The 124,877-nt window shown below is 47.5% G+C and overlaps 9 protein-coding genes and 2 pseudogenes across 9 annotated transcripts; 10 read left to right on the top strand and 1 right to left on the bottom strand.

Moving 5' to 3' along the window:
• Positions 1-7,423: 7,423 nt before the first annotated feature.
• On the top strand, positions 7,424-8,416 carry LOC137355630 (keratin-associated protein 9-7-like; the record flags this gene model as incomplete). Its single annotated transcript, XM_068021004.1, has 1 exon — positions 7,424-8,416. A coding segment is annotated over exon 1 (993 nt), but the record flags the coding sequence as incomplete, so codon positions are not given.
• A 66-nt stretch (positions 8,417-8,482) lies between these two features.
• Positions 8,483-9,412, top strand: LOC137355631 (mucin-22-like; annotated as a pseudogene).
• Positions 9,413-9,442: 30 nt separating this feature from the next.
• Positions 9,443-10,366, top strand: LOC137355802 (keratin-associated protein 9-2-like; annotated as a pseudogene).
• Positions 10,367-10,411: 45 nt separating this feature from the next.
• On the top strand, positions 10,412-12,271 carry LOC137355632 (keratin-associated protein 16-1-like; the record flags this gene model as incomplete). The annotated part of the gene is made up of 1 exon (XM_068021005.1): positions 10,412-12,271. A coding segment is annotated over one exon (1,860 nt), but the record flags the coding sequence as incomplete, so codon positions are not given.
• Positions 12,272-13,374: 1,103 nt separating this feature from the next.
• On the top strand, positions 13,375-14,271 carry LOC137355633 (keratin-associated protein 9-7-like; the record flags this gene model as incomplete). Its single annotated transcript, XM_068021007.1, has 1 exon — positions 13,375-14,271. A coding segment is annotated over one exon (897 nt), but the record flags the coding sequence as incomplete, so codon positions are not given.
• A 51-nt stretch (positions 14,272-14,322) lies between these two features.
• LOC137355806 (keratin-associated protein 9-7-like) lies at positions 14,323-15,207 on the top strand (the record flags this gene model as incomplete). The annotated part of the gene is made up of 1 exon (XM_068021339.1): positions 14,323-15,207. A coding segment is annotated over one exon (885 nt), but the record flags the coding sequence as incomplete, so codon positions are not given.
• A 351-nt stretch (positions 15,208-15,558) lies between these two features.
• LOC137355634 (mucin-22-like) lies at positions 15,559-17,661 on the top strand (the record flags this gene model as incomplete). Its single annotated transcript, XM_068021008.1, has 1 exon — positions 15,559-17,661. A coding segment is annotated over one exon (2,103 nt), but the record flags the coding sequence as incomplete, so codon positions are not given.
• A 782-nt stretch (positions 17,662-18,443) lies between these two features.
• Positions 18,444-19,382, top strand: LOC137355635 (keratin-associated protein 9-7-like; the record flags this gene model as incomplete). The annotated part of the gene is made up of 1 exon (XM_068021009.1): positions 18,444-19,382. A coding segment is annotated over one exon (939 nt), but the record flags the coding sequence as incomplete, so codon positions are not given.
• Positions 19,383-19,478: 96 nt separating this feature from the next.
• LOC137355804 (keratin-associated protein 9-7-like) lies at positions 19,479-20,372 on the top strand (the record flags this gene model as incomplete). The annotated part of the gene is made up of 1 exon (XM_068021337.1): positions 19,479-20,372. A coding segment is annotated over one exon (894 nt), but the record flags the coding sequence as incomplete, so codon positions are not given.
• A 57-nt stretch (positions 20,373-20,429) lies between these two features.
• LOC137355801 (keratin-associated protein 4-4-like) lies at positions 20,430-21,368 on the top strand (the record flags this gene model as incomplete). Its single annotated transcript, XM_068021336.1, has 1 exon — positions 20,430-21,368. A coding segment is annotated over one exon (939 nt), but the record flags the coding sequence as incomplete, so codon positions are not given.
• Positions 21,369-30,922: 9,554 nt separating this feature from the next.
• On the bottom strand, positions 30,923-119,878 carry LOC137355533 (volume-regulated anion channel subunit LRRC8C-like). The gene is made up of 3 exons (XM_068020777.1): positions 119,745-119,878; positions 39,100-39,242; positions 30,923-33,611 (listed from the first exon to the last, which is right to left on the bottom strand). The coding sequence occupies exons 2-3, from the start codon at positions 39,238-39,240 to the stop codon at positions 31,350-31,352; spliced, it is 2,403 nt and encodes an 800-aa protein (XP_067876878.1). The 5' UTR covers positions 39,241-39,242; positions 119,745-119,878; the 3' UTR covers positions 30,923-31,349.
• Between the last annotated feature and the right edge of the window lie 4,999 nt (positions 119,879-124,877).

Genomic DNA, 124,877 nt, shown 5'->3' on the forward strand with positions numbered 1-124,877 from the left:
ATGATATGATATGATACGATAGAACGTGATATGACATTATACAACATGATACGGTACGATGTGATACAATGCATAAGATCGTAAGAAATAGGATCAGGAGTAGCCCATTCGGCCCCTTGCGCCTGCTCCGCTGTTCAATGAGATCATGGCTGACCTGATTGTGGCCTTAACTCCACTTTCCTGCCTGTTCCCCATAACCCTTGACTCCCTTGTAGATCAAAAATCTGTCTAACTCAGTTTTGAATATATTCAATGACCCAGCCTCGACTGCTGTCTGGGGAAGAGAATTCCAAAGATTAATGACTCTCAGAGAGAAAAAATTCCTCCTCATCTCTGTTTTAAATGGGAAACCCCTTATGCTCAAACTGTGCCCCCTAGTTCTAGATTCCCCTGTGAGGGGAAACATCCTCTCAGTATCTACCCTGTCAAGCCCTCTCAGAATCCTATATGCTTCAAGAAAATCACCTCTCATTCTTCTAAACTCTAATGAGTATAGGACCAACCTGCTCGACCTTTCATCATAAAACAAGCCCTTCATCCCAGGAATCAACCTGGTGAACATTCCCTGAACTGCCTCCAATGCAAGTATGTCCCTCCTTAAGTAAGGAGACCAAAACTGTACACAGTATTCTAGGTGCGCTCTCACTAATGCCCTGTACAGTTATAGCAAGACTTCCCTACTTTTATACTCCATCCCCCTTGCAATAAATGTCAACATTCCATTTGCTTTCCTAATTACTTGCTGTGCTTGCATGCTAACTTTTTGTGATTCATGTACAAGGACACACAGATCCTATTGTACTGCAACATTCTGCAGTCTCTCTCCATGTAAATGATATTTTGATTTTCTATTCTTCCTGCCAAAGTGGGCAAAGAACAAAGAAAATTACAGCACAGGAACAGGCCCTTCGGCCCTCCAAGCCTGCGCCGATCCAGATCCTCTATCTAAACCTGTCGCCAATTTTCTAAGGGTCTGTATCTCTTTGCTTCCTGCCCATTCATGTATCTGTCCAGATACATCTTAAAAGACGCTATCATGCCCGCGTCTACCACCTCCGCTGGCAATGCGTTCCAGGCACCCACCACCCTCTGCATAAAGAACTTTCCACGCATATCCCCCCTAAACTTTTCCCCTCTCACTTTGAACTCGTGACCCCTAGTAATTGAATCCCCCACTCTGGGAAAAAGCTTCTTGCTATCCACCCTGTCTATACCTCTCATGATCTTTTACACCTCAATCAGGTCCCCCCTCAACCTCCGTCTTTCTAATGAAAATAATCCTAATCTACTCAACCTCTCTTCATAGCTAGCGCCCTCCATACCAGGCAACATCCTGGTGAACCTCCTCTGCACCCTCTCCAAAGCATCCACATCCTTTTGGTAATGTGGCGACCAGAATTGCACGCAGTATTCCAAATGTGGCCGAACCAAAGTCTTATACAACTGTAACATGACCTGCCAACTCTTGTACTCAAGACCCCGTCCGATGAAGGAAAGCATGCCGTATGCCTTCTTGACCACTCTATTGACCTGCGTTGCCACCTTCAGGGAACAATGGTCCTGAACACCCAAATCTCTCTGTACATCAATTTTCCCCAGGACTTTTCCATTTACTGTATAATTCACTCTTGAATTGGATCTTCCAAAATGCATCACCTCGCATTTGCCTTGATTGAACTCCATCTGCCATTTCTCTGCCCAACTCTCCAATCTATCTATATTCTGCTGTATTTTCTGACAGTCCCCTTCACTATCTGCTACTCCACCAATCTTAGTGTCGTCTGCAAACTTGCTAATCAGACCACCTATACTTTCCTCCAAATCATTTATGTATATCACAAACAACAGTGGTCCCAGCACGGATCCCTGTGGAACACCACTGGTCACACGTCTCCATTTTGAGAAACTCCCTTCCACTACTACTCTCTGTCTCCTGTTGCCCAGCCAATTCTTTATCCATCTAGCTAGTACACCCTGGACCCCATGCGACTTCACTTTCTCCATCAGCCTACCATGGGGAACCTTATCAAACGCCTTACTGAAGTCCATGTACATGACATCTACAGCCCTTCCCTCATCAATCAACTTTGTCACTTCCTCAAAGAATTCTATTAAGTTGGTAAGACATGACCTTCCCTGCACAAAACCATGTTGCCTATCACTGATAAGCCCATTTTCTTCCAAATGGGAATAGATCCTATCCCTCAGTATCTTCTCCAGCAGCTTCCCGACCACTGACGTCAGGCTCACTGGTCTATAATTACCTGGATTATCCCTGCTACCCTTCTTAAACAAGGGGACAACATTAGCAATTCTCCAGTCCTCCAGGGCAGCCTCACATTTTCCCACATTATACTCCATCTGCCAAATTTTTGCTCCATCACTTAATCTATCTCTATCTCTTTGCAAACACTTTGTCCTCCTCATAACTTGCTTTCCCACCTATCTTTGTATCGTTCCCAAATCTGGCTACAATACACTCATTCCCTTCATCCAAGTCATTAATATGGATTGTAAATAGTCGCGGCCCCAGCACGGATTCCTGTGGAACTCCACAGTTTGCCAACCTGAAAATGCCCCATTTATCCCAACTCTCTGTTTCTTGTTAGCCAATCCTCTATCCACATTAATATATTACCCCCAACACCTTGAGCTCTTATCTTGTGTAGTAACCTTTTATGTGGCACCTTATTGAATGTCTTTTGGAAATCCAAATACACTACATCTACTGGTTGCCCCTTATCCACCCTCCTTGATACATCCTCAAAGAATTCTGATAAGTTTGTGAAATACTATTTCTTTTTCAACAAAGCCATGTTGATGCTGCCTGATTGCTTATGATTTTCTAAATGTCCTGCTACTACTTCCTCAAGAATGGATTCTAGCATTTTCCCAATGATAGATGTTAGGCTAACTGGCCCATAGTTTCCTGTTTCCTTTCTCCCTCCTTTCTTGAACAGAGATGTTACATTTGCAGTTTTCCAATCCACTGGGACCTTTGCAGAATCTAGGGAATTTTGGAAGATTACAACCAATGTATCTGTTATCCCTGCAGCCACTTCTTTGAAGACCCTTGGATGCAGGCCATCAGGTCCGGGGGGCTTGTTAGCCTTTAGTCCCATTAGCTTTCCTGGTACTTTTTCTCTAGTGATAGTGATTGTTTTAAGTTCCTCCCTCCCTTTTTCTTCTTGATCTTCCACAATTCTTGGGATGCTTTATGTGTCTTGTACTGTGATGCCGTATAGAAAATACTTGTTCAAAATAACTGCCATTTCCTTGTTTCCCATTATTAATTCCCCAGTCTCACTCTTTAATGGACAAACACTTACTTTAGCTACTCGCTTCCTTTTTATATATTTGGAGAAGATTTACTGTCTGTTTTTTTATTTCTTGCTAGTTTACTTTCATAAGAAATAAGAGCAGGTGTAGGCCCTTGAGCCTGCTCCACCATTCAACTAGATCATGGCTGCTCTCCTACCTCAACACCATTTTCCCACACTATCCCCATATCCCTTGATATCTTTAATATGTAGAAATCTATTGATCACTGTTTTGAACATACACCACAGCTCTCAGGGGTAGAAAATTCCAAAGATTCACCACCATCTGAGTGAAGAAATTCTTCCTCATCTCAGTCCTAAATGGCCTACCTCTTATTCTGAAACTGTGACCCCTGGTTCTAGACCCTCCAGCCAAGGGTCCTTTCTGCATTCACCCTGTCGCGCCCTATAAGAATTTTGCATGGTTCAAAGAGATCACCTCTCACTCTTGTAAACTCTAGAGAATATAGGCCCAGTCTCCTCAATCTCTCCTCATAGGACAATCCCACAATCCCAGGGTTCAGTCTTCATTGCACTCCCTCTATGGCATGTACATCCTTCCTTAGGTAAGGAGACCAAAACTGTACACAATATTCCAGGTGCTGTCTCACCAAGGTTCTATACAATTGCAGCAAGACTTCTTTACTCCTGTACTCAAATCCTCTTGCAATAAAGGCCAACATCCCATTTGCCTTCCTAATTGCTCGCTGCACCTGCATGTTAACTTTCAGTGGCTTATGAACAAGGACACCCAGGTTCCTTTGGACATCAACACTTCCCAATCTCTCACCATTTAAGAAAAACTCTGCATTTCTGTTTTCCCTATCAGAGTGGATAACTTCACATTTTTCTACATTATATTCCACCTGCCATGTTCTTATCTACTCACTTAGCCTGTCCAAATCCCCTTGAAGCCTCTTTGCATCCTCCTCACAACTCACGTTCCCACCTAGTTTTGTGTCATCAGCAAACTTGGAAATATTACATTTGGTGCCCACATATAGATTGTGAATAGCTGGGGCCTGAGCACTGATCCTTGCAGTACCCCACTAGGCACAGCCTGCCAACCTCAGAATGACCCGTTTCGTCCGAATCTCTGTTTTTTGTCCGTTAACTAATTCTCAATCCATACCAGTATATTACCCCCAATCCCATGCACTCTAATTTTGTTTACTAACCTCCTGTGTGGGGCCTTACCATACTCTAATTTCTGCCTCTTTTTTATTGGGCATCCTCTGCTGGTTTCTGAACTTTTCTTAATCTTCTGCCCTACCAGTAGTCTTTGCTGCAGTGTACGCCTTTTCTTTCAACTTGACACCATCCTTATCTTCCTTCGTGAGCCACAGTTGGTACATCCTTCTCATAGAGGTTATGGTTCTCTCTGTTTCTCATTGATACAGTGCAATATGATATGGCAGAATGTGATACAACATGACATGATACGATGCAATGTATAGGCATGTTCCCACAAAGATAAAGGATGGTACAGCCAAATCTAGAGCTCCCTGGTTATCTGGAAGCTTACAGGGTAAGTTAAAGCAGAAAAAGAAAGCTTATGACAATCACAAAAATCTTAATACTTTAGAAAGCCTAGAGGCGTATAGAAAGTGCAGGGGTAAAGTAAAAAAGGAAATTAGGAAAGCAAAAAGAGGACATGAAAAATTGTTGACAGGTAAAATCAAGGATAGCCCGAAGATGTTTTATCAGTATGTTAAGAGCAAGAGGATAACTAAGGAAAGGGTAGGGCCTATCAGAGATGTACAAGGGAATTTATGCATGGATGTAGAAGATGTGGACAGGGTTCTTAATGAGTTTTTCTCTCTGTCTTCAAAAAGGAGAGGACTGATGTAGACATTGCAGTAAAAGAGGAGGAGTGTGAGATATTAGATACGATAAGCATAATGAGAGAGGAAGTATGAGAGGGTCTGACATCCTTGAAAGTGGATAAATCGCCAGGGCCGGATGGATTGCATTCCAGGTTGTTATCAGATGCACTAAAGATCATCTTCAAACCCTCACTAGATACAGGAGCGGTACCAGACGATTGGAGGTTTGTGAACGTTGTGCCATTGTTTAAAAAGGGTGCGAGGGATAGGCCAAATAATTATAGGTTGGTCAGTCTGACCTCGGTGGTGAGTAAATTGTTAGAATCAATTCTGAGAGACAGGATAAATTGCCACTTAGAAAGGCACGGATTAATCAGGGATAGTCAGCATGGATTTGTTACAGGATGGTCATGTCTTACTAACTTAATTGAATTTTTTGAGGAAGTAACAAGAAGGATTGATGAGGGTAGTGCAGTGGATGTGGTCTACATGGATTTTAGTAAGGCATTTGACAAGGTCCCACATGGCAGATTGGTCAGTAAAATGAAAGCCCATGGGATACAGGGGAATGTGGCAGGTTGGATCCAGAATTGGCTCAGGGACAGGAAACAAAGGGTAGCAGCTGACGGATGTTTTTGTGAATGGAAAGCTGTTTCCAGTGGCGTTCCACAGGGCTCAGTGTTGGGTCCCTTGCTGTTTGTGGTATATATTAATGATTTGGACTTAAATGTGGGAGGCATGATTGGGAAATTTGCTGATGACACAAAAATTGGCCGTGTAGTTAATAGTGAAGAGGATAGCTGTAAACTCCAGAATTATATCAATGATTTGGTTGAGTGGGCGGAAAAGTGGCAAATGGAATTCAATCCAGAAAAGTGTGAGATAATGCATTTAGGGAGGGCAAATAAAGCGAGGGAATGCACAATAAATAGGAGGATATTGAGAGGGGTCGAGAAGTGAGAGACCTTGAAGTGCATGTCCACAGATCCCTGAAGGTGGCAGGATAGGTAGATAAAGTGGTGAAGAAGGCATATGGAATATTTTCCTTTGTTGGCTGAGCTATAGAATACAAAAGCAGGGATGTAATGCTGGAACTGTATAAAACGCTGGTTAGGCCACAGCTGGAGTATTGTGTACAGTTCTGGTCACCACGTTACAGGAAGGACATAATTACTCTGGAGAGAGTACAGAGGAGATTTACAAGAATGTTGCCAGGGCTCGAAGGTTGCAGCTATAAGGGAAGATTGAATCGGCCAGGGTTGTTTTCCTTGGAACAGAGGAGGCTGAGGAGTGACTTAATAGAAGTGTACAAAATTATGAGGGACCGAGATAGAGTAGACAGGAAGGACCTGTTTCCCCTAACGGAGAGGTCAATTACCGGGGGCACAGATTTAAGGTGATTGGTAGAAGGATTATAGCGGGTACATGAGGAAAAAGAGTTTCACACAGAGGGTGGTGGGTGTCTGGAATTCACTGCCAGGAACGGTGATGGAGGCAGAAACCCTCAATTCTTTTAAAAGGTACCTGAACATGCACCTGAAGTGCTGCAAGCTGCAAAACTATGGACCAGATGTTGGAAAGTGGGATTAGATTCGGTGGCTAGTCTTTTTTTTGGCCGGCACGGACACGACGGGTCTGAATGGCCTCCTTCTGTGCCATAATTATTCTATGGTTCTATGGTCCTAATGTCATATGGTGCGATATGATAGGATGCGATCTGTTACAACACAACTTGATATGACACAATGTGATACGACACAATGTGATACGACACAATGTGATACGATACGACGTGATACGACACAATGTGATACGACACAATGTGATACGATACGACGTGATATGACACGACGTGATACGACACAATGTGATACGACACAATGTGATACGACACAATGTGATACGACACAATGTGATATGACTCAATGTGATACGACACAATGTGATACGACACAATGTGATACGACACAATGTGATATGACACAATGTGATATGACACAATGTGATACGACACAATGTGATACGACACAATGTGATACGACACAATGTGATATGACTCAATGTGATACGACACAATGTGATACGAAACAATGTGATACGACACAATGTGATACGACACAATGTGATATGACACAATGTGATATGACACAATGTGATACGACACAATGTGATATGACTCAATGTGATACGAAACAATGTGATACGACACAATGTGATACGACACAATGTGATACGACACAATGTGATACGACACAATGTGATATGACACAATGTGATATGACTCAATGTGATACGACACAATGTGATACGACACAATGTGATACGACACAATGTGATACGACACAATGTTATACAACTCAATGTGATACGAAACAATGTGATACGACAAAATGTGATACGACACAATGTGATACGACACAATGTGATACGACACAATGTGATATGACACAATGTGATACGACACAATGTTATACGACACAATGTGATACGACACAATGTTATACGAAACAATGTGATACGACACAATGTGATACGAAACAATGTGATACGACACAATGTGATAGGATACAATGTGATACGATACGACGTGATACGACACAGTGTGATACGACACAATGTGATACGACACAATGTGATACGACACAATGTTATACGACTCAATGTGATACGAAACAATGTGATACGACACAATGTGATACGATACAATGTGATACGATACGACGTGATACGACACAGTGTGATACGACACAATGTGATATGACTCAATGTGATACGACACAATGTGATACGACACAATGTGATACGACACAATGTGATACGACACAATGTTATACGACTCAATGTGATACGACACATTGTGATAAGACACAATGTGATACGATACAATGTGATACGACACAATGTGATACGACACAATGTTATACGACTCAATGTGATACGAAACAATGTGATACGACACAATGTGATACGATACAATGTGATACGATACGACGTGATACGACACAGTGTGATACGACACAATGTGATACGATACGACGTGATACGACACAATGTGATACGATACGACGTGATACGACACAATGTTATACGACACAATGTGATACGATACGACGTGATACGACACAATGTGATACGACACAATGTGATACGATACGACGTGATACGACACAATGTTATACGACTCAATGTGATACGACACAATGTGATACGACACAATGTGATATGACACAATGTGATACGACACAATGTGATACGACACAATGTGATATGACACAATGTGATATGACACAATGTTATACGACACAATGTGATACGATACGACGTGATACGACACAATGTGATAAGACTCAATGTGATACGACACAATGTGATACGATACGACGTGATACGACACAATGTTATACGACTCAATGTGATACGACACAATGTGATACGACACAATGTGATACGATACGACATGATACGACACAATGTGATAAGACTCAATGTGATACGACACAATGTGATACGATACGACGTGATACGACACAATGTTATACGACTCAATGTGATACGACACAATGTGATACGACACAATGTGATACGATACGACGTGATACGACACAATGTGATAAGACTCAATGTGATACGACACAATGTGATACGATACGACGTGATACGACACAATGTGATAAGACTCAATGTGATACGACACAATGTGATACGATACGACGTGATACGACACAATGTGATACGACACAATGTGATACGATACGACGTGATACGACACAATGTGATACGACACAATGTGATACGATATGACGTGATACGACACAATGTGATACGACACAATGTGATACGATATGACGTGATACGACACAATGTGATACGACACAATGTGATACGACACAATGTGATATGACTCAATGTGATACGACACAATGTGATACGACACAATGTGATACGATACAACGTGATACGACACAATGTGATACGACACAATGTGATACGACACAATGTGATACGACACAATGTGATATGACTCAATGTGATACGACACAATGTGATACGACACAATGTGATACGATACGACGTGATACGACACAATGTGATACGATACAATGTGATACGACACAATGTGATACGATACGACGTGATACGACTCAATGTGATACGACACAATGTGATAATATGCGACGTGATATGACACAATGTTATACGACTCAATGTGATACGACACAATGTGATACGACACAATGTGATACGACACAATGTGATACGATACGACGTGATACGACACAATGTGATACGACACAATGTGATACGATACAATGTGATACGACACAATGTGATACGATATGACGTGATACGACACAATGTGATACGATACAATGTGATACGACACAATGTGATACGATACGACGTGATACGACACAATGTGATACGATACAATGTGATACGACACAATGTGATACGATACGACGTGATACTACTCAATGTTATACGACTCAATGTGATACGACACAATGTGATACGATACGACGTGATACGACACAATGTGATACGATACAATGTGATACGACACAATGTGATAATATGCGACGTGATACGACACAATGTTATACGACTCAATGTGATACGACACAATGTGATACGATACGACGTGATACGACACAACGTGATACGACACAACGTGATATGACACAATGTGATACGACACAATGTGATATGACACAATGTGATACGACACAATGTGATACGACTCAATGTGATACGACACAATGTGATACGACACAATGTGATATGACACAATGTGATACGACACAATGTGATACGACACAATGTGATACGACACAATGTTATACGACTCAATGTGATACGAAACAATGTGATACGACACACTGTGATACGACACAATGTGATACGATACGACGTGATACGACATAATGTTATACGACTCAATGTGATACGATACGACGTGATACGACACAATGTGATACGACACAATGTGATACGATACGACGTGATACGACATAATGTTATACGACTCAATGTGATACGACACAATGTGATACGATACGACGTGATACGACACAATATTATACGACTCAATGTGATACGACACAATGTGATACGACACAATGTGATACGACACAATGTGATACGATACGACGTGATACGACACAATGTGATACGACTCAATGTGATACGACACAATGTGATACGATACGACGTGATACGACACAATGTTATACGACACAATGTGATACGATACGGCGTGATACGACACAATGTGATACGACACAATGTGATACGATACGACGTGATACAACACAATGTGATACGATACGACGTGATACGACACAATGTGATACGACACAATGTGATACGACACAATGTGATACGACACAATGTGATACGACACAATGTGATATGACACAATGTGATACGATACGACGTGATACGACACAATGTGATACGACACAATGTGATACGACACAATGTGATATGACTCAATGTGATACGACACAATGTGATACGACACAATGTGATATGACTCAATGTGATACGACACAATGTGATACGACACAATGTGATACGACACAATGTGATACGATACGATGTGATACGACTCAATGTGATACGACACAATGTGATACGACACAATGTGATACGATACGATGTGATACGACTCAATGTGATACGACACAATGTGATACGATGCGACATGATACGACACAATGTTATACGACTCAATGTGATACGACACAATGTGATACGATACGACGTGATACGACACAATGTGATACGACACAAAGTGATATGACACAATGTGATACGACACAATGTGATACGACACAATGTGATATGACACAATGTGATACGACACAATCTTATACGACTCAATGTGATACGACACAATGTGATACGTCACAATGTGATACGACACAATGTGATATGACACAATGTGATATGACACAATGTGATACGACTCAATGTGATACGACACAATGTGATACGACACAATGTTATACGACTCAATGTGATACGACACAATGTGATACGACACAATGTGATACGACACAATGTGATACGACACAATATGATACGACTCAATGTGATACGACACAATGTGATACGACACAATGTTATACGACTCAATGTGATACGACACAATGTGAAACGACACAATGTGATACGACACAGTGTGATATGACTCAATGTGATACGACACAATGTGATACGACTCAATGTGATACGACACAATGTGATACGACACAATGTTATACGACTCAATGTGATACGACTCAATGTGATACGACACAATGTGATACGACACAATGTGATACGATACAATGTGATATGATACGACGTGATACGACACAATGTGATACGACACAATGTGATACGACACAATGTGATACGACACAATGTGATACGACTCAATGTGATACGACACAATGTTATACGACACAATGTGATACGATACAATGTGATACGATACGATGTGATACGATACGATGTGATACGACACGATGTGATATGACTCAATGTGATACGACACAATGTGATACGACACAATGTGATATGACACAATGTGATACGACACAATGTGATACGATACAATGTGATACGATACGATGTGATACGATACGATGTGATACGACACGATGTGATACGACACAATGTGATACGACACAGTGTGATATGACACGATGTGATACGACACAATGTGATACGACACAGTGTGATACGACACAATGTGATATGACACAATGTGATACGACACAATGTGATACGACACAATGTGATACGACACAATGTGATATGACACAATGTGATACGACACAATGTGATACGACACAATGTGATACGATACAATGTGATACGATACGATGTGATACGATACGATGTGATATGACACGATGTGATACGACACAATGTGATACGACACAGTGTGATATGACACGATGTGATACGACACAATGTGATACGACACAGTGTGATACGACACAATGTGATACGACACAATGTGATACGACACAATGTGATACGACACAATGTGATACGACACAATGTGATACGACACAATGTGATATGACACAATGTGATACGACACAATGTGATACGACACAATGTGATACGACTCAATGTGATACGACACAATGTTATACGACACAATGTGATATGACACGCTGTGATACGACACAATGTGATGCGACACAATGTGATACGACACAATGTGATACGACACAATGTGATACGACACAATGTGATATGACACAATGTGATACGACACAATGTGATACGACACGATGTGATACGACACAATGTGATATGACACGATGTGATGCGACACAATGTGATACGACACAATGTGATATGACTCAATGTGATACGACACAATGTGATATGACACAATGTGATACGACACAATGTGATACGTGTGATGTGATACTTGCGATGTGATACGACACAATGTGATACGACACGATGTTATGCGACACAATGTGATACGACACAATGTGATACGACACAATGTGATATGGTGCGATGTGAGATGACACAATGTGATACGACACAATGTGATGCGACACAATGTGATACGACACAATGTGATACGACACAATGTGATACGGTGCGATGTGAGACGACACAATGTGATACGACACAATGTGATACGATACAATGTGATACGATACGATGTGATACGATACGATGTGATACGACACGATGTGATACGACACAATGTGATACGACACAGTGTGATATGACACGATGTGATACGACACAATGTGATACGACACAGTGTGATACGACACAATGTGACACGACACAATGTGATACGACACAATGTGATACGACACAATGTGATATGACACAATGTGATACGACACAATGTGATATGACACAATGTGATACGACTCAATGTGATACGACACAATGTTATACGACACAATGTGATATGACACGATGTGATACGACACAATGTGATGCGACACAATGTGATACGACACAATGTGATATGACACAATGTGATACGACACAATGTGATATGACACAATGTGATACGACACAATGTGATACGACACGATGTGATACGACACAATGTGATATGACACGATGTGATGCGACACAATGTGATACGACACAATGTGATATGACTCAATGTGATACGACACAATGTGATATGACACAATGTGATACGACACAATGTGATACGTGTGATGTGATACTTGCGATGTGATACGACACAATGTGATACGACACGATGTTATGCGACACAATGTGATACGACACAATGTGATACGACACAATGTGATACGGTGCGATGTGAGACGACACAATGTGATACGACACAATGTGATGCGACACAATGTGATACGACACAATGTGATACGACACAATGTGATACGACACAATGTGATACGACACAATGTGATACGACTCAATGTGATACGACACAATGTGATACGACTCAATGTGATACGACACAATGTGATACGACACAATGTGATACGGTGCGATGTGATGCGACACAATGTGATACGACACGATGTGATATGACACAATGTGATACGACACAATGTGATACGACTCAATGTGATACGACACAATGTGATACGACTCAATGTGATATGACACAATGTGATACGACACAATGTGATACGACACAATGTGATACGACACAATGTGATACGACTCAATGTGATACGACACAATGTGATACGACTCAATGTGATACGACACAATGTGATACGACACAATGTGATACGACACAATGTGATACGACTCAATGTGATACGACACAATGTGATATGACACAATGTCATACGATACGACGTGATACGACACAATGTGATACGACACAATGTGATACGACACAATGTGATACGACACAATGTGATACGACACAATGTGATACGACTCAATGTGATACGACACAATGTGATATGACACAATGTGATACGATACGACGTGATATGACTCAATGTGATACGACACAATGTGATACGACTCAATGTGATACGACACAATGTGATACGACACAATGTGATACGATACGACGTGATATGACTCAATGTGATACGACACAATGTGATACGACTCAATGTGATACGACACAATGTGATACGACACAATGTGATACGATACGACGTGATATGACTCAATGTGATACGACACAATGTGATACGACACAATGTGATACGACACAATGTGATACGATACGACGTGATACGACACAATGTGATACGACACAATGTGATACGATGCGACATGATACGACACAATGTTATACGACTCAATGTGATACGACACAATGTGATACGATACGACGTGATACGACACAATGTGATACGACACAATGTGATATGACACAATGTGATACGACACAATGTGATACGACTCAATGTGATACGACACAATGTGATACGACACAATGTTATACGACTCAATGTGATACGACACAATGTGATACGACACAATGTGATACGATGCGACATGATACGACACAATGTTATACGACTCAATGTGATACGACACAATGTGATACGATACGACGTGATACGACACAATGTGATACGACACAATGTGATATGACACAATGTGATACGACACAATGTGATACGACTCAATGTGATACGACACAATGTGATACGACACAATGTGATACGACACAGTGTGATATGACACAATGTGATACGACACAATGTGATACGATACGACGTGATACGGCACAATGTGATACGACACAATGTGATACGACACAATGTGATACGACACAATGTGATACGACACAATGTGATACGACTCAATGTGATACGACACAATGTGATACGACACAATGTGATACGACTCAATGTGATACGACACAATGTGATACGACACAATGTGATACGACACAATGTTATACGACTCAATGTGATACGACACAATGTGATACGACACAATGTGATACGACACAATGTGATACGACACAATGTGATACGACTCAATGTGATACGACACAATGTGATATGACACAATGTGATACGATACGACGTGATATGACTCAATGTGATACGACACAATGTGATACGACTCAATGTGATACGACACAATGTGATACGACACAATGTGATACGATACGACGTGATATGACTCAATGTGATACGACACAATGTGATACGACTCAATGTGATACGACACAATGTGATACGACACAATGTGATACGATACGACGTGATATGACTCAATGTGATACGACACAATGTGATACGACACAATGTGATACGATACGACGTGATACGACACAATGTGATACGACACAATGTGATACGATGCGACATGATACGACACAATGTTATACGACTCAATGTGATACGACACAATGTGATACGATACGACGTGATATGACACAATGTGATACGACACAATGTGATATGACACAATGTGATACGACACAATGTGATACGACTCAATGTGATACGACACAATGTGATACGACACAATGTTATACGACTCAATGTGATACGACACAATGTGATACGACACAATGTGATACGATGCGACATGATACGACACAATGTTATACGACTCAATGTGATACGACACAATGTGATACGATACGACGTGATACGACACAATGTGATACGACACAATGTGATATGACACAATGTGATACGACACAATGTGATACGACTCAATGTGATACGACTCAATGTGATACGACACAATGTTATACGACTCAATGTGATACGACACAATGTGATACGACACAATGTGATATGACACAGTGTGATATGACACAATGTGATACGACACAATGTGATACGATACGACGTGATACGGCACAATGTGATACGACACAATGTGATACGACACAATGTGATACGACACAATGTGATACGACACAATGTGATACGACACAATGTTATACGACTCAATGTGATACGACACAATGTGATACGACACAATGTGATACGACACAATGTTATACGACTCAATGTGATCCGACACAATGTGATACGACACAATGTGATACGACACAATGTTATACGACTCAATGTGATACGACACAATGTGATACGACACAATGTGATACGACACAATGTGATACGACACAGTGTGATATGACACAATGTGATACGACACAATGTGATACGACACAATGTGATACGATACGACGTGATACGGCACAATGTGATACGACACAATGTGATACGACACAACGTGATACGACACAATGTGATACGACACAATGTTATACGACTCAATGTGATACGGCACAATGTGATACGACACAATGTGATACGACACAATGTGATACGACTCAATGTGATACGACTCAATGTGATACGACAGAATGTGATACGACACAATGTGATACGATACAATGTGATATGACTCAATGTGATACAACACAATGTGATACGTTGCGATGTGATACGACACAATGTGATATGACACAATGTAATACGGTGCGATGTGAGACGACACAATGTGATACGACACAATGTGATACGATACAATGTGATACGATACGACGTGATACGACACAATGTGATACGACACAATGTGATACGATAAAATGTGATACGATACGACGTGATACGACACAATGTGATACGACACAATGTGATACGACACAATGTGATACGACACGATGTGATATGACACGATGTGATGCGACACGATGTGATACGACACAATGTGATACGACACAGTGTGATACGACACAGTGTGATACGACTCAATGTGATACGACAGAATGTGATACGACACAATGTGATACGATACAATGTGATATGACTCAATGTGATACGACACAATGTGATACGACACAATGTGATACGATACAATGTGATACGACACAATGTGATACGACACAATGTGATACGACACAATGTGATATGACACAATGTGATACGACACAATGTGATACGACACAATGTGATACGATACAATGTGATACGATACGATGTGATACGATACGATGTGATACGACACGAGGTGATACGACACAATGTGATACGACACAGTGTGATATGACACGATGTGATACGACACAATGTGATACGACACAGTGTGATACGACACAATGTGATACGACACAATGTGATATGACACAATGTGATACGACACAATGTGATACGACACAATGTGATACGACACAATGTGATATGACACAATGTGATACGACACAATGTGATACGACACAATGTGATACGACTCAATGTGATACGACACAATGTTATACGACACAATGTGATATGACACGCTGTGATACGACACAATGTGATGCGACACAATGTGATACGACACAATGTGATACGACACAATGTGATACGACACAATGTGATATGACACAATGTGATACGACACAATGTGATACGACACGATGTGATACGACACAATGTGATATGACACGATGTGATGCGACACAATGTGATACGACACAATGTGATATGACTCAATGTGATACGACACAATGTGATATGACACAATGTGATACGACACAATGTGATACGTGTGATGTGATACTTGCGATGTGATACGACACAATGTGATACGACACGATGTTATGCGACACAATGTGATACGACACAATGTGATATGACACAATGTGATATGGTGCGATGTGAGATGACACAATGTGATACGACACAATGTGATGCGACACAATGTGATACGGCACAATGTGATACGACACAATGTGATACGGTGCGATGTGAGACGACACAATGTGATACGACACAATGTGATACGATACAATGTGATACGATACGATGTGATACGATACGATGTGATACGACACGATGTGATACGACACAATGTGATACGACACAGTGTGATATGACACGATGTGATACGACACAATGTGATACGACACAGTGTGATACGACACAATGTGATACGACACAATGTGATACGACACAATGTGATACGACACAATGTGATATGACACAATGTGATACGACACAATGTGATATGACACAATGTGATACGACTCAATGTGATACGACACAATGTTATACGACACAATGTGATATGACACGATGTGATACGACACAATGTGATGCGACACAATGTGATACGACACAATGTGATATGACACAATGTGATACGACACAATGTGATATGACACAATGTGATACGACACAATGTGATACGACACAATGTGATACGACACGATGTGATACGACACAATGTGATATGACACGATGTGATGCGACACAATGTGATACGACACAATGTGATATGACTCAATGTGATACGACACAATGTGATATGACACAATGTGATACGACACAATGTGATACGTGTGATGTGATACTTGCGATGTGATACGACACAATGTGATACGACACGATGTTATGCGACACAATGTGATACGACACAATGTGATACGACACAATGTGATACGGTGCGATGTGAGACGACACAATGTGATACGACACAATGTGATGCGACACAATGTGATACGACACAATGTGATATGACACAATGTGATACGACACAATGTGATACGACACAATGTGATACGACACAATGTGATACGACTCAATGTGATACGACACAATGTGATACGACTCAATGTGATACGACACAATGTGATACGACACAATGTGATACGGTGCGATGTGATGCGACACAATGTGATACGACACGATGTGATATGACACAATGTGATACGACACAATGTGATACGACTCAATGTGATACGACACAATGTGATACGACTCAATGTGATATGACACAATGTGATACGACACAATGTGATACGACACAATGTGATACGACACAATGTGATACGACTCAATGTGATACGACACAATGTGATACGACACAATGTGATACGACTCAATGTGATACGACACAATGTGATACGACACAATGTGATACGACACAATGTGATACGACTCAATGTGATACGACACAATGTGATATGACACAATGTCATACGATACGACGTGATACGACACAATGTGATACGACACAATGTGATACGACACAATGTGATACGACACAATGTGATACGACACAATGTGATACGACTCAATGTGATACGACACAATGTGATATGACACAATGTGATACGATACGACGTGATATGACTCAATGTGATACGACACAATGTGATACGACTCAATGTGATACGACACAATGTGATACGACACAATGTGATACGATACGACGTGATATGACTCAATGTGATACGACACAATGTGATACGACTCAATGTGATACGACACAATGTGATACGACACAATGTGATACGATACGACGTGATATGACTCAATGTGATACGACACAATGTGATACGACACAATGTGATACGACACAATGTGATACGATACGACGTGATACGACACAATGTGATACGACACAATGTGATACGATGCGACATGATACGACACAATGTTATACGACTCAATGTGATACGACACAATGTGATACGATACGACGTGATACGACACAATGTGATACGACACAATGTGATATGACACAATGTGATACGACACAATGTGATACGACTCAATGTGATACGACACAATGTGATACGACACAATGTTATACGACTCAATGTGATACGACACAATGTGATACGACACAATGTGATACGATGCGACATGATACGACACAATGTTATACGACTCAATGTGATACGACACAATGTGATACGATACGACGTGATACGACACAATGTGATACGACACAATGTGATATGACACAATGTGATACGACACAATGTGATACGACTCAATGTGATACGACACAATGTGATACGACACAATGTGATACGACACAGTGTGCTATGACACAATGTGATACGACACAATGTGATACGATACGACGTGATACGGCACAATGTGATACGACACAATGTGATACGACACAATGTGATACGACACAATGTGATACGACACAATGTGATACGACTCAATGTGATACGACACAATGTGATACGACACAATGTGATACGACACAATGTTATACGACTCAATGTGATACGACACAATGTGATACGACACAATGTGATACGACACAATGTTATACGACTCAATGTGATACGACACAATGTGATACGACACAATGTGATACGACACAATGTGATACGACACAATGTGATACGACTCAATGTGATACGACACAATGTGATATGACACAATGTGATACGATACGACGTGATATGACTCAATGTGATACGACACAATGTGATACGACTCAATGTGATACGACACAATGTGATACGACACAATGTGATACGATACGACGTGATATGACTCAATGTGATACGACACAATGTGATACGACTCAATGTGATACGACACAATGTGATACGACACAATGTGATACGATACGACGTGATATGACTCAATGTGATACGACACAATGTGATACGACACAATGTGATACGATACGACGTGATACGACACAATGTGATACGACACAATGTGATACGATGCGACATGATACGACACAATGTTATACAACTCAATGTGATACGACACAATGTGATACGATACGACGTGATATGACACAATGTGATACGACACAATGTGATATGACACAATGTGATACGACACAATGTGATACGACTCAATGTGATACGACACAATGTGATACGACACAATGTTATACGACTCAATGTGATACGACACAATGTGATACGACACAATGTGATACGATGCGACGTGATACGGCACAATGTGATACGACACAATGTGATACGACACAATGTGATACGACTCAATGTGATACGACTCAATGTGATACGACACAATGTTATACGACTCAATGTGATACGACACAATGTGATACGACACAATGTGATATGACACAGTGTGATATGACACAATGTGATACGACACAATGTGATACGATACGACGTGATACGGCACAATGTGATACGACACAATGTGATACGACACAATGTGATACGACACAATGTGATACGACACAATGTTATACGACTCAATGTGATACGACACAATGTGATACGACACAATGTGATACGACACAATGTTATACGACTCAATGTGATCCGACACAATGTGATACGACACAATGTGATACGACACAATGTTATACGACTCAATGTGATACGACACAATGTGATACGACACAATGTGATACGACACAATGTGATACGACACAGTGTGATATGACACAATGTGATACGACACAATGTGATACGACACAATGTGATACGATACGACGTGATACGGCACAATGTGATACGACACAATGTGATACGACACAACGTGATACGACACAATGTGATACGACACAATGTGATACGACACAATGTTATACGACTCAATGTGATACGGCACAATGTGATACGACACAATGTGATACGACACAATGTGATACGACTCAATGTGATACGACTCAATGTGATACGACAGAATGTGATACGACACAATGTGATACGATACAATGTGATATGACTCAATGTGATACAACACAATGTGATACGTTGCGATGTGATACGACACAATGTGATATGACACAATGTGATACGGTGCGATGTGAGACGACACAATGTGATACGACACAATGTGATACGATACAATGTGATACGATACGACGTGATACGACACAATGTGATACGACACAATGTGATACGATAAAATGTGATACGATACGACGTGATACGACACAATGTGATACGACACAATGTGATACGACACAATGTGATACGACACGATGTGATATGACACGATGTGATGCGACACGATGTGATACGACACAATGTGATACGACACAGTGTGATACGACACAGTGTGATACGACTCAATGTGATACGACACAGTGTGATACGACTCAATGTGAGTCCCTCCCCGACTCCCATCCATGTTCCACACGGGTCTCTGCTGAAAAATACCACCTCAGTTCTCTCAACGCAACCACTGTGAAAGCTGCCGGCAGTCCTTTAAACCTGCTTCACTCAGGCACACTGCCGACTGCCATGTCCCACCTGTCATCCCTGATTGGGTGACAATCCTGGAGGCGGGTTTTTAATTCGATGCTCTGGTAAGATTGGGCTGGAAATTTCGCCAATCACGAGTGTGGGTTACTGATCATAAAATGGCCCCAACTTCTGAAAATAACGAAAGCAGCAAGATTGAGTTAGAATGCCCGGATCAGGACACAGAATGTCTAGACCAGGGGACAGAATGTCTAGACCAGGAGACAGAATGTCTAGAGCAGGGGAAAGAATGTCTAGACCAGGAGACAGAATGTCTAGACCAGGAGACAGAATGTCTAGAGCAGGGGAAAGAATGTCTAGAGCAGGGGAAAGAATGTCTAGACCAGGAGACAGAATGTCTAGAGCAGGGGAAAGAATGTCTAGACCAGGAGACAGAATGTCTAGACCAGGAGACAGAATGTCTAGAGCAGGGGAAAGAATGCCTGTATCAGGAGACAGAGGCCAGGATTTTATGAGTCCCGCAATGTTCCGGAACAGCGTAATGTCCACTTCCACCATTTTTCTCGTTTCACACGCAATTTAAAATAGAATCATTTAAAGAATCATTGAAAGTTTACGGCACAGAAAGAGGCCACTTGGCCTATCGTGCCTGACCCTGTGTAAACACTCACTGACCTCTGACCCTGTATAAACTATAACTGACCCTACAACCCTGACCCTGTATAAACATAGACTCAGAGAAACATTACGGCACAGAAAGAGGCCACTTGGCCCATCGTGTCTGTGCCGCTCGAAAAACAATCCACCCAGTCTAATCCCACCTTCAGGTCCGAAGCCCTGCAGATTACGGCACTTGAGGTGCATATCCAGACTCCTTTTGAATGAGTTGAGGGTTCCTGCTTGAACTACCCTTTGGTAGTGAGTTGCAGACCATCACCATCCTCTGGGTGAAAAACCTTTTCCTCATCTCCCCTCTGACCTTTCCCAATCACATTAAATCTATGCTCCTAGACACTGACCTCTCTGCTATGGTGAATAGACCCTTCACCTCCACTCTATTCAGGCCCCTCAAAGTTTGGACATTCCAATCAAATCTCCGCTCAAAGAACAAAGAACAAAGAACAGTACAGCACAGGAACAGGCCATTCGGCCCTCCAAGCCTGCGCCGATCTTGATGCCTGCCTAACCTAACACCTTCTGCACTTCCGGGGCCCATCTCCCTCTATTCCCTTTCTATTCATGTAACCAGAGCTGGCGGGCAGCCATGAAGACGGAGCTAAAGTGTGGCGAGTCGAAGAGACTTAGTAGTTGGCAGGAAAAAAGACAGAGGCGCAAGGGGAGAGTCAACTGTGTAACAGCCCCGACAAACAAATTTCTCTGCAGCACCTGTGGAAGAGCCTGTCACTATAGAATTGGCCTTTATAGCCACTCCAGGCGCTGCTTCACAAACCACTGACCACCTCCAGGCGCATATCCATTGTCTCTCGAGATAAGGAGGCCCAAAAGAAAAAGAAGAGACACTGACCTCTCTGCTATGGTGAATAGACCCTTCACCTCCACTCTATTCAGGCCCCTCAAAATTTTGTACATTCCAATCAAATCTCCGCTCAAAGAACAAAGAACAGTACAGCACAGGAACAGGCCATTCGGCCCTCCAAGCCTGCGCCGATCTTGATGCCTGCCTAAACTAAAACCTTCTGCACTTCCGGGGCCCATATCCCTCTATTCCCTTTCTATTCATGTATTTGTCAAGATGTCTCTTTCGCTATCGTATCTGCTTCCACCACCTCCCCCGGCAGCAAGTTCCAGGCACTCACCACCCTCTGTGTAAAGAACTTGCCTCGCACATCCCCTCTAAACTTTGCCCCTCGCACCTTAAACCTATGTCCCCTAGTAACTGACTCTTCCACCCTGGGAAAAAGCAATGACATGACATCCTTAGGTGTCTCTGGCACTGCCTCTCTGGCAGTTGAAGGTAATTTGTCCTTGTTCTGAGGATGCGATGATGTGCCAGTGCCCGGCTTTGATAAGGCCATTCCTGGATGTTATCATTCGGAGCCTCCTTACCTTCCTATTCTGCCCGTTGCTGGCACTCAGGCAACATGAGTTGAGGGAAAAGAGCCCTCATTAGGCTCTCTCTTTGCTCTTCTTCCCATGGTACTATACAAAGTGGGTGTCTGAGACCCATGTCGCTGTGGCTTTTCTGAACAATAAATAAGCAATTTAGCCCTCTGTTGCCAGTGAGCTGGAACATAGGAACATAGAACTTTGGAGCAGGAGTAGGCCATTCAGCCCATCAAGACTGCTCCACTATTCAACTTGATCATGGATGATCATCCACTTCAATGCCTTTTTCCACACACTATCTTCATATCCCCTTATGCCATTTGTATTTAGAAATCTGTCAATCTCTGCTTTAAACATACTCAATGACTGAGCTTCCACAGCCCTCTGGGATAGAGAATTCCAAAGATTCACAACCCTCTGAGTAAAGAAATTTCTCCTCATCTCTGTCCTAAGTGACATCTCCCTTATTTTGAAATTGTGTCCCCTGGTTCTAGACTCTCCAGACAAGGGAAACATCTTAGCTGCATCTACCCTGTCTATACCTTTAAGCATTTTGTAGGTTTCAATGAGATCACTTCTCACTCTTCAAAACTCTAGAGAATACAGGCCCAGTTTCCCCAATCTCTCTTCATAGGACAGTCCCACCATCCTAGGAACAAGTCTGGTGAACCTTCATTGCACTCCCTCTATGGCAATAATACCTTCCTAAGGTAAGGGGATCAAAACTGCTCACAGTACTCCAGGTGCAGTCTAACCAAGGTTCTATACAACTGAAGCAAGACTTCACTATTCCTGTATTCAGATCCTCTTGCAATAAAGGCAAACATACCATTAGCCTTCCTAATTTCTTGCTGCACCTGCATGTTAGCTTTCAGTGATTTATGGACAAAGACACCCAGGTCCCTTTGTGCATCTACACTTTCTAATCTCTGACCATTTAAGAAATACTCTGCACATCTATTCCTCCTAATAAAATGGATAACCTCATATTTCTCCACATATTCCATTTACCATGTTCTTGCCCACTCACTAAGTCTGTCCAAATCCCCTTGAAGTCACTTTGCATCTTCCTCACAACACACATTCCCACCTAGTTTTGTGTCATCTGCAAACTTGGAAATATTACATTTGGTCCCCACATCCAAATCATTGATATATATTGTGAACAGCTGGGGCCCCAGGTACTGATCCCTGTGGTACCCCATTAGTCACAGCCTGCCAACGCGAGAATGACCCATTTATTCCTACTCTCTGCTTTCTGCCTGTGAACCACTCCTTCACCCATGCCAGGATATTACCTCCTATCCCATGTGCTTTAAATTTTGCTAACCAACCTTATGTGAGAACTTTATCAAAAGCCTTTTGAAAATCCAAGTATACCACGTCTACCGACTCCCCTTTGTCAATTCTGTTAGTAACATCCTCAAAAAACTCCAACAGGTTCGTCAAACATGATTTCCCATTCATAAATCCATGTTGACTATGTCCAATTGGATCATTATTATCCAAGTGTCCATTTATCACATCCTTTAGAATATATTCTAACATTTTCCCTACGACTGATATAAGGCTAACAGATCTGTACTTCCCTGTTTTCTCTCTCCCTCCCTTCTTAAATAGTGGGGTGACATTTTCTTCCTTCCAATCTGCAGGAACCACTCCAGAATCTATAGAATTTTGGAAGATGATCACCAATGCATCCATTATCTCCATAGCTACCTCTTTCAACACTCTGGGATGTAGAATATCAGGTCCTGGGGACTTATCAACCTTCAACCCCATTAATTTCTCCAATACAACCTTCTTACTCATACTAATTTCCTTCAATTCCTCATTCTCCCTTGGATCTCTAATTTTGGGAAATTTGTTGTATATTCCTCAGTGAATTTAGACACAAAGCAATCATTTAGCTTCTCTGCCATTTCTCTATTCCCCATTATAAATTCTTCTGACTCTGCCTGTAATGGACCCCCATTTGTCTTAGCCAAACGTTTCCTTTTTATGTACCTATAGAAGCTTTTACAGTAGGTTATTATATTTTTTGCTAGCTTACATTTATATTCTATTCTCCCTTTCTTTATCAGTTTCTTGGTCCTCCTTTGCTGTATTCTAAAATCCTCCCAAACCTCAGGTTTACTACTATTTCTGGTAACTTTATAAGCCTTTTCTTTTCATCTTATATAATCCTTAACTTCCTTTGTTAGCCATTGAGGCAATGAACAGCTCCCTTATATCTGCCTTCAAATTGCAGCCAGGTAGAAGACACACCCACTGTCATTTGCCTCTTCCCACTCTCCTTGCATCTGTAAGTGGCCACCTGGTTTCCATTATAATTGGAGAAAATGGTGCACATGGAATCCAACCTTCTGCAACCTTCCAGCTTGAACCCACCACCTATGTTACCCACCCAATGTTACCTTCCCTCCATTACCATTGAGCCTCCCTCCATTACCATACACAATGTAATCATCAACGTATTTATGCCATCCCTTCTCCTCCCTGTTCCTACTCCCATTACTATCAACATGCCGACTCTTACTATTGAACCTCCTCACATTGAACTGACCATTGTTGTTGAATCCCATTCCCCTCCATACGAAGCTGTCGAATACCCTCCCATTAGTGTTGACCTTCTCCCCTACAGAATCCATTTGTCCCCATTGACTGTGACCATTCCCTCTGTTAGTCAGTACTCTCAAGTTGCCCCACAGCTCCCCGATGTCGACATCACTCATCCCTCCGTGAAGGCCATTGCCGACTATTTTCTGACTGTAATGTTCTAATCAATCGACCACCCCCACAGCCGACCACATCCAGCTTGAGCAGCATTAGCAACCATTACACACCCTGGACGCTCTGCTCCACCGCCCCCCCACCCCCTCCCGCTACTCCATGAAGACCCCCCCAATGCCTTCACCACCATCCCCTGAGATTATCACCCTTGCTGGAGCCAAACCTGGAAGGAAACATCCATTCCAATGCTGGCGTTCATTTTGAAGATGAGTTAAAGAGAGAACAACACAGACCTGAGACTCAACTGCACAAAGCAGACTGTTTGCAGGCCACGGTGAAACAATTGTGTACCAGGTGGCACGGGAATAGCGCTCACTGTTCATTTAATCTGGCAGGTAGGACTGAACAGTAACTAAGTGTAGGGTAATGAATATTCATGGTATGTAAATGAATGCAAAGCTGCAATCTGCCACCATGCAGGAGGAGCCCCAGAACACTTAGAAGTAGAATTAGAATTAGAACATTACAGCGCAGTACAGGCCCTTCGGCCCTCGATGTTGCGCCGACCTGTGAAACCATCTGACCTACACTGTTCCATTTTCATCCATATGTCTATCCAATGACCACTTAAATGCCCTTAAAGTTGGCGAGTCTACTACTGTTGCAGGCAGGGCGTTCTACGCCCCTACTACTCTCTGAGTAAAGAAACTACCTCTAACATCTGTCCTATATCTATCACCCCTCAGCTTAAAGCTATGTCCCCTCGTGTTTGCCATCACCATCCGAGGAAAAAGACTCTCACTATCCACCCTATCTAACCCTCTGATTATCTTATATGTCTCTATTAAGTCACCTCTCCTCCTCCTTCTCTCTAACGAAAACAACCTCAAGTCCCTCAGCCTTTCCTCGTAAGACCTTCCCTCCATACCAGGCAACATCCTAGTAAATCTCCTCTGCACCCTTTCCATAGCTTCCACATCCTTCCTATAATGCGGTGACCAGAACTGCACGCAATACTCCAGGTGCGGTCTCACCAGAGTTTTGTACAGCTGCAGCATGACCTTGTGGCTCCGAAACTCGATCCCCCTACTAATAAAAGCTAACACATCATATGCCTTCTTAACAGCCCTATTAACCTGGGTAGCAACCTTCAGGGATTTATGCACCTGGACACCAAGATCTCTCTGTTCATCTACACTACCAATAATCTTCCCATTAGACCAGTACTCTGCATTCCTGTTACTCCTTCCAAAGTGAATCACCTCGCACTTTTCCGCATTAAACTCCATTTGCCATCTCTCAGCCCAGCTCTGCAGCCTATCTATGTCCCTCTGAACCCTACAACATCCTTCGGCACTATCCACAACTCCACCGACCTCAGTGTCATCCGCAAATTTACTAACCCACCCTTCTACACCCTCTTCCAGGTCATTTATAAAAATGACAAACAGCAGTGGCCCCAAAACAGATCCTTGCGGTACACCACTAGTAACTAAACTCCAGGATGAACATTTGCCATCAACCACCACCCTCTGTCTTCTTTCAGCTAGCCAATTTCTGATCCAAAGCTCTAAATCACCTTCAACCCCATACTTCCGTATTTTCTGCAATAGCCTACCGTGGGGTACCTTATCAAACGCCTTACTGAAATCCATATACACCACATCCACTGCTTTACCCTCATCCACCTGTTTGGTCACCTTCTCAAAAAACTCAATAAGGTTGGTGAGGCACGACCTACCCGTCACAAAACCGTGCTGACTATCGCTAATGAACTTATTCTTTTCAAGATGATTATAAATCCTGTCTCTTATAACCTTTTCCAACATTTTACCCACAACCGAAGTAAGGCTCACAGGTCTATAATTACCAGGGCTGTCTCTACTCCCCTTCTTGAACAAGGGGACAACATTTGCTATCCTCCAGTCTTCCGGCACTATTCCTGTCGACAATGACGACATAAAGTTCAAGGACAAAGGCTCTGCAATCTCCTTCCTAGCTTCCCAGAGAATCCTAGGATAAATCCGATCTGGCCCAGGGGACTTATCTATTTTCACACTTTCCAAAATTGATAACACCTCCTCCTTGTGAACCTCAATCCCATCTAGCCTAGTAGCCTGAATCTCAGTATTCTCCTCGACAACATTTTCTTTCTCTACTGTAAATACTGACGCAAAATATTCATTTAACACTTCCCCTATCTCCTCTGATTCCACACACAACTTCCCACTACTATCCTTGATTGGCCCTAATCTAACTCTCGTCATTCTTTTATTCCTGATATACCTATAGAAAGCCTTAGGGTTTTCCCTGATCCTACCCGCCCATGACTTCTCGTGTCCTCTCCTTGCTCTTCTTAGCTCTCCCTTTAGATCCTTCCTGGCTAGCTTGTAACTTTCAAGCGCCCTAACTGAGCCTTCACGTCTCATCCTAACATAAGCCTTCTTCTTTCTCTTGACAAGCGCTTCAACTTCTTTCGTAAACCACGGCTCCCTCGCTCGACAACTTCCTCCCTGCCTCACAGGTACATACTTATCAAGGACACGCAGTAGCTGCTCCTCGAATAAGCTCCACATTTCGATTGTTCCCATCCCCTGCAGTTTCCTTCCCCATCCTACACATCCTAAATCTTGCCTAATCGCATCATAATTTCCTTTCCCCCAGCTATAATTTTTACCCTGCGGTATATACCTGTCCCTGCCCATCGCTAAGGTAAACCTAACCGAATTGTGATCACTATCACCAAAGTGCTCACCTACATCTAAATCTAACACCTGGCCGGGTTCATTACCCAGTACCAAAACCAATGTGGCATCTCCCCTGGTTGGCCTGTCTACATACTGTGTCAGAAAACCCTCCTGCACACACTGGACAAAAACTGACCCATCTAAAGTACTCGAACTATAGTATTTCCAGTCGATATTTGGAAAGTTAAAGTCCCCCATAACAACTACCCTGTTACTCTCGCCCCTGTCGAGAATCATCTTCGCTATCCTTTCCTCTACATCTCTGGAACTATTTGGAGGTCTATAAAAGACTCCCAACGGGGTGACCTCACCTCTCCTGTTTCTAACCTCGGCCCATACTACCTCAGTAGACGAGTCCTCAAACGTCCTTTCTGTCGCTGTAATACTCTCCTTGATTAACAATGCCACACCCCCCCCCCCTCTTTTACCATCTTCTCTGTTCTTACTGAAACATCTAAATCCCGGAACCTGCAACATCCATTCCTGGCCCTGCTCTACCCATGTCTCCGAAATGGCCACAACATCGAGATCCCAGGTACCAACCCATGCTGCAAGCTCACCCACCTTATTCCAGATGCTCCTGGCGTTGAAGTAGACACACTTTAAACCAGGTTCTTGCTTGCCAGTGCCCTCTTGCGTCCTTGTAACCTTATCCCTGACCTCACTACTCTCAACATCCTGTACACTGGCACTACATTTTAGGTTCCCATTCCCCTGCTGAATTAGTTTAAACCCCCCCGAAGAGCACTAGCAAATCTCCCCCCCAGGATATTGGTACTCCTCTGGTTCAGGTGAAGACCATCCTGTTTGTAGAGGTCCCACCTACCCCAGAAACAGCCCCAATTATCCAGGAAACCAAAACCCTCCCTCCTGCACCATCCCTGCAGCCACGTGTTCAACTCCTCTCTCTCCCTTTTCCTCGCTTCTTTGCCGACTTAATTTCTCTAAAATATCCCTCCAACAGGAATCTGAAAAAAAACTCCTGCTTAATTAAATCCCCCCACACGCCACCAAATCTGCTCTTGCAGAGCCCATAAAATTCCATCCAGAATGTCTGGACCAGGAGACAGAAGGTCTGGACCAGGAGACAGAATGTCTGGACCAGGAGCAGAAGGTCTGGACCAGGAGACAGAATGTCTAGACCAGGAGACAGAATGTCTAGACCAGGAGACAGAAGGTCTGGACTAGGAGACAGAAGGTCTGGACCAGGAGACAGAATGTCTGGACTAGGAGACAGAAGGTCTGGATCAGGAGACAGAATGTTGGCATCACCATTTTATTATATTAAATAGTGTATAAAATTACAAATAAGGTTGTAAAATGTGTTACAAATACTACATTTCCACGAGAATCTTGATAATGGAACATTGCCCATGGTTCCCAAATGGATGATTCCATCAGTCACACTGGTTCCGCTCACTCTGCTTTCCATTCATAAATCACAAGTCCTGCAAGCTTTTAACCAATGGTGGGCTGTGTGGCAGAATGAAGCTTTCTATTGGACAATCCAACTAAATCAGCTTGGCCCAACGTTCAGTTGTGAAAGGCACCAGAGTAAATAAATCATCAAACCAATTGTCCAAAATTCCCTCTCTCGATGTCTAGGTATCTTTGTGTGAGGTTGTCATTAAATGAACTCCACTGACCTGGAACAAACCCATCATTCTGTCCATCTCCCACTTCCTGTTCACTTCAGCTTTGCTCAGAGCAGCTCATTTATTTTTAAATCGCGGTGTTCTATGTTGTCCGCCTGGATTCAGTCATCCTTCATCCGCTCTCTGACATCTAAAGGAAGGGCTTGAAACAAAGATTCCTCCACAATGAGGGCTCTGCGGGTCAGGCTGCTGCACTCGCCCACCTCAGGGGGCAACACATCCAGGTGATTGCCCTTCAGTTCCAGCCTTGCCAGCAGGGACAGGCTTGTGATTCTGGGCGAGAGGGCAGTTAGACAATTGTGGGCAACCTTCAGCGTCTTCATTTTCTTACAAAAGAATAGCTCATTGGGCAGAGACTCGACGCTGTTGTAGGAAATGGAAAAGTATTGGAGGTTTTGAAGGACGCCGATTTCCGGGGGGATTGAACTGATGCGATTGTGAGAGAAGTCCAGATGTCGGAGTTTGTTGCACAGGAAGAGTTGTGGGGGTATGTGCTCAATCTGATTATTGTTGAGATAAAGGCATTCCAAAGAGCTGAGCTTTTTGATATGTTCGGGAATGTAGACGATATGATTATACCACAGCTTCAGGCACGTTAGTTTGTGGCAGTGTTGGAGGCTGAGGATTTCCTCAATGGATCGGAGGTTGTTGTCCTTCAAGTTGAGCTCCTCTAAATTCAAGAGGCTGAACACAGTGTGAGGGATGTGCTCGAGCTCGCAGTTAATGAGCTCCAACTCCCTGAGCTGCTGCAGCTTCTTCAGGCTGTTCAATGTCATGAGTTTGGTGCCATTGTTGTGGATGGTCAACTTCTGAAGGTGGCTGGCAACCTCCACCAGGTTTGGAGGGATCTTGGTCAAGTTGCTCTTCAGAGAGAGGACCTTAAGACTATGAAGCTCACCAAGAGAATCGAGGAAAAGGCATTTTGCACTATCTTGAGTCAGCGAGCCTGTGAGATAGAGTTCCTCCACATTTCTCATGGTGTGTGCCCAGACAGGAATCTCCTGGCTGCTGTTGAAACGGATCTGGAGGACTTTGAGATGCTCCCTCAAAAAACCCAATGCAGCCACATGAAGTTTGATGGGACAGTTCAACAACGCCAACTCCTGAAGGTTGACTAACTGCACAGTCTTTGCTGGCAACTCGAGATCACTAATCAATTCTAGTTTCAGGGACTCGATTTCAGTCACCTCGAAGGTGGAAGTGGGAACTCCCGGAGCCATAAACAGATGGAGCTCAAGACGGTTCTGGCTGTTCCTCTGCAGCCTCTGCCGTAGCTTATCCTCGGTCCATTCATGGTTCAGGTTCAGCTGCATCAACTTACTCTCACTAACTTCAGAGAGAAAGACAGCAAACCTCTTGGAGTACAGAGAATCGTACTGGTCTATCAGGTGAAGCATGAAGGCAAAATCATTCTTCACATCCGGAATATCGCTGATCCCCGACTCCTGCCGCACATATTCAAAGGAATATTCCTTGAGGGGTCGGTAGAAGAGCCAGTACAGGGTATAGAGGCAGGTGCAGCCATACACTGACACAAAGCAGATGTAGCAGACGGCTAGTTTGAAGAAAAGATGGGCCTTTGTGTGATTGCAACAGAAATTGTTGTAACCAGTCACATCCTTAATATTGACTGTGCAGGGAACCACAACATGTATGTTCAGAACCAGTGACGCATTGTAAAGGATTATCACGACGAACTTGAGAACCCGGACAATTGTTTGCCGAATGTACATTACGTAAAGGATGTCTCCTTCCTCCACATGCAGCCGGAACTTCTTCACCTTTTCGAACAAAGCCTTGGCCTGCTCGCCCTCCTTTTTATCGAGTGCACTCAGGCTCCCCTTGTCCACAACCACTTTATCCACACTGGACTGGATACCCGGAGATTCAACGAAACTGACCTCTTCAGTGGGCAACCTGGACTCAGACTTGGAGTTGGACCGAGACAAGAAATCCAGTGACCGACTTTGCTGCGCTTTCTCCTGATTCTCACTCGAAACCTCACTCAGCGCCCGCGTTGTCCATGGGGAGTCGAAGCACTTGCCCAAAATGGAAACAAAGTGCTCAATTTTGGAGCTGGTTCCTGGGAACTTGAACCAAAAGCTGCCACAGATCATGAAGATGAGGGTGTGCATGAGCACCAGATACGGAAAGTATTTGGCGTACCAGTGAAGGGCTTTCTCATAACAGATCTGGTTAATGAAGCTATATTGCTGCAGGTCCAGGTTGGTCTTTAACCCATTCATTTCATGTCTTGAGCTAGTTGAGGGCTTTAGTTGCATCATGAACTCGGAACAATTGATATGCAACTCTGAGTGTGCAGATGAAGGTCCAGGGAGACAGATAATCTTGTCTTGCGTCACCTAAACAGAAGGAAATGGTTGGTTTCAATTCATACAGACGCAGTAGACACATGGTTACACCTCAGTGTATATTCGTCCTAACCCCTGTATATGAGTATCATAATGTGTATATTGACCCTGTGTATATGAATAGCACTGTGGGTATATTGATCCTGTCTGAGTGTATATTCATCATGTTTGCATCTTTATAAGAATAATTTGGGACAAAATTAATAGTCACATGGACAAATGCGAGTTAACTAAGGAAAGCCAGCATGGATTTCTTAAGGGAAAATCATGCTTAACTAATTTGCTGGAGTTTTTTTGAGGAGGTAACAGAGAGGGTTGATGAGGGAAATGCTGTTAACGTGGTGTACATGGACTTTCAAAAGGCATTTGATATAGTGCCTCACAACAGACTTGTGAGCAAAGTCAACATGGATTTACAAAAGGGAAATCATGCTTGACAAATCTACTGGAATGTTTTGAGGATGTAACTAGTAGAATAGATAAGGGAGAACCAGTGGATGTGGTGTATTTGGACTTTCAGAAGGCTTTCGATAAGGTCCCACATAAGAGATTAGCATGCAAAATTAAAGCACATAGGATTGGGGGTAAGGTACTGACATGGATAGAGAACTGGTTGGCAGATAGGAAACAAAGAGTAGGAATAACCAGGTCTTTTTCCGAGTGGCAGGTAGTGACTAATGGGGTACCGCAGGGATCAGTGCTAGGACCCCAGCTATTCACAATATATATTAATGATATAGATGAGGGAATTAAATGTAATATATCCAAATTTGCAGATGACACAAAGCTGGGTGGGAGTGTGAGCTGTGAGGAGGATGCAGAGAGGCTTCAGTGTGATTTGGACAGGTTGAGTGAGTGGGCAAATACATGGCAGATGCAGTATAATGTGAATAAATGTGAGGTTATTCACTTTGGTTGTAAAAATTGAAAGACAGATTATCTGAACAGCGATAGATTGGGAAAGGGGGAGGTGCAGCGAGACCTGGGTGTCCTTGTGCACCAGTCGCTGAAAGTAAGCATGCAGATGCAGCAGGCAGTTAAGAAGGCAAATGGTATGTTGGCCTTCATAGCGAGAGGATTCGAGTACAGGAGCAAGGATGTCTTGCTGCAATTATACAGGGTCTTGATGAGACCACATCTGGAGTATTGTCTGTGGTTTTGCTCTCCATATCTGAGGAAGGATGTTCTTGCTATACAGGGAGTGCAGCGAAGGTTTACCAGACTGATTCCTGGGATGGTAGGACTGACGTGTGAAGAGAGATTGAGTCGATTAGGCTTATATTCACTAAAGTTGAGAAGAATAAGAGGGGATCTCATAGAAACCTACAAAATTCTAACAGGACTGGACAGACTCGATGCAGGAAGGATGTTCCCAATGGCGGGGGGGTCCAGGACCAGGGGTCACAATCTAAGGATAAGGGGTAAGCCATTTAGGACTGAGATGAGGAGAGATTTCTTCACCCAGAGTGTGGTGAACCTGTGGAATTTTCTACCACAGAAAGCAATTGAGGCCAAATCGTTAAATATATTCAAGAATGAGTTAGATATAGTTCTTAGGGCTAATGGGATCAAGTGATGTGGGGAGAAAGCGGGAACAGGGTACTGAGTTTGGATGATCAGCCATGATCGTATTGAATGGCGGTGCAGGCTCGAAGGGCCGAATGGCTCCTATTTTCTATGTTTCTATGTTATAGTTCATGGAATAAAAGGAACGGTAGCAACATGGATACGAAATTGGTGGAGTGATAGGAAACAAAGAGTAGTGGTTAATGGATGTTTTTTGGGCTGGAGGAAGGCTTGTAGTGGAGTTCCCCAGGGATCAGTGTTGGGACCCTTGCTTTTCCTGATATATTTTAATGGCCTAGACCTTGTTATCAAAGTTTGCAGTTGATACGCATTGTGAAATGTGAGGAGGATAGTGCAGAAATTCAAAAGGGCATAGACAAGTTGGTGGAATGGGCAGACAGGTGGCAGATGAAGTTTAACGCAGAGAAATGCAAAGTGATTCATTTTGTTAGGAAGAACATGGAGAGACAATATAGAATAAAGTGTATAATTCTAAAAGGGGTGCAAGAGCAGAGGGACCTGGGTGTATATGTGCGTAAGTCATTAAAGGTGACAGGACAGGTTGAGAGAGCGGTTAATAAAGCATACAGTATCCTGGGCTTTATTAATAGGGGCATAGAGTACAAGAGCAATGAAGTTATATTGCACTTGTACGGCCTCAGCTGGAGTATTGCGTCCAGTTCAGGGCGCTGCACTTGAGGAAAGACGTGAAGGTACTGGAGAGAGTACAGAAAAGATTTGCAAGAAAGATTCCAGGGATGAGCAACTTCAGTTACAAAGATAGATTGGAGAAGTTGGGAAGTTTTCCTTGGAGAAGAGAAGGCTGAGAGGTGATTTGATAGAGGTATTCAAAATCATGAGGGGTCCGGACAGAGAGAAACTGTTCCCATTGGTGGAAGGATCGAGGACGAGAGGGCACAGATTTCAAGTATTTGGTAAGAGAAGCAAAAGTGACATGAGGAAAAACTTTTTCACACAGCAAGTGGTTAAGGTCTGGAATGCACTGCCTGAGGACGTGGTGGAGGCAGGTTCAATTGAAGCACTTAAAAGGGAATTAGACAGTTATATGAAAAGGAAGAATGTGCAGGGTTACGAGGAGAAAGTGGGGGGAATGGCACTAGTATAACTGCTCTTTTGGAGAGCCGGTGCAGACACGATGGGCCGATTGGCCTCCTTCTGCACTGTAACAATTCTGTGATTTTATATTGATCCCATGTGAGTGTACATTGGCCTTGTGTGAGTGTGTGTATTGATCCTATTTTGGTATATTGATCCCATTTGTGTGTGAATATTGATGCTGTATGAGTACATTGTTCCTGTGTGTGTATATTGATCCTGTATGCGTACATTGTTCCTGTGTGTGTGTATAACTCCTGTGTGTGTATATATTGATCCGGTGTGTGTATATTGATCCTTTGTTTGTATATATTGATCCTGTGTGTGTATATTGACCCTGTATGTGTACATTGTACCTGTGTGTGTATATTGATCCTGTGTGTACATTGTTCCTGTGTGTGCATATTGATCCTGTGTGTATATATATCGATCCTGTATGTGTACATTGTTCCTGTGTGTATTGATCCTGTGTATATGCATATTGACCTGTGTGCGTGTATTGATCCAGTGTGTGTGTATTGATCCAGTGTGTGTGTGTATTGATCCAGTGTGTGTGTGTGTGTATGGATCCAGTGTGTGTATATTGATCCTGTGCGTGTGTATATTGATCCTGTGCATGTGTAGATTGATCCTGTGTGTGTATATCGATTGTGTGTGTGTGTACATTAATCCTGTGTGTGTACATATTGATTCAGTGTGTGTGTATATTGATCCAGTTTGTGTGTGTATTGATCCAGTGTGTGTGTATATTGATCCTGTGTGTGCATATATTGATCCTCTCTGTGCATATTGATCTTGTGTGTGAGTATATTGATCCTGTGTCTGTGTATATTGATCCTGTATGTGTGCATATTGATCCAGTGTGTGTGTATTGATCCTGTGTGTGTGTGTGTTAATTGATCCTGTGTGTGTGCATATTGATCAAGTGTGTACATTGATCCTGTGTGTGTATATTTATCCTGTGTGTATATTGATATGTGTACATTGATCCCATTTGTGTGTATATTGATCCTGTGTGTGTGTATATATTGATCCTGTGTATGCACATTGATCTTGTGTGTGTATATTGATCCTGTGTGTGTACATTGATCCTGTGTGTGTATATTGATCCTGTGTGTGTGTGTATTGATCCTGTGTGCGCATATTGATCCAGTGTATGTGTGTATTGATCCAGTGTGTGTGTGTGTGTGTGTGTGTATTGGTCCAGTGTGTGTGTGTGTATTGATCCAGTGTGTGTATATTGATCCTGTGCGTGTGTATATTGATCCTGTGTGTATGTAGATTGATCCTGTGTGTGTATATTGATCCTGTGTGTGTATATTGATTGTGTGTGTGTGTACATTAATCCTGTGTGTGTATATTGATTCTGTGTGTGCATATTGATCTTGTGTGTGAGTATATTGATCCTGTGTTTGTGTATATTGATCCTGTATGTGTGCATATTGATCCAGTGTGTGTATTGATCCTGTGTGTGCGTGTGTGTGTGTGTATTGATCCTGTGTGTACATTGATCCTGTGTGTGTATATTGATCCTGTGTGTATATTGATATGTGTATATTGATCCTGTGTGTGTATAATGATCCTGTGTGTGTGCATATATTGATCCTGTGTGTGCATATTGATCTTGTGTGTGTATATTGATCCTGTGTGTGTACATTGATCCTGCATGTGTATATCGATCCTGTGTGTGTACATTGATCCTGTGTATGTATATTGATCCTGTGTGTGTATATTGGTCCTGTGTGTGCATATTGATCTTGTGTGTGAGTATATTGATCCTGTGTGTGTATTTTGATCCTGTGTGTGTATATTGATCCTGTGTGTATATTGATCCTATGTGTGTGTATATTGATCTTGTGTCTGTGTATATTGATCCTGTATGTGTGCATATTGATTCAGTGTGTGTGTATATTGATCCAGTGTGTGTGTATATTGATCCAGTGTGAATGGGTATTGATCCTGTGTGTGTATATTGATCCTGTGTGTGCATATTGATCTTGTGTGTGAGTATATTGATCTTGCGTGTGCATATTGATCCTGTGTGTGTATTTTGATCCTGTGTGTGTATATTGATCCTGTGTGTGTATATTGATCCTGTGTGTGTATATTGATCCTGTGTGTGTGTATATTGATCTTGTGTCTGTGTATATTGATCCAGTGTGTGTGTATATTGATCCTGTGTGTATGGGTATTGATCCTGTGTGTGTATTTTGATCCTGTGTGTGTATATTGATCCTGTGTGTGTGTATATTGATCTTGTGTCTGTGTATATTGATCCTGTATGTGTGCATATTGATTCAGTGTGTGTGTATATTGATCCAGTGTGTATGGGTATTGATCCTGTGTGTGTATATTGATCCTGTGTGTGCATATTGATCTTGTGTGTGAGTATATTGATCTTGTGTGTGCATATTGATCCTGTGTGTGTATTTTGATCCTGTGTGTGTATATTGATCCTGTGTGTGTGTATATTGATCTTGTGTCTGTGTATATATTGATCTTGTGTCTGTGTATATTGATCCTGTATGTGTGCATATTGATTCAGTGTGTGTGTATATTGATCCAGTGTGTGTGAATATTGATCCTGTGTGTGTGTATATATTGATCTTGTGTCTGTGTATATTGATCCTGTATGTGTGCATATTGATTCAGTGTGTGTGTATATTGATCCTGTATGTATGGGTATTGATCCTGTGTGTGTATTGATCCTGTGTGTGTGTGTGTGTGTGTGTGTATATATTGATCCTGACCCTGTAGTGAGTCTAATGGTACTGATGTGTCACTATCAGTTCCCTACCTGCAACGTGCAGCCGAAGACACCAATCATCAACATGGCCGCACAGATATACTCTGTAAACACGTCCCACCAGGGCTTCAGCAGCCGGAATGCTGGCTGTTGGTCTGTGAACTGTTTCAACTCTGTCAGTGGGATCATCATCCCTGCACAGAAAGGGAAATAAATTGTCATCAGACACCAATGCTCACAGCTCGTAAGATCTGGGCTCTTCCTGTGCTTTACTGGCCCCATTGAGCAGCATGCCCGACACAAGATCTGGACTCTGAGACCAAGCAACAAAAGAAGTTAGAAGGTGATACCTGAGGGTTGGGAATCAGAGTCTCTGCTCCGATATCAGGGGCACAGGGCTCACAATGCATGTGTTTCCAAGAATTGGTCTGTGTGCCTAGTGGAGAGAAGCATCATTGCCTGCGTTACGGAGCGTCCCAAGTAGACTGAGGTGGCACTGGAGCTGCCCTTAACCCTGGCACCCTGGACTAATTAATCAAGCATTGCTCTCCTCCCTGAGTGTTTCAGAATCACATAATTGTTACAGTGCAGAAGGAGGCCATTCGGCCCATCATGTCTGCACCAGCTCTCTGAATGAACAATTCACTCAGTTTCATTCCCCTGCCTTCTCCCCATAACCCTGCACATTCTTCCTTTTCATATAACTGTCTAATTCCATTTTGAATGCTTCAATTGAACCTGCCTCCACCACACACCCGGGCAGCACATTCCAGACCTTAACCACTCGCTGCATGAAAATGTTTTCCCTCATGTCCCCATTGTTTCTTTTACCCATTACTTTAAATCTGTGCCCTCTCGTTCTCAATCCTTTCAAAAGTGGGAACAGTTTCTCTCTATCTACTCTGTCCAGATCCCTCATGATTTTGAATACCTCTATCAAATCACCTCTCAGCCTTCTTTTCTCTCCAGAAAATTGTCCTAATTCTCCAAACTATCTTCATAACTGAAATTCCTCATCCTAGGAACCATTCTCGTGAATCTTTTCTGTACACTCTCCAATGCCCTCACGTCCTTTCTAAAGTGTGACACCCAGAACTGGACACAAAAGTCCAGCTGAGTTGTGTCTTACAGAAATTCTCTTGTATAATAATAAAAGCAAAATACTGCGGATGCTGGAAATCTGAAAGAAAAACAAGAAATGCTGGAATCACTCAGCAGGTCTGGCAGCATCTGTGGAAAGAGAAGCAGAGTTAACGTTTCATCAGAACTGGAAAATATTAGAAATGTAATAGGTTTTAAGCAAATAAAGTGGGGGTGGGGCAAGAGATAACAAAAGAGAAGGCGTAGATAGGACAAGATCACAGAGAATAACTGACCAGAAGGTCATGGAGCAAAGACAAACGGTATGTTAATGGTGTGCTGAATGACAAAGTATCAGTACAGAGAGGGTGTCAATTGACAGAAAAATGAACAACCCTGGCCCCAAGCACAAACATGAAAAAAACAGTGGGTAGGCACAGTAGAAACAAACTAAAATAAAATAAACGAAGAAAAATGAAAAAAGAAAAAAAGAAAAAATAACTAAAAATAGAAATAAAATGGGGGGCCTGTCATGCTCTGAAATTATTGAACTCAATGTTCAGTCCGGCAGGCTGTAGCGTGCCTAATCGGTAAATGAGATGCTGTTCCTCGAGCTTGTGTTGATGTTCACTGGAACACTGCAGCAATCCCAGGACAGAGATGTGAGCATGAGAGCAGGGGGGAGTGTTGAAATGGCAAGAAACCGGAAGCTCAGGGTCCTGCTTGCAGACTGAGTGGAGGTGTTCCGCAAAGCGGTCACCCAGTCTGCGTTTGGTCTCCCCAGTGTAGAGGAGACCACATTGTGAGCAGCGAATACAGTATACTACATTGAAAGAAGTACAAGTAAATCACTGCTTCACCTGAAACAGTGATTTGGAGCCTTGGATAGTGAGGAGAGAGGAGGTAAAAGGTCAGGTATTACATCTCCTATGATTGCAGGGGAAGATGCCGTGGGAAGGGGACGAAGTGGTGGGGGTAATGGAGGAGTGGACGAGGGTGTCGTGGAGGGAACGATCCCTTCAGAATGCTGACAGGGGAAGGGCAGGGAAGATGCGCTTGTTAGTGGCTCCTTGCTCTTGTACTCTATGCCCCTATTGATAATAATAATATTAATAAGTTTCTTCAGACTCCATATGACTCTAGGCCAATAGCCTGGCACTGGAAGCTCAGAACTAAGCCAGCTCTCTGGAGCAGGCTGGACTGTCCCATAGTTGAGACAGGCAGCCCTGCATTATCCTGGAGCCCTGTGGATCAACAGGTGACCTGGATCAGTAATGGGCCCTGGGAGCAGTAGGCCTGTGATAGTGAGGTTTGGGATTCCTCCTACTCAGTATATGTGACTCTTTAACCAACACGCCTGTTCAGCTTCAGCAGGAACAGCAGCCCTAGGTAAGCTGGGCGGTGTTAACTGGTAATTTGGGGGCCTGAATGGTTTAACTCAGCCAACCTGCACCAAACTATCTGGACTCAGGAAAGAGACTACAATCCTGCTGGGAATGAGAGAGATCTGCATATCAGACAAACAGGTGTCTGACAGGTGAGTGCAGATTCTTCAAACAGTCACAGTCTCCTTCAGCTGAACATTAGAAAGACCAAAGCCATTGTCTTTGGCACCTGCCATAAACTCTGCTGCCTTGTCACAGATTCAATCCTCCACCCCAGCCTCTGACTCAGGCTGAAAATTATCCTTTCACCCTCAACTCAGCATCAAGCTCCATGTCCTACCCGACACCGTCTGCCTCCTATCGTCCCCCCCCCGCAACAATCTTTGTTCCCAGCCTGACTGCAGTCACTTCATCATCTTCAACCTCAAACATTTCAATGCCTGGCCTGCCTTCCATCCACCGACTCCCCCCCCCCCGCCCCCCCAACCCCCTCTCTAACTTGTCCAATGCTCTGTTTGCCTGTATCCTATTGCACACTGTGCTGCTGCTATATCATCCCTTTCCTCACCAGTCCCCAACGCAAAGATTGTCAAATCCTCATTCCCCTCCTCACCGTCCGCCATGGCGTTGCCCCCTCCCTTCTCTGTAACCCTCTAACCCATCATCATGCTTCTGACTCTGCCCTCTTGTGCCCACTTCTACCACCCCACCCTTCACCACCTCAGCCCTCCTGTCTGGAACCTCCATCTGTAAACCTTTTCTTTTAGGTGTGAACTGTAACTCGGTGGGCAGTGCTCTCACCACTGAGTCAAGCGTTCGTGGCTTCACCACCCCCCCAACCCCACCACTCCAGGGACTCAAGCACATAATCCAGGCCGACACTCCCAGTGCAGTACTGAGGGAGTGCTGTCTTTCAGATCACACGTTAAACTGAGGCCCTGTCTGCTCTTTCAGGTGGGCGTAAGAGATTGCATTATTTTAAGAAGAGCAAGGGAGTTCTCCCAGTGACCAGCTAATATCAAACTCTCAACTAATATCACTTAAAGAACAGATTATCTGCTCATTACCACATTATGGGATCTTGCTGTGCGGCATTTGTTGCTCTGTGACTATGCTTCAAAAGTACATCATTGTCTGTAGAGAGCTTTGGTATGTCCTCAGGTGTTGCAAAGGAGTACATAAATCTTTCAGTCACCCTTCCTAATTACCCTTTCCGCGGCTTTGTGTCTTACATAGTCCTATTTTTTTCTCCTCTCTATGAAGCCCCTGGGGCATTTTCTACATAAATGCTGCTACATTAACACATTGTTGTTCTTTGAAGCCTTATTGTAACCCTTACACACGAACACCCCACCTCTGACCAGTCATTCAAGCAGCCGATTTGCCTTTTGATCCATATTGCCTCCATGACTTTGAAAGTGACAAGTCCAGTGTCGCTTCAGGTTGATTTCCAAGTTTCCCTATACTAATCCAATTACCTTCCTTATATTCCTGTGCATTAACCGGAGTGGGGGGTGGTGGGGGGCTGGAGTGAGACTGCAGCACATCCACTGGAGGTGGGATGGAATTACAGTGTGACAAGTTCACATAGGATTTCCATTCAAAGTGAGGACAAGGAAATTTACAGTGGCAAAAGTTGACAAGAAGTGACTGCAGACTGAAGATTCTTAATATAACATTGGTGGATGGGTTTAAAGTAATACTGGATAAAATCAGTGCTGTAAACTGTCTCCAATAAACACCAACCTCACAGGGCTTAATATAGAGCCTCACAGAATTCCCCAGAATTTCAAGTACTATTCACTTCAAATCTTATTTCAACCAGATTTGTTTGTTCTCCCAGGATTGAGGTCACTGCGCGCTGAGTGAGTGCCAGCGTTCACCAGTAACACTCCATGTGATGGGGAGCATTGAGCTACTCCCAGTCCCATCAGCCGGAAGCTCACTCTCCCTGTCCCATCGGCTCGGAGACACTCTCCCAGTCCCATCGGCTAGGAGACACTCTACAAGTCCCATCGGCTAGGAGACACTCTCCCAGTCCCATCGGCTCGAAGACAATCTCCCAGTCCCATCGGCTCGAAGACACTCACCCAGTCCCATCGGCATGAGACACTCTCCCAGTCCCATCGGCTCGGAGACACTCTCCCAGTCCCATCGGCTCGGAGACAATCTCACAGTCCCATCGGCTAGGAGAAACTGACACAATCCCGTCGGCTAGGAGACACTCTCCCAGTCCCATCGGCTCGGAGACAATCTCACAGTCCCATCGGCTAGGAGAAACTGACACAATCCCGTCGGCTAGGAGACACTCTCCCAGTCCCATCGGCTCGGAGACACTCTCCCAGTCCCATCGGCTCAAAGACACTCTTCCAGTTCCATCGGCTAGGAGACAGTCTCCCAGTCCCATCGTCTAGGAGACAGTCTCCCAGTCCCATCGGCTCAAAGACACTCTTCCAGTCCCATCGGCTAGGAGACAGTCTCCCAGTCCCATCGGCTCAAAGACACTCTCCCACTCCCATCGGCTCGGAGACACTCTCCCAGTCCCATCGGCTAGCAGACACTCTCCCAGTCCCATCGGCTAGGAGACACTCTCCCAGTCCCATTGGCTCGAAGCCACCCTCCCAGTCCCATTGGCTCGAAGACACTCTCCCAGTCCCATCGGCTCGGAGACACTCTCCCAGTCCCATCGGCTCAGAGACATTCTCCCAGTCCCATCGGCTCAGAGACACTCTCATAGTCCCATCGGCTATGATACACTCTCCCAGTCCCAACGGCTAGGAGACACTCCCCCATTCCCATCGGCTCAGAGACACTCTCCCATTATCATCGGCTCGGAGACAGTCTCCCAGGCCCATGGGCTCGAACACACTCTCCCAATCCCATCGGCTAGGAGACACTCTCCCAGTCCCATCGGCTAGGAGACACTCTCCCAGTCCCATCGGCTAGGAGACTCTCTCCGAATCCCATCGGCTCGGAGACACTCTCCCAGGCCCATCGGCTCAATGACACTCTCCCAGTCCCATCGGCTCGGAGACACTCTCCCAGGCCCATCGGCTAGGAGACACTCTCCCAGTCCCATCGGCTAGGAGACAATCTCACAGTCCCATCTGCTCGAAGACACTCTCCCAGTCACATCGGCTCGAAGACACTCTCCCGGGCCCATCGGCTCAATGACACTCTCCCAGTCCCATCGGCTCGAAGAGACTCTCCCAGTCCCATCGGCTCGAAGACACTCTCCCAGGCCCATCGGCTCAATGACACTCTCCCAGTCCCATCTGCTCGAAGACAATCTCCCAGTCCCATCGGCTCGAAGACACTCTCCCAGTCCCATCGGCTCGAAGAGACTCTCCCAGTCCCATCGGCTCGAAGACACTCTCCCAGGCCCATCGGCTCAATGACACTCTCCCAGTCCCATCGGCTCGACGACAATCTCCCAGTCCCATCGGCTCGAAGACACTCTCCCAGTCCCATCTGCTCGAAGACACTCTCCCAGTCCCATCGGCTCGAAAACACTCTCCCAGTCCCATCGGCTCGAAGACAATCTCCCAGTCCCATCGGCTCGAAGACACTCTCCCAGTCCCATCGGCTCGAAGAGACTCTCCCAGTCCCATCGGCTCGAAGAGACTCTCCCAGTCCCATCGGCTCGAAGAGACTCTCCCAGTCCCATCGGCTCGAAGACACTCTCCCAGTCCCATCGGCTCGAAGAGACTCTCCCAGTCACATCGGCTCGAAGACAATCTCCCAGTCCCATCGGCTCGAAGACAATCTCCCAGTCCCATCGGCTCGAAGAGACTCTCCCAGTCCCATCGGCTCGAAGACACTCTCCCAGTCCCATCGGCTCGAAGACACTCTCCCAGTCCCATCAGCTCGAAGACAATTTCCCAGTCCCATCGGCAAGGAGACACTTTCCCAGTCCCATCGGCTTCAAGACACTCTCCCAGTCCCATCGGCTCGAAGAGACTCTCCTCGTCCCATCGGCTCGAAGACAATTTCCCAGTCCCATCGGCTGGGAGACACTCCCCCGGTCCCATCAGCTAGGAGACACTCTCCCGGTCCCATCGGCTGGGAGACACTCCCCCGGTCCCATCAGCTAGGAGACACTCTCCCGGTCCCATCGGCTTGGAGACACTCTCCCAGTCCCATCAGCTAGGAGACACTCTCCCGGACCCATCGGCTCGAAGACACTCTCCCAGTCCCATCGACTCGAAGACAATCTCCCAGTCCCATCGGCTCGAAGAGACTCTCCCAGTCCCATCGGCTCGAAGACACTCTCCCAGTCCCATCGGCTCGAAGACACTCTCCCAGTCCCATCGGCTCGAAGACACTCTCCCAGTCCCATCGGCTCGAAGACACTCTCCCAGTCCCATCGGCTCGAAGACACTCTCCCAGTCCCATCAGCTCGAAGACAATTTCCCAGTCCTATCGGCAAGGAGACACTCTCCCAGTCCCATCGGCTCGAAGAGACTCTCCCAGTCCCATCGGCTCGAAGACAATTTCCCAGTCCCATTGGCTGGGAGACACTCCCCCGGTCCCATCAGCTAGGAGACACTCTCCCGGTCCCATCGGCTTGGAGACACTCTCCCGGTCCCATCGGCTTGGAGACACTCTCCCGGTCCCATCGGCTTGGAGACACTCTCCCGGTCCCATCGGCTCGAAGACACTCTCCCATTCTCTTTGGCTCGAAGACACTCTCCCAGTCCCATCGTCTAGGAGACAGTCTCCCAGTCCCATCGGCTCAAAGACACTCTTCCAGTCCCATCGGCTAGGAGACAGTCTCCCAGTCCCATCGGCTCAAAGACACTCTCCCAGTCCCATCGGCTCGGAGACACTCTCCCAGTCCCATCGGCTAGCAGACACTCTCCCAGTCCCATCGGCTAGGAGACACTCTCCCAGTCCCATTGGCTCGAAGCCACCCTCCCAGTCCCATTGGCTAGCAGACACTCTCCCAGTCCCATCGGCTAGGAGACACTCTCCCAGTCCCATTGGCTCGAAGCCACCCTCCCAGTCCCATCGTCTAGGAGACAGTCTCCCAGTCCCATCGGCTCGGAGACACTCTTCCAGTTCCATCGGCTAGGAGACAGTCTCCCAGTCCCATCGTCTAGGAGACAGTCTCCCAGTCCCATCGGCTCAAAGACACTCTTCCAGTTCCATCGGCTAGGAGACAGTCTCCCAGTCCCATCGTCTAGGAGACAGTCTCCCAGTCCCATCGGCTCAAAGACACTCTTCCAGTCCCATCGGCTAGGAGACAGTCTCCCAGTCCCATCGGCTCAAAGACACTCTCCCACTCCCATCGGCTCGGAGACACTCTCCCAGTCCCATCGGCTCGGAGACACTCTCCCAGGCCCATCGGCTAGGAGACACTCTCCCAGTCCCATCGGCTCGGAGACACTCTCCCAGTCCCATTGGCTCGAAGCCACCCTCCCAGTCCCATTGGCTCGAAGACACTCTCCCAGTCCCATCGGCTCGGAGACACTCTCCCAGTCCCATCGGCTCAGAGACATTCTCCCAGTCCCATCGGCTCAGAGACACTCTCATAGTCCCATCGGCTATGATACACTCTCCCAGTCCCAACGGCTAGGAGACACTCCCCCATTCCCATCGGCTCAGAGACACTCTCCCATTATCATCGGCTCGGAGACAGTCTCCCAGGCCCATGGGCTCGAACACACTCTCCCAATCCCATCGGCTAGGAGACACTCTCCCAGTCCCATCGGCTAGGAGACACTCTCCCAGTCCCATCGGCTAGGAGACTCTCTCCGAATCCCATCGGCTCGGAGACACTCTCCCAGGCCCATCGGCTCAATGACACTCTCCCAGTCCCATCGGCTCGGAGACACTCTCCCAGGCCCATCGGCTAGGAGACACTCTCCCAGTCCCATCGGCTAGGAGACAATCTCACAGTCCCATCTGCTCGAAGACACTCTCCCAGTCCCATCGGCTCAATGACACTCTCCCAGTCCCATCGGCTCGAAGAGACTCTCCCAGTCCCATCGGCTCGAAGACACTCTCCCAGGCCCATCGGCTCAATGACACTCTCCCAGTCCCATCGGCTCGAAGAGACTCTCCCAGTCCCATCGGCTCGAAGACACTATCCCAGTCACATCGGCTCGAAGACAATCTCCCAGTCCCATCGGCTCGAAGACAATCTCCCAGTCCCATCGGCTCGAAGAGACTCTCCCAGTCCCATCGGCTCGAAGACACTCTCCCAGTCCCATCGGCTCGAAGACACTCTCCCAGTCCCATCAGCTCGAAGACAATTTCCCAGTCCCATCGGCAAGGAGACACTTTCCCAGTCCCATCGGCTTCAAGACACTCTCCCAGTCCCATCGGCTCGAAGAGACTCTCCTCGTCCCATCGGCTCGAAGACAATTTCCCAGTCCCATCGGCTGGGAGACACTCCCCCGGTCCCATCAGCTAGGAGACACTCTCCCGGTCCCATCGGCTGGGAGACACTCCCCCGGTCCCATCAGCTAGGAGACACTCTCCCGGTCCCATCGGCTTGGAGACACTCTCCCAGTCCCATCAGCTAGGAGACACTCTCCCGGACCCATCGGCTCGAAGACACTCTCCCAGTCCCATCGACTCGAAGACAATCTCCCAGTCCCATCGGCTCGAAGAGACTCTCCCAGTCCCATCGGCTCGAAGACACTCTCCCAGTCCCATCGGCTCGAAGACAATCTCCCAGTCCCATCAGCTCGAAGACACTCTCCCAGTCCCATCGGCTCGAAGACACTCTCCCAGTCCCATCGGCTCGAAGACACTCTCCCAGTCCCATCGGCTCGAAGACAATCTCCCAGTCCCATCGGCTCGAAGAGACTCTCCCAGTCCCATCGGCTCGAAGACACTCTCCCAGTCCCATCAGCTCGAAGACAATTTCCCAGTCCTATCGGCAAGGAGACACTCTCCCAGTCCCATCGGCTCGAAGACAATTTCCCAGTCCCATTGGCTGGGAGACACTCCCCCGGTCCCATCAGCTAGGAGACACTCTCCCGGTCCCATCGGCTTGGAGACACTCTCCCGGTCCCATCGGCTTGGAGACACTCTCCCAGTCCCATCGGCTCGAAGACACTCTCCCATTCTCTTTGGCTCGAAGACACTCTCCCAGTCCCATCGGTTAGGAGACACTCTCCCAGTCCCATCGGCTAGGAGTCACTCTCCCAGTCCCATCGGCTGGGAGACACTCCCCCGGTTCCATCGGCTCGAAGACACTCTCCCATTCTCATTGGCTCGAAGACACTCTCCCATTCTCATTGGCTCGAATACCCTCTCCCAGTCCCATCGGCACGAAGACACTCTCCCAGTCCCATCGGTTAGGAGACACTCTCCCATTCTCATCGGCTCGGAGACAGTCTCCCATTCTCATCGGCTCGGAGACAGTCTCCCAGTCCCGTCGGCTCCGAGACACTCTCCCAGTCCCATCAGCACGAAGACACTCTCCCAGTCCCATCAGCACGAAGACACTCTCCCAGTCCCATCGGCTTGAAGACAATCTCCCAGTCCCATCGGCTTGGAGACACCCTCCCAGTCCCATCGGCTCGAAGACACTCTCCCATTCTCATCGGCTCGGAGACACCCTCCCAGTCCCATCGGCTTGGAGACACCCTCCCAGTCCCATCGGCTCGAAGACACTCTCCCATTCTCATCGGCTCGGAGACACCCTCCCAGTCCCATCGGCTTGGAGACACCCTCCCAGTCCCATCGGCTCGAAGACACTCTCCCATTCTCATCGGCTTGGAGACACCCTCCCAGTCCCATCGGCTCGAAGACACTCTCCCATTCTCATCGGCTTGGAGACACCCTCCCAGTCCCATCGGCTCGAAGACACTCTCCCATTCTCATCGGCTCGGAGACACCCTCCCAGTCCCATCGGCTCGAAGACACTCTCCCATTCTCATCGGCTCGGAGACACCCTCCCAGTCCCATCGGCTTGGAGACACCCTCCCAGTCCCATCGGCTCGAAGACACTCTCCCAGTCCCGTCGGTTCGGAGACACTCTCCCAGTCCCATTGGCTTGGAGACACCCTCCCAGTCCCATTGGCTTGGAGACACCCTCCCAGTCCCATCAGCTTGAAGACACTCTCCCAGTCCCATCGGCTCGAAGACACTCTCCCATTCTCATCGGCTGGGAGACACTCTCCCAGTCCCATCGGCTTGGAGACACCCTCCCAGTCCCATCAGCTCGAAGACACTCTCCGAGTCCCATCGGCTTGGAGACACCCTCCCAGTCCCATCAGCTCGAAGACACCCTCCCAGTCCCATCAGCTCGAAGACACTCTCCCAGTCCCATCGGCTTGGAGACACCCTCCCAGTCCCATCAGCTCGAAGACACTCTCCCAGTCCCATCGGCTTGGAGACACCCTCCCAGTCCCATCAGCTCGAAGACACTCTCCCAGTCCCATCGACTCGGAGACACTCTCCCAGTCCCATCGGCTGGGAGACACTCTCCCAGTCCCATCGGCTTGGAGACACTCTCCCAGTCCCATCGGCTTGGAGACACCCTCCCAGTCCCATCAGCTCGAAGCCAATCTCCCATTCCCATCGGCTGGGAGACACTCTCCCAGTCCCGTCGGTTCGGAGACACTCTCCCAGTCCCATTGGCCGGGAGCTCCCTGTCCCAGTCCCATCTGCCCGGAACTCACTAACAGCTCAGCTGACTGTTAGAAATCACTCCACACAGATTGACTTCAGTGGCACTTTGCTTTTAGATTTTCTTTCGAGCATCAGTGGTCTGCCCGAACACAACACCTCTAAACCCCTCACCACACAGTCCCTCTCCCTCCTCCCACACCACTCCCCCCTCCCACCCCCTACACCCTCTCCAGCCTCTCCCTTCTCCAGCTCCCTCCTCTCATCCTCTTCCACCTCCCACACTTCTACTACAATCCATCCCCCGCCCCTCCCGGTCCTTCTCCCTCCTCCCACCACTTTCCCTCCTCTCATCACCAAACGCCCCTACCCGCTCTCTCCGCCCACTCCCTCTCCCTCACCCCACCCCTCTCCATCCTCCCACTTCTTTTCTTGCCTCTCATCCCTCTCCCCCAGACCATTCCCGACTCAATATGTACCCATCCCTCCCCCTATCCCCAACCCTGCTCTGAGGGACAGTTCAAACAAACATCTCTAGTCAGACAGGCCTCATCTCCAGATAGCAGCTGACTTTATTCAACAATTCTAGAATGTGCTGGGTGTTGTAGTTAACAGCCGTGAGTCAGGGTGAATCACAGGGTGAATCACTGGCGGGGCATGGGTCACTTAATTGTCAAAAAACACATTCCTAAAAAGGGAATTTACTTAAAAAAGAATTTTTGAATGTTCTCTCTCACTCGGGCTGGGATCCGTTAAACCAGCAGACACTTCACTGAATAACACTGGGGTACAGTACTGGTGGGTATGGGTCTGTCACTGTATAACTCTGGGGTACAGTACTGGTGGGGACAGATCTGTCTTTGTAACACTGGGGTGCAGTACTGTTGGGTACAGGGCTGTCACTGTAAAACACTGTGGTACAGTACTGGTGGGGACAGGTCTGTCACTGAATAACACTGGGATACAGTACTGGCGGGTACGAGTCTGTCACTGAATAACACTGGGGTACAGTACTGGCGGGTACGAGTCTGTCACTGAATAACACTGGGGTACAGTACTGGTGGGTACGGGTCTGTCACTGAATAACACTGGGGTACAGTACTGGTGGGGACAGGGCTGTCACTGAATAACACTGGGATACAGTACTGGCGGGTACAGATCTGTCTGTGTAACACTGGGGTACAGTACTGGTGGGTACGAGTCTGCCACTGAATAACACTGGGGTACAGTACTGGTGGGTACGGGTCTGTCACTGAATAACACTGGGATACAGTACTGATGGGGAAAGATCTGTCACTGTATAACACTGGGGTACAGTACTGGTGGGGACAGGTCTGTCACTGAATAACACTGGGATACAGTACTGGAGGGTACGAGTCTGTCACTGAATAACACTGGGGTACAGTACTGGCGGGTACGAGTCTGTCACTGAATAACACTGTGGTACAGTACTGGTGGGTACGAGTCTGTCAATGAATAACACTGGGGTACAGTACTGGGGGGTACGAGTCTGTCACTGAATAACACTGGGGTCCAGTACTAGTGGGGACAGGTCTGTTACTTTATAACACTGGAGTGCAGTACTGGTGGGGACAGGTCTGTTACTTTATAACACTGGGGTACAGTACTGGTGGGGTCAGGTCTGTTACTTTATAACACTGGAGTGCAGTACTGGTGGGGACAGGTCTGTTACTTTATAACACTGGGGTACAGTACTGGTGGGGACAGGTCTGTTACTTTATAACACTGGTGTACAGTACTGGTGGGGACAGGTCTGTTAATTGTAACACTGGGGTACAGTACTGGTGGGGACAGGTCTGTTAATTGTAACACTGGGGTACAGTACTGGTGGGGACAGGTCTGTTACTTTATAACACTGGTGTACAGTACTGGTGGGGACAGGTCTGTTAATTGTAACACTGGTGTACAGTACTGGTGGGGACAGGTCTGTTAATTGTAACACTGGGGTACAGTACTGGTGGGGACAGGTCTGTTACTTTATAACACTGGTGTACAGTACTGGTGGGGACAGGTCTGTTACTTGATAACACTGGGGTACAGCACTGGTGGGGACAGGTCTGTTATTTGATAACAATGGGGTACAGTACTGGTGGGGACAGGTCTGTTACTTTGTAACACTGGGGTACAGTACTGGTGGGGACAGGTCTGTTACTTTTTAACACTGGGGTACAGTACTGGTGGGGACAGATCTGTCACTGTGTAACACTGGGGTACAGTACTGGAGGGTACAGGTCTGTCACTGAATAACACTGGAGTACAGTATCGGTGGGCATGGGTGTGTCACTGCATAACACTGGCGTACAGTACTGATGTGGACAGATCTGTCTGTGTAACACTGGGGTACAGTACTCGTGGGTACAGGTCTGTCATTGGAAAACACTGGGGTACAGTACTGGTGGGGACAGGTCAGTCACTGTATAACACTTGGGAACAGTACTGGTGGGGCAGATCTGTCTGTGTAACACTGGGGTGCAGTACTGTTGGGTACAGGTCTGTCACTGTAAAACACTGTGGTACAGTACTGGTGGGGACAGGTCTGTCACTGAATAACACTGGGATACAGTACTGGCGGGTACGAGTCTGTCACTGAATAACACTGGGGTGCAGTACTGGCGGGTACGAGTCTGTCACTGAATAACACTGTGGTACAGTACAGGCGGGTACGAGTCTGTCAATGAATAACACTGGGGTACAGTACTGGCGGGTACGAGTCTGTCACTGAATAACACTGGGGTACAGTACTGGTGGGTACGGGTCTGTCACTGAATAACACTGGGGTACAGTACTGGTGGGGACAGGGCTGTCACTGAATAACACTGGGATACAGTACTGGCGGGTACAGATCTGTCTGTGTAACACTGGGGTACAGTACTGGTGGGTACGAGTCTGCCACTGAATAACACTGGGGTACAGTACTGGTGGGTACGGGTCTGTCACTGAATAACACTGGGATACAGTACTGATGGGGACAGATCTGTCACTGTATAACACTGGGGTACAGTACTGGTGGGGACAGGTCTGTCACTGAATAACACTGGGATACAGAACTGGCGGGTACGAGTCTGTCACTGAATAACACTGGGGTACAGTACTGGCGGGTACGAGTCTGTCACTGAATAACACTGTGGTACAGTACTGGTGGGTACGAGTCTGTCAATGAATAACACTGGGGTACAGTACTGGGGGGTACGAGTCTGTCACTGAATAACACTGGGGTCCAGTACTAGTGGGGACAGGTCTGTTACTTTATAACACTGGAGTGCAGTACTGGTGGGGACAGGTCTGTTACTTTATAACACTGGGGTACAGTACTGGTGGGGTCAGGTCAGTTACTTTATAACACTGGAGTGCAGTACTGGTGGGGACAGGTCTGTTACTTTATAACACTGGGGTACAGTACTGGTGGGGACAGGTCTGTTACTTTATAACACTGGTGTACAGTACTGGTGGGGACAGGTCTGTTAATTGTAACACTGGGGTACAGTACTGGTGGGGACAGGTCTGTTAATTGTAACACTGGGGTACAGTACTGGTGGGGACAGGTCTGTTACTTTATAACACTGGTGTACGGTACTGGTGGGGACAGGTCTGTTAATTGTAACACTGGTGTACAGTACTGGTGGGGACAGGTCTGTTAATTGTAACACTGGGGTACAGTACTGGTGGGGACAGGTCTGTTAATTGTAACACTGGGGTACAGTACTGGTGGGGACAGGTCTGTTACTTTATAACACTGGAGTGCAGTACTGGTGGGGACAGGTCTGTTACTTTATAACACTGGGGTACAGTACTGGTGGGGACAGGTCTGTTAATTGTAACACTGGGGTACAGTACTGGTGGGGACAGGTCTGTCAATTGTAACACTGGGGTACAGTACTGGTGGGGACAGGTCTGTTAATTGTAACACTGGGGTACAGTACTGGTGGGGACAGGTCTGTTACTTTATAACACTGGTGTACAGTACTGGTGGGGACAGGTCTGTTAATTGTAACACTGGTGTACAGTACTGGTGGGGACAGGTCTGTTAATTGTAACACTGGGGTACAGTACTGGTGGGGACAGGTCTGTTACTTTATAACACTGGTGTACAGTACTGGTGGGGACAGGTCTGTTACTTGATAACACTGGGGTACAGTACTGGTGGGGACAGGTCTGTTACTTTATACCAATGGGGTACAGTACTGGTGGGGACAGGTCTGTTACTTGATAACACTGGGGTACAGTACTGGTGGGGACAGGTCTGTTACTTTTTAACACTGGGGTACAGTACTGGTGGGGACAGATCTGTCACTGTGTAACACTGGGGTACAGTACTGGAGGGTACAGGTCTGTCACTGAATAACACTGGAGTACAGTATCGGTGGGCATGGGTGTGTCACTGCATAACACTGGCGTACAGTACTGATGTGGACAGATCTGTCTGTGTAACACTGGGGTACAGTACTCGTGGGTACAGGTCTGTCATTGGAAAACACTGGGGTACAGTACTGGTGGGGACAGGTCAGTCACTGTATAACACTTGGGAACAGTACTGGTGGGGCAGATCTGTCTGTGTAACACTGGGGTGCAGTACTGTTGGGTACAGGTCTGTCACTGTAAAACACTGGTGTGCAGCACTGGTGGGAACAGGTGTGTCACAGTATAACACTGGGGTACAATACTGGTGGGGACAGGTCTGTTACTTTACAACACTGGGGTACAGTACTGGTGGGGACAGGTCTGTTACTTTATAACAATGGGGTACAGTACTGGCGGGGACAGGTCTGTTACTTTATAACACTGGGGTACAGTACTGGTAGGGACAGGTCTGTTACTTGATAACACTGGTGTACAGTACTGGTGGGGACAGGTCTGTTACTTTATAACACTGGGGAACAGTACTGGTGGGGACAGGTCTGTTACTTTATAACACTGGAGTGCAGTACTGGTGGGGACAGGTCTGTTACTTTATAACACTGGGGTACAGTACTGCTGGGGAGAGGTCTGATAATTGTAACACTGGGGTACAGTACTGCTGGGGAGAGGTCTGATAATTGTAACACTGGGATACAGTACTGGCGGGTACGAGTCTGTCACTGAATAACACTGTGGTACAGTACTGGTGGGGACAGGTCTGTCACTGAATAACACTGGGATACAGTACTGGCGGGTACGAGTCTGTCACTGAATAACACTGGGGTACAGTACTGGCGGGTACGAGTCTGTCACTGAATAACACTGTGGTACAGTACTGGCGGGTACGAGTCTGTCAATGAATAACACTGGGGTACAGTACTGGCGGGTACGAGTCTGTCACTGAATAACACTGGGGTACAGTACTGGTGGGTACGGGTCTGTCATTGAATAACACTGGGGTACAGTACTGGTGGGGACAGGTCTGTCACTGAATAACACTGGGATACAGTACTGGCGGGTACAGATCTGTCTGTGTAACACTGGGGTACAGTACTGGTGGGTACGAGTCTGCCACTGAATAACACTGGGGTACAGTACTGGTGGGTACGGGTCTGTCACTGAATAACACTGGGATACAGTACTGATGGGGACAGATCTGTCACTGTATAACACTGGGGTACAGTACTGGTGGGGACAGGTCTGTCACTGAATAACACTGGGATACAGTACTGGCGGGTACGAGTCTGTCACTGAATAACACTGGGGTACAGTACTGGCGGGTACGAGTCTGTCACTGAATAACACTGTGGTACAGTACTGGTGGGTACGAGTCTGTCAATGAATAACACTGGGGTACAGTACTGGGGGGTACGAGTCTGTCACTGAATAACACTGGGGTCCAGTAATAGTGGGGACAGGTCTGTTACTTTATAACACTGGAGTGCAGTACTGGTGGGGACAGGTCTGTTACTTTATAACACTGGGGTACAGTACTGGTGGGGTCAGGTCTGTTACTTTATAACACTGGAGTGCAGTACTGGTGGGGACAGGTCTGTTACTTTATAACACTGGGGTACAGTACTGGTGGGGTCAGGTCTGTTACTTTATAACACTGGAGTGCAGTACTGGTGGGGACAGGTCTGTTACTTTATAACACTGGGGTACAGTACTGGTGGGGACAGGTCTGTTAATTGTAACACTGGGGTACAGTACTGGTGGGGACAGGTCTGTTACTTTATAACACTGGTGTACAGTACTGGTGGGGACAGGTCTGTTAATTGTAACACTGGGGTACAGTACTGGTGGGGACAGGTCTGTTAATTGTAACACTGGGGTACAGTACTGGTGGGGACAGGTCTGTTACTTTATAACACTGGTGTACGGTACTGGTGGGGACAGGTCTGTTAATTGTAACACTGGTGTACAGTACTGGTGGGGACAGGTCTGTTAATTGTAACACTGGGGTACAGTACTGGTGGGGACAGGTCTGTTACTTTATAACACTGGTGTACAGTCCTGGTGGGGACAAGTCTGTTAATTGTAACACTGGGGTACAGTACTGGTGGGGACAGGTCTGTTACTTTATAACACTGGAGTGCAGTACTGGTGGGGACAGGTCTGTTACTTTATAACACTGGGGTACAGTACTGGTGGGGACAGGTCTGTTAATTGTAACACTGGGGTACAGTACTGGTGGGGACAGGTCTGTCAATTGTAACACTGGGGTACAGTACTGGTGGGGACAGGTCTGTTAATTGTAACACTGGGGTACAGTACTGGTGGGGACAGGTCTGTTACTTTATAACACTGGTGTACAGTACTGGTGGGGACAGGTCTGTTAATTGTAACACTGGGGTACAGTACTGGTGGGGACAGGTCTGTTACTTTATAACACTGGTGTACAGTACTGGTGGGGACAGGTCTGTTAATTGTAACACTGGGGTACAGTACTGGTGGGGACAGGTCTGTTACTTTATAACACTGGGGTACAGTACTGGTGGGGACAGGTCTGTTACTTGATAACACTGGGGTACAGTACTGGTGGGGACGTGTCTGTTATTTGATAACAATGGGGTACAGTACTGGTGGGGACAGGTCTGTTACTTTGTAACACTGGGGTACAGTACTGGTGGGGACAGGTCTGTTACTTGATAACACTGGGGTACAGTACTGGTGGGAACTGGTCTGTTACTTTATAACAATGGGGTACAGTACTGGTGGGGACAGGTCTGTTACTTGATAACACTGGGGTACAGTACTGGTGGGGACAGGTCTGTTACTTTATACCAATGGGGTACAGTACTGGTGGGGACAGGTCTGTTACTTGATAACACTGGGGTACAGTACTGGTGGGGACAGGTCTGTTACTTTATTACACTGGGGTACAGTACTGGTGGGGACAGGTCTGTTACTTTATAACACTGGGGTACAGTATTGGTGGGGACAGGTCTGTTACTTTATAACACTGGGGTACAGTACTGGTGGGGACAGGTCTGTTACTTTATAACACTGGGGTACAGTACTGGTGGGGACAGGTCTGTTACTTTATAACACTGGGGTACAGTACTGGCGGGTACGAGTCTGTCACTGAATAACACTGGGGTACAGTACTGGTGGGTACGGGTCTGTCACTGAATAACACTGGGGTACAGTACTGGTGGGGACAGGTCTGTCACTGAATAACACTGGGATACAGTACTGGCGGGTACAGATCTGTCTGTGTAACACTGGGGTACAGTACTGGTGGGTACGAGTCTGCCACTGAATAACACTGGGGTACAGTACTGGTGGGTACGGGTCTGTCACTGAATAACACTGGGATACAGTACTGATGGGGACAGATCTGTCACTGTATAACACTGGGGTACTGTACTGGTGGGGACAGGTCTGACACTGAATAACACTGGGATACAGTACTGGCGGGTACGAGTCTGTCAATGAATAACACTGGGGTACAGTACTGGCGGGTACGAGTCTGTCACTGAATAACACTGGGGTCCAGTACTAGTGGGGACAGGTCTGTTACTTTATAACACTGGAGTGCAGTACTGGTGGGGACAGGTCTGTTACTTTATAACACTGGGGTACAGTACTGGTTGGGTCAGGTCTGTTACTTTATAACACTGGAGTGCAGTACTGGTGGGGACAGGTCTGTTACTTTATAATACTGGGGTACAGTACTGGTGGGGCAGGTCTGTTAATTGTAACACTGGGGTACAGTACTGGTGGGGACAGGTCTGTTACTTTATAACACTGGTGTACAGTACTGGTGGGGACAGGTCTGTTAATTGTAACACTGGGGTACAGTACTGGTGGGGACAGGTCTGTTAATTGTAACACTGGGGTACAGTACTGGTGGGGACAGGTCTGTTACTTTATAACACTGGTGTACAGTGCTGGTGGGGACAGGTCTGTTAATTGTAACACTGGTGTACAGAACTGGTGGGGACAGGTCTGTTACTTTATAACACTGGTGTACAGTACTGGTGGGGACAGGTCTGTTAATTGTAACACTGGTGTACAGTACTGGTGGGGACAGGTCTGTCAATTGTAACACTGGGGTACAGTACTGGTGGGGACAGGTCTGTTAATTGTAACACTGGGGTACAGTACTGGTGGGGACAGGTCTGTTACTTTATAACACTGGTGTACAGTACTGGTGGGGACAGGTCTGTTAATTGTAACACTGGTGTACAGTACTGGTGGGGACAGGTCTGTTAATTGTAACACTGGGGTACAGTACTGGTGGGGACAGGTCTGTTACTTTATAACACTGGTGTACAGTACTGGTGGGGACAGGTCTGTTACTTGATAACACTGGGGTACAGCACTGGTGGGGACAGGTCTGTTATTTGATAACAATGGGGTACAGTACTGGTGGGGACAGGTCTGTTACTTTGTAACACTGAGGTACAGTACTGGTGGGGACAGGTCTGTTACTTGATAACACTGGGGTACAGTACTGGTGGGGACTGGTCTGTTACTTTATAACAATGGGGTACAGTACTGGTGGGGACAGGTCTGTTACTTTATAACACTGGGGTACAGTACTGGTGGGGACAGGTCTGTTACTTGATAACACTGGGGTACAGTACTGGTGGGGACAGGTCTGTTACTTTATACCAATGGGGTACAGTACTGGTGGGGACAGGTCTGTTACTTGATAACACTGGGGTACAGTACTGGTGGGGACAGGTCTGTTACTTTTTAACACTGGGGTACAGTACTGGTGGGGACAGATCTGTCACTGTGTAACACTGGGGTACAGTACTGGAGGGTACAGGTCTGTCACTGAATAACACTGGAGTACAGTATCGGTGGGCATGGGTGTGTCACTGCATAACACTGGCGTACAGTACTGATGTGGACAGATCTGTCTGTGTAACACTGGGGTACAGTACTCGTGGGTACAGGTCTGTCATTGGAAAACACTGGGGTACAGTACTGGTGGGGACAGGTCAGTCACTGTATAACACTTGGGAACAGTACTGGTGGGGCAGATCTGTCTGTGTAACACTGGGGTGCAGTACTGTTGGGTACAGGTCTGTCACTGTAAAACACTGGTGTGCAGCACTGGTGGGAACAGGTGTGTCACAGTATAACACTGGGGTACAATACTGGTGGGGACAGGTCTGTTACTTTACAACACTGGGGTACAGTACTGGTGGGGACAGGTCTGTTACTTTATAACAATGGGGTACAGTACTGGCGGGGACAGGTCTGTTACTTTATAACACTGGGGTACAGTACTGGTAGGGACAGGTCTGTTACTTGATAACACTGGTGTACAGTACTGGTGGGGACAGGTCTGTTACTTTATAACACTGGGGAACAGTACTGGTGGGTACAGGTCTGTTACTTTATAACACTGGTGTACAGTACTGGTGGGGACAGGTCTGTTACTTTATAACACTGGAGTGCAGTACTGGTGGGGACAGGTCTGTTACTTTATAACACTGGGGTACAGTACTGCTGGGGAGAGGTCTGATAATTGTAACACTGGGGTACAGTACTGCTGGGGAGAGGTCTGATAATTGTAACACTGGGATACAGTACTGGCGGGTACGAGTCTGTCACTGAATAACACTGTGGTACAGTACTGGTGGGGACAGGTCTGTCACTGAATAACACTGGGATACAGTACTGGCGGGTACGAGTCTGTCACTGAATAACACTGGGGTACAGTACTGGCGGGTACGAGTCTGTCACTGAATAACACTGTGGTACAGTACTGGCGGGTACGAGTCTGTCAATGAATAACACTGGGGTACATTACTGGCGGGTACGAGTCTGTCACTGAATAACACTGGGGTACAGTACTGGTGGGTACGGGTCTGTCATTGAATAACACTGGGGTACAGTACTGGTGGGGACAGGTCTGTCACTGAATAACACTGGGATACAGTACTGGCGGGTACAGATCTGTCTGTGTAACACTGGGGTACAGTACTGGTGGGTACGAGTCTGCCACTGAATAACACTGGGGTACAGTACTGGTGGGTACGGGTCTGTCACTGAATAACACTGGGATACAGTACTGATGGGGACAGATCTGTCACTGTATAACACTGGGGTACAGTACTGGTGGGGACAGGTCTGTCACTGAATAACACTGGGGTACAGTACTGGCGGGTACGAGTCTGTCACTGAATAACACTGTGGTACAGTACTGGTGGGTACGAGTCTGTCAATGAATAACACTGGGGTACAGTACTGGGGGGTACGAGTCTGTCACTGAATAACACTGGGGTCCAGTAATAGTGGGGACAGGTCTGTTACTTTATAACACTGGAGTGCAGTACTGGTGGGGACAGGTCTGTTACTTTATAACACTGGGGTACAGTACTGGTGGGGTCAGGTCTGTTACTTTATAACACTGGAGTGCAGTACTGGTGGGGACAGGTCTGTTACTTTATAACACTGGGGTACAGTACTGGTGGGGTCAGGTCTGTTACTTTATAACACTGGAGTGCAGTACTGGTGGGGACAGGTCTGTTACTTTATAACACTGGGGTACAGTACTGGTGGGGACAGGTCTGTTAATTGTAACACTGGGGTACAGTACTGGTGGGGACAGGTCTGTTACTTTATAACACTGGTGTACAGTACTGGTGGGGACAGGTCTGTTAATTGTAACACTGGGGTACAGTACTGGTGGGGACAGGTCTGTTAATTGTAACACTGGGGTACAGTACTGGTGGGGACAGGTCTGTTACTTTATAACACTGGTGTACGGTACTGGTGGGGACAGGTCTGTTAATTGTAACACTGGTGTACAGTACTGGTGGGGACAGGTCTGTTAATTGTAACACTGGGGTACAGTACTGGTGGGGACAGGTCTGTTACTTTATAACACTGGTGTACAGTCCTGGTGGGGACAAGTCTGTTAATTGTAACACTGGGGTACAGTACTGGTGGGGACAGGTCTGTTACTTTATAACACTGGAGTGCAGTACTGGTGGGGACAGGTCTGTTACTTTATAACACTGGGGTACAGTACTGGTGGGGACAGGTCTGTTAATTGTAACACTGGGGTACAGTACTGGTGGGGACAGGTCTGTCAATTGTAACACTGGGGTACAGTACTGGTGGGGACAGGTCTGTTAATTGTAACACTGGGGTACAGTACTGGTGGGGACAGGTCTGTTACTTTATAACACTGGTGTACAGTACTGGTGGGGACAGGTCTGTTAATTGTAACACTGGGGTACAGTACTGGTGGGGACAGGTCTGTTACTTTATAACACTGGTGTACAGTACTGGTGGGGACAGGTCTGTTAATTGTAACACTGGGGTACAGTACTGGTGGGGACAGGTCTGTTACTTTATAACACTGGGGTACAGTACTGGTGGGGACAGGTCTGTTACTTGATAACACTGGGGTACAGTACTGGTGGGGACGTGTCTGTTATTTGATAACAATGGGGTACAGTACTGGTGGGGACAGGTCTGTTACTTTGTAACACTGGGGTACAGTACTGGTGGGGACAGGTCTGTTACTTGATAACACTGGGGTACAGTACTGGTGGGAACTGGTCTGTTACTTTATAACAATGGGGTACAGTACTGGTGGGGACAGGTCTGTTACTTGATAACACTGGGGTACAGTACTGGTGGGGACAGGTCTGTTACTTTATACCAATGGGGTACAGTACTGGTGGGGACAGGTCTGTTACTTGATAACACTGGGGTACAGTACTGGTGGGGACAGGTCTGTTACTTTATTACACTGGGGTACAGTACTGGTGGGGACAGGTCTGTTACTTTATAACACTGGGGTACAGTATTGGTGGGGACAGGTCTGTTACTTTATAACACTGGGGTACAGTACTGGTGGGGACAGGTCTGTTACTTTATAACACTGGGGTACAGTACTGGTGGGGACAGGTCTGTTACTTTATAACACTGGGGTACAGTACTGGCGGGTACGAGTCTGTCACTGAATAACACTGGGGTACAGTACTGGTGGGTACGGGTCTGTCACTGAATAACACTGGGGTACAGTACTGGTGGGGACAGGTCTGTCACTGAATAACACTGGGATACAGTACTGGCGGGTACAGATCTGTCTGTGTAACACTGGGGTACAGTACTGGTGGGTACGAGTCTGCCACTGAATAACACTGGGGTACAGTACTGGTGGGTACGGGTCTGTCACTGAATAACACTGGGATACAGTACTGATGGGGACAGATCTGTCACTGTATAACACTGGGGTACTGTACTGGTGGGGACAGGTCTGACACTGAATAACACTGGGATACAGTACTGGCGGGTACGAGTCTGTCAATGAATAACACTGGGGTACAGTACTGGCGGGTACGAGTCTGTCACTGAATAACACTGGGGTCCAGTACTAGTGGGGACAGGTCTGTTACTTTATAACACTGGAGTGCAGTACTGGTGGGGACAGGTCTGTTACTTTATAACACTGGGGTACAGTACTGGTTGGGTCAGGTCTGTTACTTTATAACACTGGAGTGCAGTACTGGTGGGGACAGGTCTGTTACTTTATAATACTGGGGTACAGTACTGGTGGGGCAGGTCTGTTAATTGTAACACTGGGGTACAGTACTGGTGGGGACAGGTCTGTTACTTTATAACACTGGTGTACAGTACTGGTGGGGACAGGTCTGTTAATTGTAACACTGGGGTACAGTACTGGTGGGGACAGGTCTGTTAATTGTAACACTGGGGTACAGTACTGGTGGGGACAGGTCTGTTACTTTATAACACTGGTGTACAGTGCTGGTGGGGACAGGTCTGTTAATTGTAACACTGGTGTACAGAACTGGTGGGGACAGGTCTGTTAATTGTAACACTGGGGTACAGTACTGGTGGGGACAGGTCTGTTACTTTATAACACTGGTGTACAGTCCTGGTGGGGACAGGCCTGTTAATTGTAACACTGGGGTACAGTACTGGTGGGGACAGGTCTGTTACTTTATAACACTGGAGTGCAGTACTGGTGGGGACAGGTCTGTTACTTTATAACACTGGGGTACAGTACTGGTGGGGACAAGTCTGTTAATTGTAACACTGGGGTACAGTACTGGTGGGGTCAGGTCTGTCAATTGTAACACTGGGGTACAGTACTGGTGGGGACAGGTTTGTTATTTGTAACACTGGGGTACAGTACTGGTGGGGACAGGTCTGTTACTTTATAACACTGGGGTACAGTACTGGTGGGGACAGGTCTGTTAATTGTAACACTGGTGTACAGTACTGGTGGGGACAGGTCTGTTAATTGTAACACTGGGGTACAGTACTGGTGGGGACAGGTCAGTTACTTTATAACACTGGTGTACAGTACTGGTGGGGACAGGTCTGTTAATTGTAACACTGGGGTACAGTACTGGTGGGGACAGGTCTGTTACTTTATAACACTGGGGTACAGTACTGGTGGGGACAGGTCTGTTACTTGATAACACTGGGGTACAGTACTGGTGGGGACAGGTCTGTTATTTGATAACAATGGGGTACAGTACTGGTGGGGACAGGTCTGTTACTTTGTAACACTGGGGTACAGTACTGGTGGGGACAGGTCTGTTACTTGATAACACTGGGGTACAGTACTGGTGGGGACTGGTCTGTTACTTTATAACACTGGGGTACAGTACTGGTGGGGACAGGTATGTTACTTGATAACACTGGGGTACAGTACTGGTGGGGACAGATCTGTTAATTGTAACACTGGGGTACAGTACTGGTGGGGACAGGTCTGTTACTTTATAACACTGGGGTACAGTACTGGTGGGGACAGGTCTGTTACTTTACAACACTGGGGTACAGTATTGGTGGGGACAGGTCTGTTACTTTATAACACTGGGGTACAGTACTGGTGGGGACAGATCTGTTACTTTATAACACTGGGGTACAGTACTGGTGGGGACAGGTCTGTTACTTTATAACACTGGGGTACAGTACTGGTGGGTGCGGGTCTGTCACTGAATAACACTGGCGTACTGTACTGGTGGGGACAGGTCTGTCACTGAATAACACTGGGATACTGTACTGGCGGGTACAGATATGTCTGTGTAACACTGGGGTACAGTATTGGTGGGTACGAGTCTGCCACTGAATAACACTGGGGTACAGTACTGGTGGGTACGGGTCTGACACTGCATAACACTGGGATACAGTACTGATGGGGACAGATCTGTCACTGTATAACACTGGGGTACAGTACTGGTGGGGACAGGTCTGTCACTGAATAACACTGGGATGCAGTACTGGCGGGTACGAGTCTGTCAATGAATAACACTGGGGTACAGTACTGGCGGGTACGTGTCTGTCACTGAATAACACTGGGGTCCAGTACTAGTGGGGACAGGTCTGTTACTTTATAACACTGGAGTGCAGTACTGGTGGGGACAGGTCTGTTACTTTATAACACTGGGGTACAGTACTGGTGGGGTCAGGTCTGTTACTTTATAACACTGGAGTGCAGTACTGGTGGGGACAGGTCTGTTACTTTATAACACCTGGGTACAGTACTGGTGGGGACAGGTCTGTTAATTGTAACAATGGGGTACAGTACTGGTGGGGACAGGTCTGTTACTTTATAACACTGGTGTACAGTACTGGTGGGGACAGGTCTGTTAATTGTAACACTGGGGTACAGTACTGGTGGGGACAGGTCTGTTACTTTATAACACTGGTGTACAGTACTGGTGGGGACAGGTCTGTTAATTGTAACACTGGTGTACAGTACTGGTGGGGACAGGTCTGTTAATTGTAACACTGGGGTACAGTACTGGTGGGGACATGTCTGTTACTTTATAACACTGGTGTACAGTCCTTGTGGGGACAGGTCTGTTAATTGTAACACTGGGGTACAGTACTGGTCGGGACAGGTCTGTTACTTTATCACACTGGAGTGCAGTACTGGTGGGGACAGGTCTGTTACTTTATAACACTGGGGTACAGTACTGGTGGGGACAGGTCTGTTAATTGTAACACTGGTGTACAGTACTGGTGGGGACAGGTCTGTTAATTGTAACACTGGGGTACATTACTGGTGGGGACAGGTCTGTTACTTTATAACACTGGGGTACAGTACTGGTGGGGACAGGTCTGTTACTTGATAACACTGGGGTACAGTACTGGTGGGGACAGGTCTGTTACTTGATAACACTGGGGTACAGTACTGGTGGGGACAGGTCTGTTACTTTATAACAATGGGGTACAGTACTGGTGGGGACAGGTCTGTTACTTGATAGCAATGGGGTTCAGTACTGGTGGGGACAGGTCTGTTACTTTATAACACTGGGGTACAGTACTGGTGGGGACAGGTCTGTTATTTGATAACAATGGGGTACAGTACTGGTGGGGACAGGTCTGTTACTTTATAACACTGGGGAACAGTACTGGTGGGTACGAGTCTGCCACTGAATAACACTGGGGTACAGTACTGGTGGGTACGAGTCTGCCACTGAATAACACTGGGGTACGGTACCAGTGGGACGGATCTGTCACTGTATAACACTGGGGTACAGTACTGATGGGGACAGATCTGTCACTGTATAACACTGGGGTACAGTACTGGTGGGGACAGGTCTGTTACTTTATAACACTGGGCTACAGTACTGGTGGGGACAGGTCTGTTACTTTATAACAATGGGGTACAGTACCGGTGGGGACAGGTCTGTTAATTGTAACACTGGGGGACAGTACTGGTGGTGACAGGTCTGTTACTTTGTAACAATGGGGTACAGTACTGCTGGGGACAGGTCTGTTAATTGGAACACTGGGGTAAAGTACTTGTGGGGATAGGTCTGTTACTTAATAACAAGGGGGTACAGTACTGGTGGGGACAGGTCTGTTACTTTGTAACAATGGGGTACAGTACTGCTGGGGACAGGTCTGTTAATTGGAACAATGGGGTACAGTACTTGCGGGGACAGGTCTGTTACTTTATAACAAGGGGGTACAGTACTGGTGGGGACTGGTCTGTTACTTTATAACACTGGGGTACAGTACTTGTGGGGTCAGGTCTGTTACTTTATAACACTGGGGTACAGTACTGGTGGGGACAGGTCTGTTACTTTATAACAATGGGGTACAGTACTGGTGGGGACAGATCTGTTAATTGTAACACTGAGGTACAGTACTTGTGGGGACAGGTCTGTTACTTTATAACAAGGGGGTACAGTACTGGTGGGGACTGGTCTGTTACTTTATAACACTGGGGTACAGTACTGGTGGGGACAGGTCTGTTACTTTATAACACTGGGGTACAGTACTGATGGGGACAGGTCTGTTAGTTTATAACAAGGGGGTACAGTACTGGTGGGGACAGGTCTGTTACTTTATAACACTGGGGTACAGTACTGGTGGGGACAGGTCTGTTACTTTATAACACTGGGTTACAGAACTGGTGGGAACAGGTCTGTTACATTATAACACTGGGTTGCAGTACTGGTGGGGACAGGTCTGTTACTTTATAACAATGGGATTCAGTACTGGTGGGGACAGGTCTGTTAATTTTAACACTGGGGGACAGTACTGGTGGGGACAGGTGTTACTTTATAACACTGGGGTACAATACTGGTGGGGACAGCTCTGTTACTTTATAACACTGGGGTACAGAACTGGTGGGGACAGGTCTGTTAATTTATAACACTGGAGTGCAGTACTGGTGGGGACAGGTCTGTTACTTTATAACACTGGGGTACAGTACTGGTGGGGACAGCTCTGTTATTTCTCACACTGGGGTACAGAACTGGTGGGGACAGGTCTGTTAATTTATAACACTGGAGTGCAGTACTGGTGGGGACAGGTCTGTTAATTTATAACACTGGGGTACAGTACTGGTGGGGACAGGTCTGTTATTTCTCACACTGGGGTACAGAACTGGTGGGGACAGGTCTGTTATTTCTCACACTGGGGTACAGAACTGGTGGGGACAGGTCTGTAAATTTATAACACTGGAGTGCAGTACTGGTGGGGACAGGTCTGTTACTTTATAACACTGGGGTACAGGACTGGTGGGGACAGGTCTGTTACTTTATAACACTGGGGTACAGTACTGGTGGGGACAGGTCTGTTACTGTATAACACTGGGGTACAGTACTGGTGGGTACGAGTCTGCCACTGAATAACACTGGGGTGCAGTACTAGTGGGACGGAGCTGTCACTGTATAACACTGGGGTACAGTACTGGCGGGGACAGGTCTGTCACTGAATAACACTGGGATACAGTACTGATGGGGACAGATCTGTCACTGTATAACACTGGGGTACAGTACTGATGGGGACAGATCTGTCTCTGTATAACACTGGGGTACAGTACTGGTGGGGACAGGTCTGTTACTTTATAACAATGGGGGACAGTACTGGTGGGGACAGGTCTGTTACTTGATAACACTGGGGTACAGTACTGGTGGGGACAGGTCTGTTACTTTATAACACTGGGGAACAGTACTGGTGGGTACGAGTCTGCCACTGAATAACACTGGGGTACAGTACTGGTGGGTACGAGTCTGCCACTGAATAACACTGGGGTACGGTACCAGTGGGACGGATCTGTCACTGTATAACACTGGGGTACAGTACTGATGGGGACAGATCTGTCACTGTATAACACTGGGGTACAGTACTGGTGGGGACAGGTCTGTTACTTTATAACACTGGGCTACAGTACTGGTGGGGACAGGTCTGTTACTTTATAACAATGGGGTACAGTACCGGTGGGGACAGGTCTGTTAATTGTAACACTGGGGGACAGTACTGGTGGTGACAGGTCTGTTACTTTGTAACAATGGGGTACAGTACTGCTGGGGACAGGTCTGTTAATTGGAACACTGGGGTACAGTACTTGTGGGGATAGGTCTGTTAATTAATAACAAGGGGGTACAGTACTGGTGGGGACAGGTCTGTTACTTTGTAACAATGGGGTACAGTACTGCTGGGGACAGGTCTGTTAATTGGAACAATGGGGTACAGTACTTGTGGGGACAGGTCTGTTACTTTATAACAATGGGGTACAGTACTGGTGGGGACTGGTCTGTTACTTTATAACACTGGGGTACAGTACTTGTGGGGTCAGGTCTGTTACTTTATAACACTGGGGTACAGTACTGGTGGGGACAGGTCTGTTACTTTATAACAATGGGGTACAGTACTGGTGGGGACAGATCTGTTAATTGTAACACTGAGGTACAGTACTTGTGGGGACAGGTCTGTTACTTTATAACAAGGGGGTACAGTACTGGTGGGGACTGGTCTGTTACTTTATAACACTGGGGTACAGTACTGGTGGGGACAGGTCTGTTACTTTATAACACTGGGGTACAGTACTGATGGGGACAGGTCTGTTAGTTTATAACAAGGGGGTACAGTACTGGTGGGGACAGGTCTGTTACTTTATAACACTGGGGTACAGTACTGGTGGGGACAGGTCTGTTACTTTATAACACTGGGTTACAGAACTGGTGGGAACAGGTCTGTTACTTTATAACACTGGGGTACAGTACTGGTGGGGACAGGTCTGTTACTTTATAACAATGGGATTCAGTCCTGGTGGGGACAGGTCTGTTACTTTATAACACTGGGGTACAGAACTGGTGGGGACAGGTCTGTTAATTTATAACACTGGAGTGCAGTACTGGTGGGGACAGGTCTGTTACTTTATAACACTGGGGTACAGTACTGGTGGGGACAGCTCTGTTATTTCTCACACTGGGGTACAGAACTGGTGGGGACAGGTCTGTTAATTTATAACACTGGAGTGCAGTACTGGTGGGGACAGGTCTGTTAATTTATAACACTGGGGTACAGTACTGGTGGGGACAGGTCTGTTATTTCTCACACTGGGGTACAGAACTGGTGGGGACAGGTCTGTTATTTCTCACACTGGGGTACAGAACTGGTGGGGACAGGTCTGTTAATTTATAACACTGGAGTGCAGTACTGGTGGGGACAGGTCTGTTACTTTATAACACTGGGGTACAGGACTGGTGGGGACAGGTCTGTTACTTTATAACACTGGGGTACAGTACTGGTGGGGACAGGTCTGTTACTGTATAACACTGGGGTACAGTACTGGTGGGTACGAGTCTGCCACTGAATAACACTGGGGTGCAGTACTAGTGGGACGGAGCTGTCACTGTATAACACTGGGGTACAGTACTGGCGGGGACAGGTCTGTCACTGAATAACACTGGGATACAGTACTGATGGGGACAGATCTGTCACTGTGTAACACTGGGGTACAGTACTGATGGGGACAGATCTGTCTCTGTATAACACTGGGGTACAGTACTGGTGGGGACAGGTCTGTTACTTTATAACAATGGGGGACAGTACTGGTGGGGACAGGTCTGTTACTTGATAACACTGGGGTACAGTACTGGTGGGGACAGGTCTGTTACTTTATAACACTGGGGAACAGTACTGGTGGGTACGAGTCTGCCACTGAATAACACTGGGGTACAGTACTGGTGGGTACGAGTCTGCCACTGAATAACACTGGGGTACGGTACCAGTGGGACGGATCTGTCACTGTATAACACTGGGGTACAGTACTGATGGGGACAGATCTGTCACTGTATAACACTGGGGTACAGTACTGGTGGGGACAGGTCTGTTACTTTATAACACTGGGCTACAGTACTGGTGGGGACAGGTCTGTTACTTTATAACAATGGGGTACAGTACCGGTGGGGACAGGTCTGTTAATTGTAACACTGGGGGACAGTACTGGTGGTGACAGGTCTGTTACTTTGTAACAATGGGGTACAGTACTGCTGGGGACAGGTCTGTTAATTGGAACACTGGGGTACAGTACTTGTGGGGATAGGTCTGTTACTTTATAACAAGGGGGTACAGTACTGCTGGGGACAGGTCTGTTGATTGGAACAATGGGGTACAGTACTTGTGGGGACAGGTCTGTTACTTTATAACAAGGGGGTACAGTACTGGTGGGGACTGGTCTGTTACTTTATAACACTGGGGTACAGTACTTGTGGGGTCAGGTCTGTTACTTTATAACACTGGGGTACAGTACTGGTGGGGACAGGTCTGTTACTTTATAACAATGGGGTACAGTACTGGTGGGGACAGATCTGTTAATTGTAACACTGAGGTACAGTACTTGTGGGGACAGGTCTGTTACTTTATAACAAGGGGGTACAGTACTGGTGGGGACTGGTCTGTTACTTTATAACACTGGGGTACAGTACTGGTGGGGACAGGTCTGTTACTTTATAACACTGGGGTACAGTACTGATGGGGACAGGTCTGTTAGTTTATAACAAGGGGGTACAGTACTGGTGGGGACAGGTCTGTTACTTTATAACACTGGGGTACAGTACTGGTGGGGACAGGTCTGTTACTTTATAACACTGGGTTACAGAACTGGTGGGAACAGGTCTGTTACTTTATAACACTGGGGTACAGTACTGGTGGGGACAGGTCTGTTACTTTATAACAATGGGATTCAGTACTGGTGGGGACAGGTCTGTTAATTTTAACACTGGGGGACAGTACTGGTGGGGACAGGTGTTACTTTATAACACTGGGGTACAATACTGGTGGGGACAGCTCTGTTACTTTATAACACTGGGGTACAGAACTGGTGGGGACAGGTCTGTTAATTTATAACACTGGAGTGCAGTACTGGTGGGGACAGGTCAGTTACTTTATAACACTGGGGTACAGTACTGGTGGGGACAGGTCTGTTATTTCTCACACTGGGGTACAGAACTGGTGGGGACAGGTCTGTTAATTTATAACACTGGAGTGCAGTACTGGTGGGGACAGGTCTGTTAATTTATAACACTGGGGTACAGTACTGGTGGGGACAGGTCTGTTATTTCTCACACTGGGGTACAGAACTGGTGGGGACAGGTCTGTTATTTCTCACACTGGGGTACAGAACTGGTGGGGACAGGTCTGTTAATTTATAACACTGGGGTACAGGACTGGTGGGGAGAGGTCTGTTATTTTATAACACTGGGGTACAGTACTGGTGGGTACGAGTCTGCCACTGAATAACACTGGGGTGCAGTACTAGTGGGACGGAGCTGTCACTGTATAACACTGGGATACAGTACTGATGGGGACAGATCTGTCACTGTATAACACTGGGGTACAGTACTGATGGGGACAGATCTGTCTCTGTATAACACTGGGATACAGTACTGATGGGGACAGATCTGTCACTGAATAACACTGGGATACAGTACAGATGGGGACAGATCTGTCACTGTATAACACTGGGGTACAGTACTGATGGGGACAGATCTGTCTCTGTATAACACTGGGGTACAGTACTGGTGGGGACAGGTCTGTTACTTTATAACAATGGGGGACAGTACTGGTGGGGACAGGTCTGTTACTTGATAACACTGGGGTACAGTACTGGTGGGGACAGGTCTGTTACTTTATAACACTGGGGTACAGTACTGGTGGGGACAGGTCTGTTACTTTATAACACTGGGGTACAGTACTGGTGGGGACAGGTCTGTTACTTTATAACACTGTGGTACAGTATTGGTGGGGACAGGTCTGTTACTTTATAACACTGGGGTACAGTACTGGTGGGGACAGGTCTGTTACTTTATAACACTGGGGTGCAGTACTGGTGGGGACAGGTCTGTTACTTTATAACACTGGGGTACAGTACTGGTGGGGACAGGTCTGTTACTGTATAACACTGGGGTACAGTACTGGTGGGTACGAGTCTGCCACTGAATAACACTGGGGTACAGTACTAGTGGGACGGATCTGTCACTATATAACACTGGGATACAGTACTGATGGGGACAGATCTGTCACTGTATAACACTGGGGTACAGTACTGGCGGGTACGAGTCTGTCACTGAATAACACTGGGGTACAGTACTGGTGGGGACAGGTCTGTCACTGAATAACACTGGGGTACAGTACTGGTGAGGCAGATCTGTCACTGTATAACACTGGGGTACAGTACTGATGGGGACAGATCTGTCACTGTATAACACTGGGGTACAGTACTGATGGGGACAGATCTGTCACTGTATAACACTGGGGTACAGTACTGGCGGGTACGAGTCTGTCACTGAATAACACTGGGGTACAGTACTGGTGGGGACAGGTCTGTCACTGAATAACACTGGGGTACAGTACTGGTGAGGCAGATCTGTCACTGTATAACACTGGGGTACAGTACTGATGGGGACAGATCTGTCACTGTATAACACTGGGGTACAGTACTGGCGGGTACGAGTCTGTCACTGAATAACACTGGGGTACAGTACTGGTGGGGACAGGTCTGTCACTGAATAACACTGGGGTACAGTACTGGTGAGGCAGATCTGTCACTGTATAACACTGGGGTACAGTACTGATGGGGACAGATCTGTCACTGTATAACACTGGGGTACAGTACTGGCGGGTACGAGTCTGTCACTGAATAACACTGGGGTACAGTACTGGTGGGGACAGGTCTGTCACTGAATAACACTGGGATACAGTACTGATGGGGACAGAACTGTCACTGTATAACACTGGGGTACAGTACTGATGGGGACAGATCTGTCACTGTATAACACTGGGGTACAGTACTGGCGGGTACGAGCCTGTCACTGAATAACACTGGGGTACAGTACTGGCGGGTACGAGTCTGTCACTGAATAACACTGGGGTACAGTACTAGTGGGTACGAGACTGTCACTGAATAGCACTGGGGTACAGTCCTGGCGGGTACGTGTCTGTCACTGAATAACACTGGGGTACAGTACTAGTGGGACGGATCTGTCACTGTACAACACTGGGGTACAGTACTGGCGGGTACAAATCTGTCACTGAATAACACTGGGGTACAGTACTAGTGGGTACAAGTCTGTAACTGAATAACACTGGGGTACAGTACTGGCGGATACGAGTCTGTCACTGAATAACACTGGGGTACAGTACTGGCGGGTACAAATCTGTCACTGAATAACACTGGGGTCCAGTACTAGTGGGACGGATCTGTCACTGTACAACACTGGGGTTACAGTACTGGTGGGTACGGGTCTGTCACTGAATAACACTGGGGTACAGTACTGGCGGGTACGGGTCTGTCACTGAATAACACTGGGGTACAGTACTAGTGGGCACGAGTCTGTCACTGAATAACACTGGGGTACAGTACTGGTGGGGACAGGTCTGTTACTTTATAACACTGGGGTACAGTACTGGTGGGGACAGGTCTGTTACTTTATAACAATGGGATTCAGTACTGGTGGGGACAGGTCTGTTAATTTTAACACTGGGGTACTGTACTGGTGGGAACAGGTCTGTTACTTTATAACACTGGGGTACAGTACTGGTGGGGACAGGTCTGTTACTTTATAACACTGGGGTACAGAACTGGTGGGAACAGGTCTGTTACTTTATAACACTGGGGTACAGTACTGGTGGGGACAGGTCTGTTACTTTATAACAATGGGATTCAGTACTGGTGGGGACAGGTCTGTTACTTTATAACACTGGGGTACAATACTGGTGGGGACAGCTCTGTTACTTTATAACACTGGGGTACAGAACTGGTGGGGACAGGTCTGTTAATTTATAACACTGGAGTGCAGTACTGGTGGGGACAGGTCTGTTACTTTATAACACTGGGGTACAATACTGGTGGGGACAGCTCTGTTACTTTATAACACTGGGGTACAGAACTGGTGGGGACAGGTCTGTTAATTTATAACACTGGAGTGCAGTACTGGTGGGGACAGGTCTGTTACTTTATAACACTGGGGTACAGTACTGGTGGGGACAGGTCTGTTATTTCTCACACTGGGGTACAGAACTGGTGGGGATAGGTCTGTTAATTTATAACACTGGAGTGCAGTACTGGTGGGGACAGGTCTGTTAATTTATAACACTGGGGTACAGTACTGGTGGGGACAGGTCTGTTATTTCTCACACTGGGGTACAGAACTGGTGGGGACAGGTCTGTTAATTTATAACACTGGAGTGCAGTACTGGTGGGGACAGGTCTGTTACTTTATAACACTGGGGTACAGGACTGGTGGGGACAGGTCTGTTACTTTATAACACTGGGGTACAGTACTGGTGGGGACAGGTCTGTTACTTTATAACACTGGGGTACAGTACTGGTGGGGACAGGTCTGTTACTTTATAACACTGTGGTACAGTATTGGTGGGGACAGGTCTGTTACTTTATAACACTGGGGGACAGTACTGGTGGGGACAGGTCTGTTACTTTATAACACTGGGGTACAGTACTGGTGGGGACAGGTCTGTTACTGTATAACACTGGGGTACAGTACTGGTGGGGCAGAACTGTCACTGTATAACACTGGGGTACAGTACTGATGGGGACAGATCTGTCACTGTATAACACTGGGGTACAGTACTGACGGGTACGAGTCTGTCACTGAATAACACTGGGGTACAGTACTGGTGAGGCAGATCTGTCACTGTATAACACTGGGGTACAGTACTGATGGGGACAGATCTGTCACTGTATAACACTGGGGTACAGTACTGGCGGGTACGAGCCTGTCACTGAATAACACTGGGGTACAGTACTGGCGGGTACGAGTCTTTCACTGAATAACACTGGGGTACAGTACTAGTGGGTACGAGTCTGTCACTGAATAGCACTGGGGTACAGTCCTGGCGGTTACGTGTCTGTCACTGAATAACACTGGGGTACAGTACTAGTGGGACGGATCTGTCACTGTACAACACTGGGGTACAGTACTGGCGGGTACAAATCTGTCACTGAATAACACTGGGGTACAGTACTGGCAGATACGTGTCTGTCACTGAATAACACTGGGGTACAGTACTGGCAGATACGAGTCTGTCACTGAATAAGACTGGGGTACAGTACTGGCGGGTACAAATCTGTCACTGAATAACACTGGGGTCCAGTACTAGTGGGACGGATCTGTCACTGTACAACACTGGGGTACAGTACTGGTGGGTACGGGTCTGTCACTGAATAACACTGGGGTACAGTACTGGTGGGTACGGGTCTGTCACTGAATAACACTGGGGTACAGTACTGGCGGGTACGAGTCTGTCACTGAATAACACTGGGGTACAGTACTAGTGGGTACGAGTCTGTCACTGAAAAACACTGGGGTACAGTACTGGCGGGTACGAGTCTGTCACTGAATAACACTGGGGTAAAGTACTAGTGGGACGGATCTGTCACTGTACAACACTGGGGTACAGTACTAGTGGGTACGAGTCTGTCACTGAATAACACTGGGGTACAGTACTGGTGGGTACAAGTCTGTAACTGAATAACACTGGGGTACAGTACTGGCGGGTACGAGTCTGTCACTGAATAACACTGGGGTACAGTACTGGCGGGTACAAATCTGTCACTGAATAACACTGTGGTACAGTACTGGTGGGTACGGGTCTGTCACTGAATAACACTGGGGTACAGTACTGGCAGGTACGAGTCTGTCACTGAATAACACTGGGGTACAGTACTAGTGGGTATGAGTCTGTCACTGAATAACACTGGGGTACAGTACTAGTGGGTATGAGTCTGTCACTGAATAACACTGGGGTACAGTACTAGTGGGTATGAGTCTGTCACTGAATAACACTGGGGTACAGTACTGGCGGGTACGAGTCTGTCACTGAATAACACTGGGGTACAGTACTAGTGGGTATGAGTCTGTCACTGAATAACACTGGGGTACAGTACTGGCGGGTACGAGTCTGTCACTGAATAACACTGGGGTACAGTACTAGTGGGACGGATCTGTCACTGTACAACACTGGGGTACAGTACTGGCGGGTACAAATCTGTCACTGAATAACACTGGGGTACAGTACTGGCGGGTACAAATCTGTCACTGAATAACACTGGGGTACAGTACTGGCGGGTACAAATCTGTCACTGAATAACACTGGGGTACAGTACTGGTGGGTACAAGTCTGTAACTGAATAACACTGGGGTACAGTACTGGTGGGTACGAGTCTGTCACTGAATAACACTGGGGTACAGTACTGGCGGGTACAAATCTGTCACTGAATAACACTGGGGTCCAGTACTAGTGGGTACGGGTTGTCACTGAATAACACTGGGGTAAAGTACTAGTGGGACGGATCTGTCACTGAATAACACTGGGGTCCAGTACTAGTGGGTACGGGTTGTCACTGAATAACACTGGGGTACAGTACTGGCGGGTACGAGTCTGTCACTGAATAACACTGGGGTACAGTACTGGCGGGTACGAGTCTGTCACTGAATAACACTGGGGTACAGTACTGGCGGGTACAAATCTGTCACTGAATAACACTGGGGTCCAGTACTAGTGGGTACGGGTTGTCACTGAATAACACTGGGGTAAAGTACTAGTGGGACGGATCTGTCACTGAATAACACTGGGGTCCAGTACTAGTGGGTACGGGTTGTCACTGAATAACACTGGGGTAAAGTACTAGTGGGACGGATCTGTCACTGTATAACACTAGGGTACAGTACTGGAGGGTACGGGTCTGTCACTGTCTAACACTGGGGTACAGTACTGATGGGTACAGGTCTGTCACTGTGTAACATTGGGGTACAGTAATAATGGGCATGGATCTGTCACTGAATACCACGTGTACAGTAAAAATAGGGACGGATCTGTCACTGTGTAACACTGGGGTACAGTACTGGTGGGTACGGGTCTGTCACTGAATAACACTGGGGTAAAGTACTGGTGGGACGGATCTGTCACTGTATAACACTAGGGTACACTACTGGAGGGTACGGGTCTGTCACTGTCTAACACTGGGGTACAGTACTGGTGGGTACAGGTCTGTCACTGTATAACATTGGGGTACAGTACTGGTGGGTACGGGTCTGTCACTGGAATACACTGGGGTACAGTAGTGCTGGGTATCGATTTGTCAATGAATAACACTGGGGTACAGTACTGGTGGGGACATGTCTATTACTGTATAACACTGGGGTACAGTACTGGTGAGGACAGGTCTGTTACTGTATAACACTGGGGTACAGTACTGGTGTGTACAGGTCTGTCACTGTATAACACTGGGGTACAGTACTGGCGGGGACAGGTCTGTCACTGTGTAACACTGGGGTACAGTACTGGTGGGGACAGGTCTGTCACTGAATAAAACTGGGGTACAGTACTGATGGGGACAGATCTGTCACTGTATAACACTGGGGTACAGTACTGGCGGGTACGAGCCTGTCACTGAATAACACTGGGGTACAGTACTGGCGGGTACGAGTCTGTCACTGAATAACACTGGGGTACAGTAATAGTGGGCACGAGTCTGTCACTGAATAGCACTGGGGTACAGTCCTGGCGGGTACGTGTCTGTCACTGAATAACACTGGGGTACAGTACTAGTGGGACGGATCTGTCACTGAATAACACTGGGGTACAGTACTGGCGGGTACAAATCTGTCACTGAATAACACTGGGGTACAGTACTAGTGGGACGGATCTGTCACTGAATAACACTGGGGTACAGTACTGGTGGGTACAAGTCTGTAACTGAATAACACTGGGGTACAGTACTGGTGGGTACAAGTCTGTAACTGAATAACACTGGGGTACAGTACTGGCGGATACGAGTCTGTCACTGAATAACACTGGGGTACAGTACTGGCGGGTACAAATCTGTCACTGAATAACACTGGGGTCCAGTACTGGCGGGTACGAGTCTGTCACTGAATAACACTGGGGTACAGTACTGGCGGGTACGAGTCTGTCACTGAATAACACTGGGGTCCAGTACTAGTGGGACGGATCTGTCACTGTACAACACTGGGGTACAGTACTGGTGGGTACGGGTCTGTCACTGAATAACACTGGGGTACAGTACTGGCGGGTACGAGTCTGTCACTGAATAACACTGGGGTACAGTACTAGTGGGTACGAGTCTGTCACTGAATAACACTGGGGTACAGTACTGGCGGGTACGAGTCTGTCACTGAATAACACTGGGGTACAGTAATAGTGGGTACGAGTCTGTCACTGAATAACACTGGGGTACAGTACTGGCGGGTACAAATCTGTCACTGAATTACACTGGGGTACAGTACTAGTGGGACGGATCTGTCACTGAATAACACTAGGGTACAGTACTGGTGGGTACAAGTCTGTCACTGAATAACACTGGGGTACAGTACTGGCGGGTACAAACCTGTCACTGAATAACACTGGGGTCCAGTACTAGTGGGTACGGGTTGTCACTGAATAACACTGGGGTAAAGTACTAGTGGGACGGGTCTGTCACTGTATAACACTAGGGTACACTACTGGAGGGTACGGGTCTGTCACTGTCTAACACTGGGGTACAGTACTGATGGGTACAGGTCTGTCACTGTGTAACATTGGGGTACAGTAATAATGGGCATGGATCTGTCACTGAATACCACGTGTACAGTAAAAATAGGGACGGATCTGTCACTGTGTAACGCTGGGGTACAGTACTGGTGGGTACGGGTCTGTCACTGAATAACACTGGGGTAAAGTACTGGTGGGACGGATCTGTCACTGTATAACACTAGGGTACACTACTGGAGGGTACGGGTCTGTCACTGTCTAACACTGGGGTACAGTACTGGTGGGTACAGGTCTGTCACTGTATAACATTGGGGTACAGTACTGGTGGGTACGGGTCTGTCACTGGAATACACTGGGGTACAGTACTGCTGGGTATCGATTTGTCAATGAATAACACTGGGGTACAGTACTGGTGGGGACATGTCTATTACTGTATAACACTGGGGTACAGAACTGATGGGGACAGATCTGTCTGTGTAACACTGGGGTACAGTACTGGTGGGGACAGATCTGTCTGTGTAACACTGGGGTACAGTACTGGTGGGTACGGGCCTGTCACTGTATAACACTGGGGTACAGTACTGGTGGGTATGGATCAGTCACTGCATAACACTGGGGTACAGTACTAATGGGGACAGATCTGTCTGTGTAACACTGGGGTACAGTACTAGTGGGTATGGAACTGTCACTGAATAACACTGGGGTACCGTGCAAATAGGGACGGGTCTGTCACTGTGTAACACTGGGGTACAGTACTGGTGGAGACAGATCTGTCTGTGTAACACTGGGGTACAGTACTAGTGGGTATGGATCTGTCACTGAATAACACTGGGGTACAGTGCAAATAGGGACGGGTCTGTCACTGTGTAACACTGGGGTACAGTACTGGTGGGGACAGGTCTGTTACTTTATAACACTGGGGTACAGTACTGGTGGGGACAGGTCTGTTACTTTATAACAATGGGATTCAGTACTGGTGGGGACAGGTCTGTTAATTTTAACACTGGGGGACAGTACTGGTGGGAAAAGGTCTGTTACTTTATAACACTGGGGTACAGTACTGGTGGGGACAGGTCTGTTACTTTATAACACTGGGGTACAGAACTGGTGGGAACAGGTCTGTTACTTTATAACACTGGGGTACAGTACTGGTGGGGACAGGTCTGTTACTTTATAACAATGGGATTCAGTACTGGTGGGGACAGGTCTGTTAATTTTAACACTGGGGGACAGTACTGGTGGGGACAGGTCTGTTACTTTATAACACTGGGGTACAATACTGGTGGGGACAGCTCTGTTACTTTATAACACTGGGGTACAGAACTGGTGGGGACAGGTCTGTTAATTTATAACACTGGAGTGCAGTACTGGTGGGGACAGGTCTGTTACTTTATAACACTGGGGTACAGTACTGGTGGGGACAGGTCTGTTATTTCTCACACTGGGGTACAGAACTGGTGGGGATAGGTCTGTTAATTTATAACACTGGAGTGCAGTACTGGTGGGGACAGGTCTGTTAATTTATAACACTGGGGTACAGTACTGGTGGGGACAGGTCTGTTATTTCTCACACTGGGGTGCAGAACTGGTGGGGACAGGTCTGTTATTTCTCACACTGGGGTACAGAACTGGTGGGGACAGGTCTGTTAATTTATAACACTGGAGTGCAGTACTGGTGGGGACAGGTCTGTTAGTTTATAACACTGGGGTACAGTACTGGTGGGGACAGGTCTGTTACTGTATAACACTGGGGTACAGTACTGGCGGGGACAGGTCTGTCACTGAATAACACTGGGATACAGTACTGATGGGGACAGATCTGTCACTGTATAACACTGGGGTACAGTACTGATGGGGACAGATCTGTCTCTGTATAACACTGGGGTACAGTACTGGTGGGGACAGGTCTGTTACTTTATAACACTGGGGTACAGTACTGGTGGGGACAGGTCTGTTACTTTATAACACTGGGGTACAGTACTGGTGGGGACAGGTCTGTTACTTTATAACACTGGGGTACAGTACTGGTGGGGACAGGTCTGTTACTTTATAACACTGGGGGACAGTACTGGTGGGGACAGGTCTGTTACTTTATAACACTGGGGTACAGTACTGGTGGGGACAGGTCTGTTACTGTATAACACTGGGGTACAGTACTGGTGGGGACAGGTCTGTTACTTTATAACAATGGGGTACAGTACTGGTGGGGACAGGTCTGTTACTTTATAACACTGGGGGACAGTACTGGTGGGGACAGGTCTGTTACTTTATAACACTGGGGTACAGTACTGGTGGGGACAGGTCTGTTACTGTATAACACTGGGGTACAGTACTGGTGGGTACGAGTCTGCCACTGAATAACACTGGGGTACAGTACTAGTGGGACGGATCTGTCACTGTATAACACTGGGATACAGTACTGATGGGGCAGATCTGTCACTGTATAACACTGGGGTACAGTACTGATGGGGACAGATCTGTCACTGTATAACACTGGGGTACAGTACTGACGGGTACGAGTCTGTCACTGAATAACACTGGGGTACAGTACTGGTGAGGCAGATCTGTCACTGTATAACACTGGGGTACAGTACTGATGGGGACAGATCTGTCACTGTATAACACTGGGGTACAGTACTGGCGGGTACGAGCCTGTCACTGAATAACACTGGGGTACAGTACTGGCGGGTACGAGTCTTTCACTGAATAACACTGGGGTACAGTACTAGTGGGTACGAGTCTGTCACTGAATAGCACTGGGGTACAGTCCTGGCGGGTACGTGTCTGTCACTGAATAACACTGGGGTAAAGTACTAGTGGGACGGATCTGTCACTGTACAACACTGGGGTACAGTACTGGCGGGTACGAGTCTGTCACTGAATAACACTGGGGTACAGTACTGGCGGGTACAAATCTGTCACTGAATAACACTGGGGTACAGTACTGGTGGGTACAAGTCTGTAACTGAATAACACTGGGGTACAGTACTGGTGGGTACGAGTCTGTCACTGAATAACACTGGGGTACAGTACTGGCGGGTACAAATCTGTCACTGAATAACACTGGGGTACAGTACTGGTGGGTACAAGTCTGTAACTGAATAACACTGGGGTACAGTACTGGCGGGTACGAGTCTGTCACTGAATAACACTGGGGTACAGTACTGGCGGGTACAAATCTGTCACTGAATAACACTGGGGTACAGTACTAGTGGGACGGATCTGTCACTGAATAACACTGGGGTACAGTACTAGTGGGACGGATCTGTCACTGAATAACACTGGGGTACAGTACTAGTGGGACGGATCTGTCACTGTATAACACTGGGGTACAGTACTCGTGGGCATGGGTGTGTCACTGCATAACACTGGGGTACAGTACTGATGTGGACAGATCTGTCTGTGTATCACTGGGGTACAGTACTGGTGGGTACTTTTCTGTCACTGTATCACACTGGGGCACAATTCTAGTTGGTATGGATCTGTCACTGTGTAACACTGGGGTACAGTACTGGTGGGTACAGGTCTGTCATTGTAAAACACTGGGGTACAGTACTGTTGGGGACAGGTCAGTCACTGTATAACACTTGGGAACAGAACTGGTGGGGCAGATCTGTCTGTGTAACAGTGGAGTGCAGTACTGGTGGGGACAGGTCTGTCACTGTCTAACACTGGAGTGCAGTACTGGTGGGTACAGGTCTGTCACAGTATAAAACTGGGGTACAATACTGGTGGGGACAGGTCTGTTACTTTACAACACTGGGGTACAGTACTGGTGGGGACAGGTCTGTTACTTTATAACACTGGGGTACAGTACTGGCGGGGACAGGTCTGTTACTTTATAACACTGGGGTACAGTACTGGTGGGTACTGGTCTGTTAATTGTTACACTGGGGTACAGTACTGGTGGGGACAGGTGTGTTACTTTATAACACTGGGGTACAGTACTGGTGGGGACAGGTGTGTTACTTTATATCACTGGGGTACAGTACTGGTGGGGACAGGTCTGTTAATTTATAACACTGGGGTACAGTACTGGTGGGGACAGGTCTGTTAATTTATAACACTGGGGTACAGTACTGGTGGGGACAGGTCTGCTACTTTATAACAATGGGGTACAGTACTGGTGGGGACAGGTCTGTTACTTTATAACAAGGGGGCACAGTACTGGTGGGGACAGGTCTGTTAATTGTAACACTGGGGTACAGTACTGGTGGGGACAGGTCTGTTACTTTATAACACTGGGGTACAGTACTGGTGGGGACAGGTCTGTTAATTTATAACACTGGGGTACAGTACTGGTGGGCACTGGTCTGTTACTTTATAACAATGGGGTACAGTACTGGTGGGGACAGGTCTGTTAATTTATAACAATGGGGTACAGTACTGGTGGGGACAGGTCTGTTACTTTATAACACTGGGGTACAGTGCTGGTGGGGACAGGTCTGTTACTTTATAACACTGGGGTACAGTACTGGTGGGGACAGGTCTGTTACTTTATAACAATGGGGTACAGTACTGGTGGGGACAGGTCTGTTACTTTATAACACTGGGGTACAGTACTGGTGGGGACAGGTCTGTTAATTTATAACACTGGGGTACAGTACTGGTGGGGACAGGTCTGTTACTTTATAACAATGGGGTACAGTACTGGTGGGGACAGGTCTGTTACTTTATAACACTGGGGTACAGTACTGGTGGGTACGAGTCTGTCACTGAATAACACTGGGGTACAGTACTGGTGGGGACAGGTCTGTCACTGAATAACACTGGGGTACAGTACTGGTGAGGCAGATCTGTCACTGTATAACACTGGGGTACATTACTGATGGGGACAGATCTGTCACTGTATAACACTGGGGTACAGTACTGGCGGGTACGAGTCTGTCACTGAATAACACTGGGGTACAGTACTGGTGGGGACAGGTCTGTCACTGAATAACACTGGGATACAGTACTGATGGGGACAGAACTGTCACTGTACAACACTGGGGTACAGTACTGGCGGGTACAAATCTGTCACTGAATAACACTGGGGTACAGTACTGGCGGGTACGAGTCTGTCACTGAATAACACTGGGGTAAAGTACTAGTGGGACGGATCTGTCACTGTACAACACTGGGGTACAGTACTGGCGGGTACGAGTCTGTCACTGAATAACACTGGGGTAAAGTACTGGCGGGTACAAATCTGTCACTGAATAACACTGGGGTACAGTACTAGTGGGACGGATCTGTCACTGTACAACACTGGGGTACAGTACTGGCGGGTACAAATCTGTCACTGAATAACACTGGGGTACAGTACTGGCGGGTACGAGTCTGTCACTGAATAACACTGGGGTAAAGTACTAGTGGGACGGATCTGTCACTGTACAACACTGGGGTACAGTACTGGTGGGTATGAGTCTGTCACTGAATAACACTGGGGTACAGTACTAGTGGGTACGAGTCTGTCACTGAATAACACTGGGGTACAGTACTGGCGGGTACAAATCTGTCACTGAATAACACTGGGGTACAGTACTAGTGGGACGGATCTGTCACTGTACAACACTGGGGTACAGTACTAGTGGGTACGAGTCTGTCACTGAATAACACTGGGGTACAGTACTGGCGGGTACAAATCTGTCACTGAATAACACTGGGGTACAGTACTAGTGGGACGGATCTGTCACTGTACAACACTGGGGTACAGTACTGGCGGGTACGTGTCTGTCACTGAATAACACTGGGGTACAGTACTGGCGGGTACGAGTCTGTCACTGAATAACACTAGGGTACAGTACTGGTGGGTACAAGTCTGTAACTGAATAACACTGGGGTACAGTACTGGCGGGTACGAGTCTGTCACTGAATAACACTGGGGTACAGTACTGGCGGGTACAAATCTGTCACTGAATAACACTGGGGTCCAGTACTAGTGGGTACGGGTTGTCACTGAATAACACTGGGGTAAAGTACTAGTGGGACGGATCTGTCACTGTATAACACTAGGGTACACTACTGGAGGGTACGGGTCTGTCACTGTCTAACACTGGGGTACAGTACTGATGGGTACAGGTCTGTCACTGTGTAACATTGGGGTACAGTAATAATGGGCATGGATCTGTCACTGAATACCACGTGTACAGTAAAAATAGGGACGGATCTGTCACTGTGTAACGCTGGGGTACAGTACTGGTGGGACGGATCTGTCACTGTATAACACTAGGGTACACTACTGGAGGGTACGGGTCTGTCACTGTCTAACACTGGGGTACAGTACTGGTGGGTACAGGTCTGTCACTGTATAACATTGGGGTACAGTACTGGTGGGTACGGGTCTGTCACTGGAATACACTGGGGTACAGTACTGCTGGGTATCGATTTGTCAATGAATAACACTGGGGTACAGTACTGGTGGGGACATGTCTATTACTGTATAACACTGGGGTACAGAACTGATGGGGACAGATCTGTCTGTGTAACACTGGGGAACAGTACTGGTGGGGACAGATCTGTCTGTGTAACACTGGGGTACAGTACTGGTGGGTACGGGCCTGTCACTGTATAACACTGGGGTACAGTACTGGTGGGTATGGATCAGTCACTGCATAACACTGGGGTACAGTACTAATGGGGACAGATCTGTCTGTGTAACACTGGGGTACAGTACTAGTGGGTATGGAACTGTCACTGAATAACACTGGGGTACCGTGCAAATAGGGACGGGTCTGTCACTGTGTAACACTGGGGTACAGTACTGGTGGGGACAGATCTGTCTGTGTAACACTGGGGTACAGTACTAGTGGGTATGGATCTGTCACTGAATAACACTGGGGTACAGTACTGGCGGGTACAAATCTGTCACTGAATAACACTGGGGTACAGTACTGGTGGGTACAAGTCTGTAACTGAATAACACTGGGGTACAGTACTGGCGGGTACGAGTCTGTCACTGAATAACACTGGGGTACAGTACTGGCGGGTACAAATCTGTCACTGAATAACACTGGGGTACAGTACTAGTGGGACGGATCTGTCACTGAATAACACTGGGGTACAGTACTAGTGGTACGGATCTGTCACTGAATAACACTGGGGTACAGTACTAGTGGGACGGATCTGTCACTGTATAACACTGGGGTACAGTACTCGTGGGCATGGGTGTGTCACTGCATAACACTGGGGTACAGTACTGATGTGGACAGATCTGTCTGTGTATCACTGGGGTACAGTACTGGTGGGTACTTTTCTGTCACTGTATCACACTGGGGCACAATTCTAGTTGGTATGGATCTGTCACTGTGTAACACTGGGGTACAGTACTGGTGGGTACAGGTCTGTCATTGTAAAACACTGGGGTACAGTACTGTTGGGGACAGGTCAGTCACTGTATAACACTTGGGAACAGAACTGGTGGGGCAGATCTGTCTGTGTAACAGTGGAGTGCAGTACTGGTGGGGACAGGTCTGTCACTGTCTAACACTGGAGTGCAGTACTGGTGGGTACAGGTCTGTCACAGTATAAAACTGGGGTACAATACTGGTGGGGACAGGTCTGTTACTTTACAACACTGGGGTACAGTACTGGTGGGGACAGGTCTGTTACTTTATAACACTGGGGTACAGTACTGGCGGGGACAGGTCTGTTACTTTATAACACTGGGGTACAGTACTGGTGGGTACTGGTCTGTTAATTGTTACACTGGGGTACAGTACTGGTGGGGACAGGTGTGTTACTTTATAACACTGGGGTACAGTACTGGTGGGGACAGGTGTGTTACTTTATATCACTGGGGTACAGTACTGGTGGGGACAGGTCTGTTAATTTATAACACTGGGGTACAGTACTGGTGGGGACAGGTCTGTTAATTTATAACACTGGGGTACAGTACTGGTGGGGACAGGTCTGCTACTTTATAACAATGGGGTACAGTACTGGTGGGGACAGGTCTGTTACTTTATAACAAGGGGGCACAGTACTGGTGGGGACAGGTCTGTTAATTGTAACACTGGGGTACAGTACTGGTGGGGACAGGTCTGTTACTTTATAACACTGGGGTACAGTACTGGTGGGGACAGGTCTGTTAATTTATAACACTGGGGTACAGTACTGGTGGGCACTGGTCTGTTACTTTATAACAATGGGGTACAGTACTGGTGGGGACAGGTCTGTTAATTTATAACAATGGGGTACAGTACTGGTGGGGACAGGTCTGTTACTTTATAACACTGGGGTACAGTGCTGGTGGGGACAGGTCTGTTACTTTATAACACTGGGGTACAGTACTGGTGGGGACAGGTCTGTTACTTTATAACAATGGGGTACAGTACTGGTGGGGACAGGTCTGTTACTTTATAACACTGGGGTACAGTACTGGTGGGGACAGGTCTGTTAATTTATAACACTGGGGTACAGTACTGGTGGGGACAGGTCTGTTACTTTATAACAATGGGGTACAGTACTGGTGGGGACAGGTCTGTTACTTTATAACACTGGGGTACAGTACTGGTGGGTACGAGTCTGTCACTGAATAACACTGGGGTACAGTACTGGTGGGGACAGGTCTGTCACTGAATAACACTGGGGTACAGTACTGGTGAGGCAGATCTGTCACTGTATAACACTGGGATACAGTACTGATGGGGACAGATCTGTCACTGTATAACACTGGGGTACAGTACTGGCGGGTACGAGTCTGTCACTGAATAACACTGGGGTACAGTACTGGTGGGGACAGGTCTGTCACTGAATAACACTGGGATACAGTACTGATGGGGACAGAACTGTCACTGTACAACACTGGGGTACAGTACTGGCGGGTACAAATCTGTCACTGAATAACACTGGGGTACAGTACTGGCGGGTACGAGTCTGTCACTGAATAACACTGGGGTAAAGTACTAGTGGGACGGATCTGTCACTGTACAACACTGGGGTACAGTACTGGCGGGTACGAGTCTGTCACTGAATAACACTGGGGTAAAGTACTGGCGGGTACAAATCTGTCACTGAATAACACTGGGGTACAGTACTAGTGGGACGGATCTGTCACTGTACAACACTGGGGTACAGTACTGGCGGGTACAAATCTGTCACTGAATAACACTGGGGTACAGTACTGGCGGGTACGAGTCTGTCACTGAATAACACTGGGGTAAAGTACTAGTGGGACGGATCTGTCACTGTACAACACTGGGGTACAGTACTGGTGGGTATGAGTCTGTCACTGAATAACACTGGGGTACAGTACTAGTGGGTACGAGTCTGTCACTGAATAACACTGGGGTACAGTACTGGCGGGTACAAATCTGTCACTGAATAACACTGGGGTACAGTACTAGTGGGACGGATCTGTCACTGTACAACACTGGGGTACAGTACTAGTGGGTACGAGTCTGTCACTGAATAACACTGGGGTACAGTACTGGCGGGTACAAATCTGTCACTGAATAACACTGGGGTACAGTACTAGTGGGACGGATCTGTCACTGTACAACACTGGGGTACAGTACTGGCGGGTACGTGTCTGTCACTGAATAACACTGGGGTACAGTACTGGCGGGTACGAGTCTGTCACTGAATAACACTAGGGTACAGTACTGGTGGGTACAAGTCTGTAACTGAATAACACTGGGGTACAGTACTGGCGGGTACGAGTCTGTCACTGAATAACACTGGGGTACAGTACTGGCGGGTACAAATCTGTCACTGAATAACACTGGGGTCCAGTACTAGTGGGTACGGGTTGTCACTGAATAACACTGGGGTAAAGTACTAGTGGGACGGATCTGTCACTGTATAACACTAGGGTACACTACTGGAGGGTACGGGTCTGTCACTGTCTAACACTGGGGTACAGTACTGATGGGTACAGGTCTGTCACTGTGTAACATTGGGGTACAGTAATAATGGGCATGGATCTGTCACTGAATACCACGTGTACAGTAAAAATAGGGACGGATCTGTCACTGTGTAACGCTGGGGTACAGTACTGGTGGGACGGATCTGTCACTGTATAACACTAGGGTACACTACTGGAGGGTACGGGTCTGTCACTGTCTAACACTGGGGTACAGTACTGGTGGGTACAGGTCTGTCACTGTATAACATTGGGGTACAGTACTGGTGGGTACGGGTCTGTCACTGGAATACACTGGGGTACAGTACTGCTGGGTATCGATTTGTCAATGAATAACACTGGGGTACAGTACTGGTGGGGACATGTCTATTACTGTATAACACTGGGGTACAGAACTGATGGGGACAGATCTGTCTGTGTAACACTGGGGAACAGTACTGGTGGGGACAGATCTGTCTGTGTAACACTGGGGTACAGTACTGGTGGGTACGGGCCTGTCACTGTATAACACTGGGGTACAGTACTGGTGGGTATGGATCAGTCACTGCATAACACTGGGGTACAGTACTAATGGGGACAGATCTGTCTGTGTAACACTGGGGTACAGTACTAGTGGGTATGGATCTGTCACTGAATAACACTGGGGTACAGTGCAAATAGGGACGGGTCTGTCACTGTATAACAATGGGGTACAGTACTGATGGGTACGGGTCTGTCACTGAATAACACTGGGGTACCGTGCAAATAGGGACGGGTCTGTCACTGTGTAACACTGGGGTACAGTACTGGTGGGGACAGATCTGTCTGTGTAACACTGGGGTACAGTACTAGTGGGTATGGATCTGTCACTGAATAACACTGGGGTACAGTGCAAATAGGGACGGGTCTGTCACTGTGTAACACTGGGGTACAGTACTGGTGGGTACGGGTCTGTCACTGTATAACAATGGGGTACAGTACTGATGGGTACGGGTCTGTCACTGTGTAACACTGGGGTACAGTACTGGTGGGGCAGATCTGTCTGTGTAACACTGGGGTACAGTACTGATGGGGACAGATCTGTCACTGTATAACACTGGGGTACAGTACTGGCGGGTACGAGTCTGTCACTGAATAACACTGGGGTACAGTACTGGTGGGGACAGGTCTGTCACTGAATAACACTGGGGTACAGTACTGGTGAGGCAGATCTGTCACTGTATAACACTGGGGTACAGTACTGATGGGGACAGATCTGTCACTGTATAACACTGGGGTACAGTACTGGCGGGTACGAGTCTGTCACTGAATAACATTGGGGTACAGTACTGGTGGGGACAGGTCTGTCACTGAATAACACTGGGATACAGTACTGATGGGGACAGAACTGTCACTGTATAACACTGGGGTACAGTACTGATGGGGACAGATCTGTCACTGTATAACACTGGGGTACAGTACTGGCGGGTACGAGCCTGTCACTGAATAACACTGGGGTACAGTACTGGCGGGTATGAGTCTGTCACTGAATAACACTGGGGTACAGTACTAGTGGGTACGAGTCTGTCACTGAATAGCACTGGGGTACAGTCCTGGCGGGTACGTGTCTGTCACTGAATAACACTGGGGTACAGTACTGGCGGGTACAAATCTGTCACTGAATAACACTGTGGTACAGTACTGGTGGGTACAAGTCTGTAACTGAATAACACTGGGGTACAGTACTGGCGGATACGAGTCTGTCACTGAATAACACTGGGGTACAGTACTGGCGGGTACAAATCTGTCACTGAATAACACTGGGGTCCAGTACTAGTGGGACGGATCTGTCACTGTACAACACTGGGGTACAGTACTGGTGGGTACGGGTCTGTCACTGAATAACACTGGGGTACAGTACTGGCGGGTACGAGTCTGTCACTGAATAACACTGGGGTACAGTACTGGCGGGTACGAGTCTGTCACTGAATAACACTGGGGTACAGTACTGGCGGGTACGAGTCTGTCACTGAATAACACTGGGGTACAGTACTAGTGGGTACGAGTCTGTCACTGAATAACACTGGGGTACAGTACTGGCGGGTACGAGTCTGTCACTGAATAACACTGGGGTAAAGTACTAGGGGGACGGATCTGTCACTGTACAACACTGGGGTACAGTACTGGCGGGTACAAATCTGTCACTGAATAACACTGGGGTACAGTACTAGTGGGTACGAGTCTGTCACTGAATAGCACTGGGGTACAGTCCTGGCGGGTACGTGTCTGTCACTGAATAACACTGGGGTACAGTACTAGTGGGACGGATCTGTCACTGTACAACACTGGGGTACAGTACTGGCGGGTACAAATCTGTCACTGAATAACACTGGGGTACAGTACTAGTGGGACGGATCTGTCACTGTACAACACTGGGGTACAGTACTGGCGGGTACAAATCTGTCACTGAATAACACTGTGGTACAGTACTGGTGGGTACAAGTCTGTAACTGAATAACACTGGGGTACAGTACTGGCGGATACGAGTCTGTCACTGAATAACACTGGGGTACAGTACTGGTGGGTACAAGTCTGTAACTGAATAACACTGGGGTACAGTACTGGCGGGTACGAGTCTGTCACTGAATAACACTGGGGTACAGTACTGGTGGGTACAAATCTGTCACTGAATAACACTGGGGTCCAGTACTAGTGGGTACGGGTTGTCACTGAATAACACTGGGGTACAGTACTGGAGGGTACGGGTCTGTCACTGTCTAATACTGGGGTACAGTACTGATGGGTACAGGTCTGTCACTGTGTAACATTGGGGTACAGTAATAATGGGCATGGATCTGTCACTGAATACCACGTGTACAGTAAAAATAGGGACGGATCTGTCACTGTGTAACGCTGGGGTACAGTACTGGTGGGTACGGGTCTGTCACTGAATAACACTGGGGTAAAGTACTGGTGGGACGGATCTGTCACTGTATAACACTAGGGTACACTACTGGAAGGTACGGGTCTGTCACTGTCTTACACTGGGGTACAGTACTGGTGGGTACAGGTCTGTCACTGTATAACATTGGGGTACAGTACTGGTGGGTACGGGTCTGTCACTGGAATACACTGGGGTACAGTACTGCTGGGTATCGATTTGTCAATGAATAACACTGGGGTACAGTACTGGTGGGGACATGTCTATTACTGTATAACACTGGGGTACAGAACTGATGGGGACAGATCTGTCTGTGTAACACTGGGGAACAGTACTGGTGGGGACAGATCTGTCTGTGTAACACTGGGGTACAGTACTGGTGGGTACGGGCCTGTCACTGTATAACACTGGGGTACAGTACTGGTGGGTATGGATCAGTCACTGCATAACACTGGGGTACAGTACTAATGGGGACAGATCTGTCTGTGTAACACTGGGGTACAGTACTAGTGGGTATGGATCTGTCACTGAATAACACTGGGGTACAGTGCAAATAGGGACGGGTCTGTCACTGTGTAACACTGGGGTACAGTACTGGTGGAGACAGATCTGTCTGTGTAACACTGGGGTACAGTACTAGTGGGTATGGATCTGTCACTGAATAACACTGGGGTACAGTGCAAATAGGGACGGGTCTGTCACTGTGTAACACTGGGGTACAGTACTGGTGGGTACGGGTCTGTCACTGTATAACACTGGGGTACAGTACTGGTGGGTACGGGTCTGTCACTGTATAACAATGGGGTACAGTACTGATGGGTACGGGTCTGTCACTGTGTAACACTGGGGTACAGTACTAATGGGCATGGATCTGTCACTGAATAACACTGGGGTACAGTGCAAATAGGGACGGGTCTGTCACTGTATAACACTGGGGTACAGTACTGGTGGGGACAGGTCTGTCACTGTATAACACTGGGGTACAGTACTGGTGGGTACAGGTCTGTCACTGCAGAACACCGGGGTACAGTACTGGTGGGTACGGGTCTGTCACTGTATAACACTGGGGTACAGTACTGGTGGGTACAGGTCTGTCACTGCAGAACACCGGGGTACAGTACTGGTGGGTACGGGTCTGTCACTGTATAACACTGGGGTACAGTACTGGTGGGTACAGGTCTGTCACTGGAGAGCACCGGGGTACAGTACTGGTGGGTACGGGTCTGTCACTGTATAACAATGGGGTACAGTACTGGTGAGGACAGGTCTGTTACTGTATAACACTGGGGTACAGTACTGGTGTGTACAGGTCTGTCACTGTATAACACTGGGGTACAGTACTGGTGGGTACAGGTCTGTCACTGTAAAACACTGGTGTGCAGCACTGGTGGGAACAGGTCTGTCACAGTGTAACACTGGGGTACAATACTGGTGGGGACAGATCTGTTACTTTTTAACACTGGGGTACAGTACTGGTGGGTACAGGTCTGTCACTGTATAACACTGGGGTACAGTACTGGTGGGTACAGGTCTGTCACTGTATAACACTGGGGTACAGTACTCGTGGGCATGGGTGTGTCACTGCATAACACTGGGGTACAGTACTGATGTGGACAGATCTGTCTGTGTATCACTGGGGTACAGTACTGGTGGGTACTTTTCTGTCACTGTATCACACTGGGGCACAATTCTAGTTGGTATGGATCTGTCACTGTGTAACACTGGGGTACAGTACTGGTGGGTACAGGTCTGTCATTGTAAAACACTGGGGTACAGTACTGTTGGGGACAGGTCAGTCACTGTATAACACTTGGGAACAGAACTGGTGGGGCAGATCTGTCTGTGTAACAGTGGAGTGCAGTACTGGTGGGGACAGGTCTGTCACTGTCTAACACTGGAGTGCAGTACTGGTGGGTACAGGTCTGTCACTGTAAAACACTGGTGTGCAGCACTGGTGGGAACAGGTCTGTCACAGTATAAAACTGGGGTACAATACTGGTGGGGACAGGTCTGTTACTTTACAACACTGGGGTACAGTACTGGTGGGGACAGGTCTGTTACTTTATAACACTGGGGTACAGTACTGGCGGGGACAGGTCTGTTACTTTATAACACTGGGGTACAGTACTGGTGGGTACTGGTCTGTTAATTGTTACACTGGGGTACAGTACTGGTGGGGACAGGTGTGTTACTTTATAACACTGGGGTACAGTACTGGTGGGGACAGGTGTGTTACTTTATATCACTGGGGTACAGTACTGGTGGGGACAGGTCTGTTAATTTATAACACTGGGGTACAGTACTGGTGGGGACAGGTCTGTTAATTTATAACACTGGGGTACAGTACTGGTGGGGACAGGTCTGCTACTTTATAACAATGGGGTACAGTACTGGTGGGGACAGGTCTGTTACTTTATAACAAGGGGGCACAGTACTGGTGGGGACAGGTCTGTTAATTGTAACACTGGGGTACAGTACTGGTGGGGACAGGTCTGTTACTTTATAACACTGGGGTACAGTACTGGTGGGGACAGGTCTGTTAATTTATAACACTGGGGTACAGTACTGGTGGGCACTGGTCTGTTACTTTATAACAATGGGGTACAGTACTGGTGGGGACAGGTCTGTTAATTTATAACAATGGGGTACAGTACTGGTGGGGACAGGTCTGTTACTTTATAACACTGGGGTACAGTGCTGGTGGGGACAGGTCTGTTACTTTATAACACTGGGGTACAGTACTGGTGGGGACAGGTCTGTTACTTTATAACAATGGGGTACAGTACTGGTGGGGACAGGTCTGTTACTTTATAACACTGGGGTACAGTACTGGTGGGGACAGGTCTGTTAATTTATAACACGGGGTACAGTACTGGTGGGGACAGGTCTGTTACTTTATAACACTGGGGTACAGTACTGGTGGGTACGAGTCTGTCACTGAATAACACTGGGGTACAGTACTGGTGGGGACAGGTCTGTCACTGAATAACACTGGGGTACAGTACTGGTGAGGCAGATCTGTCACTGTATAACACTGGGGTACAGTACTGATGGGGACAGATCTGTCACTGTATAACACTGGGGTACAGTACTGGCGGGTACGAGTCTGTCACTGAATAACACTGGGGTACAGTACTGGTGGGGACAGGTCTGTCACTGAATAACACTGGGATACAGTACTGATGGGGACAGAACTGTCACTGTATAACACTGGGGTACAGTACTGATGGGGACAGATCTGTCACTGTATAACACTGGGGTACAGTACTGGCGGGTACGAGCCTGTCACTGAATAACACTGAGGTACAGTACTGGCGGGTACGAGTCTGTCACTGAATAACACTGGGGTACAGTACTAGTGGGACGGATCTGTCACTGTACAACACTGGGGTACAGTACTGGTGGGTACAAGTCTGTAACTGAATATCACTGGGGTACAGTACTGGCGGATACGAGTCTGTCACTGAATAACACTGGGGTACAGTACTGGCGGGTACAAATCTGTCACTGAATAACACTGGGGTCCAGTACTAGTGGGACGGATCTGTCACTGTACAACACTGGGGTACAGTACTGGTGGGTACGAGTCTGTCACTGAATAACACTGGGGTACAGTACTAGTGGGTACGAGTCTGTCACTGAATAACACTGGGGTACAGTACTGGCGGGTACGAGTCTGTCACTGAATAACACTGGGGTACAGTACTAGTGGGTACGAGTCTGTCACTGAATAACACTGGGGTACAGTACTAGTGGGTACGAGTCTGTCACTGAATAACACTGGGGTACAGTACTGGTGGGTACAAGTCTGTCACTGAATAACACTGGGGTACAGTACTGGCGGGTACGAGTCTGTCACTGAATAACACTGGGGTACAGTACTAGTGGGACGGATCTGTCACTGTACAACACTGGGGTACAGTACTGGTGGGTACGAGTCTGTCACTGAATAACACTGGGGTACAGTACTAGTGGGTACGAGTCTGTCACTGAATAACACTGGGGTACAGTACTAGTGGGTACGAGTCTGTCACTGAATAACACTGGGGTACAGTACTAGTGGGTACGAGTCTGTCACTGAATAACACTGGGGTACAGTACTGGCGGGTACGAGTCTGTCACTGAATAACACTGGGGTACAGTACTAGTGGGACGGATCTGTCACTGTACAACACTGGGGTACAGTACTGGCGGGTACAAATCTGTCACTGAATAACACTGGGGTACAGTACTAGTGGGACGGATCTGTCACTGAATAACACTGGGGTACAGTACTGGCGGGTACGAGTCTGTCACTGAATAACACTGGGGTACAGTACTGGCGGGTACAAATCTGTAACTGAATAACACTGGGGTACAGTACTGGCGGGTACGAGTCTGTCACTGAATAACACTGGGGTACAGTACTGGCGGGTACAAATCTGTCACTGAATAACACTGGGGTACAGTACTGGTGGGTACGGGTTGTCACTGAATAACACTGGGGTAAAGTACTAGTGGGACGGATCTGTCACTGTATAACACTAGGGTACACTACTGGAGGGTACGGGTCTGTCACTGTCTAACACTGGGGTACAGTACTGATGGGTACAGGTCTGTCACTGTGTAACATTGGGGTACAGTAATAATGGGCATGGATCTGTCACTGAATACCACGTGTACAGTAAAAATAGGGACGGATCTGTCACTGTGTAACGCTGGGGTACAGTACTGGTGGGTACGGGTCTGTCACTGAATAACACTGGGGTACAGTACTGGTGGGACGGGTCTGTCACTGTATAACACTAGGGTACACTACTGGAGGGTACGGGTCTGTCACTGTCTAACACTGGGGTACAGTACTGGTGGGTACAGGTCTGTCACTGTATAACATTGGGGTACAGTACTGGTGGGTACGGGTCTGTCACTGGAATACACTGGGGTACAGTACTGCTGGGTATCGATTTGTCAATGAATAACACTGGGGTACAGTACTGGTGGGGACATGTCTATTACTGTATAACACTGGGGTACAGAACTGATGGGGACAGATCTGTCTGTGTAACACTGGGGAACAGTACTGGTGGGGACAGATCTGTCTGTGTAACACTGGGGTACAGTACTGGTGGGTACGGGCCTGTCACTGTATAACACTGGGGTACAGTACTGGTGGGTATGGATCAGTCACTGCATAACACTGGGGTACAGTACTAATGGGGACAGATCTGTCTGTGTAACACTGGGGTACAGTACTAGTGGGTATGGAACTGTCACTGAATAACACTGGGGTACCGTGCAAATAGGGACGGGTCTGTCACTGTGTAACACTGGGGTACAGTACTGGTGGGGACAGATCTGTCTGTGTAACACTGGGGTACAGTACTAGTGGGTATGGATCTGTCACTGAATAACACTGGGGTACAGTGCAAATAGGGACGGGTCTGTCACTGTGTAACACTGGGGTACAGTACTGGTGGGTACGGGTCTGTCACTGTATAACAATGGGGTACAGTACTGATGGGTACGGGTCTGTCACTGTGTAACACTGGGGTACAGTACTAATGGGGACAGATCTGTCACTGTATAACACTGGGGTACAGTACTGGCGGGTACGAGTCTGTCACTGAATAACACTGGGGTACAGTACTGGTGGGGACAGGTCTGTCACTGAATAACACTGGGGTACAGTACTGGTGAGGCAGATCTGTCACTGTATAACACTGGGGTACAGTACTGATGGGGACAGATCTGTCACTGTATAACACTGGGGTACAGTACTGGCGGGTACGAGTCCGTCACTGAATAACATTGGGGTACAGTACTGGTGGGGACAGGTCTGTCACTGAATAACACTGGGATACAGTACTGATGGGGACAGATCTGTCACTGTATAACACTGGGGTACAGTACTGATGGGGACAGAACTGTCACTGTATAACACTGGGGTACAGTACTGATGGGGACAGATCTGTCACTGTATAACACTGGGGTACAGTACTGGCGGGTACGAGTCCGTCACTGAATAACATTGGGGTACAGTACTGATGGGGACAGAACTGTCACTGTATAACACTGGGGTACAGTACTGATGGGGACAGATCTGTCACTGTATAACACTGGGGTACAGTACTGGCGGGTACGAGTCTGTCACTGAATAACACTGGGGTACAGTACTAGTGGGTACGGGTCTGTCACTGAATAGCACTGGGGTACAGTACTGGTGGGTACAAGTCTGTAACTGAATAACACTGGGGTACAGTACTAGTGGGACGGATCTGTCACTGAATAACACTGGGGTACAGTACTGGTGGGTACAAGTCTGTAACTGAATAACACTGGGGTACAGTACTGGCGGATACGAGTCTGTCACTGAATAACACTGGGGTACAGTACTGGCGGGTACAAATCTGTCACTGAATAACACTGGGGTCCAGTACTAGTGGGACGGATCTGTCACTGTACAACACTGGGGTACAGTACTGGCGGGTATGAGTCTGTCACTGAATAACACTGGGGTACAGTACTAGTGGGTACGAGTCTGTCACTGAATAACACTGGGGTACAGTACTGGCGGGTATGAGTCTGTCACTGAATAACACTGGGGTACAGTACTAGTGGGTACGAGTCTGTCACTGAATAACACTGGGGTACAGTACTGGCGGGTACGAGTCTGTCACTGAATAACACTGGGGTAAAGTACTAGGGGGACGGATCTGTCACTGTACAACACTGGGGTACAGTACTGGCGGGTACAAATCTGTCACTGAATAACACTGGGGTACAGTACTAGTGGGACGGATCTGTCACTGAATAACACTGGGGTACAGTACTGGCGGGTACGAGTCTGTCACTGAATAACACTGGGGTACAGTACTGGCGGGTACAAATCTGTCACTGAATAACACTGGGGTCCAGTACTAGTGGGTACGGGTTGTCACTGAATAACACTGGGGTAAAGTACTAGTGGGACGGATCTGTCACTGTATAACACTAGGGTACACTACTGGAGGGTACGGGTCTGTCACTGTCTAACACTGGGGTACAGTACTGATGGGTACAGGTCTGTCACTGTGTAACATTGGGGTACAGTAATAATGGGCATGGATCTGTCACTGAATACCACGTGTACAGTAAAAATAGGGACGGATCTGTCACTGTGTAACGCTGGGGTACAGTACTGGTGGGTACGGGTCTGTCACTGAATAACACTGGGGTAAAGTACTGGTGGGACGGATCTGTCACTGTATAACACTAGGGTACACTACTGGAGGGTACGGGTCTGTCACTGTCTAACACTGGGGTACAGTACTGGTGGGTACAGGTCTGTCACTGTATAACATTGGGGTACAGTACTGGTGGGTACGGGTCTGTCACTGGAATACACTGGGGTACAGTACTGCTGGGTATCGATTTGTCAATGAATAACACTGGGGTACAGTACTGGTGGGGACATGTCTATTACTGTATAACACTGGGGTACAGAACTGATGGGGACAGATCTGTCTGTGTAACACTGGGGTACAGTACTGGTGGGTACAGGTCTGTCACTGTATAACACTGGGGTACAGTACTCGTGGGCATGGGTGTGTCACTGCATAACACTGGGGTACAGTACTGATGTGGACAGATCTGTCTGTGTATCACTGGGGTACAGTACTGGTGGGTACATTTCTGTCACTGTATCACACTGGGGCACAGTTCTAGTTGGTATGGATCTGTCACTGTGTAACACTGGGGTACAGTACTGGTGGGTACAGGTCTGTCATTGTAAAACACTGGGGTACAGTACTGTTGGGGACAGGTCAGTCACTGTATAACACTTGGGAACAGAACTGGTGGGGCAGATCTGTCTGTGTAACAGTGGAGTGCAGTACTGGTGGCGACAGGTCTGTCACTGTCTAACACTGGAGTGCAGTACTGGTGAGTACAGGTCTGTCACTGTAAAACACTGGTGTGCAGCACTGGTGGGAACAGGTCTGTCACAGTATAACACTGGGGTACAATACTGGTGGGGACAGGTCTGTTACTTTACAACACTGGGGTACAGTACTGGTGGGGACAGGTCTGTTACTTTATAACACTGGGGTACAGTACTGGCGGGGACAGGTCTGTTACTTTATAACACTGGGGTACAGTACTGGTGGGTACTGGTCTGTTAATTGTTACACTGGGGTACAGTACTGGTGGGGACAGGTGTGTTACTTTATAACACTGGGGTACAGTACTGGTGGGGACAGGTGTGTTACTTTATATCACTGGGGTACAGTACTGGTGGGGACAGGTCTGTTAATTTATAACACTGGGGTACAGTACTGGTGGGGACAGGTCTGTTAATTTATAACACTGGGGTACAGTACTGGTGGGGACAGGTCTGCTACTTTATAACAATGGGGTACAGTACTGGTGGGGACAGGTCTGTTACTTTATAACAAGGGGGCACAGTACTGGTGGGGACAGGTCTGTTAATTGTAACACTGGGGTACAGTACTGGTGGGGACAGGTCTGTTACTTTATAACACTGGGGTACAGTACTGGTGGGGACAGGTCTGTTAATTTATAACACTGGGGTACAGTACTGGTGGGCACTGGTCTGTTACTTTATAACAATGGGGTACAGTACTGGTGGGGACAGGTCTGTTAATTTATAACAATGGGGTACAGTACTGGTGGGGACAGGTCTGTTACTTTATAACACTGGGGTACAGTACTGGTGGGGACAGGTCTGTTACTTTATAACACTGGGGTACAGTGCTGGTGGGGACAGGTCTGTTACTTTATAACACTGGGGTACAGTACTGGTGGGGACAGGTCTGTTACTTTATAACAATGGGGTACAGTACTGGTGGGGACAGGTCTGTTACTTTATAACACTGGGGTACAGTACTGGTGGGGACAGGTCTGCTAATTTATAACACTGGGGTACAGTACTGGTGGGGACAGGTCTGTTACTTTATAACAATGGGGTACAGTACTGGTGGGGACAGGTCTGTTACTTTATAACACTGGGGTACAGTACTGGTGGGTACGAGTCTGTCACTGAATAACACTGGGGTACAGTACTGGTGGGGACAGGTCTGTCACTGAATAACACTGGGGTACAGTACTGGTGAGGCAGATCTGTCACTGTATAACACTGGGGTACAGTACTGATGGGGACAGATCTGTCACTGTATAACACTGGGGTACAGTACTGGCGGGTACGAGTCTGTCACTGAATAACACTGGGGTACAGTACTGGTGGGGACAGGACTGTCACTGAATAACACTGGGATACAGTACTGATGGGGACAGAACTGTCACTGTATAACACTGGGGTACAGTACTGATGGGGACAGATCTGTCACTGTATAACACTGGGGTACAGTACTGGCGGGTACGAGCCTGTCACTGAATAACACTGGGGTACAGTACTGGCGGGTACGAGTCTGTCACTGAATAACACTGGGGTACAGTACTAGTGGGTACGAGTCTGTCACTGAATAGCACTGGGGTACAGTCCTGGCGGGTACGAGTCTGTCACTGAATAACACTGGGGTAAAGTACTAGTGGGACGGATCTGTCACTGTACAACACAGGGGTACAGTACTGGCGGGTACAAATCTGTCACTGAATAACACTGGGGTACAGTACTAGTGGGACAGATCTGTCACTGAATAACACTGGGGTACAGTACTGGTGGGTACAAGTCTGTAACTGAATAACACTGGGGTACAGTACTGGCGGATACGAGTCTGTCACTGAATAACACTGGGGTACAGTACTGGCGGGTACAAATCTGTCACTGAATAACACTGGGGTCCAGTACTAGTGGGACAGATCTGTCACTGAATAACACTGGGGTACAGTACTGGTGGGTACAAGTCTGTAACTGAATAACACTGGGGTACAGTCCTGGCGGGTACAAATCTGTCACTGAATAACACTGGGGTACAGTACTGGTGGGTACAAGTCTGTAACTGAATAACACTGGGGTACAGTACTGGCGGATACGAGTCTGTCACTGAATAACACTGGGGTACAGTACTGGCGGGTACAAATCTGTCACTGAATAACACTGGGGTAAAGTACTAGTGGGACGGATCTGTCACTGTACAACACTGGGGTACAGTACTGGTGGGTATGAGTCTGTCACTGAATAACACTGGGGTACAGTACTGGCGGGTATGAGTCTGTCACTGAATAACACTGGGGTACAGTACTAGTGGGTACGAGTCTGTCACTGAATAACACTGGGGTAAAGTACTAGTGGGTATGAGTCTGTCACTGAATAACACTGGGGTACAGTACTGGCGGGTATGAGTCTGTCACTGAATAACACTGGGGTACAGTACTGGTGGGTATGAGTCTGTCACTGAATAACACTGGGGTACAGTACTGGCGGGTATGAGTCTGTCACTGAATAACACTGGGGTACAGTACTGGCGGGTATGAGTCTGTCACTGAATAACACTGGGGTACAGTACTAGTGGGTACGAGTCTGTCACTGAATAACACTGGGGTAAAGTACTAGTGGGACGGATCTGTCACTGTACAACACTGGGGTACAGTACTGGTGGGTATGAGTCTGTCACTGAATAACACTGGGGTACAGTACTGGCGGGTATGAGTCTGTCACTGAATAACACTGGGGTACAGTACTAGTGGGTACGAGTCTGTCACTGAATAACACTGGGGTACAGTACTGGCGGGTACGAGTCTGTCACTGAATAACACTGGGGTACAGTACTAGTGGGACGGATCTGTCACTGAATAACACTAGGGTACAGTACTGGCGGGTACAAATCTGTCACTGAATAACACTGGGGTCCAGTACTAGTGGGTACGGGTTGTCACTGAATAACACTGGGGTAAAGTACTAGTGGGACGGATCTGTCACTGTACAACACTGGGGTACAGTACTGGCGGGTACGAGTCTGTCACTGAATAACACTAGGGTACAGTACTGGAGGGTACGGGTCTGTCACTGAATAACACTGGGGTCCAGTACTAGTGGGTACGGGTTGTCACTGAATAACACTGGGGTAAAGTACTAGTGGGACGGATCTGTCACTGTATAACACTAGGGTACACTACTGGAGGGTACGGGTCTGTCACTGTATAACACTGGGGTACAGTACTGATGGGTACAGGTCTGTCACTGTGTAACATTGGGGTACAGTAATAATGGGCATGGATCTGTCACTGAATACCACGTGTACAGTAAAAATAGGGACGGATCTGTCACTGTGTAACGCTGGGGTACAGTACTGGTGGGTACGGGTCTGTCACTGAATAACACTGGGGTAAAGTACTGGTGGGACGGGTCTGTCACTGTATAACACTAGGGTACACTACTGGAGGGTACAGATCTGTCACTGTCTAACACTGGGGTACAGTACTGGTGGGTACAGGTCTGTCACTGTATAACATTGGGGTACAGTACTGGTGGGTACGGGTCTGTCACTGGAATACACTGGGGTACAGTACTGCTGGGTATCGATTTGTCAATGAATAACACTGGGGTACAGTACTGGTGGGGACATGTCTATTACTGTATAACACTGGGGTACAGAACTGATGGGGACAGATCTGTCTGTGTAACACTGGGGAACAGTACTGGTGGGGACAGATCTGTCTGTGTAACACTGGGGTACAGTACTGGTGGGTACCGGCCTGTCACTGTATAACACTGGGGTACAGTACTGGTGGGTATGGATCAGTCACTGCATAACACTGGGGTACAGTACTAATGGGGACAGATCTGTCTGTGTAACACTGGGGTACAGTACTAGTGGGTATGGAACTGTCACTGAATAACACTGGGGTACCGTGCAAATAGGGACGGGTCTGTCACTGTGTAACACTGGGGTACAGTACTAGTGGGTATGGATCTGTCACTGAATAACACTGGGGTACAGTGCAAATAGGGACGGGTCTGTCACTGTGTAACACTGGGGTACAGTACTGGTGGGTACGGGTCTGTCACTGTATAACAATGGGGTACAGTACTGATGGGTACGGGTCTGTCACTGTGTAACACTGGGGTACAGTACTAATGGGCATGGATCTGTCACTGAATAACACTGGGGTACAGTGCAAATAGGGACGGGTCTGTCACTGTATAACACTGGGGTACAGTACTGGTGGGTACAGGTCTGTCACTGCAGAACACCGGGGTACAGTACTGGTGGGTATGGAACTGTCACTGAATAACACTGGGGTACCGTGCAAATAGGGACGGGTCTGTCACTGTGTAACACTGGGGTACAGTACTAGTGGGTATGGATCTGTCACTGAATAACACTGGGGTACATTGCAAATCGGGACGGGTCTGTCACTGCATAACACTGGGGTACAGTACTGGTGGGGACTGGTCTGTCACTGTATAACACTGGGGTACAGTACTGGTGGGTACAGGTCTGTCACTGAATAACACTAGGGTACAGGTCTGTCACTGTATAACACTGAGGTACAGTACTGGTGGGTACAGATCTGTCACTACAGAACACCGGGGTACAGTACTGGTGGGTACGGGTCTGTCACTGTATAACACTGGGGTACAGTACTGGTGGGTACAGGTCTGTCGCTGTATAACACTGGGGTACAGTACTGGTGGGTATGGATCAGTCACTGCATAACACTGGGGTACAGTACTAATGGGGACAGATCTGTCTGTGTAACACTGGGGTACAGTACTGGTGGGTACGGGCCTGTCACTGTATAACACTGGGGTACAGTACTGGTGGGTATGGATCAGTCACTGCATAACACTGGGGTACAGTACTAATGGGGACAGATCTGTCTGTGTAACACTGGGGTACAGTACTAGTGGGTATGGAACTGTCACTGAATAACACTGGGGTACCGTGCAAATAGGGACGGGTCTGTCACTGTGTAACACTGGGGTACAGTACTGGTGGGGACAGATCTGTCTGTGTAACACTGGGGTACAGTACTAGTGGGTATGGATCTGTCACTGAATAACACTGGGGTACAGTGCAAATAGGGACGGGTCTGTCACTGTGTAACACTGGGGTACAGTACTGGTGGGTACGGGTCTGTCACTGTATAACAATGGGGTACAGTACTGATGGGTACGGGTCTGTCACTGTGTAACACTGGGGTACAGTACTAATGGGCATGGATCTGTCACTGAATAACACTGGGGTACAGTGCAAATAGGGACGGGTCTGTCACTGTATAACACTGGGGTACAGTACTGGTGGGGACAGGTCTGTCACTGTATAACACTGGGGTACAGTACTGGTGGGTACAGGTCTGTCACTGCAGAACACCGGGGTACAGTACTGGTGGGTACGGGTCTGTCACTGTATAACACTAGGGTACGGGTCTGTCACTGTATAACACTGAGGTACAGTACTGGTGGGTACAGGTCTGTCACTGCAGAACACCGGGGTACAGTACTGGTGGGTACGGGTCTGTCACTGTATAACACTAGGGTACAAATCTGTCACTGAATAACACTAGGGTACAGGTCTGTCACTGTATAACACTGAGGTACAGTACTGGTGGGTACAGGTCTGTCACTGCAGAACACCGGGGTACAGTACTGGTGGGTACGGGTCTGTCACTGTATAACACTGGGGTGCAGTACTGGTGGGTACAGGTCTGTCACTGGAGAGCACCGGGGTACAGTACTGGTGGGTACGGGTCTGTCACTGTATAACAATGGGGTACAGTACTGCTGAGGACAGGTCTGTTACTGTATAACACTGGGGTACAGTACTGGTGTGTACAGGTCTGTCACTGTATAACACTGGGGTACAGTACTGGTGGGTACAGGTCTGTCACTGTAAAACACTGGTGTGCAGCACTGGTGGGAACAGGTCTGTCACAGTATAACACTGGGGTACAATACTGGTGGGGACAGATCTGTTACTTTTTAACACTGGGGTACAGTACTGGTGGGTATCGATCTGTCAATGAATAACACTGGGGTACAGTACTGGAGGGTACATGTCTGTCACTGATTAACACTGGAGTACAGTACTGGTGGGCATGGGTGTGTCACTGCATAACACTGGGGTACAGTACTGATGTGGACAGATCTGTCTGTGTATCACTGGGGTACAGTACTGGTGGGTACATTTCTGTCACTGTATCACACTGGGGCACAGTTCTAGTTGGTATGGATCTGTCACTGTGTAACACTGGGGTACAGTACTGGTGGGTACAGGTCTGTCATTGTAAAACACTGGGGTACAGTACTGTTGGGGACAGGTCAGTCACTGTATAACACTTGGGAACAGAACTGGTGGGGCAGATCTGTCTGTGTAACAGTGGAGTGCAGTACTGGTGGCGACAGGTCTGTCACTGTCTAACACTGGAGTGCAGTACTGGTGGGTACAGGTCTGTCACTGTAAAACACTGGTGTGCAGCACTGGTGGGAACAGGTCTGTCACAGTATAACACTGGGGTACAATACTGGTGGGGACAGGTCTGTTACTTTACAACACTGGGGTACAGTACTGGTGGGGACAGGTCTGCTACTTTATAACACTGGGGAACAGTACTGGCGGGGACAGGTCTGTTACTTTATAACACTGGGGTACAGTACTGGTGGGTACTGGTCTGTTAATTGTTACACTGGGGTACAGTACTGGTGGGGACAGGTGTGTTACTTTATAACACTGGGGTACAGTACTGGTGGGGACAGGTGTGTTACTTTATATCACTGGGGTACAGTACTGGTGGGGACAGGTCTGTTAATTTATAACACTGGGGTACAGTACTGGTGGGGACAGGTCTGTTAATTTATAACACTGGGGTACAGTACTGGTGGGGACAGGTCTGCTACTTTATAACAATGGGGTACAGTACTGGTGGGGACAGGTCTGTTACTTTATAACAAGGGGGCACAGTACTGGTGGGGACAGGTCTGTTAATTGTAACACTGGGGTACAGTACTGGTGGGGACAGGTCTGTTACTTTATAACACTGGGGTACAGTACTGGTGGGGACAGGTCTGTTAATTTATAACACTGGGGTACAGTACTGGTGGGGACTGGTCTGTTACTTTATAACAATGGGGTACAGTACTGGTGGGGACAGGTCTGTTACTTTATAACACTGGGGTACAGTACTAGTGGGGACAGGTCTGTTACTTTATAACACTGGGGTACAGTGCTGGTGGGGACAGGTCTGTTACTTTATAACACTGGGGTACAGTACTGGTGGGGACAGGTCTGTTACTTTATAACACTGGGGTACAGTGCTGGTGGGGACAGGTCTGTTAATTTATAACACTGGGGTACAGTACTGGTGGGGATAGGTCTGTTACTTTATAACACTGGGGTACAGTACTGGTGGGGACAGGTCTGTTACTTTATAACAATGGGGTACAGTACTGGTGGGGACAGGTCTGTTACTTTATGACAATGGGGTACAGTACTGGTGGGGACAGGTCTGTTACTTTATAACAATGGGGTACAGTACTGGTGGGGACAGGTCTGTTACTTTATAACACTGGGGTACAGTACTGGTGGGGACAGGTCTGTTACTTTATAACACTGGGGTACAGTACTGGTGGGGACAGGTCTGTTACTTTATAACACTGGGGTACAGTACTGGTGGGGACAGGTCTGTTAATTTATAACACTGGGGTACAGTACTGGTGGGGACAGGTCTGTTACTTTATAACAATGGGGTACAGTACTGGTGGGGACAGGTCTGTTACTTTATAACACTGGGGTACAGTACTGGTGGGAACAGGTCTGTTACTTTATAACACTGGGGTACAGTACTGCTGGGGACAGGTCTGTTACTTTATAACAATGGGGTACAGTACTGGTGGGGACAGGTCTGTTACTTTATAACACTGGGGTACAGTACTGGTGGGGACAGGTCTGTTAATTTATAACACTGGGGTACAGTACTGGTGGGGACAGGTCTGTTACTTTATAACAATGGGGTACAGTATTGGTGGGGACAGGTCTGTTACTTTATAACACTGGGGTACAGTACTGGTGGGGACAGGTCTGTTAATTTCTCACAGTGGGGTACAGTACTGGTGGGGACAGGTCTGTTACTTTATAACAATGGGGTACAGTACTGGTGGGGACAGGTCTGTTACTTTATAACAATGGGGTACAGTACTGGTGGGGACAGATCTGTTCATTTATAACACTGGGGTACAGTACTGGTGGGGACAGGTCTGTTAATTATAACACTGGAGTACAGTACTGGTGGGGACAGGTGTGTTACTTTATAACACTGGGGTACAGTACTGGTGGGGACAGGTCTGTTACGTTATAACACTGGAGTACAGTACTGGTGGGGACAGGTGTGTTACTTTATAACACTGGTGTACAGTACTGGTGGGGCCAGGTCTGTTACTTTATAACACTGGGGTACAGTACTGGTGGGGACAGGTCTGTTAATTATAACACTGGAGTACAGTACTGGTGGGGACAGGTGTGTTACTTTATAACACTGGGGTACAGTACTGGTGGGGACAGGTCTGTTACGTTATAACACTGGAGTACAGTACTGGTGGGGACAGGTGTGTTACTTTATAACACTGGGGTACAGTACTGGTGGGGACAGGTCTGTTAATTGTAACACTGGTGTACAGTACTGGTGGGGACAGGTCTGTTACTTTATAACACTGTGGTACAGTACTGGTGGGTACAGGTCTGTCCGTTTATAACACTGGGGTACAGTACTGGTGAGGACAGGTCTGTCACTGTATAACACTGGGGTACAGTACTGGTGGGTACTTGTCTGTCTCTGTATAACACTGGGGTACAGTACTGATGGGGACAGGTCTGTTACTTTATAACACTGGGGTACAGTACTGGTGGGTACTGGTCTGTTAATTTATGGCACTGGGGTACAGTACTGGTGGGGACAGGTCTGTCTCTGTATAACACTGGGGTACAGTACTGTTGGGGACAGGCCTGTTACTTGAAAACACTGGGGTCCAGTACTGGTGGGGACATGTGTGTTAATTTATAATACTGGGGTACAATACTGGTGGGGACAGGTCTGTTACTTTATATCACTGGGGTACAGTACTGGTGGGGACATGTGTGTTAATTTATAACACTGGGGTACAGTACTGGTGGGTACTGGTCTGTTAATTAATGGCACTGGGGTACAGTACTGGTGGGGACAGGTCTGTCTCTGTATAACACTGGGGTACAGTACTGGTGGGGACAGGCCTGTTACTTGAAAACACTGGGGTCCAGTACTGGTGGGGACATGTGTGTTAATTTATAATACTGGGGTACAATACTGGTGGGGACAGGTCTGTTACTTTATAACACTGGGGTACAGTACTGGTGGGGACATGTGTGTTAATTTATAACACTGGGGTACAGTACTGGTGGGGACAGGTCTGTTACTTTATAACACTGGGGTACAGTACTGGTGGGGACATGTGTGTTAATTTATAGCACTGGGGTACAGTACTGTTGGGGACATGTGTGTTAATTTATAACACTGGGGTACAATACTGTTGGGGACATGTCTGTTACTTTATAACACTGGGGTACAGTACTGGTGGGGACAGGTCTGTTACTTTATAACACTGGGGTACAGAACTGGTGGGGACAGGTCTGTTACTTTATAACACTGGGGTACAGTACTGGTGGGGACAGGTCTGTTACTTTGGAACACTGGGGTACAGTACTGGTGGGGACAGGTCTGTTACTTTATAACACTGGGGTACAATACTGGTGGGGACAGGTCTGTTACTTTGTAACACTGGGGTACAGTATTGGTGGGGACAGGTCTGTTACTTTATAACACTGGGGTACAGTACTGGTGGGGACAGGTCTGTTACTTTATAACACTGGGGTACAGTACTGGTGGGGACAGGTCTGTTACTTTATAACACTGGGGTACAGAACTGGTGGGGACAGGTCTGTTACTTTAGAACACTGGGGTACAGTACTGGTGGGGACAGGTCTGTTACTTTGTAACACTGGGGTACAGTACTGGTGAGGACAGGTCTGTTACTTTTTAACAATGGGGTACAGTACTTGTGGGGACAGCTCTCTTACTTTATGACACTGGGGTACAGTACTGGTGGGGACAGGTCTATCACTGTTTTACACTGGGGTACTGGTTTAATGAATCTTATTGGAGAACATTAAAGAGGATGTACTATAGGATTTCTCCTGTGACGCTCACTGACATCAATGCATTAAATAAAACAATTGGCCGCCTCAACCTACGCCCTTCAGATGTAGAAATCCGTTATTGAATTTTTGAAGTCCAGGCACCACATGTTTACACAGGGGGACCAGCCACTTCCTACTCCTGGAATAAGTTACTGCTGATTGTGAATGCATTCAGTGAATCATCATCACACTTCCAGCATAAATATTAATATATTAATGTACAACGCAAATCCATTTTTTGCTGCATTTGAACTTTTATTGGACCTCCTGTAATTGCTGCCTCCCACTGTTGCTCCATATATCAATTTGAAAATAAATCTTATTATTAGTAATAGTCTAATATTAACTTAGATTCACTGTTATTCCATGGAATACAGTTGGATTTCATGGTCACGAATTGTGAAGCCCTGGACTGACTCGCCCCTCTGTGTCACACACAGGGATTCAGGACTTGAATCATGATCGGGTGATGTATTAACACCTATTTGCCATTGCCATAAAGAGAGAATTCTATCACCCCCACTGCTGCCACCACAACAACCGGGAAAGGGTTAGGGAGGCTGGGATTCAATCATCAAATTCCCAAATCCCAACCTTTAACCCGCTGCACACAAGCCTGCTTCTGTTTTCAGGTGTTTTTTTGGAGGGGTAGCTGAGTAATCCCCTGTGGAGAGGCAGGTCCATCAGTAGCCTCATAGAGAGATATAGCACTGAAACAGGCCCTTCGGCCCACTGAGTCTGTGCTGACCGACAACCACCCATTTATACTAATCCTATATTAATCCCATATTCCCTATCACATCCCCACCATTCTCCTCCCACCTACCTACACTGGGGGCAATTTATAATGGCCAATTTACCTATCAACCTGCAAGTCTTTGGCTGTGGAAGGAAACCAGAGCACCCGGCAGAAACCCACGCAGTCACAGGGAGAACTTGCAAACTCCGCACAGGCAGTACCCAGAACTGAACCCGGGTCACTGGAGCTGTGAGGCTGCGGTGCTAACCACTGCGCCACTGTGCCGCCCCATCGTTATATTTTACTCAGGCTCTTCCTGATATTTCGGTTGTGATTTAAAATGAATAGCTCCTGCCCAGGATTCCCAGGGTGCAGGAAATCCATCAGCTAAAGGGAAATGGGCCAGATCCAGCTCTAAGTCAAGGTGCATTCCCACAAGGGGCACCAGGTGGGTAACTAGGAGGATAGCTGTGGACACCAGAATGATATCAATGGTTTGGTTGAATGGGCGGAAATGTGGCAAATGGAATTCAATCCGGAGAAGTGTGAGGTGATGCACTTGGGGAGGGAAAATAAAGCAAGGGAATACACAATAAACGGGAGGATATTGAGAGGGGTAGAAGAAGTGAGAGACCTTGGAGTGCATGTCCATAGGTCACTGAAGGTGGCAGGAGAGGTAGATAGAGTGAAGGAGGCATATGGAATGATGTCCTTTATTAGCCGAGGTATAGAATTCAAAAGCAGGGATAAAAATCTGGAACTGTATAAAATGCTGGTTAGGCCACAGTTGGAGTATTGCGTACAGTTCTGGTCACCACATTACAGAAAGGACATAATTGCTCTGGAGAGAGCACAGAGGAGATTTACAAGGATGTTGCCAGGGATTGAAAGTTGCAGCTATGAGGAAAGATTGGATAGTCTCGGGTTGTTTTCCTTAGAACAGAGGAGGCTGAGGGTTGACTTAACTGAGGTGTACAAAATTATGAGGAGCCTAGATAGAGTAGAGAGGAAGGACCTGTTTCCCCTAGCGGAGAGGTCAATTACCAGGAGGCACAGATTTAAGGTGATTGGTAGAAGGATTAGAGGGCACATGAGGAAAAACATTTTCACCCAGAGGGTGGTGGGTGTCTGGAATTCACTGCCAGGAACGGTGGTGGAGGCAGAAACCCTCAATTCATTTAAAATGTACCTGGACCTGCACCTGAAGTGCTGTAACCTGCAGGACTATGGACCAGGTACTGGCAGGTGGGATCAGATTGGGTGGCTAGTTTTTCAGCCAGCACGGATACTACAGGCTGAATGGCCTCCTTCTGTGCTGTAATTTTTCTATGGTTCTAACCCTGGATAACAAAGCAGTTGGATAGCAGGATGAAGCAAAACAAAGGGAGCATCTGACTAATGCCAGCCTGATAATACAAGCTGGATATTCGAAGTACAGAGGGGAAGTGAAAAAGGAAATGAGGGAATGGATTGAGAGGTATCATAAAATGAATTCAAAGGTCTTCAATCGGCATATTAACAGTAAAAGACCTGTCAGAGCAGCGGTGGGTCCAATAGGGACCAAAACGGAGATGTTAGTGGAGTCAGAGGGCACATCTAAGGTACCAAATAAATACTTTGTTCATTGTTTACCAAGGAAGAGGACGTTGCCAAAATTACAGTAAATGAGGGGATTTCTGGGCTACTGGATGAGATTGATATTGAGGAGCTATTAGATAGGCTGGCCGTACATAAAGTAGATAATCCACCTGGTCCAGATGGGATGCATCCGAGGATGCTGAGGGACGTAAGGGTAGAAATTGCAGAGATACTGGGCACAATCTTCCAATCCTCCTTAGATACAGGGATGGTGCCAGAGGACTGGAGAATTGCAGATGTTACACCCTTGGGGAGGGTTCAACCTGGCAGTCTCTGGCCAGGCAATGGTGGTGGCAATAGCTTATAGAAACAACAATCCTGAGAAAATTAACAGCCACTTGGATGAGAATGAATTAATAAAGGAGAGCCAGCATGGATTAATCAGGGTCAAATCGCATTTGACTAACCTGATTGAATTTTTTGGTGTGGTAACAGGGAGGGTGGATGAGGGCGATGCACTTTATCAAATATTAGGTTTATTGACAAAATTGAAACCCATAAGATAAAAGAGGCAATAGCAGCATGAATACAAAATTGGCTGAGGGATAGAAATAGAGTTGGGAATGGATGATTTACGGACTGGAGGGAGTTATGCATTGGAGTTCCCCATGTTCAATACAAGGACTATCACGGATTTTACTGTACATTAACGACTCGGACTTGGGTGTGCAGGGTTCAATTTCAAAATTTTTGGATGACACGAAACTTGGAAGTGTAATAAACAGTGAGGAAGATAGTATTAGACTTCAAGAGGTCAGAAAGGCTGGTGGAATGGGCAGATAAAATTCAAAGCAATAAATTGTATTTTTTAATACTTTCATGGGATGTGGGAGTCGCTGGCAAGGCCAGCTTGCAATGGCTTGCTAGGCCATTTCAGAGGGCAGTTAAGAGTTAACCATATTCTGTGGCTCTGGAGTCACATGTAGGCCAGACCAGGTAAGGATGGCAGATTTCCTTCCCTAAAGGAGATGTCTCCATCTCGAGATACTGAGTCATTGAACTGGAGAGCGAGTTGGAGAGACTCTCAATGGTGGGGGAGGAATTTCTGGACAGTTTTATGTAGAATACAGTCACATTCCAGAGAAAAACACAGTTTCAGGAAAGGGAGAGTGACTGATAGGGAGCCGGGTAGCAGGGATTTAGGAGAGGTTAAGACGGAGGTCCCGCAGACACTGGTCCTGTCCAACAGGTACAATGTACTTGTTGTGTGGAAAGACTGCGGGAAGGACACAATGCAGACCAAGGCACCATGGTTCAGAAGTCTGTCTGGGGAGGGGAAGAGCAGAATAGAAATGTGATGGTTACAGGGGACTCTATAACGAGGGGGATAGATAACGTCCTCTTGCAGCCAAGAATGTGAATCCAAAAAGGTCTTTTGCCTACCCAGTGCCAGGGTTAGGGATATCTCACGACATCTGAAGAGGAACTTGGAAAGGGAGGGGGTAAATCCAGTTATTGTGGTCCATGTTGGGACAAACAACATAGGTAGGAACAGGGAGGAGGTATTGCTGAAAGAGTATCAAGAGTTAGGCTCTAAATTAAAAGCAGGGCCTCAAGGGTAATAATCTCTGGATTATTGCCTGAGTCATTTGCAAATTGGCACTGGAGCAAACAGATCAGGAGAATTCACACATCGTGAAAGGGCTGGTGTGAGAAAGAGGTGTTCCTTTTCACTGACACCAGTTCTGGGGCTGGAAAGAGCTATACCGATGGGACGGGCTCCACCTGAACCAGGAGGGGACCCGTGTCCTAGCGGAAAGGGTAAGTAGGGAGATAGCAAAGACTTTAAACTAATAAGAAGGGGGAGGGTTCTTCTGAAACGTAAGCAGCCTAAATGTAAATAAAACAGGGAAGGAGGGCACAGGAAATAAATAGGGAATAGTTATAGAACAGGAGTCTAAAAAGATGGTTAAATATAAAGTGAGAGGAAATCTTATTAAAAGATTAGAGAACTTGTCTGTATAGCAATGCACACAGTATCTATAATAAAACAGGGAAACAGGAGACAATTGTGCATTTGGAGGAACCAGACAGTGTGGATTACTGAGATATGGCTACAGAAAAAAATCAGGACCGGGAATGAAAGATTGCAGAGTATAAAATGTTTAGAAAAGACAGAGAGGGGAAAATGGGAGGTGGAGTAAATGTACCTATTGGGATAACATAATGGCGGTAGAAAAATGTGATGCAGCGATCAGCAAGACAAAAATAGAATCCATATAGATACAGATAAAAGATAATAAAGGGTCAATCACACTAATTGGTGTAGTCTATAGACCACCTAATAGTGGGAGGGAGGTCGAGGAAGATAGATGTAGACAAATTAGAGAAAAAAATATATAGAACAATAATCATAGGAAACTATCCTGATATTATTTGGAGGACATCTATTAGCTCAGCTGGCCAGAGTGAGGTGCAGAAAAATGCCATCAGTGCAGATTCAATCCCCATACGACTTGGGGCTTGCCTCCTCACCTTGTCCCATGGTGATATCATGGCATAAGCCATGATTGGCAACCTTCAGACAATGAGGACATAACAGAGAGAGAGAGAGAGAGAGAGATTATTTGGACAGAAGAGGTAGGTAAAGGGGATAAGGGAATGGAGTTCCTATAATGTGTCCAGGATTCCTTTCTAATCCAGTAGGTTAAAAAGTCTAACAAGAGAAGATCCGTTATTGGATCAAGTAATGGGGAATGAACCAGAGTAGATAAGAGAAGTAAAAGTAAGGGAATATCTAGGCAATAGTGACCATAATTTAAGATGATGCTAGAAAAGGATGCAGGTATGAAGAAAACCAGGTTAATAGATTGGAGAAAATCTGATTTTGGGAGGCTGAGAATAGAACTTAAAAAAATAAAATAGGCAACAATATTGTCAAATGACGATGTAGAACCACAGTGGAAAACATTTAAAACAGTGTTCAACAGAGTGCAGGAAAATATACTCCACTAAAAGGAAAAAAAAATATACTCAATGAGTGAGACTCAATGGATAAATAAAGACATAAGGTAACAATTGAGGGTTAGGAAAGAGGCTTACATTAAGTACATAGACAGCAGGGGAGTGCCTGATAAGAGAGAATATGAAGAGATTAGGAGAGAAGTCGAAAACAAACAATTAGGAAGGCAAGGAGCAACTATAAGATTAAATTATCAAGGAACACAAAACAAAATAGTTAAATATTTTGCAGGCACATCAATAAAAAAGGAAGGCTATGGTCGGAATAGGACCATTAAGGGATAGACAGGATTATACTACAGGTAACGGTAGAAATATTAAATATTTCACCTCAGTGTTTAGCAGGGAAATAGAACAAAATTGAACGATAAGATGAGCAATCAGATAAGTTCATTTAAAATAAAAAAGGGGATGTAGTGAATAAAGTAATCAAACTCAAAGAGGATAAAACCCCTGGTCCAGATGGATTGCATCCACATATTATGAAAGAATCTAGGGAAGAGATAGCAGAGGCATTGCTATACAGATTTAATAATTCAATAGAAAAGGGTGTCGTGCCAGAGGACTGGCTGATAGGCAATGTAATTCCTATATTTAAGCAGGGGGACAGGGAATTATAGACCAGTCAGCTGAATATCAATGATAGGAAAAATAATGGAATCCCTACTAAAGGGGAGAATAGAAGAACATGTAGAAATGAAAAATATAATAATGAGTAGTCAGTATGGAGTTCGAAAGGGGACATCTTGCTTCACCAACCTTATTGTATTTTTTGAAGAGCTAACAGAGAGAGTAGACAATGGTAATGCAGATGTAATTTATTTGGATTTTCAAAAGGCCTTCAATAAGGTGCCCATAATAGACGAATGAAGAAGGTCAGAGAATACGAAGCCAGGAGACAAGTGGCAGAATGGATTGCTGGCTGGCTTCAAGACAGAAAGCAGACATTGGGAGTAAAGGGGAGTTATTCAGAGTGACAGAAGGTGGGAAGTGGTGTTCCACAAGGATCAGTGCTGGGACCACTGCTGTTCACAATTTACATTAGAATTTGGACATTGGAATAAAAGCACAATTTCTAAATTTGTGGCTGGCACCAAATTGAGGGGTTAGTCAATACTGAGGAGGACTGCAACCAATTACAAGAGGACATTAATGAACTTGTAGAATGGGAAAATAATTGGCAAATGAAACTCAACACAGATAAATGTGATGTAGTACATTTTGGTGCGAACAATAAGGTGGTCACATTACTTGGAAGGTGAGAGTCTGGGTGCAGTAGAGGAACTACAGGACCTCAGAGTACAAACACATCAATCACTAAATGTTGGCCACAGGTTAGCAAGGCCATAAAAAAAGCAAACTAAGCACTAGGCGTTATTTCTAGAGGGATAGAATTGAAAGGTTATGCTAAACCCGTATTGAACCTTGGTTAGACCATACTTAGAGTACTATGTGCAATTCTAGTTGCCATATTATCGAAAGGATACTGAGGCACTGGAGAGGGTGCAGAGAAGATTTACAAGGATAAACATAGAACATAGAACAAAGTACAGCACGGAAGGAGGCCATTCAGCCCATCGTGTCCACGTCGGCTGAATAAGCTATCCACCCAAATAAATCCCACCTTCCAGAACCTGGTCCATAGCCCCGCAGGTTACAGCACCTTAGGTGCATGTCCAGGTACCTTTTAAACGAATTGAGGGTTTCTGCCTCCACCACCATTCCTGGCAGTTAATTCGAGACACCCACCACCCTCTGGGTGAAAATGTTTTTCCTCATGTCCCCTCTAATCCTTCTACCAATCACCTTAAATCTGTGCCTCCTGGTAATTGACCTCTCCGCTAGGGGAAACAGGTCCTTCCTGTCTACTCTATCTAGGCTCCTCATAATTTTGTACACCTCAGTTAAGTCACCCCTCAGCCTCCTCAATTCTAGGGAAAACAGCCCCAGCCTATCCAATCTTTCCTCATAGCTGCAACCCTCGAGCCCTGGCAGCATTCTTGTAAATCTCCTCTGTACTCTCTCCAGAGCAATTATGTCCTTTCTGTAATGTGGTGACCAGAACTGCACGCAATACTCCAGCTGCAGCCTAACCGGCGTTCGATACAGTTCCAACATCACATCCCTGCTTTTGTATTCTATACCTCAGCCAATAAAGGAAAGTATTCCATATGCCCTCTTCACCACTCTATCTACCTGTCCTGCCACCTTCAGGGACCTGTGGACGTACTCCAAGGTCTCTCACTTCTTCAAACCTTCTCAATGTCCTCCCGTTTATTGTATATTTCCTCGCTTTATTTGCCCTCCCCAAATGCATTATCTCACACTTCTCCGAATTGAATTCCATTTGCCACTTTTCCGCCCACTCAACCAAACCATTGATATCATTCTGGAGTCCACGTGCACCTCCTCACTATTAACTACACGGCCAATTTTTGTGTCATCAGCAAATTTCCCAATCATGCCTCCCACATTTAAGTCCAAATCATTAACATATACCACAAACAGCAAGGATACCAGAAAATGCGTGGATATTGTCATGCTAGGCCCCCACCTGCCAAGAATGAGGCACACTAATTTTGTCATGGACATTGATATTAAACTGTTACTGGAGTGAAGAAATGACCTGTTAAACAGATCAGTCGTGGCTGGAAAAGACATTTGCATATTAACAGACAGTGTTTGGAAGGACAAAGCAGCCATTCCCTGACACATTCAACCCACAATGGACTTTTGATCACCAGACGCTGAAGGTGGGGGAGCTCGCATTCCAGGTTGACTACTAAGATGGCCAAATACACAAACGGACATGGTCAAACCAGCTAGTCACATGACCAACCTGCTGGGTAACCTGAGTTTTTTTGAATTTTTACAAACAGCTTGGGCAGAGTGTGTGTTTGCTCCTGGACTGAGACGATCTCTCCTGTCTGCTCCCATCTCTTTCTCACAAGCCTCTGAATCCACTGAAGGCACATGAACCCCAAGAGAGAAAAGTCTCCGTCAGCGAACGAGGTTTAAGAAGAATACTGGGCCCCAACGAAAAGCAAGATCCACCTATAATCAAGGACTCTACAGTGAGCTCAAAGAACTGTAACAAAAACCTTTCAGATATTGCCTCAAACTTTTCCACTTTATTTTGCTTCTGCTTTTTTCTGTCTCTATTTGTATGCATGTATCGTGTATGTATGCTAGCATGGGGCGCTTCATGTATCCGTAGGCGTTAACTAAATTAGTGTTTAAGTTTAATAAATTTCAACTTTTCTTTTTTAAACCTAAGAAAGCCTGTTTGTGCTGGTTTCCCCACCTTATAATTGGAAAGCGACGAACAAGGGAGCTAAAAACACAGTGTGTTTAAAATTAAACCCTGTTATGGTAAGACCGAGATCGCTTTCTCACCTGGTCGTAACAGTATACACATCAGGAAAAGACTGACAGACTGAGGGTCTGAGGGCTGATCTCATAGAGGTCTTTAAAATGATAAAAGATTTTGAATGAGTGGCTGCAGAGAGAATGTTTCCACTTGTGGGGAAGAGCATAACTAGAGGCCATCAGTATAAGGCAGTCACCAAGAAATAGGGAATTCAGAAGAAACCTCTTTATGAGAATGGTGAAGTAGATGGTATCGATGCATTTAAGGGGAAGCTAGACAAGCATATGAGGGAGAATGGGATGGAGGCTAACGATGATTGATTTAGATGAGGAAAGATGGGACGAGGCTCCAGTGGAGGATGAATGCTAGCATGGACTGGGTGGGCCAAATGGATTCTTTCTGTGCCGTTTCTCCTATGTAATCCTATATAAACTGAATTGCTCTTTGAAAGAGCTGGTGCAGACTCGATGGGCCAAATGGCCCCATTCTGTGCTGTACTATTCTATGATTCAATGTAGAGCTACACATGGCCCAACGGGAGCAGGAGTGTATCTGCTGGCCCTTCATCAAGTCTTGTGCCATGATTGGCTGAGAGCCACCTAGGAGCTGGTTGCCTAGCAACCTGTCAGTAAGCCAAGCAGGAAATCATTTGGACTGAGAAGGGTGTTTGAAGTTTAAAGTTAACTATAATTAGTAGAAGCCAATGGCAGTGTCCTCAGCACAGGAACCCAGAGATCGAGATGGAGTTCAGATCACTGCAGACAATCAGTACATCATGAAACTGGAAATGAGCAGAATACTCTTAAGAACTGTGAGTCAGAAATAGATTTCAGCAAATCACCTCGAGATGTTTACTTGCTTGGCTCCTTCCTTGAAAATTGCCCAATAAGTAATTGTTGGAACAATTCTATCAGCGGGCACACCTTCCCTGTGAGTGAAAGCGATTTTTTTTACCTGATATCTTGTGCCAAATCTTAGACATAAAAGTTTCATTTTTGTCTCATTCTTGTTGGCATTTTGTTGCCAATTGCCCTCCACTCGCCCACACCTTCCCTGTGATCACATACCCGCAGTCCCCAACCCCCACATTGCACCCACTCCCGGCATCATACCACCCCAAGTAGGCTGCAACCTCCCTGGCAGAGTGTCAGGGAATAGCCTGAGGTAGGAGACGCAAAGCTGGGGAGAGGTAGAGGCAGGCTTCAGGGCAAGGGGAGGGGAAGGAGAGAGAGAGAGAAAGTGAAGAAAAGAGACAGAAAGAGAGGAATGAGTGAGAGAAGGAAAGAGAAAGAACAGGAGAGAGAAAGAGAGAAGGGAAGACAGAAAATAAAAAGAGCCACAAACAAATGTGTTGGAACCAATGAACAGTAGTTATAATCATACAGCCCAGCTCTTGCTTACCGTCAGTGATCACACATTAGATAAAGCTGTATGTAGCAGTGAGTCGATAGAAGACACAGGAAGCTGCCCAGTCAGTCAGTCCTTGAATCAGACAGTTGGGGAGTTTCTACTTCTCGCAAAACTCATTATACATACTCCTGATGTAGACAGCTGCAGCCCTATTGTGGGAGAGAGTTCCGACTGAAGGATAAACAGCATTGTTCTGGCAAGCAGGGCGTGTAGGACACAGTATGTACAATTCCCACCCATTGGTCAATCAACATGAGGGAGCTGAGCCTGTCTCAGACGTCAGTCAGGCGAGATGTTAAGCCAAGGTTCTGTCTGCCCGCCCAGCTGGACATAAAATATCCCAAGGCACTATTGGAAGGGCCGGGGCGTTCATCCCAGTGTCCTGGCCAGTATTTATCCCTCAGTCAACATCACAAAAAAATAAGGTTATCTGGTCGTTATCTCGTTGCTGTGCACAAATCAGCTGTTGCATATCCTACATTCCAAAAGTGAGTGGAAGTTACTGAAATCTATCATCAGGGACAGAGTAATTGAGCACTTGGACAGGTTTAACTGACGAGAGGGAGTCAGTATGGATTTGTGCAGGATAGGTCATAGTTAATCGAGTTGAATTTTTTAAGGAGGTCACTAACAAGGTGGATAGGAGAATGTCGATGGATGTTGTCTATATGGATTTCCAGAAGACGTTTGCTGAGGTTCCTCACAAGAGCTTTTTAGCAAAGCTGAGAGTGCAGGAATTGGAGATAACCTTGTGACTTGTATGTTAAATTGGTTGGGAGGAAGGAGACAGAGAGTAGGGGTAACAGGTATGTACTTTGATTGGTGGGATGTGACCAGTGGTGTGTTTTGGGGTCTCAGCTTTTCACCAGATACAGATCAATGACTTGGATGAAGAAATAGAGAGCTGTAGATTCAAGTTTGCAGATGACACTAAATTAGGAATTCAGCAAGTAGTGTAGGCAGAAGCTGGAAGTTACAAAGTGACCGAGACGGATGTAGTGAGCAGGCAAAACTGGGAGACAGAGTTCAATGTGAGGAAGTGTGAAGACATTTTCTTTGCTACTGAGAAAGTGAATCAGAATATTTTCTTAATGGTGAGAAACTAGAAACGGTGGAACCACAAATGGATATAGATGTTCATGTATACAAATCACTAAAAACTAGGGCAGAGGCACAAAAGGACCGAGAATGATGGCCTTTGTCTGAAGGGGCTGGGCTATAAATCTGAGGAAGTGATGTTTTAGTTGTATAAAGCTCTGCTTAGACTCTATCTGGAGGAACTGCATTCAGTTGCGGGCACCAGGCCTCAGCAAGGATAGACTGACCTTGCAGGGGGTGCACTGCAGGTTGACGACAGTGACACCAGGGCTAAAAGGGATAAATTATGAGACGAGGTTGCATAAACTGGGCTTGTATTCCCTTGAGTTTAGAAAATTGAGGATTCAATAAGAGAGAAACTATTTCCTTTGGTGCGGGGAGTCCAGAACAAGGGGGCACAAACTCAAAACTAGAACCAGGCCATTCAGGGGTGATGTCAGAAGCACTTCTTCACACAAAGGGGAGTGGAAATCTGGAACTCTCTCCCAGAAAGAGTGTTGATGCTGGGGGTTAATTGCAAATTCCAGAAGGGAAAAGAGTGGGAGCGGAAGAGAAGGAGGGAAGGGGAGGGGAGGGAAAAGGTGGGGGGGGGGGAGAAAAAAGGAGGGAAGGGGAGGGGAGGGGTGCAGAGGGGAGGGGAAGGGAGGGGATAGGTGGGGAGGGGAAAGATGGGGGAGCGGAGGAGAGGGGAGGGGCGGGGAGAAGAGGGGAGGGGGAGGGGAGGGGAAAGATGGGGAGGGGAGAAGAGGGGAAAGGCTGGGAGGGGAAAGGCTGGGAGGGGAGGGGAGGGGAAAGATGGGGAGGGAAGGAGAGGGAGAGGGGACGGGTGGGGAGGTGAAGGGGATGGAAGGGGGAGGGGAGGAGGGGAGGGGAGGGGTTGGGGAAGAGGGGACGGGAGGAGGGGAGGGGAGGAGGGGAGGGAGAGGATGGGGGCGGGGAGGGGAGGGGGAGGAGGGGAGAGGGGGAGGGGGGGAGGAAGGAGTGGGGAGGAGAGGGTAGGGGTGGGGAGGGGAGGGGAGGAGTGGGGAGGGGGAGGGGGAGAGGGGTGGGGAGGTGGGAGAGGGGGAGCAATGTGAGAGGGGGAGGGGAGCAGTGAGAGGAGTGGGGAGAGGAGTGGCAGGAGTGTGATTTGGGAGGGGGAGGGAATGGGAGGGGGAGTGGGAGGGGAAGAGGGAGGGGAGAGGGAAGGGGAGGGGAGAGGGGAGGGGGAGAGGGTAGAGGGGAGGGGAGGGAGTGGAGGGGAGGAGGGGAGGGGAGGGGAGGGGAAGAGGGCGCGGGGGAGGAGTGGGGGGAGGGGAGGGAGAGGGGAGAGGGGAGGGGAGAGGGGAGGGGAATTGGGAGGGGAGGGGAGGGGGCGGGGATTGGGGAGGGGAGTGGGGAGGTGAGTGGGGAGGGGAGTGGGGAGGTGAGTGGGGAGGGAGGAGAGGGGAGGGGAGGGGGAGGTGAGAGGGGAGGGGTGGTGAGGGGAGGGGGAGGAGAGAAGGGAGGGGAGAGGGGAGAGGGGAGGGGAGAAAGGAGAGGGGGGAGAGGGGAGAGGGGAGGGGAGGGGAGGGGAGAGGGAGGGAAGAGGGGAGGGGAGGGGGAAGGGAGAGTTGGAGGGGAGGATTGAAGGGGAGGGGAGGGGAGAGTTGGAGAGCAGGATTGGAGGGGAGGGTTAGTGCACGGAGGAGGGGAGGGGAGGAGTGGGGGGAGGAGTGGGGAGAGGAGTGGGGGGAGGGGTGGGGAGAGGGGAGAGGGAAAGGGAGTGGGAGGGGAGGGGAGAGAGGGGAGAGGGGAGAGGGGAGAGAGGAGAGGAGGGGAGAGGGAAGGGGAGGGGAGAGGGGAGGGGAGAGGGAAAGGGAGAGGGGAGAGGGGTGAGGGGATGGGAGGAGTGGAGTGGAGGGGAGGGGAGGGGAGAGGGCACGGGGGAGGGAGAGGAGGAATGGGGGGAGGGGGAGGGGAGGGGAGAGGGGAGGGGGGGAGGGTGAGGGAAGGGGAGTGGATGGGAGGAGTGGAGAGGAGGTAGAGGAGGGGAGGGGAGGGGAGGGTAGGGGGAGTGGAGGGGAGGGGAGGGGTGGTGAGAGGAGGGGATGTGTGGGCAGGAGGAGGGAAGGGGATGAGGGGAGGGGAGGAGTGGAGGGACGAGGGGAAGGGGGGGAGGGGGAGGTTGGGGAGGGGAGGGGAGGGGGAGGGAAGGAGGGGAGGGGACAGGAGGGGAGGGGAGTGGGGAGGGGAAGGGAGGGGAGGGGCGGTGGGGAGGGGAGGGGAGGAGGGCAGGCGAGGTTGGGGAGGAGTGGGGAGGGGAGGGGTAGGGGTGGGGAGGGAGAGAGGGGTGGGGAGGTGCGAGAGGGGGAGAGGAGCAGGGAGAGGAGGGGGGAGAGGAGTGGGGGGAGTGTGGTGTGGGAGGGGGAGGGGGGAATGGGAGGGGAGTAGGTGGTAGGGGGTGGGGGGAGGGTAGGGGGAGGGGGGGTAGTGGGAGGGGGTAGGGGGAAGGTTAGGAGGAAGGGGATAGGGGTGGAGGTGGTGGGAGGAGGGTGGAGGAGAGGGAGGGGAGGGGGAGGGAAGGAGAGGGGGAGGGGAGGGGGAGTGGAGGGGGGAGGGGGGAGGTGAGTCAGGGAGAGGGAGGTGAGGATGGGCAGGAGGGGAGGGGGGAGTGGCGGGGGGAGGTGAGTCAGGGAGGGGTGGTGAGGGGAGGGGGAGGGGAGGGGCAGGGGCGGTGAGGGGAGGGAGAGGGCCGGGTGGGGAGGTGAGGAGTGGAGGGGGAGGGGAATGTTGGGGAGGGGACAGGAGGGGAGGAGAGGAGGGGGACGTGAGGGGATTGGCGGTGGGGGAGGGGAGGGAGGGGAGGGTAGGAGGGGACGAAGGCAAGGGGAGGTTGGGGAGGAGTGGGGAGGGGTGGGGAGGGGGAGCAGTGTGAGGGGGAGGGGAGCAGTGAGGAGGGGTGGAAGGAGTGGGTGGAATGTGGTGTGGGAGGGGGAGGGGGAATGGGAGGGGAGTAGGTGGTAGGGGGTGGGGGAGGGTAGGGGTAGGGGGTAGAGGGAGGGGGAAGGTTAGGGGGAAGGTTAGGAGGAAGGGGGTAGGGTGGAGGTGGTGGGAGGAGGGTGGAGGAGAGGGGAGGGGAGGGGGGAGGGAAGGAGAGGGAGGAGGGGGGAGTGGAGGGGGAGGGGAGGGGGAGGGTGAGGGGAGGGGGAGCGGAGGGAGGAGGGGGGAGGGGAGCGAAGGGAGGAGGTGGGAGGTGGAGGGGGTAGGGGAGGGGAGGGTTAGGGGAGAAGGGGATGGGAGGGGGGAGGGGAAGGGGAGAAGGGGATGGGGGGGGAAGGGGGAGAGGGGAGGGGAGGGGGAGGGGTAAGGGGTTCGGGAAGGAGGGGGAGGGGCGGGGTGAGAGGGGGCGGAGGGGAGGAGGGGATGGGGGAGGGGAGGAGGGGGGAGGTGCGGAGGGGAGAGGGCAGGGGAGGGGTCAGGAGGTAGGGGAGGGTGGACGAGGAGGGTTGGAGGAGGGGAGGGGAGGATGGGAGGGGAGGGGGGAGGGCTGAGGGGAGGAGGGGAAGAGGGGAGGGCGGAGGGGAGGATTGGAGGAGGGACGGGGCAGGGGATGGGGGAGGGGAGGTGTAGGGGGGGAGGGGAGGAGGGGAGGGGGAGGGGAGAGAGGAGAAGTTTGGGGGTGGGGAGGTGAGGGGAGGAGGGTGGACGGGGAGGGGAGGGGAGGAGGGTGGACGGGGAGGGGAGAGGGGAGGGGGTAGGGGAGGGGAGGAGGGGAGTGGGAGGGGAGGGGGAGGGGAGGGGGAGAGGGAGGGTGGGGAAGGGGGAGGGTGGAGGGGGAGTTAGGGGAGAGGGGAGGGGAGGTAGGGGGAGGCGGGAGTGGGGAGGGGGAGAGGTGAGGGGGAGAGGCGAGGAAGGGAGGAGGGGAGGAGGGGTGGGGGAGAGAGAAGGGGAGGGGATAGAGGAGGGGTGGACGGGACGGGGAGGGAGGCGGGGAGGGGAGGGGGAGGGTGAGGGTAAGGGAAGGGAGGGGAGGGGAGGGAGGGAGTGTAATCATCTATAGTTTGA

The sequence above is a fragment of the Heterodontus francisci genome, chromosome 43 (genome assembly GCF_036365525.1).
Source record: "Heterodontus francisci isolate sHetFra1 chromosome 43, sHetFra1.hap1, whole genome shotgun sequence".
Taxonomy (NCBI): Eukaryota; Metazoa; Chordata; class Chondrichthyes; order Heterodontiformes; family Heterodontidae; genus Heterodontus; species Heterodontus francisci.

What these genes read in the sequence shown, in the direction of transcription:
- LOC137355533 (XM_068020777.1), bottom strand. Translation starts at nt 39,240, where the DNA reads ATGATGATCCCACTGACAGAGTTGAAACAGTTCACAGACCAACAGCCA. An exon ending in TCTTCGGCTGCACGTTGCAG is followed by an intron (nt 33,612 to 39,099) that starts GTAGGGAACTGA and finishes CCTTCTGTTTAG; the next exon opens with GTGACGCAAGACAAGATTAT.